General features: G+C 41.7%; 1 protein-coding gene across 2 annotated transcripts; it reads right to left on the bottom strand.

The window, feature by feature from the left end:
* Nucleotides 1-26,984: 26,984 nt before the first annotated feature.
* FOXO1 (forkhead box O1) lies at nt 26,985-120,930 on the bottom strand. 2 transcript variants are annotated; one of them, XM_058548071.1, is made up of 4 exons: nt 119,896-120,930; nt 114,319-114,366; nt 30,766-32,121; nt 26,985-30,297 (listed from the first exon to the last, which is right to left on the bottom strand). In XM_058548071.1, exons 1-3 carry the CDS (start codon nt 120,541-120,543, stop codon nt 30,784-30,786), a joined length of 2,034 nt encoding a protein of 677 aa, XP_058404054.1. In that variant the 5' UTR covers nt 120,544-120,930; the 3' UTR covers nt 26,985-30,297; nt 30,766-30,783. The 2 variants fall into 2 exon arrangements, with proteins under 2 accessions (XP_058404054.1, XP_058404055.1); XM_058548072.1 differs by lacking the exon at nt 114,319-114,366 and having other exon boundaries at nt 119,896-120,929.
* Between the last annotated feature and the right edge of the window lie 23,249 nt (nt 120,931-144,179).

Consider the following 144,179-nt stretch of genomic DNA (forward strand, 5'->3'; position numbering starts at 1 on the left):
TGGCCAAAGCTGAAATAACTTGAGCAAAAAAATAAAGTAGTACTGAATTATAACCCAATACTAATATAAATATATGATTAAATAAATGAATAAAGAAATGGGGAGAAGAGACACATTTCCTGTGCAGAAGAATTTCGTAACAATAACGTAGGTACTCCACTCTCAAAGAGGTGGAACATCACTCTCCACTCCTTATGTGTGGGCTGCACAGAGTGCTTCCTTCCCAAGAGTACAATGTGGAAAGGGGGGGAAAAGTGACTTTACAGTGGAGAAGCCTGACAAACATGACCTCAGTCAGGTGAGCAAGGTCAACATGAACAGTGATAAGTCATGTTGATAGTATGTACCTTTGATAAGATTTGATGAAAATAGCACTTCAACTCATGCTTTTCCTCCCCCAAACCCACAACCCCAGTGTAATTATGAGAAAAGCATCAGACAAATCCCAGTTGAGGAACATTCTACGGTATACCTGATCAGTACTCCTCAAAACTGTCAAGGTCATCAAAAACAAGGAAAGTCTGAGAAGCTGTCATAGCCAAGAGGAGGCTAAGGTGACATGACAACTAAAGGTAATGTGGTCCTGGACGGGATCTTGGAACAGAAAAAAGACCTTAGGTAAAAACTAAGAAAATATAAATAAAGTATGAACTTTAGTTAATAATAATGTATCAACATTGGTTCATTAATTGTAACAAATGTACCATATTAACATAAGATATTAATAATAGGGAAAACTGGGTGTGGGGTATGTGGGAATTCTCTGTACTATCTTCACAATTTTTCTATAAATCTAAAACTATTCTAAAAAATAAAGTTTATAATCTTACCACAATAAAAAGCCCAGGTCCAAATAGCTTCACTGGTGAATTCTATTAAATATTTAAAGAAGAAATAATACTAATCCTTCACAAACTCTTCTTGAAAATAGAGGAGGAGGGACCATTTCCCAACTTATTCTATGAGGTCAGTTTAATCTTGACATCAAAGCAAGACAAAGACATCACAAGAAAAGAACACTACAGACCAATATCCTTCCTACATATAAAAACAGAATCCTGAACCAAATATTAGCAAACAAAATCCAAAAACATATAAAAAGGACCATACACCATGATCAAGTGGGATTATTCTAGGGATACATGAAACTCAATTGATGTAATGTACCATATTAATAGAATAAAGAACGAAAACCACATGAAAATCTCCATAGCCACAGAAAAACCATTTGACAACATGCAGTTATGTTGAAAAACAAAAACATCTCAGCAAACTAGGAATAGAAGGGAACTTCATCTACAAAAAAAAACTTACAGCTAACATTATCCTTAATGTTGAAAGACTGAACGCTTTTCTCCTATGAGAAGAATGTCTACTCTTGTCACATATATTCAACTTTGCACTAGAGGTTCGAACCTGTGCAATAAGGCAAAGAGAAGGAGAGGAGGAAGGAGGCAGGAAGTAGGGTAGAGGAGGGACGAGAAAGAAATTAAAGGCATGTAGATTAGAAAGGAAAAAGTAAAACTGTCTTTTTTTCCCACAATCAACATAATCCTATAAGCAGAAAATCCTGGGGAACACACACACACACAAATACGCGCGCACACACACACACAACCTACTAGATCTAATAAACAAGTTCAGTAAGGTCACAGGATACAAAATCAATATACAAAAATCTATTGTATTTCTATATATTAGCAACAAACAGTCTGAAATAAGACAATAGTTACATTCATACTAGAATAAAAAAGAATAAAATATTTAAGAACAAACAGTAAAAAAAAGTTCAAGACATAAACTAAAAACTATGAAATATTGCAGAGAGAAATTAAAGATCTAAATAAAAGGAGAGGCATTACATGCCCATGGATTGGAAGACTCAACATTATTAAGATGGCCACACTCTCTAAATTCATCTTAGATTCAATGCAAACCCCAGCAAAAATCGCAGCAGACGTTTTTGCAGTAATCAACAAGATGATTCTAAAATTTATTTGGAAACGCAAAGGACCTAGAGTAGCCAAAACAATTTTGAAAAAGAAGAACAAAATTGAAGATTTACTTCTGATTCCAATGCTCACTAAAGCTATAACAGCCAAGTGTGGCACTAGTGCAAAGATTACGGTACTAGAGAAAAGACAGGCATATAGATGAACGAAGGAGAATTAAGAGTCAAGAAATAAATCTTTATCCTTATGGTCAATTGATTTTCAACAAAAACACCAAGGCAATGCAATAGGGAAAAGACAGTCTTTTCAACAAATAGTGCTGGGACAATTGGATATTGACATGTAAAAAAGTCAATTTAGACCCTACCTCACATCATACCCAAAAATTAAGTAAAAAATGGATCCAAGACCTAAATATAAGAGCTAAAACTGTCAAACTTCTGAAAGAAAGCATAAGAGAAAATCTACATGACCCTGGAGTGGGCAAAAATTTAGAAATCACACCAAAAATATGATCCATGATAGAATTACTAAATTTGACTTTATAACAATTAAAACCTTTTATACTTCAAAAGACACCATTAAGAAAATGAAAAGACAAGCTCCAATCTGGGAGAAAATATTTGCAAATCATGTATCTGACAAAAGATTTGTATCCAGAATATATAAAGAGCCTATATAACTCAATAAGAAGACAAAAACCCCATTTCTAAAATCAGGCAAAAGATTTAAATAGACATTTCACCAAAGAAAATATGCAAATGGCCAATAAACACTTGAAAAGATGTTCAACATTAGAGAAATGCAAATTAAAACCAAAATGAGAAAAGCACTTTACACCCACTAAAATGGCTATAATCAAAAAGACAGACTGGGAACAAGGCAAAGCAAGTCTGGCAAGGATATGGAGAAACTGGATTCACACACAAACTGTTACCAGCTCATAAGAGTTTGAAATGGTACAACCATTTTGGAAAACAGTTTGACAGTTTCTTAAAATGGTTTCTTAAAAAGTTAAATATGACCTAGCAATCCACACCCAGGTATCTGTCCAAGAGAAATGAAAACATATGCTCGTAGGAAGACTTGTATGAGAATGTTCATAGCAGCATTATTCATAATGGCCGAAATCTGAAAACAACCCAAATATCTATCTGCTGGCAAATGGACACACAAGATGTGTTATATTCATACAATGGAATACTGTTCAGCAAAAAAAGGAACAAGCTACTGATAGGTGCTACAACATAGATGAACTTCAAAAACATTACGCTAAGTGAAAGGAACCAGATGCAAAAGACTACCTATTGATGATTCCATGTATATGAAATGTCCAGGTAAGGGAAATCTATAGAGCCAGAAAGCAAAATTGTGTTTGTCTGGGCCTGAGGATTGACTGCAAACTAGTACAAGGAATCTTTTTGGGGTGGTAGAAATGTTCAAAACTAGATTCTGGTGATGGTTGTACAATTCTATAAATTCACTAAAAATTATTGAATTGTATACCTAAAATATGTGAACTTATGACATGTAAATTATACCTCAACAAAGTTGTTAAACAACAACAAAAAAGCACTTCCTAAAAATTGAAAGTGAAATAAAGCAAATAAACCCTTTATTTTATTTGTATGCTTTAGTGGAATAACCCCACAGAGAGATTATTTCCAAGTGACTTCAAAACTTTGTGATATTATTGTACATCTCTCAGCAGACTATCCCTGAAAAGAAAAGGAAAAAAAACTTTAAAAAGCTTAAACTGTTTTCAGTAAGCATATTGTTTGTAATAGTGCTGGTATAGCTATTCTAAGACTGCTACGTATGCTGATAAAGCAAATAAGTGATTATATTGGTGTAGTCGAAATAAGAATTTTCAGTATGGAGGAAGGAAATACAAATGTACAATCAATTAAGTTAAATTAAAAAACCTATGGTCCTGAGTTTGAATTGGAAGTAACAGTATAAATTAATGATGCATTTTACCTTAAACATTTTTTTTTCTAGCTTTGCCCACTAAAAATCCTAGTGAAAAATGACCTCTCCAGTTCTAATGAGCCTCCTAGCGCCTGGACTATGGTCTCTGAATACAATTTTCCACTGAAAAGAACAAGTGATCCCTGAAGAAATGACTGATTCCAGATCTGTGGCACAAAACGCACCAGATGAGCCTGGAAATGTTTGTCATACCACAGAGAAAAGAAGCTACCAGAGTCCTGTCCAAAAGAACAGAGGTGCCAAGTTGATTAGATTCCAATTGGCCAAAATGGAACAGCTCAGCATCAAACAGGACAATAACCACAATAAACTGAAACATCTCCACTATGTTTGAATCTCTAACTTTATAATGACACTAAAAAACAAAACAAAACTCAATGGTTGCCTTTGGAGCATGCTGAGGAATCAACTCATTATTTTAAAAAATGGTAAATAAAGCAAAAGAATTAATCATTTATCTTGCCTTTCATATTTGAATTCACCCCTATGATACCAAATGGTTTAAGAGAATAAGTTTATCTTACGGAATTATTCCAGGTAATAAAGGAAGAAGGAAAAATGAAATTAGAAAACCACCATTTTGCAATCCTAATGAAATAATGGATTTAGGCAATAATCATCGAAGGTTGCTGACATCAAGAAAAGAGAGATGATCACACGCTATGACATCCTACCAGAAGTACACTACACCATCTGTGATGTAACCTTACTGAAAAAAGAACTGAACTTGAATCTGAATGAGTCTCTACACCCAATTTACAGGAAATACAGGGAGAGAGGGACATGTTAAATGACACCACGATGATGCAGCTGACAAAATTTAGATTTTGGGAAATTCTAAAGACAAAGACCCATTTCTTCACTTAAAAAAAAAAAACAAGAAAAACTGATAGAAGGCAAACCTATATACAAAATGAGACTTAAAAGACATCAACCAATCACAATGTATGGGCCCTAATAAAATCCTGATGCAAACAAACCATTAAAAATGTGCAAGTGTTTTAAGATTGGATTGTGGTGATGTTTGCACAACTGTTTAAATTTACTAAAAATCATACTGTACATTTACAATGGGTGAAGTTTATAGTTTGTAAATTATAACTCCATAAAACTGCAAAAAAGTGTCTGATTATCAGAGAAATATAAACACCAATGGGTAATAAAGAATTACTGTTGACTTTTTTAAAGCATGATAATGATATTATGGTTTAAAAAAAAAGATTCCTTATCTTTTAAAGATTAATACTGAAGTATTTACAGACACAGATAATTCGAAGTATTTGCTTCAAAATTCTCTGGGGTGGGGTGAATGAGGGCTATAGGTGTTCAAGCTGAGTAATAAGCACATAGGATCATTATACTATTCTATATTTGTGCCTGTTAGAAATGTTTCATAATAAAAAGAATGAGGTATAAAAGGATGACTTGAAAAAGAAAAAGAAACAGTGAGGAAGAGAAAGTCTTTTTTGTGTGTGTGTGTGAGGAAGATAAGCCCTGAGCTAACATCTGATGCCAATTCTCCTCTTTTTGCTGAGGAAAACTGGCCCTGGGCTAACATCCGTGCCCATCTTCCTCTACTTTATATGGGACGCCGCCACAACATGGCTTGACAAGCAGTAAGCCGGTCCCTGCCCAGGGTCTGAAACCCTGAATCCCAGGCTGCCAAAGCGGAGCACGAGAACTTAACCACTACACCATTGGGCCAGCCCTGAGACAGTCTTTTAATGAATCAGTTCTCTCTCCCTTAATTATTTGGTTCTTATCTTTTCAACTTTGATATTAATGCCAATACCTTTTGGGAATAGAAGGCACATAAATAATAACACTATAACTCAGGTCCCATGTCTTCAAAACTATATAAAGTATGGAACTACTGCCTCCTATTCCAGGGATGTTGCAACGAAAATGGAAACCAACCATCAATACATGGACTTGACCCCATGAATGGGAGTTGAACAGCTGAGCAACAATCTGAGCGTGTTTTAGTCGTGGTTTACTCATCTCAGTCAGGGCTGCACACAGACATCATATGATTTACTAGAGTCCAGCCGGTGAAGGAAGATGCCTAGACCCATTAAATGGCTTCTTTTTAAAATAAAATATTTTAGGGCCGGCCCGTGGCTTAGCGGTTGAGTGTGCGCGCTCTGCTGCTGGCGGCCCCGGTTTGGATCCCAGGCGCGCACCGACGCACCGCTTCTCCAGCCATGCTGAGGCCGCGTCCCACATACAGCAACTAGAAGGCTGTGCAACTATGACGTACAACTATATACTGGGGCTTTGGGGGAAACAAATAAATAAATAAAAATTTAAAAAATAATAATAAAATAAAATAAAATATTTTATATTGTTTCACAGAAGTCAGAGCTTACACAGCCATGAGTAACGTTACAGCAGGAAGATTCTGATAGAGGTGAGCTTTCCCTACAAAATTTGGTAAAATAGCCCTGTGAAGCCTAAAGGTCTCACCACAGCTCTGCGTAATGGTTGCTTATTGGTTGATACAGTTCGTTTCATTCCAACTCCCCTTTTTTCCTGAATCCTGGATTATTTGTTCCAGAATCATCAGTTCCAGAGAAGAGTATGGGGGATGCCGTTTAGTCCATAATAGTGTTAGTATGTTAAATCATCTTCACCTCCCAGGGCTGCATAAGGTATGGCCTCTGTTGGGTTACACCTGTCAGGTGTGGAACAGGTTTCCCATATCTGAGCATGAGCATCCAGCCACTTGCCCTGGATATTCAGCTCAAAAAAAACAACTAATGTTTCCTCTGGATTTGTCTGACTTAGGCAACACAGCATGGTGGTAAAGAACATGGCCTTCAGAGTGAAACAGATGGGCTCTGTTCAACAAGTTGGAATAAGTTCTTATCCTTTCTAATCCTCAGACTCCTCACCAGAGAAACAGGAATAAAAACACCTTCTTCCCAGGGTTGATGCAGAAATTAAATGACAAATGCAGGTAACACTTTTAGCACCGTGCCTGGCACATAAGACGTTTTCACCAATAACAGTTGCTATGATTGTTTTCAACAACAAGACTTGTGGGAGACTGAACTGGAGATGGACCTTACAGTCTGTTTCTGGTAAAAAAATAAATAAATAAATAAATTAAGCATCTGGGCTGTTGGATGACCTGGCAGGGCACATGTCTGATGAACAGATTTTTCCAGGGATGGTTCTGCCATGGCAAAGATGTTTAAAAGAGCTTCAAATGTCTGCTGCGGTCTCTCGGCCTGCCGACCTCCGGAGTGGGCCTGGCGCGATGGGAAGAGTAGGGACTGGAGAGTCAGACAGACCTGCCTCTGCATTCTTGAAAATGAAGATGGGCATACCCATCTCACTGAGAGGGTTGAAAGAAACCCCCATAAGAGGAAAGGCGGAGGCTGACTCTGACATAGACTGTCTCTGTGCCCGGCACTGTGTGGGGAGTTCACAGTCACTGTGCTATTTATGCCTGGCAACAATCCAGAAAAGGAGGCGTTATTATCCCATTTTGTCAGGGAGGAAAGAAAGGCTCAGCTCCGTCAAGGCACTTGCCCAAGGTTACATAACTGTTACATGGAGGAGCCAGGATTGGACACTGAGTCTGAGAACAGATCCCAACCTCTGACGGCTCCTTTCCCCTGCCTCTCACTCAGCTCCCCACCCTGGACACAGAAAGACGGAGACTGCATTCATGAGGGTCATGATTTCTTAGGTCTCTACTAATCCCTATGATTTCATGAATCCCTGTCACAGTTACAGCAGAAGGGGTAGCAGAGGCCTGGCTAATCTCCCTCCCTACGTTTGCTACTGGCTCTCCGTGAAGGACTTAGCTCTATCATATACAGTGGACCCAAGTACAAACATTAGGCTCCCAGGAGATCAAAAGAATATTTATTTGGCATCTAGGGGTCAACTCCTGGAAGGAGGTATATGGCAATTCACGCAAAGTCCGTTTCTTCAGAAAATTAATTAACAGAAGGCCTACTCTCAGCAGAGTCTCCAGAACTGAATATGCAGAGAGCTTACGAGTTTACTTTTCTAAGTAAATGCTGTCTCATTGCTTGAATTCTTTAAAGCTGAAGTTCTAGTCTCAAGACCCCAAGGTTAACCTAAGTCCAAAAGTCCTGTGGTACCTGACACACCTCACAGCTGCTAAGCTTTATAACTGTTGTCAGACTGTTCAAACACGAGCAGAGACAAGCATCCTCCTAGCCAGCACTGCCCTGCTCCCAAGAATCATGTGTTATGGTTTCCAGCACGCCAGCCACAATGTCCCATTTGAGCTTGTCATCGCAGGGAGCCTTATGACGCTGCCACCTACCCGGGTTACACTTGCATCTTCCCTTGGGACAGAGCTTCTCAGCAGAATGGCCACAGTCACTTGCTAAGATGAGTCAAAAGTTCCCCAAACCTCCTGACACCACTTGGGAGCAAAGAGACAGGGACAGCAAACAGGCCCAGCGGGGGCTGTCTAGCCATGACCTAAGAATCCAGCACGCTGCTTTAGAGGAGCATTCATTTCCAAGTCTCAGCCTGCTTTGCAGACACCTGGGGGGGAGCTCCAGAGACAGCATTTCCACTGGGAGTGACACGGATTACGCCAAGCACCACACATCCTCATGGGACACTCAAGATGGTCAGTGGACCCACAAAGGCTTCCCTGACCACCCCTGGGCCCAGTGACCCTGTCAGGCCAACAAGCTGGCTCCCAGAAAGTAAAAGAATCTGACAAGGAGATTATTTTCTCTCTGAGCAGGTAAAATTCCATGTCACACCAAGAATCCTCCTTGTACCACAAAGGAGGCACAGAGCAGACAGTGGCCATGGATGGAGACCTGAGGCCAGACCTGCTTCCCAAGTGACCCCAGTGTTCACAGAATAAATGCCCCTGTGGGTTGGGAATCTTCGCCTGCCTCTCTGCACACACTGGTCTCTTGGTCATTGCCTTGCTGAGTCCTCAACCTCTACAAGGGCCTTTAAAATACCACACCATTTGTTCCCACACACCTTTGGTTGCTCTTAAGGCAATGGGGACAGGTTCAGACTCTGTGTCCCTGATTCTTTCAGTGGGTGAAATCTCCCAGTGCTCAGTCAAGGAGTGTTCTCAATGACCTCGGCCTGGCTTCCAGCTGCCACACTCCTGCTGCAGTGAGGAGCCTGGCCTCCACCATCCCTTTCTGAGGCTGTTGACCTCCAGCCACATCTACCCACACACTCTTTCCTTGCCCTTGTGCTTTGGTCCAAACCTTTACAAGACCATCCACCTTAAAAGCCTCACCTGTCCTGCCCATACCTGCATATCAGACTTCCCCCAGCTTTGAGGCCCAGCTAAAAGCTCCCCTGCCTAAAAAGGCACCCCTGACTCCCTGTTCATGTTCTCCACTCCAAGTCCAACCTCATACCCCTGGAGCAGTTAATTCCATCCCACAATCCCTTGTGGCACTTATCTTTTAGCTACTGGGCACATATACATTTTTTAACCTTTTTTTATTCTGAGATAATTTAGGCACATAGAAGAGCTGTAAAAGTAATACAAAAAATTTTTATATAGGCTTCATCCAACTTCCCCTAATGTTAACAACTTATATAACCATTGTACAATAATCAAAACCAGGAAATTAACACTGGTACCATACTGTTACCTAAACTACAGGTTTTATTTGGATTTCACCAGTTTTTCCACCAATGTCCTTTTTTCTGTTATAAGATCCAATCCAGAATCCCTCATTGCATTGAATCATCATGCCTCCTTAGTCTCCTCCAATCTGTGACAGTTCCTCTGTGTTTCCTTGTCTTTCATGACTCTGACACTTTTCAAGAGTATTGGTCAGGTATTTTATAGAATGTCCCTAACTTGGGTTGCTTTGAGGTTTTCTCTCCATTAGATTGAGGTTATTCATTCTCAGCAAGAATACGACAATAGGATGCCCCCTTCTCAGTACATCATGTCAACAAGTTCATGATGTCCATATCTCTTATTGCTAGTAGTATCAACCTTGATCACTTGGCTAAGGTGTATCTGCCAGGATTCTCCACAATAATCTCAGTATTTCTCCCGTTTATTGTTAAAAATATTTGGGGAGAGATATCTTGAGGCTATACAAATATTCTGTTTCTCCTTAAATTTTTCCCTCTAGTTTACCATTCATCAGTGGATCTTCCTGCAGCAACTATTCCTATGATACTCTAATGGCGATCTTTATTTCCCTCATTCTTTCTATATTTATTCATTAGAATTTTTCTGTAAAAAAGTTTGTCCCGGGGCCAGCCCCATGGCACAGCGGTTAAGTGCGCGCGCTCTGCTGCTGGCGACCCGGGTTCGGATCCGGGCATGCACCGACACACTGCTTGTCAGGCCATGCTGTGGTGGCATCCCACATAAAGTGGAGGAAGGTGGGCACAAGTGTTAGCCCAGGGCCCATCTTCCTCAGCAAAAAGAGGAGGATTGGCATGAATGTTAGCTCAAGGCTGATCTTCCTCACACACACACACAAAAAAGTTTGTCCCTCCTCCTCATATATTTATTTATTTCAGTCATTTACACTTATCAGAATGAACTCAAGGGTATTTATTTTATATAAAAATCAATATTAAATATAATTATATTATATATTACATACAGACATACCTCAGAGATATTGAGGGTTCAGTTCTAAACCACTGCAATAAAGCAAATATTGCAATAAAGCGAGTCACATGAATTTTTTGGTTTCCCAGTGTGTATAAAAGTTAAGTTTACACTATACCGTAGTCTCTTAAATGTCTAAAAAAAATGTACCTTCCTTAATCAAAAAATACTTTATTGCTAAAAAATGCTAACCATCATTTGAGCCTTCAATGAGTTGTAATCTTTTGCTGTAATCTTCTTGCCTTGATGTTGATGGCTGCCCACTGATCAGGGTGGTGGTCGCTGATGGCTGGGGTGGCTGTGGCAATTTCTTAAAATAAGACAACAGTGAAATTTGGCATCGATTGACTCTTCTTTTCACGAACAATTTCTCTGTAGCATCCGATGCTGTTTGATAGCATTTCGCCTACAGTAGAACTTGTTTCAAAATTGGAGTCAATCCTCTCAAACTCTGCTGCTGCTTTATCAACTAAGGTCATGTAATATTCTAAATCTTTTGTTGTCATTTAAACAATCTTCACAGTGTCTTCACCGGGAGTAGAGTTTATCTCAAGAAACCACTTTCTTTGCTCATCCATAAGAAGCAACTCCTCATCTGTTAAAGTTTTGTCATGAGATGGAAGTAATTCAGTCATATCTTCAGGCTCCACTTCTAATTCTAATTCTCTTGCTGTTTCCACCACATCTGCAGTTACTTCCTCCACTGAAGTCTTGAATCCCTCAAAGTCGTCCATGAGGGTTGGAATCAACTTCTTCCAAACTCCTGTTAATGTTGATATTTTGACCTCTTCCCATGAATCATTAATGTTCTTAATGGCATCTAGAAATGGTGAATCCTTTCCAGAGGTTTTCAAATACCTTTGCCAAAATCCATCAGAGGAATCACTATCTATGGCAACTGTAGCCTTACAAAATGTATTTCTTAAACAACAAGACTTGAAAGTCAAAATTACTCTTTGATCCACGGGCTGCAGAATGGATGTTGTGTTCGCAGGCACCAAAACAACATTAATCTCATTGTACATCTCCATCAGAGCTCTTGGGTGATCAGGTGCATTGTCAATGAGCAGTACTATTTTGAAAGAAATCTTTTTTTCTGAGAAATAAGTCTCAACAGTGGACTTAAAATATTCAGTAAACCATGTTGTAAACAGATGTGCTGTCATCCAGGCTTTGGTGTTGCATTTACAGACCACAGGCAGAGTAGATTTAGCATAATTCTTAAGGGCCCTAGGATTTTCAGGATGATAAATGAGCATCAGCTTCAACTTAAAGTCACCAGCTGCATTAGCCCCTAACAAGAGAGTCTGCTTGTACTTTGAAGCTTTGAAGCCAGGCATTGACTTCTCCTCTCTAGCTATGAAAGTTCTAGATGGCATCCTTTTCCAATATAAGGCAGTTTTGTCTACATTGAAAATCTGTTGTTTAGTGTGGCCACCTTCATTAAGTATCTTAGCTAGATCTTCTAGAGAACTTGCTGTAGCTTCTACATTAGTAGGTGCTGCTTCACCTCACACTTTTATGTTATAGAGATGGCTTCTTTCCTTAAACCTCATGAACCAACCTCTGCTAGCTTCAAACTTTGCTTCTGGCAGTTCCTCACCTCTCTCAGCCTTCACAGAATTGAAGAAAGTTAGGGCCTTGCTCTGGATCAGGCTTTGGCTTAAGAGAATGTCGTGGCTGGTTTCATCTTCTATCCAGACCACTAAAACTTTCTCCATATCAGCAGTAAGGCTGTTTCACTTTCTTATCATTTGTGTGTTCACAGGAGTAGCACCTTTAATTTCCTTCAAGAATTTTTCCTTTGCATTCACAACTTGGCTAACTGGCACAAGAGGCCTAGCTTTCAGCCCATCTCAGCTTTCAACATGCCTTCCTCACTAAGCTTAATCATTTCTAGCTTTTGATTTAAAGTGAGAGACATAGGACTATTCCTTTCACTTGAACACTTAGAAGCCATTGTAGGGTTATTAATTGGCCTAATTTCAATATTGTTGTTCTCAGAATAGGGAGGCCTGAGGAGAGGGAGAGATACAGGGGAACAGCTGGTCAGTGGAGCAGTAGTTCAAACACACACAACATTTATCGATTAAGTTTGCTGTCTTAAATGGGCATGGTTTGTGGAGCGCCAAAACAATTACAATGGTGACATCAAAGATTACTAACCACAGATCACCATAACAAATATAATAATAATAAAAAAGTTTGAGGGCCGGCCCCGTGGCTTAGCGGTTAAGTGCGTGCACTCCGATGCAGGCGGCCCGGGTTCAGATCCCGGGCGCGCACAGACGCACTGCTTCTCCGGCCATGCTGAGGCCGCGTCCCACATACAGCAACTAGAAAATGTGCAACTATGACATACAACTATCTACTGGGGCTTTGGGGGAAAATAAATAAATAAATAAAATTATTAAAAAAAAAAAAAAAAGTTTGAAATATTGCAAGAATTACCAAAACATGACACAGAGACACAAATGTAGCAAATGCTGTTGGAATAATTATGCTGATAGATTTGACCGAAGCAGGGTTGTCACAAATCTTCAGTTTGTAAAAACACAATATCTACAAAGCCCAGTAAAACAAGATATGCTTATATAAATTAAATAAAAATTAATTAAATATCATAAATTAGATTCATTATAAATAATGTATAAGGTATTAGGTGTAAATTATATTAAATATAAATACTACAATTATTTATTTTGTTGCTCAAATTGCTCTAGCTTTGGTTATGGGGAGCTCATTTGGATTGTCATGATTTGCTCTACTAGATTATATGCTTTTTGAAGATAAGAATCATGTCTTACTGGTATTTTTGTTCCCAAAGCCCCTAACACAATGTCATGAATACAGCTGAATCTCAATAATAATACTTAATATTTATATACATTTTAGTTTTAAAAATGTTTGCAGATCAGTTATCTTGATTCTTACATTGTGAGAAGAATGTATGAATGACTAATGACCAGAGTAATTCATGAATGATTTTTATGTGTATCCCAAAGAGGTACCTAAGTTGAACTCACTTAGGAACTCAACTCTTTATCTGCTTCTCCTTATTTGAGTCTAGAGCCTCTATTAGGCAAAATACTTGGTTGTTTTAGCTGTGTTTAGTCACCACTTCTGACTCAGTCTAATTCTATATAGGACTCTTATGAGTAGATCTTAGGTTGTTTTTGTTTGTGTGTTTGTGTTTCAAACCAAGTTGAATTTCTCTTGCCACTCTACTCTTCTGGACTATGCTGGTCTACTAGCATACACAGACACTGAGATACCTGTCTGAAGTGGACTGCATCCTCAGCCATCACTCAGTCTTAACATGGTTCTCAATCACTGGACAAAAGCTTCTGGAGTATTAAACCCAGCCATGAACATCTGGCCTCATTCTGCAGGACCACAATTCAGATTCACATGGATAGGCTAACATGAGACGTGTTGGTTGCTATATTCTTGCTAAAATGGTTTGTAATGGGCTGCATCATGGTTGACTTGGAGTGGCTTCAGATGGAAAACAATGTTTCCTAGTTATCGAAAGTAACAAGTCTGGAAAAGAGTAGGGTGGTATTCTCAGTCTCATTAGCCATATCAGAGGGGGATAGTCATGAAATACAATGATTATTTTATCTGGGAAGAGCCAAGAAGCCTTTTGCTCAACCTACTGACTCTATCTTCCTTCTCCCCTGGAGCTTACTTCCAGCATTTCATGCCTGGGTCATGAAGAAACGTAACGTGTATAAATAATTGAGTATAAGTAGGGTGACCACATGATTTATCATGCGAACCAGGACACTTTTGAAAGTGAAAGAGGATACTATCAATAACTACAATAGGGCAACAAGCATAAGTTGAGGCTACCCTGGGTTGTATAATCATTCTATGTGAACCATAATCCCCAACTTAAAACAATGGAGACTGGTCAACTTTTACCAAACATATCTGTATCTTCAGGAAGGCCAACAGCGATGCTCGGTAAGCTTTTGAGGGAAAATAGATCGTCTTAGAACTGAGTTAAATGTGCAAAGGGATAGAAACTCCTGGGCATGTGGAAGATATTTTTGCAGAATGGAATCAAGGGCTAGGAAGCAGAAGAAGGCACAAGGAGCCTAACACACAAGAAATAATCCCCCTCCTCCAATCAAGGAGGAGAATGCAAACCTCTCTGCTTATGAATCAGCTGAATGGTGTGTGTCCCTGCAAAAACGACGCTATGTAGCACAGACTCGTTAGCCTTTCAAATCTTAAACACTTTCTCCTTTCAAGTCAAAGGCAATTTTAAGTATTCTGTTAAATAATTTCCTTCAAATATCTAGTCACTTAGATCATTTCCTCTTAAAAGACACGATGCCATGAAGAAGGGAAAATGGGGACTCTCACCAGGGAGAGTGTGTCTTCTGGGATGTTGTTCTCCTATATTTATTTGTAAGCAGTTACAGTTACCCACCATCTACCCAAGCTGTCTCCAGTTGGTCTACAGTGGGAAACACTTCTTTGGTGACAAGTCATGATCCAATGTTATTTTTTCCCATTCTACCAAGGAGGAAATGGAGCCTTTTTCAGGGGCAAAAGATCTGTTTAAATTTCTGGTTTGAATCAGTAAGCAGCCAGAGTTGGGATTACTCATGCTGTAGACATGAGCCTTCTTTTCAACTTTAATGGGAATAGTCAACATCCTATTCTATGAGTGTTTATCCTGAGTTCATATTTTTTCACACAGGGAAAGGCATTTAATGATATAAATCTTTTCAAACCTAAAATGTTAAAGGAGGAGGAAAGCCTTCCACAAAAGGAGACAACAGCCTGGAAGAAACCCACACAGAAGTTCAGAGATCATTAGATAAATCTATTATCTTACAGTGGAAGCCATGAGGACCTATGAGTAACAATTTCCACCTCAGAGTATCTGACGAGTGAAATACATTGAGTGCTTAGGTTAGAACCTGCCCCAAAGGAGCTCAGCATATTGTGATGATTACCATTGGTATTTTAAATATTAATAAGCAATGACTTCAGCCTAATATTGTGGGGAAAACTTAAAACTAGTGATATAAAGCAGACTGATAATTCTAAAAACATTGGCATTCCTGGAACTATTCAAGATAAAGTCCATAGGGTATCCAAACAGTTGTTTCGGGGAAGATGCTTCATAGACGTTTTCAGCTAATGAATTTAGAAGAAATGATAGAATTAGAATATCACCATTTTATAACCCTAATGAAATAATGATAACAATGATCATCAATGGCTGCTAACATCACACAAAAGAGAGACAATTGAACATCATATACTTCCTATTCTATATTTTCACAGAATATTATGAAGTATTCTTGATAAAAATTGAAATTAAATATGATCATGCCTCTAGATCTAACTACTAGTTTTGTTTGTTTTTTGTTTTTTTTAACTACTAGTTTTCAGAATATACAGGGGATGAGAAATATACTAAATGACATCAAGACGATGCAATCTGCACAATTCAAACTGTGGGACACTCTACAAGACAAATGTCCCAATTTCCTCAACAGAGTGCAAAAAAAAAACAAAAAGAGGGGAGGACTACAGATCAAGAGAGACTCTTAGAGATATATCAAAAATAGCAATATATTGCTATGTATGAATGTTATTTGGACTCTAATTTGACTAAACAAACTATAAGGAAAAATTAGAAAATAATTGAGAAAATTTAAACACTGAGCTGACTGGGTATTTGATAATATAAAGGATTTTTTATTCTTTATACATGATAACGGTATTGTGGTTATGTTTTTGTTGTTATTTTAGTTCTTCATCTCATATATAAACAACAAAGTGATTAGAAGAAAACATAAGAGAATACAGGGGTAGGTAAAAGATTTCTTGGTGAAGGCACAGAAAGCACAAACCATATAAGGAAAACTTAATAAACTGGAGTTCATCAAAATTTAAAAGTACTATTCATCAAAAGACACTGTCAAGAAAATAGGTAGCAGATTGGGAGAAAATATGTGCAATAGCTGTATCTGGATTGACGGACAGATAGACACATAGATAGGACAACACCTATATCTTGCATCCAGAATATATAAAGACTTCCTACAACTCAATAATAAAAAGACAAACAATCCAGTTAAAACATAGATAAAATACTTGAATAGACACTTCACAAATAAAGACGTACATTTACAAATGTCCAATAAGCACATGAAAAAAGGTTTGCCATAATTAATCACTAGGGAAACGCAAATTAAAATAATAATGAGATACCACTATACACACTAGAATGGCTAAAATTAAAAAGATGAAAAATACTAAGTTTTGGAGAGGATGTGGAACCACCATAAGTCTCATACATTGCTGGTGGGAGTGTAAAATGGGACAACCACTTTGGAAAACCACTGGCATTTTCTTAAATAGTTAAATATGCCTATGATCCTGCAATCCCACTCCTAGGTATTTACTCAAGAGAAATAAAAATATATGTCCACAAAAATCTTTGTGCAAGAATGTTTATAGCAGCTTTATTCATACTAGTCAAAAACTGGAAACAGCCCAGATGACCATCAACGGAAGAATGGATCAACCAACTGGCATAGCTCCACAATGGACTACTACTCAAAAATAAAAGAGATCAAACTACTGATACAGCAACAACATGGATGAATCTCAAAAATAATACACTGAGCAAAAGAAGCCAGGAGCAAAAAAGTACAGTATATGGTCCCATTTATATGAAATTCTAAAACAGGCAAAAATAGCCAGTAGCAAAAGAAATCAGATCAATGGTTGCTTTTCAATGCAGGGAGCTGACTGAGAAGGGGCACAAAGGGATGGGATGATAAAAACATTATGTATCTTGGTATGCAGCTGTCAAACTGAATGGTACACAAGTTCTGAGGATCTGAATATGTATAAATTATATGTCAATAAAAATATTTTTAAACTTAAAAGGATTCTTATCTGTATAATTATATAAGCATATATGTATTTTTTTAAACAGGTGAATTTATATGCTACATGGAGTTTTCTTCAAATTAATTCAGTGTTACGGGTGAGTATATATGAAACAAGTTTGGCCGTGAGATGATAATTATTCAACCTGGGTGATGAGTACATGAAGGTTCACTATACTTTCTATTCTCCCTGCTTCTGTTTCTGTTTGAAATTTTCCATGATAAAGAGTGAGAGAGAGAAGAGAAGGAGTGAGGGAATGAGGGAGAGAGAGATGGAGGGAGAAAGGGGCCAACAATGAGATCCACCTCAACAGCCCTGAAGACCCCTCCGGACACCAACTTGGCTCAATCACGGATATTCCTAACGATGACCCTGAGTCATCAGAAAAGGTCAAATCGAGTCGGATGTGGTTCTTTTTGCAACAGAGATTTATGTCCTATTTTTGGTGACAGTTTTCAAACAAAATAGAAAAAATCCAGGCAGCCACAGGGGCGGTGACTTCCAGTGATCCGGAACGTTCCCTCGTGTGGAACAGAGCTCAGTCTGAGGACGCCACCCAAACGAAGTGTCAATGCATTATCATCACGGAGTGTCTGACTCGGCCCAGGGCGGCTCAGGCTGTGGCTGCTGCTCCTCGCCGGGGTTGGAAGAGAGGCTCTCTCCCCCGGAGCTGCAGCCGGCTTGGCCCGGGAGCAGGGCAGTGTCTGCCCAGCCTGGACCACAGAGCTCTGTATGGTAAGCTCATCTCATCTAGAACAAATGGGTCCAGCTGAAGTTCCCTCAAAGATCTCACAAGATGAGCTGCTTCTCTCCCACAGCTATAAATATATATTTTTAAAAGGCTTCATTTCCAATGGAAAACAGACCCTTCGCGGATTGGGTTAGTTTCCTCAGACCTGGATGCATTTAGCTCAGCTATTTGGTCATTATGGATCAAATCGGCTGTGTTTCCAGTCTGCCTCTTGGCTCCAGCAGCTTTAACCACACTCCACAGCGTTATTCACGGATTGACCCTTGTGCTGGCGAGAGACCAAAGCAGGCCTCGATTTGTAAGTACCTAGAGGACAGGAGGCCAGTCTATTCAACTAGTTTACTCACAGCACTCACAGCAGGTTAGGCAGGTAAAAGTCTTTGATGGATGTCGGAAATTTTAGAGTTTCAGAGCCAGTTGTCAGCCCAGTATTTATCTGATCCAAGTACCCTATTTTTATTTATTTTATTTATTTATTTGTGAGGAAGATCAGCCCTGAGCTAACACCCATGCTAATCCTCCTCTTTTTGCTGAGGAAGACCGGCTCTGAGCTAACATCTACTGCCAATCCTCCTCCTGCGTTTCTTTCCCCCAAAGCCCCAGTAGATAGTTGTATGTCATAGTTGCACATCCTTCTAGTTGCCGGATGTGGGACGCGGCCTCAGCACGGCCGGAGAAGTGGTGCGTCAGTGCGCGCCCGGGATCCGAACCCGGGCCGCCAGTAGCGGAGCGCGCACACTTAACCACTAAGCCACGGGGCCGGCCCCCCAAGTAGCCTATTTTTAAAGACTGCTTCATGACATCTTTCCAGTAAAACTCACTATACATCTGAAGAGGGTGGGAGAGAGCAAGCCTCCCAAAGGCGGATGACACGTCCGTCTTGCTCATCACACAGAGTATCCAGAGCACTCTGCCGAGGACGTGGTACCCAGGAGGTGCTCAATAGACACTTAATTGTTGGATGGATGGATGGATGGATGGATGGATGGAGGAACAGCAGTAAATGTTACAGCATCCCCACAGACTGGTGGTGAATCTCAAACTTTAGTCTTCATAAAAATCACCTGGAATAGTTAAAATGCAGATTTCTTAGCCATCACAGCCCTCAGCCCAGATTCTGAACCCGCAGGTCTGGGGAGGAGCCCTGAAATATGCCTTTTTATGAATGTTCCCAAATAATTCTGTTGCCTACAGTTAGTGGTTTACACTTAGAGAAACAGTGTGTCTTCCTTCAGCAAGTTTCCTTGGGGTCTCCAGGAACTAAACTCCCCCACCAAGGGGACAGTTTCCCTAGTCTGTGGGCCACAGAGAGTCGCTTTGCTCTGCTCTTTTTAATTCCAAGGGAGGCTGAGGAGGTAGCATCAGCAGAGGCTTGGTATCCTTTAGCAGAAAGTATTACACATGCAAAGTGCTACTAAAATCACAAAACCTTTTGAATAAAAAGCCTTTCCTAATAATCCATCCACTTTTCTTAATTATAGTTTTTCCTCCACTAGTCTTGGAATTGCCCTGGAAAAAACATCAGCTCATTTCACAGAGAAACACTCAATTCCAGCACTTTCTTTGTGCTGATCAATGACCAGCCCTGCTGCTTTCAAACATTTCATATTTGGGACATTTACCCTCTGGAATTAAAAGGTGACAGGAGTCCTTCCCCTCAGCCACCTTAGCAGGCTCACCCTCCAGTGGCACGCCTGCGGCTCTGTTCCTGGGCGGGGACATTTGAGACAGAGGCGGGCTTCATTGCAAGACGCTTAGGTTGAAACGGCATCTTTGGGATCCAAAGCTGATTCAAACTTCTCTCTGCTGTCAAGTACATTAAGAAATTCTAATCGCAGAAGGAGTATTATTGTCCATAATAAAGACTGAATTTTCATTCATTCAATTCATATCAGTTTCTCCGACACTCAGATCCCGCAGAGGGAAGATGGCTGGCTTCCGAGCCAATTCTTTGAGCAAAATAAGGTAACTCAGACTCTAGAAGTATTACACAACAGAATGCCCAGTCCTGGAAACATTCTGAAGCCTTTTTTTAGTTACCCAGAAATAACAAAGGAAATTATTTACTCCAGCAAGGTTTGCAGATTGGTGTGGCTGAGGGATCCAAGAATGCATTCTTCTTATGTCTTCCTCCCTGTCCCTACTCCTGCCAGTAACCAAGTGACAGCAGAATTATTGCTAGTCATCTATTTTTTTAATCATGTGATTCTTCTTACAAAAGACAAGGACAATTGTTGTTTCCAAAAAAAGGCACATGATGGTTACATGAGATTCCATACAGCTGTTAAATGCTTCTAGCCAGTCCTATCCAGGGTTTTGCAAATTATTCATGCTTTTAATGGAATACAAAATAAGACAGAAAAAAGGAATCGGAAGGAACTGGAAACTTAAAGATAATACTAATTCAAAATATAGCCCAGGGGGCTCTAAGATCTTTTGAGATCTCGTAAGATACATTTACAAGAATAAATGAAATGTTCTATTCAGGGTATGTTTCATCACGGCTTCACAAGTCTTTCTGAACAGAATTGCCTGACTTCAGGAAATGTCTCCTTTTTACCAAGTTATTGTTTTGGTAGGTGTGGTGAATCGAAGTAGGAAAAACTTTTGTCTTGTAAAAAAGAATAATTACCTTCCTTTCAAAATAATATTTCATTTCAAAAAATATTTGAATATCTCAAATTAACTTCATAATAATATTTTTAAAAATCAGAATGCAAAGTTCACATATTTTATCCAATTCCATTCAGTAGGGGAGAAGTGGAAACAACCCAATGACACAACACTAAGGCAAAAATTACCAATGACGGCGTTTATGTCTTTCTCGGGTGAGGTTCTGTGAAAACAAATCAGCAACTATCTAAGGGTGACCAGCTGCCTTTTTTTTTAACTGAGAGGCTGTGACTGTTCCAGAATGGGCACATCCTAGCTGTCTCTATAGTCATGCAGCTCTTCCTGGGGGTAAGCAAACGAACTGGCATTTCAGTCTTGTTAATGACAATTTTGCAGGTGGGAGCTAAGCAAAGGGAACTGGCTTCGACCCCCAAGCCCAGAGAAAAGCTAGATGGAGAGGAGGATTTTGCAGCACAAGGGGACGACTGGCTAGAAGGAAAGCCAAGGATCCCTTTTAGGTATTTCTTCACTGGTCATATCCCCTCTCTTGCCTTTGAACTTTCTTTGGTTGAAGAAAGTGAATAGCAGCTCCAGACTTGTCAAAATACCCTGGGCTTCTTGGTCTGCTTTTAATTTGCTGGAATGTTGGCAGAGGCACACTGGCTCACCAAACAGGAATGCCTTTGGCTGTGCCCAGTGGTCAAGTGCACTTGCCAGTTGCTTGAGGCCCTCTGGGAGCTTGGTGATGACCCAAATCAGTCAGGGGTGGCTCTGAACTTCTCTGTAGGATGGCTATAGGGCTGCCTTGGGAGGACTATTGAGGATTATTATTTAGCTAGAACTACACACAGCCGCACGCCTGAATGTGGAAAAAGAGTCCTGCAAGTCATTTAGCCCGCATCTAGTAGTGCAAGTAACTACTCAGAAACGAGGGGCTGGTGTAGGCTTGAAGGGTAGAGGAAGGCTTTGAGCTGTACGTTGTGGCTAAGGAAAGGAGAAAGGCGTTCCAGACAAATCTTCCAGCATGTGAGAAGGCTGGAAGCATAAAAGGGAAGGGCAGTCAGATGTGACTGGTGCTTAAGGTGGAGGAAGAGATGAGAATGCCAAGGAAGGCTGAGAAGAACCTTGTATGCCACGGGTTAAATTTTAATCTATACTATTTAGACAACGGGCTAACATTCCTCTAGAAGATTAACCCTCCAGCCAGAGACAGCTTCTGCCAAGGGGGCCCGAGTACTCTCACCCACTGGGGGCTTTTGGTAGTTCACTGTGAATTGAAGCCTGGAGGAAGTAATTAACTGAAAAGCAGTCATTTGCTGATAGGGTGAACATATAATTAACCATCCAAACCCAAACACTTCAGAGTGACAAGAGCAGCTATTAATAATTGTGCTGGGCACAATTTGCCCAAACCTGTATTGGGCAAACCAGAATGTTTGGTCACCCCTATTTTTTGAGCCCTTTCTATGTGCTAGGCACTGTGATAGGGTCTTAGGTCATTTAATTCCCCCACAACTCCAGTAAGTAGGTGTAATTATTTCCACTTGACAAACCATGATGAGTCTCAAAAGCAGAACTGGCATCCTTTTGCATTCCTTCTCCAACTCCAGAATCTTCCTCTTCCACCCTCATGTTTAACAACACCTCTGCTGACGCTTAGGGCATCCAGCTGCTCCACTGTGTACCCTTCCTAGTCACCAACATCTACCCGCCTCCTGGTTTCTCCCTCAAATTAAAGGCTTTGGCAGTTGAATTTGAGACCTCCTCTCCACCCCAGGTCCTGCTGTCCCTTTTGTTGGCAATCTTCAGGCCTTATCTTCCCCTGACTCTTCCATCCTAGGGCCATACCTCACTGCTTCTGTCATCTACTGCCATGACCACCCCCTGGACCTTGCCACAACTTCCTGTTCTCTCACTCCCTTATTGCCATTCTACCTGTTGTTCTACGTCACCCAATCACCCAAATCGACAGGCCTTCAATCCGCCCAGTCAGTGGTGTGCTGGTAAATGTTTAACCTGCTCTGTGGGGAAGTAATCTACATCTGTATATGCATACATACGTCTATTACAAATTTACTGGGGCCGGCCCAGTGGCATAATGGTTAGGTTTGCGCACTCTGCTTCGTCGGCCAGAGGTTTGCAGGTTCTGAACCTGGGCGCAGACCTACACACCACTCATCAAGCCACGCTGTGGCGGCGTCCCACATGCAAAATGGAGGAGGATTGGCATGGATGTTAGCTCAGGGACAGTCTTCTTCATACACACAGAGAAAAAAACAAATTTACTGATATAAAAGATGTGTAGCATACAAATTTACAAATAATAAAATATACAATACTATCAGGCCAATCGGTTCTCACAGAACACTTTTATCTGTAGCCAACATATGGTGGTGGTGGCAGTGCAGCCAAGATTTGACAAATGGACTTGCATCCCAATCCACTTTTTTCTCAGTAAGTCTATTTTCTCAATAAATCTAACTGATGTGATTTACTGTTAAACTATTTCTCACTCTCATTCAAATTATATTCATTAAACTGAAACTTTGTTCAGCTTCAGCATGAGCAGTAGCACACCGTTATACAGTAGTCCCACCATACAGACACAACCAACGTAAATACCTCAAGAGCAGATGAGTCAAGTGTAGTACATTAGGACGTGATGAGTTTTGAGTATTCACTACATTTGTTTTTCAGTGTAACTTATTTAATAGTAAGTTTATCTAATCTAATTGTAAATAATGGTGTATTTAAAATTGGCTCACATAATTCCTGCAAAATTAACCATCAGTTCTTGTGAACCACATGATTTGGCTCCAAGACACCACTGTGGTCCCCTCAACATCAGTCTTTTCCTCTCCTCTCCTCTTTCCCTATCTTATAGTTCAGCCTAAAAAGGCTACACGGAGTTGGCGTCCTCCAGTCTACCGGGCAAACATGACTGGGGTCAGGTCAAAGTCAAGTAGTCTAAAATGTCTCTAAATTTTCTTAGTACAGGTCCACAGAGGACAACTTGGGAAACAAATATCACAACTAGTTTGTACTGGGCATATATTAGGTTTACAACTTATTAAATACTTCTAGAGTTACCAAGAAAAGAGAAGCCTACCAACTCTCTTGGACTATGGGCCTGGTAAACTGCCTACATGCTCCTCTGCTTAAGAGATGGTGGACTGCAAATGGCAATGCAAAAAAATGTTGGAAATGAACCAAGTAGCTCTCCCACTTATCCTGCAGGGAAATGCTGACTGCCCAGAAGCCTCACTAAGGAAACAAATCCCCAAGGCCTACTATTACCTTCGATGACACCAACTCACACGTAGTCTTTCTCTCTGACACAGGAAGCCATTTGCGGACATTAGCTCATCCTATAATCCTCACATCAAACCTATGAGGCAGGTAGCAGAGGATATCCTCAACTTACCTTATCTGTGGGGAAATCACTGCCCAAGCATCAGAGAAGCTTACTGCTCTGCAAACACTCCAAGTGTCCCTGCCACCAGCACAGACCAAGCTGTGGGCATCTCTGGCTTGTTCTGGAAACAAGCACTAAAGTACAAAATGGACCTCCCCTCTATCCCAACTCATGCGAGTGAAAGATGTAGTTTACAACGGCCCACTGTGAGGCCTATTCTAAGCAGCCATCTCATCTAAGATCATCTCACTGAGGCAGCAATTTTAGTAATGTTACAAGCCCAAGAATGTTTGCAGAAACTCCAGCAAGTATGAGAATCCCATATGGCTCCAAGGCTGTCATCTACGCAACTTTTAAGTTTTACGGGAATTCTAAAAAGTTGCTTGTCAGGGACTGGAGCTCATGAAAGGCATGAGGTATAAAGAATGAATAACAAGCCCTCACAAAGTTGCCCTCTTTCTTCCTAGAGGATGTAAATCTCTACTTTCCACCAGTGGCTTCCAGTGCAAACAAAACTTTCACTTTTGCAAAATGTGAACATGATAAAGGTACTAATACTAAGAAATTTCATTCAGCCTGAGTTCATGAGGGTAGGGGGTGAGAGGTAACAGTCAGGTTAAGAAAAGTTGGCCTAAGAAAGTCGGGCCTGATCTCCTCCTCTTCTTCCTTCTTCCTCTGACAGGTGAATGCCTTCCCAGTATGGAGCTCCCTCCTCTCACAGCCATGTTGCCAAAGCCAGGTGTCTGCACAGAAAGCCTCCTCTCCCAGTCACCTGCAAAAAGTAAAAGTTCTCTTTGGAACTTCTAGATACCCACGCCACTCCGTAGCTTCCTCCAGTCCAAGGACCCAAGACCTTCAGCCCACACCTCAGCTATCTCCACTTCACATCTGGTTCCCTGATGTATTACCACCCAAGACCACCCGTCTTCCTCCCTCCCTCCTCCATGCCAGCACACGCCTGCCTTTCCAGTCCACAGAAACTTCATTTTCCAGTTACTTCAACTGGAAAACATGCTAGAGAACATGTACATAAGTTATCACAACTCTAATTTTCTATACCAAAATAATGAAATAAATTAGAATAAGGAACCCTACCATGAATACAACCTCATTTTAGAGGTCATGGCCCACCCAGCCCAGCTGCAGGCTCCCAAGCCATAATGAGCACTAACAGATGATCTGAGGTTTGATGTGTATGTGACAGCATCTACTTCAGAGACCGCCACTTAGTGTGACACATCTCTTGTAACGGCCCTCCACCTACTTAACTACACTAACCAGTTTAAGTTTAACTAGTACCATCTTTGTTACAGGCCAGCTCAAACATGGAGAAACAATAGCCAAGGCAAAGTCTTTGTGTGTGGCTGGTGCCCGGCTCAAGACACAATCCTACGTACACTTCCGGATTCTGCTGTGGGCCCTCTGGTCACAGCAGGGGCCCAGATACTATCCAAGGAAGAAAGTCTGTCCTCTGCAATAGGCACTGAGCTCCACCCATGGGATGTATCAGGGAAAGTTCCTGCTATGTCACCTCCTATCAAGTGATGTAAAACTTGGGAACTGGTCTCAAGAAATGACATTAGAGGCATGACTTTGTGGCTTATGAAAGGAGCCTGCTGGCTGGAGTTCTGTCGAGACAATCAAGGCGTTTTTCTGCATTCGGACTAAATCAGTTTTCCAAGTGCTCTGTGCAGGAACCGCAGGGTCTGGGAGCAGATGCTTTTATCCGTTCTATACTCTGGGCTTCTGACTCTTGTGTCTTTTAGAGTTCCATTGCTGGAAGGAGGAAAAAATAAAAACCACCCTGAAAGCCAGAGTGACCTTCTGGTGTCTAAACAGACAAACCTTGAGAACAACCTATCCCCTTGTTGCACTCCCACTCACTCATTCACTTGTCTGGTATGAGTCAGAAGCAGATAGAGACTGGAATTATTAATCTAATTAATCTAATAATCTAATCCTAGCTCATTTCTCAGGCATTTTCTGAAAAAAAGCAAACATATAAACCTCCAATCTGCCGCTAAAGGTGGACGCAATCTTCTCCTTCAGTAAGCTGTGTGACGCAGTGACAGCAGCACGTGGCCTTGGACAGCCACTGCTCCCTCCACATCATCCAGGGCCCGCCCGTGACCTCCTCACCAGGACCCTCCTCACTCGCCCTTCGTGTTTTCACCTTCAGCACGGTCTGTTCTGACATGAGATTTAACATGCCTGGTAATTACTGTGCCGGATGTAGTTTCAGACATTCCAAAGATGAAGTTCTCCAGGGTTGCTTGTTATCAGGGATTTTACTCGTTCTTCAATTCTCAAGGGCTACTGGTTTGATCCCAGAGGGACTGTTTCCCCTGCCCTCCAAAGGAAATACCAGATTTGAATAAACCATGACACTGCAGCTGACAAGGTTTAACTCAAGTGATAGCTAAACATTAAAAATTAAAAAAAATTAAAAATCCTAATAAAGAGCTTATTTTGTACAATTAGAAAAGAAAGACACTGGGCCAGCCCCGTGGTTTAGCGGTTAAGTGTGCGCGCTCCGCTGCTGGCGGACCGGGTTCGGATCCCGGGCACGCACCAACGCACCGCTTCTCCGGCCATGCTGAGACCGCATCCCACATACAGCAACTAGAAGGATGTGCAGCTATGACATACAGCTATCTACTGGGGCTTTGGGGGGAAAAAATAAAGAAAAAGAAAGAAAGAAAGAAAAGAAAAGACACCAAACCATTTCGACATAATTTATGTACATTATGGCTTTATACAATAATAGCAAAGATTGTTCTTGTGTCTGTAAGTACATCAGCATCATCAGGCACTTCTCAGAGATATCGGAACAGGAACATGGAATCTGCACTGCTGTTAAACTCGAGGAGCGAAACGCAGAGGGGCACGGCTACGTCCTGACAGGACTCCTGTGCCCGCACCTGGCCACACTGCCAGGCCGTGCACCACCCTCAAGGAAGAGGCCAAGAGTAATGCCAGGCTGTTTTGTTTGCATAAACCACATCACATTTTTTACTGAATGATTACTCCCCAACTAAAACCACAAGAGAAACTTCTCATTTAAAAGTCAGTTATAAATTAAGAACTCTTAAGAACTGAATATAAGAATTTCAAGTAAGGGGCTGTGGGGGTGGGGGGATGGGATTGATAACATTTAGCCAGCAGTTGAACAAGTCCAAATTGTATACCCTCAGAGAACTATTTCCATTTTATGTGTCCTTCTCCTCTTCTCAGGATGTCCCATGATTTACTGCTCACTGGGATAGAACATTTGCTAATTACCTTAGACTGTCAGTTTGTCAAAGCAGAACTTTGCATGTAATGCATCTATTACCTAAATATATTCCATACGTCTATATTACGGAAACAATACTTTATATTTAAAATATCTGAATAGCTCTATAATACAATATGCTTTTAATAACAGTACAAACCAGAAGAAATCAATCAAACAAGGCTGCATAGGTGATATCATTTGCACATTTCACAAAGCAATCATGTACAATAACTGATATACTAAAGTCAGTATTCGTACAGAAAAAGAATTATCAGAGGTCACATAATGTTTGTTTTCAAAGTAGACAAGGTGCCTTTCACTGATCTTCACTGTACCCGAGAAAGCTACCCAGGATCCATGTTAGAACTTCAACACAAAGAAAACCTGAAGGAAAAAAAAGATATTTACACAGACTTGGGAGGAAGAAACATCTTTTGAAAAGTCACTCTATTAAGTAGTCACTCTATGAAGATTTTAACAGTGATTTTAGCTGTAGTTGCCTCTTTAATGAATGAAACAGCGTTCCGAGGCTCGCTGTGTGATGGCATGGGAGCAGGAGGGTGGTAGTGCGTGGTAACAGAAATAGGAACATGAGTACTCTGGCACCAACAAGTTCTATTACACATGCAGGAGGCACTGCTTAGAGGAACTAGGGTTTCTAAAACTAGACATATTTTGGAGTGGCCAAAAATGAAGATGGTTAGGAAGGTGGCTATTTAATGAATTTTCAAAATAGTAGAAGTCACAGTGGGAAGCTTACAAGAGAGCTGGGCTCCTGTAGGAAATCTATCAGCAACACTTGTATACTTGTTAAACACATAGGAAAAACCAAGCCAACAGAGATGCAATTCACAGGCAAGACAAAGCATGTGTGATCTGGGCTAAGTACACAGAAATCAGAGCCTTCTCAAGAAGGCAAGGGGAACATTTTTGTGCCTCTGTTCCTTTTATCGTGCTGACTTTGGGCATTCCACATGACTTGAAAATACTGATGGATTAAATGGGACGCAAAGTCAATTAACTTGGTCTGTCAGTTACAGGTAATTAGGAAATATTAAAACATAATCATCAGAATTATAGTTTAGGTTGCTAAAGGCTAAACAAATTCTCCAATTCTTAACTTATGCTAAAGCTTTTCAAATAAACTAAAATATACAACTTACAGCTGGTTTGTTGGTTTTCAAATTAATTGCCCTATTTTTAACCAAGTTCTGTTCCATTCAGTGGCCATGCGCACTCATGAACAGAAAGCATTCTACAAATCACTCAAGCCCCACTTTAAAATTTCCCCCTTCCACTGAAATTTCCAGTGTGCTAAGTAATCTGCAGGAGAGAAGGGAAAGGATGCCGTGTGAGTGCTGACATAATCCTTCAAGGCAGAGCTACAAAACTAGCCTCCCCCTCTGCCAAAATCAGAGCATAGAACTATGAGGGAAAACTTCTGCTGAAGCTCAACTCAAAAAGGTTAAGTTGATCAAAACCCCTGAGTGAGAAAGGAGCGCTGATTTAGATGCAGGTCTGCCTCCCTCTCTGGTCTACAAACATTACAAGGCCTCCCAGGAGTAACTGCATGACGAGCACAAAGGCGTCTATCAGAAGACGTGATGCTCTGTGGTGCGCTTAGTCACAGGATAACAGAAGCAGATGGAATTTCTTTAAAATACATACATAAAAACATATTAAGTTCTCCTAAAAGTGAAACACAGAATGTCCATAACTGTACATCACTCTCCTGCCAAAATAGGGCTAGAAACGTTGAGTATGCGAGTACTACTTACAATGATTTTAAGATTAGTCAGAAACATCACCAAGTAGCATCCCAAAGTGTACAAACCAGTTAAGCACATATAAAATTAGTACTAATCCAGTTAGAAATACAAAATGAAAATTATGGATGCTGCCTCAAATATCTGGGATTCCACAAATTTACAAGCAGACTATGTAACAAAGTAGACTCTAGTTTTAAGAAAACATTACAGTTCAATATCTATTCCAAAAATGATCTCAAGTCTCAACAATAACATCAAAAATCATTTATCTGGAAATTAGAACCATTTAAATGTTTGTACAAATTTGCAAATAACAAAATAAACAAACAAAAAAAATAGAAAAATCTGTACAAGGCTGGCATTTAATCTTTTTTTTTTTTTCCCCCAAAAGAGTGACAAGTCCATTAATTCAGCAGATTGATAACAGGCTATTGGTTCTCATTATGTGGCAATGTGAACAGGTCCAAAACTGTTCAGAGGAGGTGCAGAATGGAGAGCTTGGTTCTTCGTGATTGATTTGTCAGTTCAGCAGAACACAGGTAGTACAAACAAAAGTTTAACTTATCAAGGACATGAGACCATCACAGTATTACAAAAAGAGTATAAACTTTCCTTGGACCAAATGGATATTTAAAAAAACAAAAACACACACAAATACAATTCTGTAGCTACTGCTTATATACAAAACTTGAAAGCACACCAGGATCCGAAAGTCTTTTCTGCAATTATATGGTGTAGTGAGTTTGGCACTTCATTGTAATGAAATTTCCAATGGCACAGTCCTTATCTACAGCAGCACATAACCTGCAAACATCGGGCAAACATCCTGTACAGGAAAAGTGTCTTCGCTGCCAAGTTTGACGAAAAGAAAAAAGAAATGCTTTTTTTTTTTAAAATCAAGAAAACGAAAAGGAGGGGTGAAGGACATCTTTGGACTGCTTCTCTCAGTTCCTGCTGTTAGACAATCTGAAGTACTTTTCAGTGTAGCCTAGAAAAAAACATAGACACACAATGAAAACATAGCCAAATTAAAATAATTCAATTTAACATATTAGAGTGACAGGCATAGTTCGGGGGGGGGGGGGGGACCTAAAGCTTTCTCAAACAGCTCTGAAATCATTCAGAGGAAAATTTCACTTAAAAAAAAACCCCTTCAATATTTGATTTGTATCAAATGCATTCATTTATTGAAGAGCTACTAACAAGATGCAGCCATCTAACTGTCAAGAGAAAATATTTAAAGCAGTTAGAGGAAGCTACCTAATGTTTTAGCTCAAAAGAAAAATTTATAAGCTGCAAAAAGGGTGGAGAATGAATGATACAAGATGCTTCTCTGCAAGGGGCAGCCAGGTGACATCAAAAAAGCCCTAACCATGGAAGGTTCGTGGAAAGTTACCGTGTTCCTCTCTTTTAAGTTCTGTTTTCACAAAGTCTTTCAACATTGGCGTGATCTTACCTGCTCACTAACTCATTCTTAGCCTGACACCCAGCTATGTGTTGTCGTCTTGACACTGTGCGGGAAGCTTTGGTTGGGCAACACATTGTCAAAGTTAAAATCCAATGTATCTCCATCCATGAGGTCATTCCGAATGATGGACTCCATGTCACAATCCAAGCGCTCGATAAACATGCCATCCAAGTCACTTGGGAGCTTCTCCTGGTGGAGAATGCCCATCCTGCCATAGCCGTTGCAGCTGCTCACCGAGGAGTAGCCCCCCAGGGCATTCATCTGCATGGGGTGGGGCAGAGGCACTTGTAAAGCTGTCTTCACTGGGGCCAAGCGGTTCATACCCGAGGTGTGGGGCATCGTGTTTACCGCGTGGGGCAAGGCACGCCCATTAACTGCAGACGTTGGCTGAGCATGTCCAGGGTGGGTATGGGAGCTAGGATTCATCATTTTGTTATGAGATGCCTGGTTGCCATAGCCTGGCATGACCGAATTAGGGCCCATCAACACATTCTGGCCAAGGACCCGGCTGTTGGGTTGGGCCACCCCAGGATCAACCTGTGTCATGATGTCATTATGGGGAGGAGAGTCAGAAGTAAGTAACTCCTTCAAGAGTCCTGGTGCACAGTTATACTGATTCATACCTCCATAACTCGATTTGTTGTCCTGAAGCGTTTGCATAGGCATCTGGGGCAAAGGGCTCATGCTGGATTGGCCGTATGTATATTTTTGGTAGTTTGGGCTGGGTGAATTCAGACTGGTGTTTGGCGGTGCAAAGGAGTAGCATGGTGTCTGCTGCATCATGGTACCAGGTGAAGACTGGGTTGAAACAGTTAATGACGTTGGTGATGAGAGAAGATTGAGATTATCCAAAAGGTTTTCCATGTTTTCAGGATTGCTTATCTCAGACAAACTGGGTAGAGTAGAAGTCATCTTCGTGGCAGAGGGTGGGTACACCATAGAATGCACATCCCCATCTCCAAGATCGTCCTGTTCGGTCATAATGGGAGAAAGTCTCCCACTAATAGTACTAGCATTTGAGCTAGTTCGAGGACGAAATGTACTCCAGTTATCAAAGTCATCATTGCTGTGAGAGCCAGGGCTTGCAGGCCATTTAGAAAACTGAGATCCGGGGCTGTCCCCGGCCCCCTCCTGGCCAGACTGGAGGGCTGCTTTCTTCTTGGCAGCTCGGCCTCGGCTCTTAGCAAATTTACTGTTGTTGTCCATGGATGCAGCTCTCCTCCTGGGGGATTTCCCACTCTTGCCTCCCTCTGGATTGAGCATCCACCAAGAACTTTTTCCAGTTCCTTCATTCTGCACGCGAATGAACTTGCTGTGTAGGGACAGATTATGACGAATTGAATTCTGTAAAGCAAAACATCATGTTAGAAATGCAGTACTTCTCCACTTGGAAAACTCACTACTCAACATAGATTACGTTATTACATGGAAGACAAGTAATATTTTAAAAGAGTTTATGGTACAGATTTCAACCTCAACAGTTGTTACAGTTCTGAACTCAACTACGAAAGAGCTCAAACGAATACAAGAGAAATAGTATCTTACCTTAAAAATAGTTATCTGTCTCTTAATTTAATGAGGAGACAAAATTAAGCACGCAGTATTATAAACACCTTCTTTTATATAGCTATATTTTACCGGGAAATTACAGGAACTGGTTTTAAAACCACTTAAATTTTGCTTAGCTACAATGCTATGCAAACAGTACTCTGTATCAAAGCGCTATCAAAACCCCTTCCATTCTATCACCCCTAAAACTACTGCCAGTTCTCTTTAGACTGTACATCTGCCATTTACACAGTGAGAAGTTTTATATTTCGGGGCCCACATGATTAGGGAAAAGAAAGAAACGAGCAGGATATATTCTTAGTCAAGAATTAAAAGCCTGAAAACTAATAAGACCTAGATTCATCTACACTCTTTAAGTCCATTAGCTAAATTTTAGAAAGTTGAACTGCCAACAAAGGGAAAAATTTAAATTCAAGTGTTGTTTGCCACCTCCCTCCCAAAAAACAACCAGTAGTATGCACCAATTAACTCAACGACATTGCATCAGAGGTGATACTCTGTCCAAAAAGACGACCTGGGAGGGAAAGATGTGGTGGAGACAGCAAAGAGCCCGAGGCTTCGATCCGCTAAGCACAGCTCCATGAGGAATTGTGCCACATATACCCCAGGACAACCAGGAAAGAAAACCAACTGTTTTTGAGCACTTAGGTGGCTCTGCTACTCACAGGCTACATAACCTTGGGAACCCTATATGCCTTAAGTTTCCTCACTGTACAACAGAGATAAATAATAGACCCTTGTAGGGCTGTTAGACAGATTCCATGAGTTATGGGATGTAAAATGCTCAGCGGTGTCTGGTATATGATAAGCAGTCACTGAGAAGAAGGTATTAGATCCCAACTTTGGGGGCACAGGATATCGCCATTCTGAGCCCCGTTTCCCTCCTCCTATTCACTGGGGTGTGGGTAGGAGCTTAGAGGTATTACAAACACAAACCCACAACTCCAAACCCATGGTGAAGGGGGCTGGAGATGGTCTCCCAAGCTCCAGTAGAAGCAGCGGAGCCAAGGCTGCAAATAGGAAGCTCCAATTTGATTCCCCTACTGGACACTCGGCAAGACTGTCAGCATCTGGAGAGCCTCTGGGACAAGTTTGGAAGAGAAGTGGGCTCCTATGAAGGAGGGATCATGTCTTATAGCTTTTTGTCCCTAGCACACAACAGGTCACACAGCAGACTCTTAGTATCTGCTCCTTCAGCAGCCTCTGAGCTCAGGTCTCTGATCCCAGGTCCAGGAGCAAGATTCTGGGCGTCCTAGACCCCTGGGAGCAGGGCTGTGCGCAGGGCCCCCAGACTACCCCAGCTTCCTCTGCTTAACTGGGTGACAGCCTCAGCTGATCAAGTTCCCTGGACCCCTGCGGCCCCCCTCCCCGACCACGAAAAGGCATTGGCTGAATTTGTGGTCACCCAGGGATGCAGCCACAACGCCCACATCCTCATGCCGCCGTCGACGTGGGACGCAGATGCCTGAGTGCCAGTCACTGTGCCAGAACAAAGCCTTTGCACAACAGGATAAGGCTGGGGCTCCAACACAAACCATAAGCTCAAGCTTTTTCTCATTAAAAGAAGGTAAGACACAGAAAAAAAAAAAACAACCCACCACCACCACCTCACTTTCCAAAGGGAGATGCAAAAGTCAGAGTGGGGCCGGACAGTCAGGGCTGAGAAATCCACATTTCAAAACGCCCTCTGACCCTCTGTACTACATTCCACCCAAAGATTGCAACACAGCAGCTATGTGACAAGCCCTCTGCCAGGGCACACAACGAGGGTGGGTCAGACAGGGCCCTGAATGGGAGTCTCCAGGCTGGATGCTGGGCAGGTGTCTTAAGTGGATGGCAGTGAGGGTTTCTTCTGTTTCCAAGAATTCTCTCTTCCTTCCCACCTATGAATCTACCCCCAACTCAAGACAAGCTTTGAGGAAGACTTGGGGGCTTTAAATCCATACAAGAATCCCTAAAAGAGGCCAAGTACTGCATTCCTCTAATGTCCTATTCCATTCCCATAAGATTTCCCAAATCCTATAGGAAGGTTTTACACACACACACACACACACACACACACAAACACACACACTCCCAGAGCCACAGTCTCATCTGCTGTGCCTACCCACACCAGCAAACCAAGTCCTGAATTCCTCCTTAAAGAAGCAGGCCTGCCCCCGGGGGAAACCTGGAATGGAGCTGAGCACTCTGATCCTGCGCCATGTTCCACGCCATGTTCCATATGCTGGAAGTCTGCGCATTTGCACAACATTCCATCAGGACTATCTTGTTCTTTGAACACAATAGACACACTGATAAGCTATGATGAAATCTCTGGAGGAAAGGAAGCTTGACTCCTGTCCCTGTCACATTTAGTTAATGATAAAGAAGGAAGATCTTCCTAGATAGTAGCTTCCTGGCTGTCTGCGCTGACTGGGGGAGGGGTGGCGGAGCTCTGCAGCACACATCATTAAATCAGATTATTTGCAACTGCGATCGGGGGACATTTCTAACACGTCTGCAGAATACCTAATGATGAAATCTTTAAAAAGCTCAGGGAGCATTCACTAACTCAGGTGGGACATATATACATTAACTCACTACTTAGATTTACAGGGGGAAAAAAAAGGGCCACAGCAAGGCCTTACTTATCAAGACACTATGCTACATAGTTTTCTAAGAGGACATTTCAGGTCGCTTTTTGAGTAACAGAGCTGTCTCCTAACTTTGCCAACAATTAAAAAAATTTTTTTCCGAACAGGAAAAGGTTTGCTGTGCAGGGCTTATTACATAAATTCCTGTTTTTCATGCAGCCAGCAGGACGTTAAAGAAGCTATAATTTCCAATGGGGGGGGGGGGTTGTTGAATAGGTAAATCTTATAAAAATATGTGTTGCTATTAACGATGTTATGCCTGCAAATCTCTGCCGGACACAGCCGAGGCCGGAGGAAAGTGCAGTTCACCCGTGGAACTGTGCAGCAGAACCACATGCAACTGTCCATGCTCTGGGATATTCAGTTCTTGAACTATGAACAAATACTGCACAGGGAAAGAGGCAGGGTGTGAGGACAGAGGGCTCACACACTGTAAACCACGTACCCGAATCCTGAGTTTCTGCACGACGCCATTAGAGAACAAGACAAGTCAGCAAATCGCCTCTCCACTAGCTGTCCTCTGCAGCCCGGGCTTTCTGCTCAGGCTGAGGTGGCTTTCCTCTGCACATACCCCCTCTGCGACCTGCTCCCCCACCATCTGCATGCTTGGCCTCCCCAAGCAGCGCAGCCTGTTCTTGAGAAGCCTGACCCACGACCACCATGGATCATGTCGGGGGAGGGGTATCCTGAACACAGTATACACTTGCTGGTTCAACTTGCTCTGCCAGCTATTTCTGACTCTTAGGTGTTCTATTTCACGCCACCTACACACCACATTCTGAGCTCCTTAAACAGCAAGGGGCTAGAGTTTGTTTTTATTTCCTAATCTCAAAGCCCCTAACAGATGCTCTACACACAAGATATATCCGCAACATCACAGGGAAGATGTCATGTCTTACACATCTTTTATCCATCCACTCATGAACCAATTCATGCCAAGTAACATTCATTAGGACCTCTGTGCTAGGTGCAGTGAAAGACACAGAAGGAATTAGACTCAGAGTCTGCCCTCTAGGTGTTTTATGATCAACTTGGGGAGAGAACAAGTCCACATAAACAGCCACTCAGGACAGAAAATGGTGCACACAGGACTGTCCAGGAGCACTGACTTTTTCCCAGGAAAGGTCACCAACCCTCCAACTTCGGTCTCAGCCCAAGTGTCCCTTCCTTCCAGAAGCATTTCCTGATAACCCCATCCCAGCCTGCAGCTCTCTAACACAGGACTTTGTTTACTCACCACAATTATGATTCTACTATGTCTGGTCCCTCGTGGATGTGTCTGGCTCCCCACTACCCTGTAAGCTGCATGAGCTCGGGGACCTGGTCTGTCTTCATGGAGCTGTCTTCACAGCACCATCATCAAGTAGGCACTCAAGTGTCTGTTAAATAGATTAGTAAGTCCTACATTTACAGGCTTGTTGCAAGATTACATGAGGTAACACACATAAAGTGCTTACCTCAATCAATACTAGCTGACGCTATTGTTTTTGTTATTATTAGGATAATGTATCTTTAAAATAATATTTCTGTGTTTTAGAAACTTATCTGTATTATAAACATTAGTCTCATTTCTTTATAATCATACCTTGGCACAGTTCCCACTGACATGAGGCTTTTACATGTTAGTTACTGGAAAACTAGACCAGTTTTGGGGTAAGAGGTATTTTTTCTCTGCACTAGATTGTGTCTCAGATGCTGAAGACGGATGTTAAGGAAGGAATTCTGGTACTAAAGCTGGTCTGTTAAGGTGCTTGCTGGTCAGTGTCATTAGAACACTCAAGTCTTCTCAGGGTGCTGCCACCACGCCTTGCACGCAGGCATCACACACAGCTGGATCTCAGCGCTCTGGATGCAGGACGTGTGCGACGGGGGAAGAAGTAGCAGTGACTGGAGCAGGGCTATTCCACCAGGCCACTGTCTGGAGTCTCCCCGGGGGATGGTTATGACTGAGCTCTGCTAGTCCACCACCTGCCTGGCTGGAAGAAGAGAGGCTCTGAGGCTGGCCAGCCCCTCGAGACCTCCTGAGGACACAGGACAGAAATGCCCCTAGCCCCCCTGTTCTAAAGCAATAATCAGACAGCCGTTGAAGTACAAGAAGAAATCTTTATACGTTTCACTTACTTTAAATTTTTTATCTCATTTTTTTAAAAAATTTATATTCACAATGCATTATACAACGTACACAATATATTGGTATAGTATAAATGAATATTCTATCAAAAAGGGTATGTGATTCTTTAAAAATAGTTTATTACAGTAGACTATTACACTAGTCTATTACAGTAGACTTCTAGTCTACTAGAAGCTCCAACAAAGAAAATCAAGGGAGCAGAACCAGCCCTGGAGTCAAGTCCAGCAAACTCCCCACTGCCCCTCCCAGGCCTGGGTTGAAGAAATGGTCTGGTCCAGCCCTTGGTCTGCACCCTTCCTCCCCTGCCCTGGGCTCCTTCCTGACCACTTCTCTTTACCCTCAGCTTCCCTGGACTCTTATTCTCTTGAATCCTGCCTTCTGACCTGAGCTGCCAGCTTGTCTCCATCTAGCCTGTCCATCAGCGTACATGGAGACCACCGCCTCTCAAGCAGGGGTCTTCCTATTGCTGCTGCATTCCACTTTTCTTTCTGCTACGCAGTTCTAAGACTACTCTGCTCTTTGTGTTTAACCAAAAATAAAACAAAACCAGCGACTTAAGCTGACTACATGCAGCTCATGAACCCTTGGCCTTCATACTTTATATCTGTATTTTACCTTATAGTTTACAGGCTGTTTTCAATACATCCTCTCATTCCATCCTTGGAAGAGCCCTATAAGGCAGGTATTATTGGCCCCATTTCAGAAATGGGAAAACTGAGGCTCAGAGAGTAACCTGCCCAGCTAGGACTCAAACCAAGGTTTTATGACTCTGTGTGCAATACCACTGCCAACTGGAAAAACCACCTCTTCAGCTTCGCCGTTGTTAAGCAGCAGCAAAGGAACATACTTAAGACTGAGGTTACACGTGTGTACCTTGAGGGAGCGGAAATAATTCTGTTTACAAATACTGGTTTGCAAAACTCATTTTCTGCCCGAACGAGTAATAAATTTACAAAATATGATTTGCTTTTAATTCTACTAAGGTTACTCTCTGTGGCAGGAAACCATAGCAGCTGAAGTGTGAATTTCAGATGTGAGCATCGCCCCGGGGGGAAGCTTGTGTAAAGAGGCTGCGGGGACCCACAAGGAAAATGGAAAGGTCTCCAGAGGCCCCCACAGCCTAGAACTGCCCATCGCCCTGCCAGAGGGTGGGTGTGGGCAACAGTCACCAAGTCAAACAAAGAGAACTTCAAACTAACGCATTGGAACACATGACTAAATGAACTTGTTGTTCTAGAAATTCTAGAAATTCTTTCAAAATGCTAGACAAACTAGATTTTTCCAAAAGTATTTTATCTAATTTCTGTGAACTTTGTCAATGCGTGCGATTGTTCTGTAGACTCCCAGCGTGGACTTGACTCCCTCCTCCTGCTTCCTCTCTTTTACACCAGCTCTTCCTGCACTTCTACAAGTGAAAACAAACTAAGGAGAAAGTAGGAATAATCTCTGTTCAACACAGAGTTCCCATTAGAGTTGCTAATAAAACAACAACTCTGTAAAAATAATCCATTTTGCTTGCAAACAGAAGGAAAATGTGACCTTTTGCCAATCGTTCATTTTACAAGTGATGCCAATAGATGAATACGTTATCAATAGACAGCATATAAATTCACCTTTTAAAAGTGTTGTAATAGAAGATTTGTTGTGAATAGCTAACCCACATGCTCACACATTAGGCCCTGGCATTCAGCTCTTCTTCCCTAAGGCTGATTTCATTTCCCAGAAACCTGTCCTGCCTGCCTGAACATCAGTGATCCCAAGGGCCACTCTCACCCCCTGGTTTGCACTGAGGACTCGGGCTTCTCCAGTAATCCCAGGGCTGTGGACAGAGGACTCATAAAACTTGCAACCAGAATGCACTAGGAAGGTTATCTGGCCTAACACCCTCATTTTATGTTAGGGAACAGAATTCAGAAAGATTAAAATGCAGATGGGAAGCTCATGGGTGTTCATTTACAAAAAGCAGATGCACATGGGGCTTTCGTCCTAGGAGGAATGGAAGACAAGTATTGAGAACACACAGCGTCCTCCTCCAACCAAACCACTTCGTAGCTGTAGGTTCTCAAACAGCTACAGACACACTTTTAGCTCTAAACAGCTTTATCTCTGACTCAAATCATTCCAAAAGAAGGAAAATATGACTATATTAAAGTAGCTTCTTCTAAAAAAAGAATGTGGGAGACCGTGCTCTCATGTAAAACAGCACCAAAAGGACAAATAGAAGAACTCACAAGCGCCATGAAAAGGTTTGTGTATTTGGGAGGGACGTAGGGAGGCGGAACCCAAGGTCGGACTAACTGGGGGGCCACTCTGAGCTGAGTCACTTGATCTCACTGAGCCTCAGTCTTGACATCTGTGACACGGTCGGGAGCATCACATAGAATGGTTAGGGACTGAACAGCATAGTATACATGGAAAAGTGCTTAGTGCACCACCTGACACAGAGCTGAGGAAATAAAGGCTGGCCACTTCGTGATAGGAAGTAAAGGGATGTATAAACAGGAATTTTTAAGCCATCATGAATGGTTACAACTTGACTAAAAACCATTCATCACAAACTTCCTGCTTACCAGGCAGCCAGCCTTCCTCAGGCTCGTTTCCAAATCCTTACAACTAAGGTGCAATCCTTCGTTTACAGAAAAATTGTTTTCTCTCCTTAAGAAGATTTTAAATTTAAAAGTATGAGTGTTTAACTAGTGTGTCACGTCAGCCTTTTAGGTGACCAATGTCAGAACACGTGTGTCTACAAGGCTGTTCAGGGAGAGGGAGATACACCAGGTGACTGACGACGGATTATGTCCAGGATGGCAATTATAAGAACGATGCTCTTTCTCATGTCTTCTCAAACACTAGTCACCCACCAGCGTTTACAGAGAACAAACCCTAAAAGAGGCCTTGAGAGGTGGGGGATTTCAAGAACACATTGCAGGACAAAATGTTTGGCAAAGAACTGAGTTACAAGTGAATGGGTCTGTGGTTTTAGGAAACGAAGAGTGAAGACAGAGACACCCCTACCATGGAAGGAAGGGCAAGGGGGAAACCTTGCAAAGGAGAAAACAGACGGTGCTCAACAGTTAGCCTGATCTAATTTAATAAGCTCTCATATTAGCTGAAAGCCTAAATATTTCAGAGTAACATTTCAGCCAATAACCTCATACATTTAGGATTTAAGAAAAAATCTTCAGGGATAGAAGAGAAAATTTACTTAATGATATTAAAACTATGCCATGCCATGCTTTTTGCTTCCCAGAAGACTGTAATTAAACAGCACAGTGCTTCCTCTGCTGTGTCCCACAGGAAAACCCCCAATCAAAGCAAGCTACCATTTTATGAAAGGAAGGCCACAGTCCTTAATTTTCAGAATGTGAAAATGGAAGTCCTTCCTATATCACTTCAATGCCATGTGCTTTACACACTATCAGAAACTAGGAACTCCAAAAGACAAAACCCAAAACAATCCAGGTGAGGTTCAAACTGTAGATGCAGGCATCTTCCCTTCTGTTCCAGATCATGAGGCATTTATCTTAATCACTTTCCTTCTACAACCTCCCTAAGTTAAGTTCTTGTTGTTAGCACCGTGGAGTCGATCCCACCTCCCAGTGACCCCGTGTACAGCAGAAGGGAACCTGCCCGGTCTTTTTGCGCGATCCTCTCATCTTCTGGCACTGTACCATACAATGCTCTGCTGCTATTCACAGGGTTTTCATGGCCAATTTTTCCGGAAGTGGGTGGACCAGGCCCTTCTTCCCAGTCTGTCTTAGTCTAGAAGCTCTCCTGAAACCTGTCCATCATGGGTGACCCTGCTGGTATTTGAAATACTGGTGGCATAGCTTTCAGCATCACAGCAACACACAGCCGCCACAGGATTACAACTGACAGATCAGTGGTGTGGTTCCCTGACTGGAAACGAACCCAGGCTGAGGTGCTGAGTGCCGGATCTTAACCACTAGACCATTTGTTTAAGTCAAGTCTGGAAAACAGAAACCACCTCACACTGTTGTACACTTGAGCCTGATACTGCCATACAAGCCCACAAGGCCAACTAGCAAATCAGTGTCATCAACTCTGGCTAATAAGGTCCCTGTGGTGGATATACAGAGACTAAATTTCATTTAGCTAAAATTCTTTTAAACGCCCTTTTTTTTTTTTTTAAAGGGATCCATAGGCTACTAAGAAATTTCAGAGTGGAGCTTATTTCTCCTGGGATTAATGTAGTTTCAGTGCAGCACGCAGGCATCCCTGGCAACCCTTTAACCCATTCATGGCCTTCCCCAGGGAGGCACAGACACTGGGCACTGCCAAGTCCACAGCAGAGAGCCACACTCCCCACCCTGCCCATCTGGGGACCTAAAGGAGCCTATCCTTTCTGAAACTTCTATTTAATTAACCACCCAGAATATGGACTCTTTTTGCTGCTCTTGCCTAATGACTGTCTCAGACACATAGGGCCCCCACCACAGCAGAATATTAAGAGGAAACTCATTTCTTGCTGAAGTGATTCTGCTGTTTTCTAATGAAAATCTGTCTCTATTTTATAGGCCATACCATTTTTCTAATCTTCAAAGGCTCTACAAACGCACCGCTTTACAATGCAATTAACTACTTTATGTATTTGGCTACCAGAAGAATGAGGCAAGACAAAACAAAAACCAAAACAAAGAACACATTAGGATTTATTCTCTTCTGGTGAAGAACTTAAATTGGGTATAAAATGAAAACATAGCATATCAATAGCTTGGTCAATGTTAAAGTTTTTTCAAGTTATTGGAGGACTACAGTGAATTTTAAAGTATTTTGTCAGAGTGAAACCTGTTCATGTTAGGTAAAAGTTTATTCAAGGTATATGCCCACACTGTTTACAAAAGCCACTGAAAAGCTTTACGAATATAAATTCTAAGGCAAGAACACTGAAACTTTGACAGATTAAAATCTCTAGGATAATATCCCACCCATAGGAAGTATTATTTAGAATTGTTTTTTACCCTAAATATGTTCACTGTCTGAAAATCTAGTAAAAAATGAATCCACTGAATGCAAAATCTACTTACCAATAACTACTACTTTTAGTAAATAGAATTAAAAAGTACAAAGTCTAGGTTTATGCATTTTTTCTATTGGGAACTCAAATATGATAAATTCAGATTACAAGAAGAAAAACAAATTGCAATAAAGTATAACACTCTGAATTACATATTATTTGCAATATAGAGTTTTCTTGGATACACACAATCATAAAACCAGCTTGCCTGCTCATTATTCTGGCTAAGGAGCCTAATGCAATAACAACTTGTGACAAAGTTTGAAACAATCATTCCTCAGTGTAATCCTACCCCCAAAAGATAAGAAATTTCACGTTTTAACTATTTTAAGCCCATGATACATTTCTATCAAAGGATTCATGAAGACAGACACCAACATACTAGAGAACCATCTTAGTCCTCAAAGTAGCTATAAATTAAGCTGGAGTAGCACGCAATTTTAGGACAAAACATCTTCTTTAAAAGAGTTTTCTAGGTTGGGTTATTTAGCTGTTTGTTTATTTAATTATACATACACCCGACTGTTCCAAAAGGACCACAGGGTGAACTGGTGCTGGAACAGAACATGTCCAGCCAGTCAGTCTCACCCCAGCAAGAACCAGAGCACTGCTTTCTGGGTGGGGGGGGTGGGGACCAAGGAGGAAGGCTCTCCCAGTACCTTGAGTCAGTCATTTTTATTGGGAACACAAACAGAAAATAAACTTTTACCTTCATTTTTATCACTGGAAATCCATCCAAAATTAATCAAGAGATTGAGCAAAGCCTAGCTGAAGTGAGTGTAACATAAACTATTTAAATCCACTGACAACCTCAGAAATTAATTTATTTCCATTCACATTTCAATAACATAAATTAGGATCTTTTAATTCAGCCAAAGTAAGAGCCATCAATGTCATTTTCATTCAACAAGCATTTATTGAGCCCCTACTGTATACTAGGTACTGTGGAAATAACAAAGTAGCATAAGGTTTTTCCTGCCCACATATATGGCTGACAACACAAAAACATAAGGTGGCACATGCTCAAAACAAAACAGGAAAGACCCTCGACTGGAGTAAGGACACAAGGAAAGGCAAGATGCGCATTTCTGGATTAGAAGGGAAGGGAATTCTTGATGTGAGGGCAGAACACCAATTAGAGCTGACTGGTACGCTACCAGGTGGTGAAAAACATGTGCTCTAAAACCAGACAGATCTGGATTTAAACCCAGTGGCCACCATACACTGCCTGAGTGATCCTGGGCAAGTGACTTACAGTCTAACAGCATTTATCTCACTGAATCACTGCACTAAATGCTCAGTGTGTACAAAGTGCCCAGTAAATACTAGCTAGTCGTATTAGTGAGAAAATTCTTTTAAAAGCACTAATAAGACACGCCTAGAGAAGAAAGAAGAGCTAAGTGTGGCTGTATGTGAGTGCAGATACAGAAAGAGGGGAAATAAGGGGACTTCAAAAAACAAGCTAGGAGCTTGCATTTCATCCTACCTGCAAGGCACAGGACAGCAACCGTAGGATCAGAAGTTACGGCGTGGAACCTAGAGGAAAACGCCAGCCTCTCTTCCCACGAGATGGTGGGAGAGAAGGAGAGTTTGTGCCCTGCTTGGAAAGCAGATATTTTTGATAATCCAAAAATTTAAATGTGTGGGTGCCTGTATTTTTACATGCGTATGAATTTTTATTGATAAGCAAAAGCATCTCAGGGAGGTACTGTCTTTTGGTACAGTTCTTCCCCACCCCAAAAGGTGTCCTTGGTTCCATTCCCCTGCAGAGGATGTTGTTGCAGCTCGTGTGGAGAGGACGGCCTCAAGGAACAAGCATCACCTTCAGGACTTCATCTATCTATCTGAAAACGATGGGATTTTAATTAAAGCAGCTGTTTGGCTTTTGTCTCATGACTTGAATGTCACTTGGTTGTTTTGAAACTTGTGGCATAATCTCTGATTTTTTCAGTCAGAGGAGGGCAGGATACTAGGGCAGAGACCATTTGTTTTGAAAACAAATTTTAAAATTCTCCCTACTTGAAATCCACTGTGTTTTCATACTTTTATCCATCGTTCCCAACATTTGGCATACAGATTCAGTTCTTACTTTTTGAAAGGTTTATTTTTGTTTCTCGAGGTCATTGTCTAGGCTCAACCATAACATCTTAAAGGTTGTTTTGAACAGCTAAAGGGAAATTAAAGGAAATAACGCGGTACAATGTAACCATGGACTGTTCACCATAAACATGGATAAAGCTACAACAAATTAGTCACGGGTTAGTCAGTACCCTAGAGGGTACCTGAGACCAGGGCCAACACTGACCCATGGCTGGACTGCAGTGGGGTGAGGATAAACTGAGATGGCATTTGGCTCCCCAATAATCCCACATACAACACCCCCTGTCACCAACTAGGTGCATCAAGAAATTCAAAGGTGGGTTTGGAAACCATTAACTGTTTTTCCAAGTTGTTTCTTTTTCTTTTGTATGTTAAGGAGATGTAACCACCAGCCATCCTGAAACTGACCAAGCAAGAAACTCAAGGGAGATGTAACCACCAACCATCCTGAAACTGACCAAGCCTCACCACAAGAGCTACGCCCATGACCTTTGCCTTAATTTTTAATACAAAGATCTCTCCAGGAGGAGCTTAGGCCTCATTATGTGGAAGCATGTTTTGCAAGCCTGTGCAAGGGAATACCCGCCTCTCCCTTTTGAATATTGATTCCCCAACTGAAATAAAGTTCTTGCTTCCCTTTGTTTGGGGATGCTATCACTTTGGAAATGATTCCTCATGGCCTCCTATTTGCTGCAAATACGCTTTACTTTGTGACACAACTTCCACTGGTGTAGAGTCTTATTTAACTCACCAGGAGGCAAGCCCACTTGGTTCGGTAACACCCCCCAACACACACACACCCATCATCATGAAAGGCACCACACACACAAAAAGGAAAGAGGTCTAAATCTTGGGAACTTAATTTTTAATGGTTGATTATATCCCATCCGAATTTGATTATAAAAGCACATGATTGTGGGTATAAACCCTACCTTTCCTCAGCAGATCCCACCAACCTTCCTTCTTCCACAGCCCAGATGCCTGGGCCTCTATCTGCCTCCTTTCCTTTCTGTCCCAAACTAAGTTAGCGCCGTGCAACTTACGACCAGGTTTAAAAGTCACAACATCACTAGCAAACAAAGAAACAAGAGTAGATAGTGCAAACATTTTGGAAAACATGGGTCACACAGTCTAACACTTTGCCTGGTCACTTTTCTGGAGGACAACTGAAGAACACTTGCTGAGAGAAATACTACACCTTAGGCTATTAACTTTCCCATCTATTTCATAGCACTTTCTCCCAACCATTCCTCCTAGTGGGATCATTTTATTCGTCTTTCAAAACCAAACCACGCACTTCCATTAATTCAGAGTTCCCATCTTTTGGATTTTAAATACTGTATGTGAACTTTTGATCTCCACTCAACTCCTTGAACAGCTTAGCTTAGGTAAGGATGAAAGCAGGCAGATTCTCTGTTCTTAAAAAAAAGAAAAAACATCAAGTGTAATGTCCAAGATCAGTTCTAAGAAGTTGGACTTGCTTCCTCAGTTTGAGATTTCAATGCAAAATAATCTATCATTTCTGCCTGATTGGAACAATTTACTTCAAAATAAAAGAGTTTTGTTAATAAGTTTGGCTTCTGCTCAAGTAGGAGAGTCAATTAACGAGATAGATGTGGAATCTGCCACTTGCACCCTTACCATCATCCTCCCATCCCCACCCCATCATCAGCCAATCTAATAAGAGCAACAAATGCAAGCAAAGTTGAATATTAAACATTAAAGAAAAGCTGGGGAGGGGTGTTGATGCAGACCGCCTCACTCAGGGAATGTGCCTTGTCAGACGCCTGCCAAGATACAACAGCATGCTGTTCTGGGTCCAAATTTCTTAAGTCCGTCCTTGCCAAACAGTACAGCTGTCACTCAGGCTACAGTTCATGGACCTTTACCTAACAACAACACTGACAACTGGTCCTAGAATGCTGATCCTGTTGGTTGAGAACTTTCCTGCATTCTGGTTAAAATTCTACTCCATAAAGCTCCTGCTGAACTGCTGACAACAGCATGATCATAAGGATCCCCCTGGCCAGCCTCTCACCCTACCCCAGGGTAATCTTGATTCCCAACGTATCCCCAGCCACTGCCCAAGTAAGAGCATCCCCTGGACTCTCCCTCCGGGTCTGCAAAGATTAGACTTTCCTCTAACCACTGAGGTCTTCTGGAGCATCTCCAAAGTAAATCCAGGATGAAGATGTACATTGCGGCCTAGTAAAGCATCTTCAACATGTGCTCCATAAAATAATGGTTCCTCTTAGCGTGAAAGGAGTTCACTGAGGAAATACATTCAGGACATTCTGGCCACACTGATTTAAACAGGATTCCTAACTGCAGGATTTTTAGAGCCTTTAATACACCAACGTCATGTTAATACACAAAGAAAAAGCAAAGCAAAACAAAACTCTCCATCATAATGGCAAGATGGTGGCAAGAGCGAGAAGACCTAAGTCTGGCTCTATCTTAGAAGGTATGACTTCGGACAAATTCTGTATCCTATGTGTCTCAGCTTTCTTGTGTATAAAGCAGAAGAAACAATGCTTGTCCTAACTGCCTCACAGAGGAGTTGTAATGGATACAACTACTTCAAAAAGCATAAATAAAGTACTATGCATTTGTGAGATTTTGATTCTTTTAGCCACTACCTGAAAGCTGCAAAGCTGCCCCAAGCTTCCTACTGAAGAACACACCTGTCCCAGGTACTTTGGAAAGCTCAGATGCTCTGTGAACCATGCACCGTGCCTCTTACTCTTTGAGGGATGAAGGAGACTCAGACTATCCAAGCCAGATCAGATTACTCAATATGAAGCAGGTCCTATACATGCCCCTCTCCCAAACATCACACAATAACAGTCAACCTCAGCATCTTCAAAAATACACAAGGCAGAGTTCCAGGGGAGAAGAATGGACCCACTCTGATTTCATCCTCAAATCTCTTCTACCTCCCTAAATACTTTTGTGAGAGGAAAGAAAGCAAGCAAGGTACAGGAATGAGAAGAGAAGGGGAAGAGAAGCCAGGAGAAGAGTGTCATAGTTTAATCTGCTTAGAAGAGCGCAGAATGAAAAAAAAAAAATGACAAAGAATCCTAAGACTTCTCCTAGGTCAGGAAAATACCCTAAGCTTTGGGTGTGATACCATTCCTCACACTGTAAAAACCGTGATGTGAGCAGGTGGACAATTTCTAGAGTCGTGGAAATAGAGCCTGGAGGATGAGAAACCTGCACACAGGCTCCCCCATTAGCAAAATGAGTAGCAGAACTACCATAGAACCAGATTAGGCAAAAACAGCGTCTAGGATTGGGAAGTTTACAGACAACATTTGACAATGAATGTCAATCATGCAGTCCCTGAAACCTCTAGTACACACTATTTATAGCTAATATAAATGCTGCTCTTTCTTACCAGTTACATGAGATCTATATGGTTAGTTATTTCTTTTACAAGATAATCTTAATGAATATAATGATGCTGTCTTTGGGTGCTGAAGGTAATAGGAATTTTCACTTTCTAGTTTACCTTTACATGCTGTCTTTTTTGCTGTTGTTGTTAAAGAAAGAGTATGTGTAACTTTTATAATCAGAATAAAGCTACTGCCTTTGGGGGGAACAAACAAAAACCCTATGCCTGTTCCTCTCTCATGCATTCGTCCAAAAAAAATAAAATTGATTTCCTACCTAGTGCCAGGACCTGCCCCATATGATACACACACATATATACATACACACAAACACAACACACACAAACATATTTACATAATCAAATAAGATGAAGTTTACAGACTATATTTTACTATTTTTGTTTTTTCAGGAAACAATAGCTCTTTCCTCAAGCAGGAAGTGGAAAAAAACAGTAATAGTTTTACACAAAACTAGTAGAGTATAGTGGCTGAGGAACACGGGCTTGTTGTCACACAAACCCGGATTCTAACCCAGTCCTGGCACTTAGCAAATGTGTGGCCTTGGCTGAGTCACTTACCTCTCCATGCTTCAACTGCCTCATCTGTACAATGGGATAATAGTTCCCACTTTAACAGGTTTTTATAAGGCTAATCACGCAAAGCACTTATAAATACAAAATGTCAGGCAAATGTCTACCCTCTGACTATAGGCAAGGCAAATCTCATGTGACCTCATGTCACCTCCCTGCACAGATTCGAAGAGAACCCGGTGCTGGTATGTTCTTTAGGCGAAACACATCCAAGGCACTTGGTCTTAATGTTTATCCAACCATTATTAGCAGTAGCAACAAAAGACACTGTCACTTGAAGGTGAAAGTCATCCAGGGCACAATCAAGCAAAGTAAGTTCAGCCAGAGGCTCAAAGACACTTCAGTTCAAGACAGCTTCCACAGCACCCCTTAGCACCCACCCAACCACGTATACACATGGTGCTTCCATTAGGTACACATGGGCCCTCCTGGGTTATGGCCTGGGCACCGACATTTTAAAATCCACCACAAGGTGCCAGGAGAAATAAGAAAAAATAATAATAATAAAATAAAATACAGAATACAGAAAAGGGTTTTAGGCTTTTCCAGAGCATAATAGGTGTCTGGAGTGGGTGGAGCACCACTGGAAATCTTAGCCGAGTTTTGCAATTCCTTCCCTTACTCTGGATAAACCTTGAAGAGACACTGCTTGTAGCAAAAAGGTGAACAAAAATAGAGCACAACAGCCTTAACACTTGTTGCTGAAGCACATTCCTTCACCTTTGGAAGATAATCATGAGAACTCACAGGGGGCTGTCCTTATATATTAGTACAAACTGTGTTTATATTGGGAAACCAGCTGCCCCTTGATCAGTCATCCTTTTATCATCAACAGAACTTTAATTAGCCCCCATCTGCTTCCTGTTTTATGCCACAAATCTTAACTTTCACCTGTTTGGACCAAACTGCAATAACTACACCCATAGTAAATAAAAACAATTAATTTTTCATACAACATGCAATTAATTCTCATTAAGCTGATATTGGGCTATTCAAAATACTGTATAATTCAAATCAACAGTTTTCCCATAAATGACAATGTTCTATACTAAAAATTCAACAGAAACTCTCCCACCCACATCTTCTTGCATTTTTTTCCATTAAGAAGGTTTTCAAGCTGTCTGGCTTCAATTTCCTGATTTTACTGTTAAGCAAGGGGTCATGGTAGGTCATGTAACAACAATGGATAAATCTCAAAAACATAATGCTGACTTTAAAAAAAAATCAAGTTGCAGAATGATACCTACATTAATTGATAACATTTATCTAAATTTTAAATGGGGGGGTTCCTATATAAGGTTTACGGACTTGCACATACCAGTCCAGCCAGGGGGCAGGCTTCTAGAAGGAAAGGAGCCCTCCAACACACCAACTCTGGAATTAGTGACCACGTCTGGGGAGGTAGGAAGGCTTAGAGCAATATGGGTGATATTTGTTAAAACCAAGTGGCGGCATGTGGGTACTAATTATGACAGCCTCTGTGCTTTTCTGGATGTTTGGAATATTTCATAAAGTTGTAACAGAAAGACAAATGGAGGATGGCCAGCAGCCAACAAGGGAAGAAGGAGAGTTGGCGCCCTATACTTTCTGACCCCACCACACAGACACACACCCATTTGATACCTGGGGCAGTACCGTACATGGCTTGAAAAAGCTCCCCAAATGATTCTCATGCCACCCCCCAAACTCACCCTTTGAGAAAGGCTGAGTAACAATCCACACTCCTCAACGGCAGGGACCCTGCGCACTCATCTCGAAACTGCCCACGCTCACCTACCTAGTCAGTACCTGAGACGTAAATATTATTCGAATGACTCAATAGATATCAGAAGAGGATTTCTTGTTCTGCTATTATCTAGCCCAATAACCAAGCACATCAAGTCGATTTCCCTTTCCTGAAGGAGTCTGAATAGATGGGTGGTTACCACTTCAGACTAATGATCAGAATCTTTTAGGAAGCTTGTTGAAAACAGAAACACTGAAGCTGCTGGCTCAGAGGTTAGGATTCAACAGGTATAGTGTGGGGCCAAGGGATCTGTATCAAAACAGTCATGACACTGAGGGTCACCACGTTTGGCAACACCTCAACCAGCTTCACGTCTAACATTCACTTCAGTTCTAATATTCTAACAAAATAACTCAACTGTGTTATTCCATATAGATTCTGATTCAACAGGAAGAGGGTGAAGTCCAGAATATTCTTAACAAGTATCTCATTCAATAGGCAAGTTTGCTTTTGATCATTAACACCAAATAATAAAAGGCACCTTATTAGTATGATGTTATTTAATAAATAGTTAAGAAAGGATGTTTTAAAATATAATTACAAGCTTATGGATAAAGGCCAGTTTGTTCTGAGATCAACTTTTAAATCATCGTTTTTCAGAAAGAAAAACAGAAGGATCGTTAGTGAATGAGGACGTGTCAACCTCACCTTTCAATTTCCTAGAATTTTCCTCCCCCGCTTTCCCCTTTAACATACAGTATTTCCTTTGGACACACACGCAGCCAACTGCACAATGGAGTCTTTACAAGATCACCGCTCCAGATACCAAGAGGCCAGTCAGGAGTCAGGGGGTGGCACACTCATGCAGCGTCATCACACTTGCAGAGAAAGGGTAATAATTTCTTATCTAATACTGATATCACCTGAAGTTCCTGTACATTTCTGACAACCCATCTGACTCCGGACGGGAGGTGTACTTCACACTTGATCTGAGGAAATGAACAGCGGAATGTACTTTCACGGGATCGAAGCTTCTGCAGACAGTTGATCGGAGGTCAGGTGAGCCTGATTCGGGTTAATGTCGGAGGAAAGGAACACGAAACCCTATCCAGCAAAGGCGATCCAAGCAGCTGCCAGTCTTCAAGGGTTGAAGGCAAAAATCTAAAGGACAAAGATGTCCAGATAAGCGCAAAACTATCCTCGCCAGTCTGTCACAGCAGGACTTAAAAAACAAAACTGTGTCTTTGTGGGATGTTTAACTCAGCATATAATTTAAACTAGTTCCATGTCTGAGACCAATGCAGAGAGGGGCTCCTTCTTAGTTCAGCCCAAATCCTTCAGTGTGCATGCGAGTGAACTAACCCCCTCCTCACACCACGCCTGTGGCCAGTGCTCCAGAGATGGACGCCTCTACCGCTCTCCCCTAACTCCAAGGCTGCTGCCATGACACGAAGGTCTTAGAAGACTGAATGTGGGAAAGCCCTCATGCTAAAAACTCTGGATCACAACCCGTAAAGTAGTGAAATCAACCTAGAGGGTTGAGGCCAACACTCTTTAAAATTAATAAAACAGAGCATATGTCACATAAAAGGGTAAGTACAGTACTATCTTGTAAAACTCTTGCATCATGTGTGTGCACGTGGACACTGAGTCATACTGTAAAACGTCTAACTATGCATCAGGCTGGGAAAAAAATGAGAAAGCCACAGAAACAGAAAGAAATGTACTACTTCCTAGAGGACATGGTTTCCCTTGCTAAGAAAGGCTTAAGGACAAAGCCCAATAAAACGGCAACACAGCTCCACATGCCCAGGGTTTCTGGAGCCATCCCATAACCTTAGGGAGCTCCCGCTACAGAGGGTGCCTTCTGCAAAGCTGCTCAGCACCCTGCGTGGCCAACGTGACTCTCGCTGCCTGGAACAGAGAAGGATGCTGGATGGGAAAAGATTGTATAGTATCATGTTTGACAATTTTTTTAACCAAATAACTTCTGAGCAAGTTACTCTCTTATCAACAGAATGAACATGGGACGCTAAATCTTACACAGAGTGTAATATTAAAGAATTATTACTATTTAAATATTTAAGACTTTTATCCCTTTCCTTTTAGCAGGTACAGAGTCAACACAAGGGAAACACAGCTCGGGCAAGTGAGATAAAACGAATTTAGATCATGTTTACAGCCAAGGAAAGGAGGAAAGGAGACACAGGGAACAATCCTCTCCTGGAAACATTGCTCAAGTGTTTTTAAACTGAAGATTATACCACCACTTAAGATATTTTTTCTCTACTATTTTGCCCAGCATATTACAAAACTGCATCTAGGACTGAAATAGCAGATTGCCTCAAGAGCAAATGACAATATTTGTACCAGAAATGTTGGCAACCAGCAGCACAGATGGGTTTCTGCACAGCAATCTTCAAACTGGGGCTCCAAGAATAACTCCACCTACTGCACCAATGCTAAATTGCTGAATCCAAAGTCAGAAGGGCTCATTATTCCATATTTTTTCCTGCACCTCCCAAAGGCACGTGTACCTGCCTGACCTCCTCTGCCTGGCAAGGGCTCAGAACAAAGAAAAAGTGAGGGCAGACCAGAGTGACAAGCTCCTGAGGCATCACAGGTAGGGAATGGTCAACTACCCACAGAGGCAAGAATGCAAAAATGACAGAAAAGTCCAGATAAGCCAAGTAGTTATTTACAGGAATAGTTTTAATCTTCCCCTTGAAAGACAAATAAAAAAATAAAGATTTACCCAAATTTCATCTCCTCTCCAAGGCTTGGAATCTTGGTCAAATAAAAAGTCATTTTTGTTCAAAGAAAGACTCAAGATTGGAGGGAGAAACTAGTACTAACCATAATAATTACTAGGATGGTCCCAAAGGCAGTCCTACACCTACAGCACAGCTCACTAGACAAAAACCAATCTCCTTCAAGTGTTTGAAGAGAATAGCCACCTTTAAACAAAGGAGTTGGCACTTCCACGTCTGCTGTGACTGACTGCCAATGGAGAGGTGCTGTTCTTCCTCTGTTCCTTTGCAATTTCTACCAAATGGTCCAGAAAGGCAAATTATACAGAAGTCTTCACTTAAGGAGACATTAATTATGAAACCCATCCACTTAAAGTGCTGTCTCGGGCGTTCACAGTATCCTTTCCCCGCCTTTGAAAACGGCCAGGGGTTTGGTAGTGGAAATGAGTCTCTGCTTCTGTGCTCCCCAGGCTGACCTCCAAGTAAACCATGGGGTCTTCCATACAAAAGAGAACCAATGTACAAAAGAGAACCAATGTACAAACTTTTTCAGGATAGAACAGTGCTTTTCAAATTACCTTCAAATTACATAAGGCAGAGTACAGAACACTGTATTATGCTCCATATCTCCACAGCTCCTATAGTGCAGGAGACCTGGAATTTCACAGATTAAATTCAATGAACAAAGGTTAGTTAGAGGTTCAGACAAACAGAATCCTACGTTTAAATAAATGTTAATTTAACCCGAAAGAAACTGAGAGTGAAGGATTAAGAGAGTGCTAATCTCCCACCTTTCCTTTCCAAATGATTGGTGTGTTCCTAGGACAGGCTCTGGTTATAACTCCCTCAACTGTACTTCTCAGGAAGGTCAGGTGATCTGGAGAACTGACCTCTACTTTCATTACTATACCTCGACTCACCTGAATCCGAATAAGCCAAGCGACATCACAGTGAAACAAAATTCCCTGCCTACCATTTCATTTTCCACTGAGTTAGCTAAAAACCTAGTTAAAATGAGGGTGTTCAACTCTTCAAAATCGCCACTTACAGAAGCAAACAAATGTTCACAGAATCCCAAAGTCCAGAAGAAAATATTTTTAAGCTTTGGAATATATCTTCAAATATTCTTATATTTGAATGAGTGTGTAAGATTTTGGGAGTAAACTAAGCCAAAAAGTCACCCTATGAAGACCCCACTAAAATGGGGCTGGGAAGCAATATGATTATTTTCCCTATTACCCATCTAATCTCCTCAACCCACACTGGTAGAAGGCATCAGCCTAAATCAGAGCAGTTCTCAACCAGATCTTCTCTGGAGAATTCAGAATGAGCAACTATGGAGCCCTCCCTGCGAGAATAAAGGGCAGTCACTCACAAAGTCAGCATAAACTGAGTCAACGAGACAGTGATTTAGAAGTACCACTGATGCAAACTGTCCACAGGACAGACAGTCAAGGCAGATCATCAAGAAATGGCTGCAAGAGTATTCCACACTAAAGGAAACCTCCAACATTCCCATCCATTCTAAACAAGAGATGGGAGTAAACATTACATTTTCTCCCCAGTCAAGGCCTTCCTCACCAGCAATGACATGGAATTAAAAAAAAAAAAAAAAAAAACTCACATAAGCACAGTCAGTATTATTTTTAGAAACAACTTTCATTTCCATTTCAATTTACTTAAAATTCAAAACTTGCTAATAACAGAAACAGGATTTAAGTGTCACTAAAACCGGAAGTTGCCGTAAAATAAAATATCGTATTTCCGAGTCAAACTCAAGGATCTGTGTTATAAAATATTTGGTCTTTGTTACTCTTTCAGCATTCAATTTGTAAAAACGGAACATGTTCTAGCTTGGTTAATTCACCACTAACGTAAGTCAAATAATGAACGCTGCTCCCTTCTACATAAATCAGAATAGATTAACAGAATCCTTTGAGTTTATTCCGTTTCAGGACAAATTTCAAAGCCACCACGGTAACTCTGCTTGGAAGTTAAGAAAGAGGAAATGTGCTTCTGTGTGTCAACAGTAGAACAGTTTTCAGGAGTCCCATTGTTCCTGTGAGCAGAGAGCTCAGCTGTTCTGAACTGGCATCAGTCGAGACAGGAAGAGCCGTCAGACTTCTGGGGCTGGTCACCAGAGCATGACTGGACAAGACCCGAAGCAGCAGATGTTTGAAGGGTGCTTGGGAACAACAACGTGAAGACACAAACACTAGTAACTTCAAGAGTTACAAAGGTCTTATTCTTTTGCCATAATTCGCAATGAAGATGTAAGTTTTAGCAAAAGTCTGCAATTTTGTCCTGCGGCAGCCTCTCTCCTATCACACTCTACTGCTTAGGGCCCCTACCCAACTCCTCCCAGTAATAACAGTATTATTTTACAACCCCTATAGCAAGTCTGAAAATTAACAGAGATCTAAAAGCCATTGTTTCTGTCCAAGAATGACTACTCCAGCACAGGGACAAAGAGAAACCCACTCTGATAAACAAAAAACCTGTTTTCACAAAACAAGGAATTGGATTTGACTAGTAACATCTAATAACATTGAAGCCAAGTGATGCAAACAAAACACCTTGAGAAGAATTTACACCACGGCCTCCATGCTACCAACAATGAAATCCTCTCCTTGCTGAGACTCTTGGGGCCCTTCCTACATAATGACTCCCAGCTGTTATGGTCCCTAAAACAGCTTTCTTTCCCAAACGACCATTAGCCAAATGCCCACCCCTCCCAGAGTTAGAGTAACTCAAGTCTGAGAGAAATGTTCCTCTGGCAGGCGTGCAGAATGCAGACAGCTACTGCCTTCAGTTTGCTTCGAAGGTGATGCAGCTGGGAAGAGGTGCCATGTGCAGGAGAGAGTGCTGAGCTGGCAGCCTGGAACCCTGCTCTACCTCCTATCACTAATTAGCCTGGCGACCTCGGGCATAGCCTTAACCCTCTGCTACTCAGTCCCCTCTAGTAAACTTGTGACCTCCAAAGACCCTTCAACTCCTGTAAAAGTCTGTGAGACTAAGAAAAACAGGACCCCATTTTAGTGATCTAACCAAGTTTGAGGAAAGAGAGGGACCTAAGAATACTCCACAGGATACATACTAACTATTCCAAGCAGTAGCCCAGCAAGAACTGAAATATGGAAACTCAGCACCAGAACTAGCAAAATCTAAAGATGAACCCAAAACAGCACAAACCCAGAAAACTCAACAAAGTTTAGTTTCCATTTCCACAGCAGAGGTTATCCCAGCAGTCTCAAAGTCTAGAACTAGTTCCGTTGGCTCAGATTTGCTGCGAACAGAAGTGCGATGAGGGCGTGGAGACAGGCTGTAATGCCATTCCAGTTTAAATAACACACCAAGAACTGTACTCGTGCCTTCTGTGCAGCTTTTTTCTTTTTAAAGAAAATCAAATTGCTCGGGAAGGTGAGGTCGACTTAATTTAACTAGACATTTCGCCTGGCACATGACAGTTTTTCATTGACCATTCCACTTTACATGTTGGTCAGCAAAATCCTCTTCTACTTAGTGTCTATTCACCTCTTCTTTTGAAGGTGTTAGATATTGCAAAAAACACAGTGCGCACGGGCCGGCCCCGTGTCTTAGCGGTTAGGTGCACGCGTTCCGCTGCCGGCGGCCCGGGTTCGGATCCCGGGCGCACACCGACGCACCACTTCTCCGGCCACGCTGAGGCCGCGTCCCACATACAGCAACTAGAAGGATGTGCAGCTGTGACATACAACTATCTACTGGGGCTTTGGGGGAAAAAAAATAAATAAATAAAATTATTAAAAAAAAAAAACAGTGCACAGGTTCTGGAAGACTTCTGGAGGGGTGGAGCATGACTGACGGATGTAGGAGGAGTGCAGGCCAAGAGGACTAGCAATCTCAAGCAGAGAGGGATGACCACTCAAGGAGTTCATCAGAAGTTCATCATATTCGCTCTGCAAATCAACTAAGAAACAAAGAGGCCCCTCCTGCCATCAAGTCAAAAGGAGGAAGGGGACACACTGAGAAATCCAAGAGGGAACGCACACTTTGGAAGAGGGCAAGTTGGTAGCTTGCTGCTGAAGGACGGCAGTGATGCAGACAGTTTCCTAGTGGCTCCCACCTTCTGGACACATAGCACCATGAGTAGGTCCAGACATGGTCCAGACAGACCGTAGAGCTCATACGGAGAAGGCAGGCCTCACAAAAAGAAGAAATCATCATTGGCAATAAGCTTCAGCCAAACTGGGTAGAGGGAAACTAGAACCTTGAGCAGTTGAAGCCCCAGAGACCGCAAGGCATGGAGGGGATGATTAGGAGGTAAGTGCAAGGCAGCCAAAGGCCCAGACCAGGAATCCTAGTGCTGTCCTTACCCAGCAGGCCAAGCAGGCAGAGTGCCCAAGACAGCCAGGAAGGACAGAGAGTAGAGTGGAGGCTGACAGAGGAAACACCCAATGGGCCTACATTAAACTGAGAAGGTGTAAAACCACTAAAGGCCAGTCACTTTATGATGTTCCTACTATTATTTTTGCTAATCCTTGTTTCCCTGTGATGAGTGTTATATTTGATTGAAAAAAGTCAGGAAATAGTTTCTTCTCCTTCCTTAGAGGGCAGGAAGAAATGTCATTCTTTCTGACTGTCTCCCAGTCTCCAGGCCAGTCTGAAGAGACAGAGAGTCACTGAGAGACCCCACCCTGCAGGTAGCCTCTAAGATGCCCCAAGCATCTCCTCCTGATATTCGGGCTCTGTGTCATCTCCTCCCCTCCAGGCACCAGCCAAACTGGGCCCAGGACTCCTGACCCACAGAAACTGTGAAATAAGGACTGTGTGTTATTTTAAACCACTAAGTTCTGAAATACTTTGTTATTCAGCAATTGATAAAAATATCCCATTTTATTAAAGCCTTCAATGTAAAAATTTAAGCAACTGAAACTAGTATTTCCTTCAGTACAAAGCCATCCAATTCATTCAGCTACTTTTCCCATCTTTGGGCTCAAAGACATCATCAGGGCCCAGGATCATGAGAGAATAGCACAGCATAGCTAAGAGTCCAGGATCATGAGAGAATGGCATAGCATAGTCAAGAACTGACACCATATGTTCTTTTCCTTAATAGCTACTTTTGATGAGGAAATATATGTATGTGGTGAAAAATTCAAAAAATCTGAAAGAAGACTTCTCACCATTTCAGCTGTCTGCCGAAATGTTACCCCAATAAGGCCACCCTAGAATTCAGGACGCCCCGCCACCCTTCCTTGCTTAACTTTTTTCCAAAGCATTTATCACCATGACATACTTCACATTATACTTATCTAATTATTATCTATCTCTCGCGCTGGGATTGTAAACTCCACTGGGTATGAGTTTTCTGAGTGCTGTTTACTTCTGGGTCTCCAGCCTCCACGACGGTGCCTGGCATGTGTTAGATATTTAGTCACATTGACTGAATGAATAAAAAAGGAAATACAGTAAGAAAAGCCTCTGCATATTCTTGACATGGCTACTGTGGTGGGAATTCATATATGATACTAAATTTAAAACATTTTTCATCCTGGATTTGTTAACTTTTGATATTTCTGAGAGACACACGACTTTTCTACAAGAACAATGCGCCTTGCCCTGGTGCATCTTGAAAACAGCTGATAACGAAGGCCTTTTCATTCAGTGACTTTTGTGAAATTCTACTCTTGAAGTCAAAATCATTACAGATATTTCAGAGTGTGACTGCATCACCTTCCCGATCACTTTACTGTTTCACCAAGTCTTCTATGGAAGAAACTTTTAAAATTTGAATTAACAGGAGGCTGTGCACACCACAGTGGCACAGACTGGTGTTCCTCAACTTCTCCAACTCTTACTCCTCACACCCTCCCCACGAGCTGCTGGTTGTATGTTATATCCCGGGGATCGCATATAACTTAAAACTAGGCAAAGACTATTCAAAATTTTTGGTTGTCAAAGTTCAGTAAATAAGTTAAAGCTTTTCAAGTAGATTAAATGAAATACATCATTAGGCTTGCTGAATTCTCACATGCTGACATCCTCCTCCATCAACGCTACGTAGGTTTTACTCTTCCACACTGGGAATACCATAATGTGCAATCCACATCCCATTTAATCCTTGCACTGCTCTCACCTCCTCCTCCAACAGCTCTCAGATTACTAAACTCCAGACAAACGACTTTGAGGACCTGGGGACCTGCCCTCTATTTATAAAAAAAAAAAACTGTCAAAACTCAGGACAGAGAAAGTTGCTTCCTGCACAAGTTGTTTTGGGAACTAGGCTACAATATCTTTGAGGGAGTTACCTTAAATTTTTAAAAGCAATAGATTAATTCGTATTTCAAAGATCCAGAACAAAGAACATTTGCTTTTTGAATAGCAGTGGAAGCAGGGAAGAAGAAAGACTACTCGAGAAGGGCGCCCTGATTACGCATTCCTCAGGAACATTTTCTGAACAGCTCCAATTCTACAAGCAGAACTGTAGCATCAGGTGACCCCCACCTTGGATGTGAGCTCTCGAAGGACTAAGATGCTATTTTCCATGCATTTGTCTTTCTGCAGGACTTACCACAATCAGGAAACCAGACTTTAATAACTGAAAACAACTGAAGTTATTCCCTCTTTTTTTTCCAATTTCAATAATCCCAATTCCCATTTTCCAATCCCTTACATTACTTTACCGCCATCAGTGATGGTGGGCCCCTATCACCTTGCCATGAAATGCGAAAGGAGTATATAGGGGGCATTTCTGGGTCTCACATAATTAAACATAATAAAAAGGTACATGGCTTATGATATTACCAATCTAATAAGCAATCATTTCACAGCCCACATAACGATTCTGCTAAAATACCAACTATGCCTCAAGAACAGAAGGAAGTATTTTGAATGAGACTATTTAAAATCTAAGACTCAAGGAGGAGGAGTACTGAACCTTGGGTCACACATATAATACAGTAATTAGAAAACTTCCAGGGTCTCAAGCACCCAGTTTACAATCATTCCAAGATGTTACTGTTTTCTACTTAGGTAATGTTAAAAAGCTTGGCAAGATAATTATACGTGCTGCAAAGAAAAGCTAGTACCACTGTATAGCATGCTTTAAAAATATTTCAAGTTCAAATTTGAACCCTGGTAATAAATAAGTAACACAAACTACTAAACATTCTAACCTATGAGCTGGTTCTATTCATACCATAAGTAACGAAAACGGAAAATTTAGTTTCTTGTTTGCTATTTTTTCAAATGGCAATGTACTACATAAAGAATCCTCTGGCCTCCAGTAAAATCTACCCCAATATACTATAACAAAAATTCAGGACTTTGGATCCTTCTCTGACATCCTTCTTTGCTCCTTAATTAGATGTTTCATTGGCTTTCAAATGAAACTCAACTACTGGTTCTGAGATAACTTACATTTAGTTAGTCATTCTAAGCTGCCCTGTTACCATTATAGAGCACTGCCTAATGAGGTCCCCTTAGACAAGGGCTGACTTGACAACAACGCACAATTAGGTAATAATAAAAAGATCCAAGATTTCCTAATTTCTCTGAATTTGAATAGGATTTAGTGAACCCTCCTCCCTAAAAATGGGGAGGGAAAAGAGAGGTAATATTTCATAAAGGGGTATCTTCTGCTTGAAGTACCTCCAAGAGACGTGTACAATCATCAAATGGACAGTAATACAAATTCAAATAAATTCACAGGTTCACCTCTGCATCCTTGAACATAGAATCTCTCCCTCCTCCCTCAGCAGTTAATGGATAGTACACCAAAAACCAGCAGTGATCACTTCTATGTTCTTCTGGAGTTTAAGGGGCTCCGGGAGGGCAGGAGGAGCTGAGTAGAAGGCAGGCGGTTAGGGTGGAGGAGGAAGAAAACAGAGAAAGGAGGAGGTGTCAGAAGCATGGGCAGAAGTGGCCACGGGTCATGAAGAGCTGGCTGGAGAGGGTGGAAATGGGCTGGTGAGATTTCTGGAGTGTGGGAATCTAATGCCTGCATTTCTGGGGCGAGGAAACTGAGGCCATGGTCACAAAGCCACTAAGTGACAGAAATCAGACCCAGGTTCCCAAGTCCAGCTGCTGAGAGGGCAAGATGCGTGGACAATAAATAAGACGTTCAGACTGCCGTGGTGGAGCACCTTTCCACGTGTTCCCTCACGCTCCTCTGAGAACACAAGATGCAGGCAGGAGAACAGGTTTGCAGCAAGGGGAGGAGCCACCTGGATAATACAACTGGTTAATGCGCTTCTATCTTCAATGGTATCTACATGAGATAGTATACATTTGTAATTTGGTTGTGATTTCTGTACTCTTAAAGAAGCCAAGATTAACCCCTCCCCACAAATAAAGGAGCACCCTACCAGCCTCGCATTACAAAAGTTGTCCAAATGCAGTACAGAGAAAATTGAGATGGAGTTGGTTTAATAAATTAAGTCAGACTTTGCTAGAAATGGCAAATTGCTCCTTGATGCTAAACAGTCACACTTGAGACTTCTGTTCTTTAGGGCCCAGCTCTAAAAACGTAAGATTGTATCCTTGAAATGGGCTTTGCAGAGAAGGAAATAGCCTCCATTCAGTCAGCTTAACCATTAACTTGGAGTGGGGTGAGGTCCATAAAAACCAGTGCTTCTCATCCTTGAATATGCACAGGAATCCCCCGGGATCTTGTCAAAATGCAGACTCTGATTCAGTATGCCTGGGGTCAAGCCTGAGATCCTAACAAGGTCCCTGGTGATGCTGACGCCATGGGCCGGTCCACGGACCATACTTGTAAGAAAAAACATGGTATGTTTATTTCACAACTTGGACTGCTGGTACAAAACAGTGACATGTGAGTCTTTTTCCTTCTGGTGACTGACAGGCTCTGTAGAAATGTCAACATAATTTCTTTTCTTTGGGGGGCGGGGGAGGCAGTGCAAGTCCAATAAATAAGTATATAAGCATTCAGTACATGGCATTGCAGTTATTTAATACAGCAGAATTTGCTCTGGACTCAGCAGGGAAAATTCAGCCTATGTGTTTGTCCTACAACAAAGGGAAAGTAAAGGCTGGTAGAGTTATGGATCCTGATTTAAGTCCTCTTGAGTGGCCACATGGACCAAATATTCATTTGCAAGAAAGCTAATCTTTCCTTCCATGAAAAGGAAATTAATGGGCACTGTGTTGTTTTCCAGGAGTCCTGAGGCTTTTGTTCTGACAGCCCACAGGAAAGCCTGGGCCAAGACCACGGAGCAGGGTTGCTCTAGTCCAGGAACATAATTATTAGTAGTAATATACCCTGACACCATTTCTTTCCATGGTCTCATGTGCCTTAGTGAAAATGGAAGCCTTCTGAAGACTATCTTACAGTCTTTGTGGGCTATTCCACATTTGAAGAATAAAATTTTTAAAACTAGCCTTAGAAAGCGATGTGGCTTTGGAGATCTTGACTCAAATCCTTGCCTGTTTAGTTACATGACCTTGGGCAAATTACTTAAGCTTTTTAGGTCTGTTTCCTCAACTATAAAATGAGGACAATACCCACCTAGTGAGGTTCAAGTGAGGTCATGTACTTGGAGCACCCAGCAGCTCAGTGGCTGGCCCAGTGAGGTTCAACAGCTGCATTATCACTGTTACCGTCAAGGCCACCCTCTCCAACTGGGCCAACCAATCCCAATGCGCACTGTACTAAATATAAATGTCACTGGGTAGGCTCTGTTCTCAATGAGCTTACATTCCAAGCCAGCAACACATATATAAGTCACACCCACTTCCTAAACATCACAGCTAATTCTTGATTCCTATGTACTCACTGAGCAGCGGTATTCAGGAAAGTAAGACTATAATATGCACAACCATTCTCTTCACTGCTCCCAACGCCATCTCACCATTAATCCTCCCCCGCCTTCCCACCATATCCCCTCACCCTCATTCTGTCTAAAGATGGCACAGCACCCCAAAGAGGAGGAAGAGAGCCTATCTCCTCATTCCATCTCCCCACTATGTGTCCTTCCTGAGCCAAGAGCAACGCACCTCCCCCAGCATGATGTAAGAAGGAATGGACAGTCCTCTTTCTGCCAGTTTACTACTGATCACACTGAGAAGGCTATTGACTGAAAGCAAAAACCTGAAAGACCATTATTTACAAATAAGTGCATGTGATTAATGCTTTAAAAGACCATAGCCTTTCCATATATATTATCTCAGTCAATCCCAACAATAACCCTGTGAAGTATTTAGGACTGCTATTCTTATCATTATAGACAGTCACACAGAGTTTGATATGAGACAAGTTCGTGGCCAGCCTTTGTGCATGTCCTCTCATTCTCAAAAGCAGAGAGCTCCCCTATAAGAGGGTGGTAGGGACGTGAAAGCATCTTTGTTATTGGAACCATCTATGTAATTCAATTACACACACGTTTCTGATAAGAGACCAGTGGAGCCCATTTTTATCAGTCTGAGCTGCACCCCTCTAAGTTTTCAGGATCTGTAAACCACAGCCCACCATCTGGAGGTCCTTAATCATAGCTTAAACAAGGTATCCTGGGTCAAAATGTAAATGGCAATGCTGAGTCAAGGTTGAAGCTGAAACCCTCCATTTTCCCTCGGTGAAGAGTCCAGCCCTATAAAGAACCTTCCTTTGAGCTTGCCTAAGTTTCTTCTGCGGATTGAGGGCAGAAAAGAAACAGCCAGCCTTGGAGCATTCAGACACACCCCGAGAAGCAGCTGAGGGCCTGCTCACCAGTGTGAAAGCTCCTCTCTCGCTCTTTCTGTCCACATACCCTTCTCCAGCTGAAAGAACCTTTTCAAAGAGATTACAGGTGTGCTACAAAATCTTCATTAAGTAATTTAATAATGTGTGTGCGTCAGGCACTTCAGTCCTAAACAGAAAGGAATGTGCCTGGGAGCCAGCAGGCAGTGCCGCATTCTTCCTGTTACCCTGTTACAGCGGGCAAGCTGGTGAGCACTGCTCTGGGGACAAGTCCTCTGACAGCACTGCTTTCCCAACATCAAAGGGTTGGATCTTGTCTTCAATTTGTAACTTGAGTTTTTCTCAGTTTCAAATCACAGGCTGACAGAGGTAGACGGACAGGTATAAAACCACCCTCTACCGAGTGAAGAATATGACAAGCAAAAAGGAGCAACAGAATAAAAGAGGTCCTGGTCCACAGGCAGGGAATGGAAATTTACCCACAATAAGCGGCAGAACATGAAATAGCGAAATTGGCTCTTCAAAGGGCTGACGGCACAGCTGACAGCACAGTGGTGGTGATTTTGTCAAGTATTGTTCACGAGATATAGTGACAAATGGGGAAGGGCTGCGTCTTGCCAGTGGTATTTTTTAGTTTAGTTCATCTATTTTTTCTAATTTTTAAGGAGGGGTATTCACAAATGATTCTGAGTTATTTCTAAATTTCTTTCCCTAAAAATTCTGCTTGAATTCATGACCACTTCCACTGATACAACATTATTTGCAAAAGGGAACAAAAACTAATGAAATCAACCAGTCTTGCCCGCTGGCATGAAAAAAAAAATTACATAACACCAAAACTTTAAAAGAAGAGTTAATACTTTCTTGAATGGATTCTTTCAAGAATATTTACACAAATGTGGTTCACTATCCACCCAAATTTGTGGAGTGGTTTTTATGCGCTAAGTTGTTCTTGTTTTGCCCTTCTTTAAACTTGAATTTATCCCTAACTCTTGCTACTCAAAGTGTGGTTTGGCGACCAGCAGCATCACTTGGGAGCTGGTTACAAATGCAGAACCCTCAGGCTTCACCCCAGATCCCCTGAGCCAGACCCCCTGCATTTGTACAAGATCCCAGGTGATCTTTGTACACATTCAAGTTTGCTAACCACCATATCTCGCAAGATCTTTTATTATTTAAAAATCATTTAAATCTATTTTAATACCTCTGCTAAGAAAGTCTTCCTCACACCGAGATGTAATATGCCCTCCCATAAGTTCCATTTATGGATGTTTCCCTGGTAACTAAATACCTGAGGAAATAACTCCCATCTTAAGCTTGTGTAAAATACTTTTAAAATATACTCAAACGGGGCCACCCCCGTGGCTTAGTGGTTAAGTGTGCACGCTCCGCTACTGGCGGCCCAGGTTCGGATTCCGGGCGCACACCGACGCACCTCTTGTCCGGCCATGCTGAGGCAGCGTCCCACACACAGCAATTAGAAAGATGTGCAACTATGACATACAACTATCTACTGGGGCTTTGGGGAGAAAAGGGGGGGGAAAAAAAGGAGGAGGACTGGCAATAGATGTTAGCTCAGCGCCGATCTTCCTCAGCAAAAAGAGGAAGATTGGCATGGATGTTAGCCCAGGGCTGATCTTCCTCACAAAAAAAATAATAAGAAGAATAAAATAAAATAAAATATACTCAAAGTTCTTTTTTTGATGTGTGCAATGTTTTAGGGAAAAAAAATCTGTAAATCCATTATAAGCTTTCCACGCCACACTGCACTGCCACTATTTCTACTGATGATTAAAAATGCACACTATAAACAAAAATAAAAGCAAGTATCTGAATTAAATCAACAATATCAACTGAGAATAAACGAGCAATAAAAGATTCAAGTGAAGAATGTAACACAAAAAAAAGTCTCCAAGGCCAAAGTGTTTGTAAAATTAATCTTACTAGGGAATATATGCTATACAATTCAGAGGGAGAAAGACAACTGTTGTCTAACTGAAAGAAATGGGATTTTCCCCCACCTGCCAGTCTCTGTGCTCAGCATGTGAAATACATCGAGTTTAAGCCTTAGCACAGCCTTATATGGTGGGCACTGTTTCAGTCTATGTTCTATTGAAGTTTAACTTATATACAGCCAAGTGCTGGAATCTGCTATGCTCAGCTCAATGAATTTTTACATTTCTATACTCCCGTGTAACCACCACCCAGATCATTTCCAGCACCCTAGCAGGAGGCTCTCGCATGCCCCACCCAGTCAGCAGCCCCTTCCCCACAGGTAACCACTATTCTGACTTCTAGCACATACACTAGAAATTCATACTGAATTTTTTACTGTTTACTTGTTTACTGAGGTAATTTACTGAAATTCACACAAATGGAATTGTGCAGAATGTGCCTTTTCAAGGCTGGCTCCTTTCATTGAATAGTTCTAGAAGGATCAGTGTGGAGAAGAAAAAGGGAATGCCCTGCTGGGGGAACAGAATGAGTAAAATAACTAGGAAGGAGGAGAGTGCCCTAGAGCATGGAAGGTGGACTGGTAGAAGATTTCGCAGGAAACGAAGCTGGAAAGATGAGCCTTTCAGACGGTGGGTGGCCTTGAATGCCAGGAGAGTGTCTGAAGGTGTTTGAGGAGATGAATGATATGATTAAAGTGATATGTCAAAGAATTTGACATCGCAGCATGCCCACAGTAGGATGAAGAAGAAACCGGAGGCAAGCCCAGAGTAGTGAAGCAGGTATGAGATGGTAAAGGCCATAGGGAAGGGAAGAGGAGAGAGGGGAGACTCCAAGGGAGCCTCAACTTGATGTTCCACTGTGGAGGCTCGAGTTGATGGGAGTTTTTTCCACAGCTCCAGGACAAGACTATTGAAAGAATGGTGGTAAATGCTATTTAAAAAATAATGAAGTCAGGAGGGGAAGCCAGTTTCAGGGAGGAGGATAAATTTAAGGCAACAATGAAATAGCCATTTGGTCCCCAGCTAGTTTACAAATTAGACTAAAGCTCAGGAGAAAAGATGTGGAGATGCAGATATGGGAGGTGAAGAATGAGACAGCAAGAACTAAACGGGTCTGGCCGGCCCCGTGGCTTAGTGGTTAAGTGCGCACACTCTGCTGCTGGCGGCCTGGGTTCGGATCCCGGGCGCGCACCGACGCACCGCTTCTCCAGCCATGCTGAGGCCACGTCCCACATACAGCAACTAGAAGGCTGTGCAGCTATGACATACAACTATCTACTGGGGCTCTGGGGGAAAAAGAAAGAAATAAATAAAATTAAAAAAAAAAAAAAGGAACTAAACGGGTCTCCAAAACCACGTGTTTGTATCAAGGCAACTGGCTGAGCCAGTGAAGAGAGAGGAGACTCCAACAAACAGCATAAGGCACAGGACTGAACCTTCTGGAATACTTACATAAGATAAGAAAAAGGAGGATGCAGAAGAGAGATAGGAATAGCGTAGGAGTGGGAGAAACACCAAAAGATGGTAGTATAAATTCAGCAACAATTCCTACCTAATAGGCATTCCATTTAAAGACACTTTTTCTCAAGTACAACCATTATAAATACCCAGTCAGATTCTCCAAGAAAATACAAGGTACTTCAGAAGCTTCATTAACTCTTTCTAGCACCTTCAAGGTATCACTTTGCAAATTACCATTTGGGTAAGCTAAACTTAGTAAATTATTGCTTGGGTAAACTAAATAGTAGTCTAGTACTCTGAAAGAGTTAATGGAGCTTCCAAACTGTCTAATTTACTCCTAAGGTGCTTTTCATATTCCAGACTTTGACTCAATTTGCATATCACCGGTGATGCTTTAAAAGCAATCCATTCAACTGGGGATTCCAATTTCTGTCCAAATTGGATCTAACAGATTTTTATTTAGACTTCCTAATCATAAATTCCAGATGATTAACAACAACCAACCGTGGTCCTTCCTCAAGAAATCCACTACAAATAAAAGCTGAAAAGAGAGAGAGAAACAGAAAACCTGAGATCAATGCCTGCACAGTAAGTGTTGGCAAACATGAGCCCCGGGGGTCCAGCCTGTGTCTAAGATTATCCCACAGGCACAGATCATAACTCAATCCCCCTGTTTCCCTTCTCTGCATTCATCTGCCCCCTTCACTAGACTATAACTTCCACTCGATGACAACTGACAAATTTGTTCCTTAAAGCCCAGTCTTTGGGAGATATTAAATGATAATCCCGAAGATGAGGCATCTTTCTTTTCTCCACACGAGGACAATCGATAATATGAAAAGAGGAATTCTGTTTTGACTTGGAGCTAATTTTTATCTGCTCAGGTCACCTCCAGTTATGCTGCCAATGATCATATTATACATTATTCCCTAATTGAACTTACCCTATTAATCAAAAGCAAGTTGGCAAGTTTTATACATAGCATTAAGCAGTGATTTTTAAAAGAAAATGGAGATACTGTTAAAATATTGTTTTGTTTCATTAAAGAAATATAGCTGACTCTTTTCCCTATTTTAAAAATTTTCTATAATGAACATACTTTTTAAATTATAAATACAAATTTAAAGTCAAATTTGTTCTCCTCAAGTCTCCAAGCAAATCTGAACAAAACAATCTTCTTAACTACCCAACACACTAAACACTGTCACTTCACTGTAATGAAATTTTGGAATTCCTATTAAAATTTTCAGTGGTTAAATGGCTTTTTCCGTCAGACTAGCACTTTTTGGCCCATGTTTTCAAAGATATTATTCTTGCTTTTGAAAAAGATAAAGCAATAACTAAGCACATCTTTGTACAGGCACAGTTTTATCATTAACATCTTGATTTGATAAATACTTTGAAATGGAAATATCACCAAAGATCCTCAGTTTAGATCTGTTATGAAATCTCAAATAAATACCAGTAGAAGATTTATCTGAATTTTCAAATATTAGAGATTAAAAAATAAGGTAATTGGAACTTTACGGAGGCATGTATGTTACTGTTAATAATGAAATTATACATGCATTCTGGTTTTCTTTTTAATTTATTTTCAGTTCCGTCATGGTAGGAACAAATTAAATAAAATTCTCAAAACTTTTTTCTAACTACAAATTAAATAACCAACCTAGGCCTTAACTGTAGGTAGGTTATGCTTCCTCTAAGTTTCTGAAGGTGAATGAGCAAAGGAATAGGAGATGAACCACCAAGGGACAGCGAATCTGAACATTTCTCTGGCATTTAAATTAGTCATTTGCGAAAAACTAAGCCTGCTGTACACAGAGAAATTTTCAAAAGGAACAGGTATAAGAGATAAATAAGAGCTTTCAAAGGAAATTTGAAAAGCCTTCCTTCTCTTTCTCCCCAGTCTCACTTTGGAGGACAAGAAAAAATTTTAAGTTCAAAGCATAAAACTCATTAATACAGATCCATTGGGGAGTAAATGTGAAGAAGAGGGGAAGATGCATAAGCAATATACATGCTAAATGTAAGAGAATGAAATTAATAAGCAATATAAAAGATTACTTCCAACACCAATGGAGAGAGATTTATCTTCAATTGCTAATACAGCTTTTTTAATGTTCATGTTTTTCTATGAAAAATCATTTAGATTAAAAAAAAAACTGTAGTTTTAACTTCATCCCAACACAACGCATTCTATCTAGTAGGTATGATTTACACAGCCCCTACCACAACAAAATGATGGCCACTAAGTGCCAATCATTTTAAGGCTTTTCCAGGCCTTGCGCCAGAGATTTGGGAGTAGATTAACAATAGATCCTTTTCAGTTGACACATGTGAAGATGGTTCCAAATGCAAAACAAAACAAAAAAAAACCATACTGCCAAGCTCATCTACCAGATAAGCAAAATTTTCTGCATGTTACTCACACTACCATAAAATGGGTACCGAGTCCAAGTCAAGGTCCCAATCTAGAGGCAACTTTGTGTGGGATGCGTAAGCGATGAATGTGAACACCACACGCCACACACACTCTCCTCACCCACTCACTGGCTCAGTCCCTCAACAGCTACCTCTGTCAGGGCCATCTCCTCAGTTTTCATTACGGCACTGGCAACAATCCTTCAAGCCTCTTTCAACTTACTATGCCTATGCCTTTTATTTGCATTTTAGACTTCTCTCAGCACACTCTGAAGATAAATCTACCATTTGAGCATTAGGTAATGAGGAGAAACAAGATGTATCTCAAATAAAAGTACAGTAGATGTGGCTTTTGGTGTCGATGTTCTTAATTAATCCAATCCAATCCAAACCAGACTGAAACGCTACTTGGTCAATTAATCAAAAAAAGGCCAGCTAAAATACAGAATTTTTTAAAAATGATATACAGACCTTAAAATTTACCTTAAAAGTATACATATAAATGTGCGTGAGACAAGGCAAAACCTCTCCTTTGAGCCAAGGTCCTCTGGCTGGACTTCCACTCTTTCTTATAAACCCGCAACTGTCACAGAACATTTACAATTTTGATTTCTTTAAAGTTGAGGAGGAATCTACTCAACCAGCACATAGCAACCCAACTACAGAATTCTTCATGCTTTCTCCCTAATCTTTTACAGGGTCTGGTCACACCCAATTTAAGTCTTCCCAAGGTGTTCAACTTACTTTTCCTGAAGATAATTATTTCACATTCATATTTAATGAACTCATTTAATATTTAACTAATTTTTATTAATTGGGAAAACAAGTACAACTACATGAACATGTCTGAAAAAGCACAACTGAGTTCCAAGAAAAAGACAGTTCAACCAGTGTACTAGAGAGTAGCGCAAGCAGAGTGCCACGTTCAACCAGGAAGGGTGTTTTTGGAGGGAATAGAGAGCATGGGTTAACACTGCGCTGGTGAAGCGAAGGTCAGCCAGGAGAGCTGCTACAGCAGATGCTGCTGTTGCCTCTAAGACGTACCCTAAACAGCTGTATGCCAAAGAGGGGTAAAGGTCGTTTTTTAAAATGTTTGATTTATGTTCAATGTGACAAAATTAGCCTGAATTGTTTCAACTTCCATTTTAAAAAAAAAGACTTGCCACCCAAGAAGCACTGATATTAACACTTTAAATGTGTAAGAGTGGAATGTTACTTTTTCCTACAAGTCATCTTCTGGAAAATCTGAATAGTGATACTCTTATATGTATATGTGTGTGTATGTACATGCTAATTAACATGCACATATGACCACATGTAACTCCCAGTTATCTCATAATTATGATGCCAGATAATTTTTTTCAATTCTCTTAGGCTTTGGAATACATGGTAAGGTCTGTATGTGGTTTTCTTAGCATGTTTATCTTCCTATGTGTTCTATACACCTACATTAGAATTGATTTAGATGTCTTCAGTCCAGTGTCACACTGGTACTAGGCAAGGACACCACGCCACCAGCATTGATGAAAAGGCAGACAGACATACAAATCTATACTCAGATGACTGAAAGGTGATACTACTTAATCGCCACAAGTCTTCCTCGGCTGGAAGCTTTCTTCTTTGAAAATGTAACAAGCAACATGGCTCTAAACCAGACAGCTCTGCACTTGCTCACACATTTGTAAATATTACTGTCACCCCTAAAAACAGTCCTATGTAGAATAAACCACACGCCACTAGGTAAAATGTTATTTTTTTCCAGACAGATACCAAAAATGTATTTATTTAACATTATAAAGAGTAAAAGAGCTATATGTTACCTCCTCCTTTCTAAAGTCCAGTTGGTTCCTATTTGACCCAAACTGTCCCCTGGTTCTTAAACTGCGTCAGGAATGCAGATTTTGCTATGAATAATCACGTTTGTTAAATGCCATAGAAACCTGAGTCTTTGCTTCCAGAATTTAAAAACTGGTACATATTTCTTGATTGAATAAAAATCAAACAAACAAATAATACTGCATAGTGATGTTCTTCATCATTTACTCAAAAAAAAAATGTGATTTAACATTTTTTAAAACTTTGAAGTTTGTAATGGTAAAGGAATAGGCATTCCCAGGAAAAGTAATTTTGCTCAGTTATGTTCAAGTCCTTTTTAAAAAACATACTTTTAGGTAGACAAATTGGTAACTCAAATTTTCCAAAATGATTATTAATATATATATATGTATTTTTGATCAACTGTAAACCAGTCCTCATTTTTAGTCAGCAAAACCACACACTGTAGAAAAAAGTCAATACTAAAACTCAACTACTAGTAAACGTCTATAACAGTAAGCAACTAAATAGAAACATAAAACTTTTAAAATTCACTGCTTGATAATCATCTTACACCCTGATCGAGGAATAAATGGATTATTTCCAGGATATTTTGAAGATAATTCCAATCTGTCTGCAGACGCTTAGTTACAATTCTAAGCAGTCCAGAGCTCCACAGGTGGTGCTCAAAACCTTATCAGTATTATTGTCAGCAACACACAGACAAAAAATTCCCTGCTCAATAGCTCCCTAGTCTCAAATACAAAGGATGGGGACAAGGCCCCCACTTTCCCAGCCTTATCTCCAGTAACCCAACTCCAACTCCACCGCACTTCTCAATTCCCTTGCCTACCCTCTCCCATGACCGTCCCTTTGTTCAGGTCGCTCCCACCACCCTCAACCTCCTCCCTGCCCGGTCCAAATACAGCCTCAGCCTGTTGAAATTCTACCTACACTGCAGCACTCATCTGAAGCTCGGGCTGTATTTTGCCTGGTGCTTCCAACTCAATGTGACCTTTCTAGCCCCTGAAACCCCAAGGTACTTCCTTTTACACTTCTCTCCAGTCACTTGCCTGTAATACTTATCTATCAGTAGCTACATAAGCCCTGACCAGTTGTCAGCCTCTTAAAGAAGAGGCTGTGTCATCATCAACTGCACAAAGAAAAGGAACAATACCACTGGTGAGCAATGGACACGCAGGGCTAGCCAAAACCACCACCTAGTGCGTGGAAGGATGCCACAGATTATGCCAATAATGCTCCCCAGCACTAACCACTAAGAGATGCTTCTTAATATCAGTTAAAACAGGTGTTCAAAGCTAGTTAAGTATAAACCTAATAATTTAGAAGATGCACACGGGCCGAGCAATAATAAAAATATCATCAAGTCTGGAACAATAGAAAAGACATTCTGACACAATAATGCAGTAGAATTTACTGAAAGCCACGTTCTACTTAACCAGAACACTCTAAAAACAGTTTTTCCAAATGTTAGATAGCAAGAAAAAGCAAATGTAAAAATTAAAGATCAAAATAACATCCATTACTTTATTTAGTGACCAAGGTGGTTTCAAACACACCAAGTTGACAATCTACCAAACTGAGGTTATATCATCCTTCAGCACTGAGACTGCACCACACCCATCCTGTCACCTGAAGCTATGAAGACTCAAACAGACTATTTCAAGGGAGAGCAACATTTCAGAAGCACTACACCAGCTTCTGTCAGCCAATGGAAAGGGGGTTTTCAATGACTGCACATCATGTTCTCTACTTTTTAGAAGGGCGGGAGGAGAAGCAGGGTGCCAATACGGGCTAAAGAAGGCTATGGAAGTGGATGTCCACGCCACACTCTACTTGCCAGGTGTCCCCCATCCCTCCATCCTCCCCAAGGCATACTGTCCTCTGAAGGTCCTGCATGCCCCCATCTGACTTCCTTATTGCCATTCTTACTCCCACTTTCTAAAAAAGCACATCTGATCACATCCCTGACACCACCTAAAACCCCTTAGAGTGGCTTCCTTTTTCCATCAGGTAAAGTTCAAGTTCATGCAAGGCTCTCAGATCTGACCCTGCCTGCCTCTGCAGCCTTGTCTCACCCTGCCTCTACCTTCAGACTTTGTACTTAGGCTTCCAAAATATACTTTGCCATTTCATGCTTCCTAGAGCCTCTCCATAAACCCCTGAAGTTGCTTCTGAGTGAGGTCTCCCTGTCCCTCCTGACCAGAGGTCACTGTTGCCTCCTGCAGGTCTCCCCTGTGCCTTGTCCAGGCCCCTGTTACAGAAGGAGGCACATGGTGTCACAACTCTGTGAAAACTGGAAAACTGGAGGACGGTGACTATGTTTCTTTGTCTGCACTCTAAGTGCCTATCAAAATGCTGCAGACATAACAAGAAGCCAAAGCATATAGAATGTCTACACCAATGTTGCAATCCTTAGACTACTGTAACATTCCAAATCCCCAGAGGCAGACAACTACCCATCCTAGACACTAAATGTGAGCACCCGAAAACCCACATTTTTCTTGGAGACACTTTTAGACTAAACCCTCACTAATTTCCATTTGAGGCTTCTTACTTGTAAGTCATTCATTCCCAATGTGCTCTACTACATGACAGGCACTGTACTAGGCACTACAAATGGATTAATGAATAAATGATAAATAAGGCATTGCCTCCTCCACTCTCAGGGAGCTTCGAGTCTACTGGCGGATTCTGTAACCCCAAATACAGTATTCAGTAGTCAATATTCCACGCTGTTTAGTACAACACACACATGCATTCAATGCTTTTACTCTTGTCCACTATTTAACCTCATTTGGCAACTAAAGTCATTTCTGAGCCAGCTCTGGTGGTCTAATGGTTAAGATTCGGCACTCTCACTGCTGCAGCCCAGGGGTTTCCTGGTCGTGGAACCACGCCACCTGTCTGTCGGTTGTCATACTGTGGCAGCGGCTCACAAGGAGAACTAAATTAACAACTAGTTTAGTTCTAACTAACACAATCATGCACTGAAGCTTTAAAAAAAAAAAAGTCATTTCTGTTGCCCTTGGGCGTGTCCATGTTTTACAACCTTCCAATACGTGGCAATATAAAGGTGGACTAGAGATCCCAATAACTGAAATCTGCATTTAGACACGGCGAGAAATCTCAATTCTGGTGGTAGAAGGAACTAAAGAGACAGACTAAGCCCACATCTTCATTTTCCAGAACAAGTGGCCCAAGGCAGAGACAAATTACATGAATTGCCTGGGGTCCTCCATCAGGTATACAGTTGAACCAGATTCAGAATCCAAATCTCCCAAGTCTCAGCTCCAGTCTCTTTCCCTCTCTCGTTCCTTACCTGATCGTAACATGTTCCCTGTGATGCGTAAAATTCAGTCCACAGTCATATGAAAAGCTGAACTGGTGTTTCTTGGGGCAGAGGAAACGACAAAAGCCAAAGGCAACAAGGCAGCACCATATAACCTCATAACCAAATACTTCCTTCAGCTGCTAACATTTTCAGCATTTGTGGGCAATAGAACTGTTGGTCTCAATTGTTCCTGTGTAGTTATTTCCACAGCCTCTTGCTGGATGAAGTGTACTTCTTTACTCCTTGACTTCAGGCTTAGCCATATGACTTATTTTGGCCAATGGGATGCTAGTGAACCTGGCACTAGCAGAGGCTTGAAACAAACTTGTATAGTAAAGCTCACCCTCTTGCCATCTGATATCACCATGACAAGAACTTATCCTAGATAGTTACTTACCTTCCAGTCTGGGCCTCAAAGTGAGAAAAACAGGCAACTTCACACATGTAAGCAAGAAATAAATGTTTGAGGTGTATGCCATTGAGATTATGAGGTTGTTATGCAGCAAAAGCTGACTGATACAATGGTCTTATCCTTCAAGTCAAAAATGCATGCTTCTGGTTATCTGTCACTGCTGTATCCCCTCAGATTATTAGCTCACTGTTAAAGTAGCAATCACCCTATTCTTTTTTATTTCCAATTTGCTAATTTCTTGAGGCCCTTTTTTATTTGAATTACCTTCAGAAAAGAACATGTCTCAAAATTAAAGTGTCATCTCCAAATCTTTTACTGATTCTTAAGGTCAGTATTATGTAAATAGGAGAAAAATGTATCTTTTCAGTATCGCCTCACGAAATGCCTCTTTCTCCCTTCAAAGCAGTAAGATGTGTCATGATCACAGTTCATTTATTGAAGATAATGTTCAGCTCACATGACAGATCCTACAGATGGGTGGGGAGGGAGAGATGGGTGGGGAGGGAGTACACGTATCTTTCAGTGCAGGTACTACAGATTTTTAAAGGCTGCTTTAAAACCCTCAGCTGGAATAAATGCTAAAATATAGTGATTTCTGATATTTTTAAAGAGCATCCAAATCAGGGTAACATTAAACAATGACACCCAATGTAAATGTCCTTCAATTTAGCCATTCTCTTATTCCATTCAGCATATGGCTCAATGTTGTTAATACTACTCCAATTAATTAATTACCGTTATCATTTGTAATTTTTGAAGCTCAGTAGACTTGAAATAAAATTATGTTCAGATGACAAAACACAAAATAACGTCACATGGATGGTAGAACACCAAACGCGAAATGTAATGCCTCTTTTTCCTTCTTGCCATGACGAGGTTAATTTGTTTCCTTTCCTTATTCTTCTTTCTGTCCTATAAAACGAGGATATACTTCCTTTTGAAAGTATGCAGTTCCCAGCGTACACAGTATCACACGCCTGGAGTGTGTACAGAATTATGCTTGAGTACCTGAACGTATACAACACCACAGGAAATACAGATTTGAAGGCATCTATCTTTTGATATCAAAGGAGCTGGTGAAACGCACCGCTTCTCTGGTCATGCTGAGGCAGCGTCCCACATACAGCAACTAGAAGGAAGTGCAACTGTGACATGCAACTATCTACTGGGGCTTTGGGGGAAAAAAGGAGGAGGACTGGCAATAGATGTTAGTTCAGAGCCGGTCTTCCTCAGCAAAAAGAGGAGGATTGGCATGGATGTTAGCTCAGGGCTGATCTTCCCCACCAAAAAAAAAAAAAAAAAAAGGAGTTGGTGATCTTCTTAGGAAAATGAAGGCTAATTTGTCCATTTTGGACTATAGATAGTTCATTAGAATTTAACCAGGAAAACAAAGTTAAATATTCCTCCCTGTTTTTGAATCAAAACCAGTAGAATTGCACTGTCGAAAGACTAGATTTGCATATATTCAAATCAATGTCTAAAGCCATTCTTCAGGGGAAAAACAAAATCCCTCAAGGCCAAGGGTTCTTAACCTGGAAGCTATGGATAGAACTCAAGAGATTTAGTAAACTTAAGAGAAAAAATACACACACACACACACACACACACACACACACGTTCGCTGAGGAAAATTTGCCCTAAGCTAACATCTGTGCCAATCTTCCTCTGTGTTGTACGTGGGTCGCTGCCACAGCATGGCTGCTGCCAAGTGGGATAGGTCTGAGCCCAGGAACCAAACCAGACTGCCAAAGAAGAGTGCACCAAACTTAACCACTAGGCCACGGGGCCGGCCCCTACATTTTTATTTTTACTAACCTGTCATTGAAATGTAGCATTTCTTTCATTATGAAAATAGGCAATGAAACAAAGCATTAGCAGTTACCTGCAACTCTGACACCAAAGGAAATCTGGTATCTTTACATTACAGTTACTGTCAAAAATTCAAAATATTATTTACTTAGGATGAGTAATTACCTCAAATTATTGTCACTTACCACTAACTCCTATTATCTTAATGTATGGATAACAAAGCACATCTATTGCCATATGACCATTTTGATAATTCTATTTGCTATAACTGGTTTTCTCTGCAATCACACGTGTTGCATCCACCTACCACATCCCTCACTCTCCAGTCTTTATTAACTAAGGACATCCGAAGTGGGGAGGAAGACAAGCTCACTGGGGGAAGGGAGAGGCGGTAATGACCTATTTATACAGGCATATATCTACATGTGTCTATAACAGTGAGATTAAAAAATGGTAATTATGATGAGGCATCTGTCTATTTGGCACCATCTAAAACCTGCAAGCAATAATTGTACAACAAGGGGGTATTTAGAGTGTGAGGTTTAGGACATTATGCCAGAAAACCTAAAGCATCCAAGTTGTAAAACACTGTAATAAGCAGGTAACTCTAGGCCCAGCGTCCAAGTCTCTGCCCTAACCTGTTCCTTATGGTCATGATTTTAAAACATCCCAATGTCAGCAGGTTCACTCTGAGTCAGACCTGAAATAATAAATGGCTTATTTTCCATCCTGATGGAGGAAATACATCATGGCTCATTGTGGCTCACTTAACTGAGGCTGTTTTTACAGGAAAATATAAAAATAACTAAGTCATTCTGCCTTACCATTTTTATTTTAATTTTTTTATTAACAAAGCTCTACACTACAATCCACTTGAAAAGAAAAAGCATGTTTTCAATAGAAGCTATAAAAACAATACCTCACAAACATCTAAAAGGAAAAATAATATAAACACTCAAAAAAGAAAATTAAGTTTTTGACCAACAAACACCCTGGTGGGCCAAGATAACCAATTAAATGCATTCGCTTCATCAAGATAAACTGCTGCTTATTTAAACTGTCAACCACCTGACAGTGCTGCTAAAAGACAGCAAAAATCTTTCACCACCGTTTGTTAAGGCTGCCAGGTTTTATAAAACTACATTTATTTATACACAAATATATACATACATTCCAGAACCCAGTCTTAGCTATCGCAACCTCTCAACTAAAAGCTGGGGGAAAAGTGACATCTTCACCAAAAATGAATGCTTATTCAGGGACATCTATACTGCACAGACTGCAAACCCCATTATGGCTGTGGATAACATAACTAGAATGAGCAAGCAGTATATTCTAGGAACAATGAGTTTGAGTTTGTTCTGTCTTGCTATTTAAACACCTTCTACATGGCCTTATGAGTTCTAGAGACCACTGACGACACCACTTCAAAATGTAACCTTGTTTGTTATCCAAAATTGTGCTAGAGTGGGTTCAGTACATTAAAAAAACAAAACAAACAAAAAACATCATCGCTGTAGCCAATACTGGGTACATACAGTGTATATTTCAGGATATGATCAATAAATTTAGAACTATGTATAAGGTTCTCGGTGTACAACACATTTGAAGACAAAAGAATTCATAGCTCTGCTGATTTATTATTACATGGAGAGAGTTAAGCCATCATTCCATCTCATCTCCTTGAAACGGTGCCGAGAGGTAGAGAAACTTGCTAGCAGACCCCATTGACTTATCTGCCATTCCCTCCCACTTGACTTGTTGTGCCCCTAAACACAAACGGTGAAACGGGGAAAGAAACACATATAAAAAGCAAACAGCAGAAGTTGTATTTCACTGTGGCAGTGGTCTTCGTTTTCAAGTATTAATGAGTTTTAAAAGGCAGAAACTCCACACTTTCTCATGAGCCCTCTTATCTCCCTCTTCCCATCACAGCTATGGTGTTATCAACAGCAAAAATAAAACCCTAAGAACTAGGGGGCTAGGTTTTGCCCTGCCTTCTGCAGGAATTACCAGGACAGGGTAAGACGGCTTAGAGGCTGGCAGGAAAGCACTGCACTTGGGAGTTCCAATTCTCCACCTTCCATTTATTAGCTGTCACACTGTGGAGACCTCCAGTCTCACCGACAAAATCTGGGCTTCCCCACCTCTCCCACACGGTTCTATGATGCTCAAATGGGATGGAGCACGGCAGGCACATAGCACACCACAGACACTGAAGTGTTAGGAGAATGTGCCATTTATGAGGGGGAAAAAAAATGTTATAGGGTCTCCATGAGTCTGTAAAATTAAGTATCAGGATGATACTTCAGGTTTTCAATCTTAAGGAAAAAAACACGAGATTCTTGAAATATATGTATGTATTACACACACACACACACACACAAATACATACACATACACAAGTAGGAGTATACCTAAGGAGATTTCTTTCAAAAAGCAAGTCGACCCTACAATTTCTGTGGCCAAGAAATTTTCAAGTCCTAGGAACAAAATTTCTTGTTTTTTTTTTTTTAAGTCAATTCCATTACTGGTATATCAATTGATCTAGAATTTCAATGATCACTTTTTAAAGAGGAAATGACCCACAAACTCTGCTTTCCTTTTCCCCATACTCCTTTCATCTGTAACACAGAGAGGCAAAGAGCTAAACTTTTACCAGCCACAACTTTAAGAAACCTGCTAGATGATCCCAAGTATTTGAACCTTGGGATCTTGGTTAAAAAGAACACTTAATGCACGTGAACTCGCATTTCTCCATCAGGATTATCACTAGGTCAACGAAGCACAACAAAGTCAAGTGTCCTCTTTTTGCGGGTGGCACGTGTGCTGGAGGCAGGCTACCCGTGAGGAACAGCTAGAAAGAGACAGTGAAGAGGTCAGCGCCTCATCATCTCTCTCCTCCTTAGCACTTAAGGATGTGACGTAGTTACATGTGGTCTGCAAAAGGCCTCCTCCCTTTACGATCTGCTTCTACAACCCATGCCCAGTCTAAATCAATTTTTATTTTCAGTTTGGTGTCAAAAAAAAAAAAAAAAAGGTTACCACACACAAAGGGACTTTAAGTCTGAGACTTTAATCACATCAAAGTCTGGAACTTCAAAGTTGCAGTTCCCACAGCAACAGCAACTCGGCTCCCATCTGCAATTTGAGTGTTACTGTATATGGTAGTCTCTCTGATTTAAGACATTGATATGTGTGTGGGCAGTGTGGCCAAGTCACCGGCACTATAAATTTGAATTTCCTCACTCTCATTTGGTTGAGTTTAGTGGGTGATCATGGAGTGTTAGCATCTGCATTTAAAACAGGTCCCCAAAGAGGAAGCACATTCAGGTCACTTGAACAAACAATAGTGTGGGCCACCCCAGAACCATCTGACTGACTGCTTGGCAGCCCCGGCTTTTCAGGTGTCTAGTTTTCCATCAGGATCTGTGACCAAGACTGACAGGACAGCTCCCACAGGATTTAAACTTGGACCCTCAAGGCTGGTACCATTCAATGGCTCATTTTTCCAAGAGCTTTAAAAGACAGAAGAGAAAGTAAATCAAGCCCCTCTTTAAAGAGAAAAAAATAGAGGGAGAAAAAAACTAGCATCCAACCCAGCATTTCAACTACTGGCAGTTACCTTTCCTCTACCATGCAACATAGTGGTTTCCAAAGGTATTTTCCAGCAGGTCTAGTTCCTGATTTCAGTGGCCACTGTTTCAGGAAAGAACAAAATTCAGTACAGAGACAAATGTTGGAAAAGTCCCAGGGAAGTAACTTGGCTCCAGTGGTTATGTGCAAGTTCACCGGGCCATGCCAGGATGCTTCTGAAAGCCAAACTGTTTGCTGTTTGCTTGGTCTCCACTGTCCCTGTCTCCTCCAGGGACTGAAAATTTTGAGGTTAGATACATTTACCCACCAGGACATATGCTGACCATGAGCTAAGTCCACTTGAAAAAGGCAAGCGCACTGCTGGGAACACAACTCTCCATTCAAAGCACGACCTGCGATACGACGGCACCCCATTGAATCTGCCTGAAAATACTACCCAGAACGTAGCCTACAGGACTCAAGGTCACTAGAATTGTAAAAGACTTGAAAATATAGTCATTCTACCTCATTTTGCAAACAGGAAAACTAAGGAACAGAGTGGACAAATCTTCATCTAGAGGGTTGTGTTGCTGAGAGTGACACTAGAAGAATCTTGGTGCTACACTGTCGGTGGAAGACCTGGCCCCGGGCCCTGCAGGGAGAAAGCATAAGTACAGCAACACCCCTCTTCTCTGGTGGCCAGCATTCCAACAACCTCAGCCATTCAGAGAACATTTAGACCATATGAACAAATATGAACCAGAGAGTCAGGGCAGAAAGAAAATGATGACAGCAGAATGCTAATCTACAGAGACCCTCTCAGACCCTCATCCAAAGTCTGCCAGATTTAAACTTTGTATAAAATAAGGTCAGTTACCTAACACACTCTGCTATCCAGGTTCTCCCAAGCACCTCTTTCCTTTCTAGTCTGAAGACCCTTTCTCAGTAGCTAGGAGACCAATCAATGCACAGTTGAGAAGACGTGTTTCAATAGCGCCAGAAGGCATGACACAGAAAAAGCGCATGTTCCCAATGACCACTCCTAGTCACCCCGGTTAAAGTAGAAAGCACGCAGACAAGTGGTGAACTCAGAGGTGCAGCAAAAGTGCATTCACGCAACAAACCGTTGCTGGGCACCTACAGGTCCTGGGTTCAAAGGAATGAACAGACAGAAAATGCTTGTCCTGTGGAGCCCACGCTCTAGAAGGAGATGGAAAAGCAGGATATACACAGCAGGTCAGGTGGCGATAAATGCTCCCACTAAAGCCGAGGGGAGGGCAGGTGGGATGTACTGGGAATGAGGGAGGCTACAATTATCAACAGCGTAGTCAGGGAGGGTCACAAAGAAAAGGTGACATCTGAGTAAGGGAGGTGAGGTAAAGGAAGTCAGCCATTCAGATACCTGGAGAAGAGCGTTTCTAATAGAGGCAAAGGATGGTGCCAAGGCCCTGGGGCAGGAGTATACCAGGCCTGCAAGGAGGTCAATGTGACCAGAGGGACATGAAGGAGAGGGAAATGAGATCAGAGAAATGACTAGGGGATCAGGCCATGGGACCCTCCTAGGCCACTGGAGGGACCTCAGCTTTTACACTGAGGGAGCCAGGCAGCCAGGGAAGGTTAGAGCAGAGGATTGCTCTGGCCCTGCTGGGAAAAGCCTGAACCAAGCAAGGGCAGAGCAAGAAACCAGTTAGGAGCAAGCAACAGGTGAGAAATTATATGGCTTGGACCAGAGGGTAGCAGTAGAGGAGGTGAGAAGTGGAAGGGTATCTGGATATATTTTGAAGGTAGAGATGACAGAATTTACTGATAAAATGCACGTGGGGTGGGGAGGGAAAAGAAAAAGGTCTTCTTCTAAATTCAAAAGTGTTTTCAAGTTATGTGGAATATCTACTTAAATGGAACACAAATATCTCTGGCACACCACGCTGAGACAAGAATACTGCACACACAACAAAAAATAAAGTCTGAGAGCTCTACAGAGGGGCTGATATTTGAAGAAGTATGAAGGAGAGAGATGGAAATATTGATAAAAAGACAAGAACCAAAACAGGTACCTCCAGAAAGTTCTGCGGAGGAAATGAGTCTTGAGGATGAGACAATGTAGGTCTCATGAAGAAGCTGGGAACAAGAATTTCAGGTGAAGAGGCTCAGCAGAGGGCAAAACGCACACGGGGAAGGAGAAGTCTCTCAGCAAAATCACAGGCAGGAGCACAAGCACATTTTGTAACGGGGAGTCACTCACTTAGTGGCACGAAAAGGCTAGGACAGGGAACGTTATTTATTACAGGATGTCGGTGTTAGAAGCCACCACAGAGGCAGAACCAGACTGAAATACAGAGGGGAGATGAAGCTTTGTTTCTGTGCTGAGGCCAGAGCTGATCACTGAGTTAGGATGGAGGCAAGGGGATGTAGGCCAAAGAAGCACAATAAAAGTAAGCGTGCACTACCTGGGAATCTAGATGGGGGTTGGGGGGCGCAACGTGGGGGAAGACAGTAGCGAGGGAGGAGAGTGGAAAGAGTAGTGACTAACCTCTAGCGTCAAGTGCAAGTAATTGGCAGTGGTTGATTATTACAGGAAACACTACACAAATTCTGAGTTTTTCAGGTGTTCTTTTTCCAAGCTATATCCCTTCTGCTCTAGGACCCCTACCCTAACATGCAAATACATACAGGGACCCCCCAGGCACCTTGCTGAATCCAAGGCACTTTAAATATAAATAACCAAATAGACTTTTTAAATATTCTACAAAAGTATTCATCTCTGCATGGAATCCAAATGGGATGACAGAAGAGAAATGGCATTCTAGGGAACAATCTAACCCTAATGAATAAGGGAATAAAAAGGTGAAGTTACTCAGCATGTTTACCACTAAAAAGAGAGAAGGGCGACACAATTCAGCAGATCACAGATTCCTGACAGAGAAGGAGAAGACAGGTAACACGTCCCTAGTATTCAAGGGACTAGATGAGGAATTCAGTCCCAGCCAACGGAAACATGGAGCCACAGTACACAAGCTGAGCTCAACAGACCAGCACCTCTGCTCTCCTAACTTATATTTGGGTGAAGGCACAAGAGAAAGAATATCAAATGAGCTGATGGTGAGGGGGAATTATGATCTGAAAATAGGAAGAAAAGAATCAAGTGTCAATGCTGAAGAATAACGAAGAAGAAAGCAAAACCATAAATGGTACTTAATTTTTAATTTCAGAGTTTCCTAAGCAATTAAAGCCTGGGTATTCTATGCCACACATGGGCGCTACCAATGAGATGTATTTCATTCTCTGGAGAGAATGAAAAGCTCGAGTGTAAGGCTAATATTATCATGAATGAGAAATGAAGTCCAGTCTCACACACACTTTAGGCCAGTGAACAAATAAGCACCACTTCAGCCTCATTCTTTCACTAGCAAAACAGAAACCAGTATGCGACGTGTCTGCCAACATTATCATCTGCATTCTAGATATCCCTTCCAGAGTAGTTCAAGATTTAAGAAGTTTAAGTTTACATGTATAAATACAATTCATAATAAAATAGACATTCTTCATTCTTCCAAGCTCCCAAGAGCTGTGTTCCATGTTACAGAATTATGTTTTGGTGGATGATTTGGGTGATGATTTTGGATGAAACTGGGTGATGAAGGCAGAGAAAAGAGTAACTGTCATTTTATTGAAGAGCAGAGTTACGAAACCAAGAATAGTGCAGCAGTTAAAACGAAGAGCCTCACAGATAGACCTGGATTTGATTCCAGGTTGTCCTTTTTAGTAACTATGTTAACTACCTAAAATACTGAAGCTTTGATTTCCACTTCGAAGAAGAGGAATAGCAACATTATATATCTATAGAGATGGAATAAGAATTAGAATTAGATATACCCTTGCCACCTAGCACAAAATAAGTACTCAATAAAAGGTAGCTATCTCACTAGCTTGTCTATAATTTAAGCTCGATTTTTTTTTTTTTTTTTTACTGGAGAAGATTCACCCTGAACATCTGTTGCCAATCTTCCTCATTTATTCCTCCCCAAAGCCCCAGTGCATGGTTGTATATTCTAGTTGTAAGTCATTCTAGTTCTTCTATGTGAGCAGCCACCACAGCATGGCAACTGAGAGACGAGTGGTAGGGTTCCACGACTGGGAACCGAACCCAGGCCACCGAAGCAGAGAGCACCGAACTTGAAGCACTAGGCCATCAGGGCTGGCTCTAAGTTCGATTTTTATTTCCATTGGCATTCCACCTGTAGAGAGCAGTAGAAAAATGGGGTTCTTTCCACTGCTTAACACCCTAAAGCACTCTGTGAGATTGGTGGTTGTCAGTATACGTGAGGCTACTCAAAAGATATTTGATGGATTAATGTTATTCTTCAGCATCACAAAATTATTTGTATAAAGTATTATGTAAGATTTGTATAACTTCTCCTAATTAATGAGCTTGACATTTCTCTCTTATGTACAGCCTATATTCCATTAAAGACTTATCCTTCATTCTAAAATAAAAATCTCAAATTTCACAATTTTCTTTAAACAAAGAGCCAGACTTACTGAAGGGGCGTTTATTTAAAAAACACAAAGCTCTGATTAAACTGGCTGAGTGTCGACATGACACCCTGAGGTATCCCTCAAGTGCCAGCTCACCCAAGGAGTTTCTTTCTTTTCTTTTCTGGCAAAACGCAAACCTGCCTTTCCCACGTCAGAGATATCTACATAAAAGCAGCCACACCTTCTGCCCACTCCACACAATTCCACTATTCCCTGAGCTCATTTCCTCAACTGTAAAGCAGGGTTAAGAGCAGGTAGTCACTCCAGAATTGTTGTGATGATTACAGAAGATAATACACCTAAAGTGTATGGCTCTGTGCCTGGCATCAAAGGATGAAAAACAAAAGGTTAGCTCTTTGTTATTATTATTACTGATAAACTCCAATCCTGTTAAAAAAAAAACTTTTCCAGTTTACTCCTTTTGCCCATTGCCCAGAATTATTAAAGCTACTAGTAAGAATGCAGGAGGAAGGGTGCTCTGCTCATTAAGAAATGATAGGACACTTTCCAGGGCAGCATCTGCTTCAGGGTGAGATTCAAAGATTCAAGCCCAGGCCAATCATTTTATATGGCTTTAAGTATGCTAATATTAACACATTTATGCAGTCAGATTCTCAGCTGAGTACTGCTAAATCAAAACAAAACCACCTAATTTGCATTTATTCACCTGTCCTCTAATCTTCCAATGGGAAAGTTAAGAAACAACGAAATACAGGTAAAGGGAAAGAGGAACAATGGAAACTGGCTTCTTAAAAATAACACAACCATTATACTGAACTACATTTCTCCAACTATCAAAATTATGACCATAAAACACTAATCCATTGGTAGGCCACTCTATGAACACAGGCTTTTTAAAGTGACACTGGGGATCATGTGGGGCATTAGTTCTTAGTGTTGCTGACTGTTATTAATAAACCTTTTTTTACCCTATATGTATATCTCTGTGTATCACATGATAACCCAGAAGGCAAACCCGCAAACTTGCCAAAGACAAGCAAAATGAGATAAGCAAGAAAGTCAACAATAGAATTAAATTTACACTGACACGTCAGAATGCTGGATCAAAAAATTAAGATAAAATTGAAAGTTCAACAGATTTATTAAAAAAAAGATGTGGGAGACCGAGGGAGATGTGTTTGGAGGTAGTCAGAGAAATGTTTGCTGACTGCAAGCTTCACGTGAACCATCGGAGTGACACAGATACTGAACAAGCTGTTGGGGTGTTAGGCTGCATTAACCATAGTTTCCAGATCACAGGAAACTAAAGTCCCATTGTACTCAGAACTGCCACATCATAGCTAGAGGACCAGGTGAGCTCTTTATTAGCACACTTTAAGAAGGACACTGAGAAATGAGAGCGCATCTCATAAAGAGAATGGAAGGAAGCCACTTCTGCAAACTACAGTCAAAGAAGTTCCCCATCTCTGAGATAAACAGGGGCTAGGTGACCCTCTGCAGGAGATGCTGAAAGGGGATGTGACCTAGTCTCAATTCTAAGATTTCATGCATCTGGGAATCGTTACCATACCGTAGCCTGACAGTACCATCAACAGAAAACAGGTCAGTAGAGTGATCAAAGTGGTTAGCAAGTAATATTGCTGCAAAAATATATCACTCATGAAGTTCCTAAGACCATACAGAAATACTATTCTATAGGAGCTTCATAAAAACTTGCCAGAATCTGCAGTAATGCTTTGCTTTATAACATCTAAAAATTGTACCAAAAAAAAGAACAATACCCAAATATCATTTACCAGGTATTGCCCACCCTATCCTATCACTTATAAAATTTTACTCCTGATTCATACTGTATTATGAGAATGGTACTCCGACTAAAGGAGGAGGTGGTAATCACAGGGCCAGATAACCATCTTGTCATAAATTAAATGGTGGTTAGCCAAGCACATTGGCAAGGGGACACTGTGTATGAGTTTAGCAGTTTTTTATTTTACTTATTTTTGTGTGTGTGTGAGGAAGATTGGCTCTGAGCTAACATCTGTGCCCATCTTCCTCTACTTTATATGGCACGCCGCCACAGCATGGCATGACAAGTGGTGCATTGGTGCAAGCCCGGAAACCGAACCCGCGAACCCCGGGCCGCCAAAGCAGAGGGCACGCACTTAACCGCTTGAGCCACTGGGCCAGCCCAAGTTTAGTAGTTTTTAAAGCTCATCAACTCCACTCTGAATTATTTTTTTGAAATTCTGAAAGTGTATGGAATTATTCCCTCTCCCAACCTAATATCCTTTTTGTAAACAGGTAAGAGGAAGACATGATTTCAACTTTCAATGAGATTGTTTCAATAATGGAAAGAACTATCTCACAGAGAGTTACACCTACAGTTTTTTATGTATATAACAAAGAATATTTCTGGTGATCCATTAGGTAGAAAATTTAACAATATGTTTCAGCATTAAAGATCTGCATGTATATTCTAAAACTCTTTGCCAACCAATTATAAAACATGGTTTCAAATGCTATTTGAAAGCAACAAAATGTCTGGTAATATATAAAGTTTTGATTGTGTAAATTTAAGTCAGTAGAAATCATGAAAGTACTATTTATTGAGATATAGTGGATCATTAGTAAAGACAAACTGCTTAAAGCTTTAATACAATGGAACTACCACACTGAATTGAAAGAAACAAAAAATATAATAAATGAATCTGGATTCAAGCAAAAAAAGGAAATAAACGCATTAGCATGACTACCATAAGTGTGGCATATTGATAAACTGTTTACTATGACCTAGAACTAATGTGACACAGCACAAATGTACTAATGATTAAGTACAAAATGTGTCATCCAAAAACTCTAACTGAAAGGATCTCCTTCCCACTTAAATCAAATAAATATGGTATCAACAATTTATACTGCTTGTAGTGTCCAACGCTAACAGATTACTTTTTCAACAAATCCAGCAAATTCTGCCTATTGCTTGGCAAGTATCCACAATTTCCCACCATTAACACTTAGGAAGATAAGAGCAGCAAATCCGTATGTGGCCCAAGAGAAAAATTCTAAAACACCGAGTTTATAATACTTAAATCTCCATTAGCTTAGACTCAATTAAAAAGTCTAATTTTCCACAAAGGAGAAAGTGGTTATATGATCTTGTGGTAATTCTACATAAAGCAACAACCTCTTTAAATATTTCAGGTGCAAACTAAAGGAAAACATAGCTTGTAATAGGTACATTATGCAGACACCAACCTTCCTATCACCATTTGAAGACACGCCTTAGCACGTACACTGTCCAAAGCAGTCCAGGACAGTTCAGATTCTCCTCGCTATTTTACAGATGCTGAAACTGGAACAAGAGTTTAAATGATAAACGCAACCACGGACCAGGGACCAGGGTGGAAGCCTTTTTCATCTTTACTACTCTCTATTTTAAAACCTAACACTGTATTAGAAAAATATCTGTTCTATGATATATTCTGAGATAGAATAACAGAAAAATCCTAACCAGCAGACATTCTGGTAATAGGATGTATTTTTAACTAATCCTACTACTTAAAACATTGTAAGAACTTTAAAGGATAAGTCTCCTGACAAAGGAACCAAACAAGATCACTAATCTTAGGCAGTTATGATGGTTTAATATAAGTGCTAAACATTTTACAAAATTGAAAACTTAACAGTTTCTAAAGCTGTCCTATCAGTGAGAGAGCTCCTATCCCACACCCTGCAATGTTCTCTGCATCACAAGAGCTATAAAAATAATTCCGTGTCCGTTAATATTCCCCAATTTTCTTGACTCTACTATATAGAAGATCCCGGGGTAACTCCTTGCACTTCGTGGACTGTTACACAGCCACAGAAATGATAACGAGGCTGCTTAACAAAGCTGTAACATCCACCCATACTTCTCCCCCTCCAAAACCTGTCCTCGAGGCGAAGCTCTCCGTGTGCTCTCTCAGTTGGGAAGAGATGCCTAGTCTCACTGCAGACAATGGCCCATGAACTTCCCTAAAACTAGGTACCCCAGACTCTGCCCAAGATGACATCAGCATTGATTCCTTAAAGCCAGAGGACAAACTTTCCTCCATCTAAAGCTGAAGGATTACCAGCTATCGACACGCTGTTATAACGATCAATTTCATGAATGTGATAGCTGTACTATGCATGCGTAAGTGATGATTCTTATTCTTTGGATATTTACACTGCAACATTAAGGAATAAAGCAACACCACTTATATAAGTTATTCCTGAATGGGTTGGGGAAAAATGTTTGTGTATAAATGTATGTTCACATAAATTTACACACACATCCACATATACATCAGAATATAAGCAAATGTGGCAAATGTTAAAAATTAGTGAATCTAGGTAAAGGGTATACAGTAGTTCTTAATATTTTTTAAGCTTATCTTCTGAAAATATTTCAAAATGAAGTTTTTTTTTTAAAAAAGCCCTTTGAGGAGGCACAAGGAAACTTTTCACAGTGATGGATATGTTCATTATCTGATTGCGGTCATGTTTCACAAGTGCATACATATGTCAAAACTTATCAAACTGTACACTTTAAACACGTGCAGTTTATGTATGTCAGTTACACCTCAATAACGCGGTTTCTTAAAAACACACACACTCAAAGCCCTTTGAGGGTTTCAGTCTTCGTGGGCTCTCTCACAACTTGTCTCAACACACCTTGTAACCCTGTGGCCCCTCATCCCTTTGCTGCACTCTTCACCCTTCCCTCCCACAATCCTGAAGAACTCACTGTGCTATCTGAGCTTGTCTTTCTTCTGTTTTGTTCATTCTACTACTATTTTCTGGAAAAGGGACTTTCTGGAATTTGGACTCACAGGATCTAGCCGCAAATTTCAAGTTGTATCAAGTCACATGCTCAGTTAGAGGCCCAGCTCCTCGTCTGTGAAATGAGGATTACGGCCACCCACTGACAAGATGCAGATGGGAACTGGCAAAGGTGGCTGAGGTTCAAGTTAACTGAGGTGGAAAGTATGAGAGTGCTTTGTAAACTGAAACAATACAAAATAGCGCTGAGTGTCACTACCTCCACACATCTAAAGCCCTGCAAATTCAAGCTTCTTCCCAGTTTTCCCTCTGGCGCCTTCTCTGAAACAGACTCACCTCTCTCCTGAATTCACGCAGTACTATTAGAGATTCTTTGTGAGGCCACCTATGGGCCACCATGTTCATCACAAGTGTACCTGGTGAATAAGATACACCTATGCAAATACCCCAAGTGTAACAGCCTCATCTTTTTGTGCCAGCCTTGCACATTCTAAGAGCTCAATATCTGAATTCAACAACGTACTGGACTACAGAGATTAGACCGTAATCGTTGAAGAGGCCCAGCCAAGGAATGGCAATGAGTCGTTATAACAAGTTTTGGACTGGGTGCGACTTTATTCAGAACCTGTGTATGTATGACGTGGCTGGACATGGGAGCCACCCACCAGGAGCCCTCCTTTCACATATTTGGTTGTGAGTCTTGGCTAAAATGCAGGAGATCAGAGATCCAGTTTCCTTGTGGGACATCTGGCTCAGCACAGCACCTCTGGGGCACCAGGTTCTGCAGGAGGAAGCTCCAGATGAGAGGAGCCCGGGCGATGATATGAGTGCTAGTGGAGCCAGCGTAAATCATTCTGAAACCAGAGGACCTAGAAGGCAGATGGGAACTGGCGGTCAGGAAGGCTCCGGAAAGAACAAGTAGCTGGGTTTATGCTTACCTCATGCTCAGCACTCAAGCCCATCAACACAGCGTATGATAACAACCTTCAGTTATGTCATATTAACTTACTAAATAATGCTCACCACTTAAAAAAACTGCTATCTTCTACCTTTCTACCTCCAAAAAATAAGGGAAGGAGATTTAAAATATAATTAGCTAAACTGGGAACCCCAGATCTGCCAAAATGCTAGGCTTTTTGTTCTAGGAATTCAAGTACTGTTAATTTCAACAGCAAGGGGAACTGAAACCCTGAGAATCTCTGATTACATAGAAAATCTGTGTGTAGTTTATACACAGACAAGCCAGGGGGAATCCTTCACAACAGTCTAGGCTGTTTTTGTTTTTGTTCCTACTGAAGAGCAAAAATTATTTGTCAACGTTGGAAAAACCAGGAAAGGCTTGTCACTTAATGACTGGTCTGGTAAACAACAAAAGGGCCTAAAACAATCTATTTTTCCCCTTCAAGTACTGCGAAGGCCACATGCTTTGGCAACACCACTCTGTCCTTTTCTTTGTGCAAATCTTTGAAATTTCTTAAATTGGAGGGAAGTTGCCTTGAGGTACAACACCCAGATTCTCTCCTGGCACTACTCTGCTGGAACGTGGTTCAGAAGGAGAGAGGGGCAATGCGTCCACACAGGCGTGACTTCAGATTCCCCAAGAGGCTTCCTGAGGTGTGGGGGAATTTTCCGTCTAACATAAATTATGCTGTGGAGGCAGATAAGTGAGAGAGAATGAAGCCATCATGACAAATAAGGAAAAATGAAGAGGATACAAAAATAATTATTGCCAAAGTCTTTGCTCCCGAGTTCTCAATCCTATCAGACCAAGAGAGGTCAGACCTGGGGTCCTGTTGGAGGTGGGAGTGCCAGCATTGTGGTGGAGAAGGGTTCTCAGTCAACAGCGTTTATGCTCCAACTTCAGAGCATAACCAAAGCAGACCTAACCAATGGAGGATAAGTTTAGAGCCACCATTCCATAAAATATAAATGTGACCTCACACTATATACCAAAATTAACTCAAAAGGATCAAAGACCTAAATGTAAGACCTAATGCTATTAAACTCTTGGAAGAAAATAAAGCATAAATCTTTCTGACCTTGGATTAAGCAACAGATTTTTACACATGACACCAAAAGCACAAGGAACAAAAGAAGAAAATAGATAAACTGGACTTCATCAAAATTAAAACAAATCTTTTGTACTTCAAAGACCACCACCACCATTTCTACATCCATGTTCACAGTATCACAATTCACAGTAGCCAAAAATTAAAAGCAACCCAAATGTCCTTTGACCGATGAATGGATGAACAAAATGTGGTATATACATACAATGGAATATTATTCAGCCTTAAAAAGGAAGGAAATTCTGTTATATGCTACAATATCTGCTTGAAGACATTATGCTAAAAGAAATAAGCCAGCCACGAAAGGACAAATACTGTACGATTCCACTCATGAGGTACCTAGAGTAGTCAAACTCAGAGATAGAAGGTAGAATGGTGGTTGCCAGGGATCAGGGGTAGATGGGCATGGGGAGTTATTGTTTAATGGGTAAAGAGTTTCAGTTTTACAAAATGAAAAGAATTCTGGAGATGGATGGTAGTGATGGCTGCACAACAATGTGACAGTACTTAATGCCACTGAACTATACACTGAAAAATGGTTAAGATAGTAAATTTATGTGTATCTTACCACAACTTAAAAAAATAAAAGAAAAAATACCAGACTACCACCAATAAAGTAAAAAGACAATCCACAGAATTGGAGAAATTACTTGCAAATCATATAAATGATAAGGGATTTATATCTAGAATAAATAACTTTTAAATCTCAATAATAAAAACATAAGTACCACAATTTACAAATGGTTAAAGGATCTGAATAGATATAGCTCCAAAAAAGATATACAAATGGCCAATAAGCAGAAGAAAAGATACTCAACATTATTAGCCATTAGCAAAATGGTAAACAAAACCACAATGAGATACCATTTCATATCCACTAGGATGGCTAAAATAAAACAGACAGTAACAAATGTTGTCAAGGATACGGAGAAATTACAATCTTCATACCCTCCTGGTAGAAATATAAAAGGGTCCAGCCACTTTGGAAAACAGTTTGGCAGTTCCTCAAAAGATTAAACATAAAGATACCATACAACTCAGCAATTTCACTCCAAGGTATATACGTAAGCCAAGAGAAATGAAAATATGTCCACACACAAAAAAACTATACATGAATGGTCATAGCAACATTATTCACAATAGTCAAAAAGCAGAAACAACCTAAATGTCCATCAACTGATAAATGGATAAATAAAATGTAGCATATCCATAAAATGGAATACTACTTGGCAATAAAAAGGAATGAAGTACCGACACATGACACAACCTGGATGAACCTTGAAAATGTTATGCTAAGTGAAAGCCAGTCACAAAAGATTGCATATTATACGATTCCATTTACACGAAATGCCCAGAACAGGCAAATCCATAAAGACAGAAAGTAGACGAATAGTTAGTGGCCAAAGGCTAGACAGTAGAGGGCAATGGGGCGTGACTGGCAATGGTTACAGGTTTCTTTTGGGGTTGATGAAAATGTTCTAAAATTGATTGTGGGGGTTGTTGCACAATTCTGTGGATATAGTAAAAACCACTGAATTGCACTCTTTAAATGGATTAATTGTATGGTATGTGAATTATATCTCAATAAAGCTATTACGAAAAAATACGAATATGGATATCTATCCATTCCATACCTACAGGATACCTAGTCACAGTAACTCTCTGAATGGCAAAGGAAAGAATTTACAAGTCTCCTTATGATCAGTTACAGGAACTCAACTTCCCTCAGCAGCCCCCTTGGTAACACTGGCCCAGGCACACATCAGCAGAAATGCCTGTTGTACATGTTGTGCCAGGCAACCAAGGTCATAAAAAATAAAGCTACAAAGTACTGCACCAAGTAAAGCACTCACTATTAAGGTTGAAAACTTGATCATGAGAAGTTTCCTTTACAATCTAGGACTTGACAACAGCTCTTGAACATCAAACTTTTTGCCCACATCATAGATAGGTATGTGATACGATATCAAGGTTTGATATTCCAGAGCTACGTGATTTGAGAGGCAAATTTAAAGAAGCTTCACACTTTTCTAATAAAACTGCGCATGACAAAGTCCCCTCAGAGTTTTCCCAATGATACCACAAAGCCGTACTTTTGTGTTGGATTAATCTCCAGAAAACTCAGCAATTTAACTGGCTCATGTCTACACAACTACATACAAGCATATATAACTGTCTTGCTGTGTAGGTAACAACAAATCTCACTTAGATATTAACAAATGAGCAGTCCCACATTCAATAAACTGAATAAAGAAGCCCTGTAGGAGAAAACATACAATTTATAAGTTACTCTAAGTACACCACTAAGAAAAGCAGCTTTGGTCTTAATTTCTTTAAAAAAAAAAAAAAAATCTCTACAAATTCAACATCAATTTAGCATCATTCACTAAAATCTAAGCTTCTAATCCTAACTCACAACATTTATGAGTCATAACCAATTAAGTACATAAATCATCTACCTTATGGGGCATCTGGCATTGTTTTATATGCCTGAAATGAAGTATTAGACATCAGAAATGCTTACAGAAGAGCCTTTCAATCAAGAAGCCATAAGGCCTAATTCCACACTAACCAAAAAAAAAAGGTTTAGAAAAATATTGGTTCCCAATCATTCTGTTTCCTCAATTCCTCCTAGGAAGAAAGAACATAAGGAGTGAATTCAAGATGATAAAATTCTTCTGGAGGCTACTAAATATCTGCAGCTTTACAGAACCATCTCATTACAATTTCTTTTAAGATTTAGAAAAAATTTTAATTAAGTGTTTCTAATAAAAAGCCGTTTAACACAAAGAGCAACTTTTAAAGACTTAATCTGCAGTTTAATATTGCAATCCATGGGAACGAGGAAGAGGTATTTTACACATTGCAGAGGCTGTTTAAAATGAAAAAAGAAATCACCACGGTCAGTTTTGTTTTTACTCAGCTTCCTAATCTGCTGGTCAAACACTATTGAAATTTCTGTAATCAGGATAATAATCCTGGAACAAACACCCTGTTACGACTATACCGAAAATATTTTTACAACAGTTCTGGCAGAGAATATAGGTGAGAATTTGGAAGATGCCGTGTCTGGGCAATCCCTTAAATTAGGTTTTTCACCTCTAAGCACTGCCCTCTACAATTGGGCAGGGCTGGTTCCTTTGCAGAAGGGCCTCCGGCCACCAAGCACTCCCTCTGACGAGGGTGACAGCTTCACTGAGTCTTTTGCCCTCCAGTGGGGGCCTGCCCTGCTCGCTCTCCAGGGCCTGAGAGTGGTCCTGGCCACAAGATGCACTGCACTCTAACTGCTGTCCCCTCCCTGGGGACCAATACATGCACCTCACAGGCCCACAGTAGCACATGTCCCCAGGAAAAGCAGTGGGGTCGGTTAAACCCCTGCCACTTACAACTGCCACAAGCAGCTACACAATCTTGGGCAAGGTCTTCTGACTCTCTGGGTCTCCTGATGATAACACTTCCTGGAAAGGTTGCTGTGAGAACAAAATAGCATCTGCAACAAGCCCAGCACAGCAGCTGGCACCTAGTACAAGCTGAATAAATGACAGTAATTATCAACAATGACATTTCTTCAACACTGACTATGTGCCAGGCACTGTTCTTTAAGCACTTCACATGTATTAACTCATACATTTCTCACAACAACCCCCAATCATTAATACCCCAACTTATAAATGAGGAAACTGAGGCATAGAGATTAAGAACCTCACTCACAGGTCTTATTCAGGTCTGGATTCAAAAATCAGACAGAAAGATTCCCAACTCAACAGTCAGCAGCCCACCTAGGAGCAGTGGTAGTCTGCCCTGGTTATGGATCCTAGTGTAAAAGCTTACAACAGGTCCACATTGAGATTTCACCCTTGACCTGAGTCTTCCTATCTATCAAAATTTTAACCAATTCAAAAAATGACAGTCTCATTTTTTCCACCTTCTATATACTTTGTTCCATGCTAAAGTAATGATAATAGCTACCATTTTTAATACTCTTCCTACATGCCAAACACTGCACTAGAATATTTCATATTTTATTGAATTCTCACAACTTTTAAGAGTTACCATGTACATTTTTCAGATGAGAAAACTACAGCACAGTGAAGTCAACAGCCCAAGTGACAAAGTTGCCAAGTGTAAGTACTAAATGCAGGATTCGACCAGGCAGTGAGATGAGCAAACCCCAAGCTCTCAGCCACTCTAGCATGCTGACTTCCTCAGCAACTACCAACTTTATGAGAATAACTGTCAAATCGATGGTTCAGATAACCAATACTACAGAATTCCAGAAAAAATTTATGTTTATTTTTAAATTAACTACAGATGAGACTAAAATTTTTTTTTAATTTTTTTTTAAATTTTATTTATTTTTTTTCCCCCAAAGACCCAGTAGATAGTTGTATGTCATAGCTGCACATCCTTCTAGTTGCTGTATGTGGGACGCGGCCCCACCATGGCCGGAGAAGCCGTGCGGCGTGCGCGCCCAGGATCCGAACCCAGGCCGCCAGCAGTGGAGCACGCGCACTTAACTGCTAAGCCACGGGGCTGGCCCAGAGACTAAAATTTTTGAAGCACCACACTTTAGGGTCATTTCCAAGTTGCAACAAACATTTTTTACTGACAGTCCATGACTTAGTTAACAATGACTGCCTACTTCAATTGTGGGTATTTTTTTTAATTCTTGAAATTCATTTTTCTGCCAGCATAGCTCAGTGGCAGAGAAGACTGGAATACTGTGGAGGACTCTCTTCCCTTCTAAATTTAGAAACAGCATGGATTGGTTTAGGTTAGGTTAGTACAATGATAACAGTGAAACAGACAATTTAGGGACCTGGTAATTGAAAAGGTTGCTCTCGAAAAAACATGTCAAGCCAGATGAGAATCTCTGGCATCATCACCATCATAATACAACTTGCAGAGGAATAGTAAAGTGATGTAAAGAAGACATAATATAAAAGAATAAAATAAATTACTTTTATGTCCTCAACAAGAAAAATATAATGTGTTACTTTCTAAATGTCTGTTTCATGCCCATCATGTGTGAGGAACTATACTCTGGTGTTTCCAGGGTCCAGGAAAGAGAAGAGAAGAATTTTGCCCCAAAGAGCTTGCAATTCCATGAGAGACAGGAAGCAAGAGGCAAACCTATGTTCCATGAGCACCCAAGTTCCTTGAGAAGGTGCACCCGTCATGAGGAATCAAAGAAAAGAGAGATCCTATTCAATTGGGAGGAAATCAAGAAAAGCTTTAGAGTACTATAGGTGCACTAGTGTGGGAGGAGGAGGGCAGCACAGCAGGAGGCTTGGGGCGTGACCAATGCACACTCTGTAAGGGTGTGAGGACCAGGCCTGGGCTGAGCACTTTGCTAAACAATACACATCCTGGGTCTAGGATTTCAGAAGGCAGCAACCGTCCTAAGAAAATGGCTTCTCATATATGGTCTTTATTATGTTGAGGTACTTTTCTTCTATACCCATTTTATTCAGAGTTTTTATCATAAACGGATGCTGTATCTTGTCAAATGCTTTCTCTGCATCTATTGAGATGATCATGTGATTTTTGTTCTTCATTTTATTAATGTGGTGTATTACGTTGATTGATTTGCGAATGTTAAACCATCCCTGCATACCTGGAATAAATCCCACTTGATCATGGTGTATAATCTTTTTAACGTATTGTTGTATGCGATTTGCTAGTATTTTGTTGAGGATTTTCGCATCGATGTTCATCAGTGATATTGGCCTGTAATTTTCTTTTTTTGTGTTGTCCTTGTCTGGTTTTGGTATCAGGGTAATGTCAGCTTCGTAGAATGAGTTAGGAAGAGCTTCCCCCCCTCCTCAATTTGTTGGAAGAGTTTGAGAAGGATAGGTATTAAGTCTTCTTTGAATGTTTGGTAGAATTCACCAGGGAAGCCATCTGGTCCTGGACTTTTATTTTTGGGGAGGTTTTTGATTACTGTTTCGATCTCCTTACTGGTGATTGGTCTATTCAAATTCTCTACTTCTTCTTGATCCAGTTTTGGAAGGTTGTATGATTCTAAGAATTTATCCATTTCTTCCAGATTGTCGAATTGGTTGGCATATAGCTTTTCATAGTATTCTCTTATAACCTTTTGTATTTCTGAGGTGTCTGTTGTAACCTCTCCTCTTTCATTTCTGATTTTACTTATTTGTGCCTTCTCTCTTTTTTTCTTGGTGAGTCTAGCTAAAGGTTTGTCAATTTTGTTGATCTTTTCAAAGAACCAGCTCTTGGTTTTATTAATTTTTTCTATTGTTTTTTTGGTCTCTATTTCATTTATTTCTGCTCTGATTTTTATTATTTCCCTTCTTCTACTGATTTTGGGCTTTGTTTGTTCTTCTTTTTCCAGTTCCTTTAGGTGCATTGTTAGATTGTTTATTTGAGATTTTTCTTGTTTGCTAATATCATCCTCAATGGTGAAAAACTGAAAGCTATCCCTCTAAGAACAGGAACCAGACAAGGATGCCCACTCTCACCACTCCTATTTAACATAGTATTGGAAGTCCTAGCCAGAGCAATCAGGCAAGAGAAGGAAATAAAAGGGATCCAAATTGGAAAGGAAGAAGTGAAACTGTCACTATTTGCAGACGACATGATTTTATATATAGAAAACCCTAAAGAATCCACCAGAAAACTTTTAGAAGTAATAAACGAATATGGTAAAGTTGCAGGATACAAAATCAACATACAAAAATCAGTTGCATTTCTGTACACTAACAACGAAGTAGCAGAAAGAGAAATTAAGAATACCATCCCATTTACAATTGCAACAAAAAGAATAAAATACCTAGGAATAAACTTAACCAAAGAGGTGAAAGATCTGTACACCGAAAACTATAAAACATTGCTGAAAGAAACTGAAGAAGACACAAAGAAATGGAAAGATATTCCATGCTCTTGGATTGGAAGAATTAACATAGTTAAGATGTCCATACTTCCTAAAGCCATCTATAGATTCAATGCAATCCCTATCAAAGTTCCAACAACATTTTTCACAGAAATAGAACAAAGAATCCTAAAATTTATATGGAACAACAGAAGACCCCGAAGAGCTAAAGGAATCCTGAGAAAAAAGAACAAAGCTGGAGGTATCACACTCCCTGATTTCAAAACATACTACAAAGCTATAGTAACCAAAACAGCATGGTACTGGCACAAAAACAGACACACAGATCAATGGAATAGAATCGAAAGCCCAGAAATAAACCCACACGTCTATGGACAGCTAATCTTTGACAAAAGAGCCAAGAACATACAATGGGGAAAAGAAAGTCTCTTCAACAAATGGTGTTGGGAAAACTGGATAGCCACATGCAAAAAAAATGAAAGTAGACCGTTACCTTACACCATACACAAAAATTAACTCCAAATGGATTAAAGACTTGAATGTAAGACCTGAAACTATGAAACTTCTAGAAGAAAACATAGGCAGTACGCTCTTCGACACTGGTCTTAGCAACATATTTTCAAGCACCGTGTCTGACCGGGCAAGAGAAACAACAGAAAAAATAAACAAATGGGACTACATCAAACTAAAAAGCTTCTGCACAGCAAAGGAAACCATCAACAAAACGAAAAGACAACCTAACAATTGGGAGAAGATATTTGCAAACCATACTTCTGATAAGGGCTTAATCTCCAAAATATATAAAGAACTTATGCATCTCAACAACAAAAAAACTACCAACCCAATTGAAAAATGGGCAAAAGACCTGAACAGACATTTCTCCAAAGAAGATATACAGATGGCCAACAGACACATGAAAAGATGTTCAAAATCACTAACTATCAGGGAAATGCAAATCAAAACTACAATGAGATATCACCTCACGCCCGTCAGAATGGCTATAATAAACAAGACAGGAAACAACATGTGTTGGAGAGGATGTGGAGAGAAGGGAACTCTCATACACTGCTGGTGGGAGTGCAAACTGGTGCAGCCACTATGGAAAACAGTATGGAGATTCCTCAAAAAATCAAGGATAGAACTACCATATGATCCAGCTATTCCACTCTTGGGTATTTATCCAAAGAACTTGAAAACACCAATTTGCAAAGGTACATGCACCCCTGTGTTCATTGCAGCGTTATTCACAATAGCCAAGACTTGGAAGCAACCTAAGTGCCCATCAAGGGATGAATGGATAAAGAAGCTGTGGTATATATACACAATGGAATACTACTCAGCCATAAGAAACGATGAAATCCAGCCATTTGTGACAACATGGATGGACATTGAGGGTATAATGCAAAGTGAAATAAGTCAGAGGGAGAAGGTCAAATACCGTATGATTTCCTTCATTAAGTAGTAGATAATAACAACAATAAACAAACACATAGGGACAGAGATTGGATTGGTGGTTACCAGAGGGGAAGGGGGGAGGGAGGAGGGTGAAAGGGATAATTCGGTACATGTGTGTGGTGATGGGTTGTAATTAGTATTTTGGTGGTGAACATGGTGTAATCTATGCAGAAATAGAAGTACAATGATGTACACCTGAAATTTTTACAATGTTATAAACCAATGTTACTGCAATAAACAAAAAATAAAAAAAAAAAAAATGGCATACCCTCTTATGATAGTGATGAGAAGAACTGAAGCAAACTCTGTATTCACGCCAGGCTGAGGGCAAAGGGCATTAAGAAGTAAGTTTTGAAGTTACTTAGTTTGAAGTCACTTAGTAAATAACAAAGGGATTTTACTGCTGAAAAAAATATAGGGAAATTTTGCATAAAGCAGTGTTTCTCAACCTCAGCAGTACTGACATTTGAGACCAGACAATTCTTCGGCTGCCCTGAGCACTGCAGGACGCTCAGCAGCATTCCTGGTCTCTCCCCTCTAATGCCAGTAGCAACCCCCACCCCCAGTTCTGACAACCAAAAATGTTTCCCAAATTGCCAAATGTCCCCTGGGGGGCAAAATGCCCCCTCCCCCACAGTTAAGAACTACTGGTCTAGTCTTTTGAACAGTTAGAATGTAAAAATATTTAGAATTTTTCCCTTACTCCCTTCTATCTGAAAAAAATCTCTGCAGGTAAAATGGACAGAGGACAGGGGAGATGGCAACCTTTGTCTTCTTATGTGGCAACCCCAATCTCTTAGCCCTCACAACAACCCCAAGAAGTATTATTCTCATTTTACAGACAAGGAAACCTATACTTAATGTTAACCTGTCCAAAGTCCTGCTAAGTTCAACAAGCTTGAATGGAATTGGTGACAATACTCAAGGTTCTAAACACTACTGCCCTAAGGAACCCTTCGACTTAGGTAAACAGAAATTCCATGATTTTAATAAAACAAATACTAATAACTCTCTACATAATCCCATGCTAAGACGGCACAAATCCTGTCCATCAATTAGGAACTACTTGTTCAAGAAAAATCTAACATGCCACCACTTCATACGAGCAACATATGCAAAAGTAGTTGAAAGAAAGAATCACTGCAGGCGGCCGTGCTTTCTAAGGAAAAGCCATGCTGTCAGAAAAGACAGAGAGGATGGACGTTGTTTGGAAGCAGGATCCAAGCAGGATCCAAAGCCAAGCATACCTGTCTCCGAAGCCTGGGCTCTCACCACCTCTGAACACACCACTCTCTCCACGCATCTCTCACAGCAAAACCAAAAGACTTGCTCTAAACAAGGGGAATCCCGGGAGTGATACAGGCCAACTGACGATCTAGGAGGAAGGGCAGCTTTGGCACAACTCCTACCAACCACAGGAGGGTGGTCTGGAGCCTCAGTGGTCTTGGCCTCAGTTTCCTATCCATGCAATGGAGACATTGCCAAATGGTAAGGAAGACTGACTGGCACTTAGTACTAAGTTTGGATGACAGAGAATTTCACCTTGTCCTCGTCCCTTAAATGAGGCCAGGAGCACTCTTGAAGCTTAAGTTCACCCCAAGAACAAAGCTTTTTCTGTCTAGACGGGTCAGTATTTGTTCTGGTTGTCACCCCCAGAACATCAACAGGCCAAGCCCATCTCCCTGTGAAAAGAAGTACTTGTCCTCCTTCTAAGCAGTGTGTGGAGGGGGTGACAGAGCCCACAGTGGAATGGACTAGAGCTCACCCGGGAGCAACTCTTTTTTGCCACACTGTGAGCCACGACTGGGTCATTCGGTCAACTCCTCCCAAACGCTCATGAATCATCACCACAAATGCACTCCTCCTCCTCAGAGGTCAAGAAAACTCACTAACCCAAACTCACCATATCACACTACTTTTTCATCTTTAAGAATCTAGTTAACTAGCTAGACAAGCCAATAAAACTTCTGTTAGGATTGTCAATAGGTTCATTAATTGTTTAGATTCCGTTAATTAACTGATTATTTATCCATTAATTTTATTTTGCCTTCATATTTCCAACTTTAAATTAGTCTTTTCTCCAAGATTCCAAAGATAATCATTCTCTCTGATGTAGCAAAATGAAATGGTTAAGAGTCTGCAATCTACAAAAAGAATCCACTGGCATCTTGGTTCCATCCCTTACTGTATGACATAGGGCAAATTATTTAACTTTGTGCCTCAGTTTCCATATCTAAAAAATGGACAGACAGCCGCCCCAATGGCGTAGCAGTTAAGTTCTCGAGTTCCGCTTCGGTGGACCAGGGTTCTCGGGTTCACATCCCGGGCACGGACCTGCTCACTGTTCATTAAGCCATGCTGAGGTGGCTTCCACACAGAGGAACTAGAAGGACCTACAACTATGATATACAACTATGTACTGGGGCTTTGCGGAGAAAAAAAGAAAAACAGGAAGATTGGCAACAGATATTAGCTCAGGGCCAATCTCGCTCAAAAAAAAAAAAGAAACTTAAAAAAAAAAAGGGGGGATGGTGGTGTAGCAGTTAAGTTTACGCATTCCGCTTTGGTGGCCCAGGGTTCACCGGTTCAGATCCTAGGCGTGGACATACTCAACACTCATCAAGCCACACTGAGGCAGCGTCCCATATAGAAGAGCTACAAGGCTACAACTATGATACACAACAATGTACCAGGGCTTTGGGGAGAAAACAAAAAAGAGGAAGACCGGCAACAGGTGTTAGTGCAGGGCCAATCTTCCCTCAAAAAAAAAAAAAAATGGGGACAGTAATGATATCTACTTCATGTTTATTTGATTAAATAATAAATATAAAAGTCTAATTCCAGTCCTCTTCTCATCCTTTTAACAGTATCACAGTATAACTAATCAATACTTGCTTGAATCCATTATTCTCTCAAGGAGGAGGGATGGAAAACCACAAATTTCATTTTCATTTCAAAAAGCTTAATGCTTCTATTGAGTGTTTGTTGCTTAAAATGAAAAAGGCAAAATATAAAGAAAAATAAATTACCCATATTTATACAGTCCAAATACAACCCACCACTAACATTTGGGGATATTCCTTCTAGATATTTCACACAATTGAAATTGAAAGATATTTCATACAATTGGACCCGTTTATATACAATTTTATATTCTGCGTTTTCATGTTGCCAGGTATTTCCCCATACCATGAGAAGTTCTTCCAAAACACAAAACAAAGTCTTCCAGAGTGCCCTTATCAAACATGCTGCAGAATTACTAGGAAAGTTAGGAAAGACAGTTCTAGTTAGGTGTTTTGGATCTTTCTTTGGTTCTGATCTGTGTTTTTTACCTAAAAATATTTCATATAATCAAGAAGCCCATAAACAAAAAAGGAAAGCTCCAGACTGGCAGCTACTTTGAATTTTAAGTCCAAGTATTTTGGCTAATGCTAAAATGTATAATATGGCATAATTATACAGCTCCCTGCTCTGAGCACCTCAACGTGCCCTACAAGTACTTCCCAGTGGTATCATTAACCCCATTTTACAGATGAAGAAGCTAGTGCAGCAGTGGTGTGACTTGTCTAAATATGAATCATCTGGGCACCAATCTAGGAACAGAATCCAGAACTCCTAATATTTACTGCAAAATTACAGATCTGGGCTAGGCTCATGAGGACATTACAAGAACAAATACCAGAGGGAATTCTGATAGTTCTGAAATGACCCCAACACGGGTTCTGGAGCACCCTGGTGATCTAAGGGCATCCTCCCAGGCGTGTTTGAGAAAATACATCTAACCAAGATCTCCAAGCATGTTTTGTTGGCACTGGATGGTCAATTATCACTGTCCAAAACTACAGGCAGAGAAATTGAGACAGAAGGAAGTTGAAACACACATTCCCAACAATCTGTGATTAAGACAGGACTGACGAGTCTTACTCTCCCACCTCGGCTAACCCCACGTGGAGCCAAATAGGCCAAGTTTCCATGTGGACTGACAAGACGAGTGGGGACTTTGCAGCCTCCAACAGCCAGGAAAAACTTACCCGGAGGGGCAGAAGAGGTGAGGGGATGAAAGGAAGACTGATGAGAAGGCAGAGAGACGGTGTGCACCAACACCAGTGGAGCCAGGGAATCATCATGATTTAAGATCCGCACCTGAACCCGCACCAGGTGACACATTCAGTGCTGGCTCAGCCCTTCCCAAGCGGTTTATAGGAGCTGGGAGCCTTTAGTATTGGAGATCCCAACTCTATAAAGCTTGGTGTGACTGAGTCAAATCACTGCAATCAACAGATAAAATGTCTATCTGTGGAATTTTTCACCCAAAACAGAGGTAGCATTCTCTCTCATCCTCATTAAAGCACAAAACCACACAACTATCAGATTTTAACTCTTTTTATTAACAGAGACTTCTCAAGTCCAGGGTCTCGTATTTTCTAGGCCAGAAATTAAAATTTAAAACTTGAGAATGCGAATTCAGCCAACATCACCCATTTCAAAGTTAATAATTTCCGTATTTAACATGGAGCGGGAAGGCTGCAGAATTTGCTAAGCCAGACTACGGCTAGGGACAGGTTCAAGTTTCACCACTGAAAAGCACGAAGACACAATTTTACCTCAATGAGAACAGCTGATGACAGTCTGCACCTAGAATAACACTGATACAGCTATGATTACTCGTTGTGCACCTTGGTGTGGTTCTCTTCCCAAAAGCCAAATGGAGGTTAACTACACATCACAGAACAGGATGGATCTGGTAGTGCAGATTTGATGGAAATTTACTTCTATACGTCCAGACTATCCGATGCTGGAAAAGCTGTTTCCTTCCCTTCTCCTGCTTATTTACCAGCACAAACTGAAGTCAGTAAAAACATCTTTCAAGACAGGCAAACACACACTCACAGATTTTTAGCTTAAAATACACAGAGTTGCTTCCATTTAGCTTACTCCCTCAGTTACTCTCCTCCTTGTTGATTTCCCCTTTATGGGCCTTGCTTAATGTGGGACTGGCAGCTTGTTCGGGTGAGGCACAGAACCACCATCCTCCCAACACTGGTGAATCAACACAGGCCTCTACAGCCCTGACTTCTTTTACCTCTCTGCCATGTCAAAGGGTGACACAGCATCCAAAAGCTAGCACCGGCTTTCTCAAGCCACCCTACCCCAGACAGCGGCACTGCCAATTCTGCTGTGTACTTCACTGGTCATTCCCCATCCACAGCAGAAGACTCGGCCTGGGGTTCTGCATTTCGGCAATGTATAGAAATCCAAGTCCTCTGAAGGGTTTATTAAGGAGTTACGAATGGTTAGCTGGGAAAAGAATAATTATGGGAATTGATTTCATGTATCTGAAGGAGAAAGAAATTAAGCTAATTCAACGTAGTTCCCAAAAACAAAACCAGAAGCAAGCCAGTGGCGGGGGAGGGAGGGAATTACAGGAGAACACATAGGCTCAATATAGAAATAAACTTTTTGGTAGTGTGGGAGGTAGTGGATTCTCAAAATCTCCAAATGACCAAGCAGAGGCTCCTGATCACGGTAGTTTTAAAATTTGTTTAAACTAAAACTCCTTGATTCTTCATAACTTATATTACACAAAGTTTAATAAACTTGAACCCCTGGGCCGGCCCAGTGGCTTAGCAGTTAAGTGCGCGCGCTCCACTGCTGGCTGCCCGGGTTCGGATCCCGGGCGCGCACCGACGCACCGCTTGTCCGGCCATGCTGAGGTCGTGTCCCACATACAGCAACTAGAAGGATGTGCAACTATGACATACAACTATCTACTGGGGGTTTGGGGGAAAAAATAAATAAATAAAAATCTTTAAAAAAAAAAACCAAAACTTGAACCCCTGAGCCAAAACCAAAGAACTAGGGAATAAATGGGAATGCCAATACTTTAAGCTAACTCCTATAGAGACAACTTGTCAGACGTTAAATCTTCTACTTGTAAATTCTTCTTAATGGGATCAGATCTATTAATAATTTAGTGACCATTTCCAATGACAGCAGTAAATACAATAGGGTTATTATAAAGAAGTAAAACATACCAGTAACCAGCAATAACCTTTAAAGAAACTGTTCACCTAATTTACATTAACAGATTGGAGAAATTTATGCAAATCGAATAAATGAGGGGGCTGAAAATGAAAAGGAGAGCAGAGAAGAGATGAAAAAGTAGGGAGGGGGAGTAGAAGATGATCAAAAAGAAGTGTCCTTTTAACATGAGTGCCATGTAGATGTGTGCCCTCAAAAACCTCAGAAGGCTCCACACGGCATTCTTCATCTAGTGGACGAGAACAGAGCAGACTCCCTAACAACCACATTTCTAACTCATCTACCCCGGGTATCAGCCATAGATGGGAAATGAGAAAATTAATGACGAAAATATCAAGCCTATTAACAGGATGGGGGCTGGGGGGGTTCATGATTTTCTGTTTAAAGCACTTAAAGCAAAAGTTGACTTTTGTAAAACTCTGGCTTCAACATTTCTCTCTACTTCAGCAAATTTTAGATACTTGAATTTCATGACAATTCAAAGGGGATAATTTTTCATGGTGGTTCTGACTACATTCAGGAAACAGAATCACACATGTAAACTTTCAGTCAGTAGAGCAAAACCCTCCCTTCCTCAGGGCAGAAGCACAAATATGTTCCCTTTGCAGCTTTCTCTGCTGTTGATGGCAGACTTAGGCCTGGTAAGAGCATCACAAAAAGACAGGGATTTAGTTCTTTCCATCCTGTGTATTTAAATGCAAAACAGTTCAAAGACCCTAAAATGTCAAACTAATCAAAAATTAAATCCAGATCAAAGAAAATAAAACTAAATATGATTATAGCATTTTCTTAGTATTCTGCACCAAATTCTTTCGTAGGTTCAGACTCCTACAAAGGGCATGCCAACTGAACCACACCCAGCAGAAATAATTATTAACCTCTTTGTGTGTTCCAATTTTACTTTTTTCCTGTCTTCCCTCCACCTCTGGTGGAAAGAGCCAAAATGTGTATTCCCCAACGCTATCACAGGAAACAAAGCAAGGGAATTCCATCTAAATTGAAGGATGTCAAATTCCCAGGCATTGCCAAGCAGGATGCCAAAAGTCATGCCCCATATTTGGCCAAACAAAAAATACTATTAATATATTTACAGCAAGAGTGAGTAACTATAAATCCAAAAGCTATATAACCTAATGAAAGATGGAAGGGGCATTAAATTCAAGTTTTTAAGCCTACACAGGTATGCTGTCCTAGTGACACTCGAGCTCATTTGCACAATAAATGTGGTCTAACAAGTCATTATGCTCTTATCAGTGCAGGTCTGCAGGAAGGTGGCTGCTAACTTGTTTCAGGCCAGAGTAACAAAGCAGCCTGAGGGAGCAAGGACACTTCACCAGAGAGGTGAGTTTTTGGGCAAAAGGCAGGTCACAGACTTGAAAGTTTGCTTAATAAAATTCAATGTCATTTTTGTACGTGAGTTCCCTGAAACAGTCTCAACAAGTCACCCAGAAACAAGTTTAATAGGCCACGTGACTAAAGGAGGGGTCTTCATTTCAAATCCCAGGGGTGCCTTCACACAGTGAAGGATAACAAAGAATTCGGTCATGAAAGGAATTCCTCTCATGCATTACCTTAGGATCTGAAATGTTTTAAGTTTTCATTTTATCCTTCCGACTTCATTACTTCTTCCTCCCAGTCCCCTTTAAGAGTTATTTAAAACACAAATGGAGGTGGGGAGTGTAAATGAGGCTTAATTGGAAGCCCTGAGCCATTGTCAATGGCAGTAGAATCCATCTCAGCTCAGGACTTCCGTGATTGAATGCATTTTCCTTTTTCTCTTCCTGCCTTTAATATAAACACAGGCGGAAATCATGGTTAGTCTAAGAACCATAGCCATCAACAGCTTGTCTTTGATAAAAATGTCTCCATAATTTGATCACAAAAGAAATTAAGTAGGGTCTTTCTATGGAAAGTCAACATTGCCATAACCCAAGATCATTTACACATTGTTCACCAGATCACAGGGCACAATAATCATTATTTTTAAAATGTTTCTTAGAAATACAATTTAGAAGGCATGCAATCAAATGGTAATGAATTCTGAAACTGACTTCAAACATGTACCTTCCCATAGCTTGTGGAGAAAAAACACTCAGCAGAAATATGGGCTATATCTCTATCAATATTCTCTCCATTTTATTCTGTATTTCCAATATCCTCACCTTTAGGTCAAAATAAAGCAATCACACTAAGGAATAGGCAATGGCACAGCTTTAGTACTCAAACTATTTATTAAATAGCTTGAAACTCAACTAAGATGAACAGATTACTTTAAGCATATTTACTTCTGAGTTAGACACCACAGTGAGAAATTCAGGCTGAAAAGATCATGAGGAAGGGTAGTCTCTGAAAGGGTGGTGACAGACAGTGGTGGACTAGTCCTCAAACACAGGGGGACCCACCTAAACCCTGAATGCGGGCAGAATAATTCTTTTTTTTTTGAGGAGGAGGAGGATCAGCCCTGAGCTAACATTCATGCTAATCCTCCTCTTTTTTTGCTGAGGAAGACTGGCTCTGAGCTAACATCTACTGCCAATCCTCCTCCTTTTTTTTTGCCCCAAAGCCCCAGTAGGTAGTTGTATGTCATAGTTGCAGATCCTTCTAGTTGCTGTACGTGGGATGCGGCCTCAGCATGGCCGGAGAAGCGGTGCATCGGTGCGAGCCCGGGATCCGAACCCGGGCCGCCAGTAGCGGAGCACGCACACTTAACCGCTAAGCCACAGGGCCAGCCCAGTATTTATTTTTTTTTTTGGTTTGTTATCAGTGTAACTAATTATCAAAGGTATGAAAATGGCATTTCAAGAAATACAAAGCACCTTAAAGAAACATCCCAGGAATAATGGAATATGATATTACAGGACTCCTACAGAGCAATGTGGTCACACCTGGGGAAGTATCCATTATAGAACCAAAAAAGAGGATGTAAACTACATCAAAACACGCCTAATTACAGGAATTTTTAACCCTAATAAATTTCCTTAGCATTAATTTTTTAACTATCCTATATACTTCAGAATAGAAAAAACAGGAATAAATACCATTTTGGTGACCTCTTCTAAAATGTAAAGCCATAAATACTTGTTTAAAATCAGTGTTATATCAGTCTGAAAGCCTGCATGTTAATACAAACGCATATGATAAACCTAGGCCCCACACACTTCTATTTCATGAATTCTAAAGGGTTCATGTTACCACTTTGGGCACACAGGTAACAGAAGAGAGGGAGAGGATAGGAATCTTTCACATTCAATGTATGCAAATATCATAATGGCCCACTAAAGATAAAGTTAAATTCTAAAAGGTTGAAGAAGCGAGACCAATTCAGTCACACAGATTACATAAAACTCTCTCAGTAGGATGGTCCACAGGAAGCTTTCACATTCACTGCATGTAAATTTCATGATGGCATGCATATCTACCCATCCAGAGAGAAAAGGTTTACATTTAAGTTTAGACAGATGCAGCCAGCTTGGTACCAAGAACACAAACAACCTCAGTTGATATTTACAAGTTCTGCAAGTTCCCCTCTGCTACCGCCCCCTCCGCCCCCTTCAGAGCTGGCCCTGCAGAGAAGGAGGTGGGCTGGTGCAGACAGGTGATGTAAGGCTCCCCTTAAGCTAACTGTGTTTCTCCCATATTCAAATCACAGTATGGCGGGCTGAAACCTGAGACTGAACCCTCACTGGTGTGACAAACTGATGATTCTGCAAATTACGTGTCAGAATCAAGAAGCTACATCATCTCTGACAGAAAATTATGGTGACTGAATGCAACTATCTTGATGCATTTATCTTGATGCAACCCTACACTTAAGGTTATGCGAGAATAACTACAAAAAATTCCTTTTACGTCAAACTAGAACAATAAAATCCACATTTGACCGTCTTTACCTCAAGAATCTGCCAAAATAAGAGCCTCTAGCTAAACCATATGCAAACCATTTCCTTTGACCTTGCTTCCAAGCAACCAAACTGTCTGAGGTATTTGATATTTACTTGTATAGACCATTCCCAAATATTTATGTGGTTATTTTGTTTTCAACGTTGAAGGACACATAATATTTACAAGCCTAGGAATTATGTAATTCAATGATAATTTATCTCTCCAAAATGGATTTGAAATCCAAATGGATTTCTTTTCAGATATAGAACGTAGGTTAAGTCCTTTCAGTCTAACCCTCACCATCACTGCCAAGACAAGACCCTCACACTGTGTGTGTGCAGGCATTTCCCTCAAGTCACCTGCATGGCAGGCTTCTGGGGCACGCACTGGTGGAGGAAAAGCACCAATTTGCTAGATTAAAAAAGTAAAATTGTTAAGAAGAAAGAGGGGGACTGAGGAGGCAAACCTAAATGGCCTCAGATAACTATTCAAGAGATACCAAACTACTGAAAAGATCTTTATTTTCCCACATAATCCAAACTGGTTCTCCTCTTCCTCCTTTCTTCATTATGCCTCTCTCTTGGCTAGAGTCAAAGTAGGACTCAGAGGGTTAATCGTGCCCTTTTGAGATTTTTTTTACCGCTGTCACAAAATGCAACCACTGAGGTCCCCTCCCCTTCCTGAGGCCAGGTTCCTTTAGCTACTTTCAAATTTTTAATTCAGCAAACCAATATTGCAGGTCCCTCACATGCAGTGCAAAGGCAGTTTTGTAACAACTTCAGGATCACGGCTGTAAACAGAAAAACATTTTTCCTCAACTCTGATGCTTATCAAATCTCTAATGAAAGTCGAGATTCACAAAACCATGACCCATTTTCCAGATTTGTAAGGAATGGCAATTTTGAAAAATCTGTTTATCCAAGAAATATGCTTAATCAAACAGATGGAAACAGGCCACCCCCTCGTCCCACCACCTTTCATCACAGCTTTGGTTTAATCAGATGAGTTGGGCAGCATTTCCATAGATGTTAAGGTCAGGGATTTAGCATTACAATCAGTTTTGTCACTTAAGCCACACAGAACGACACTGTAATTAAGAAAAATATCATCTAGGGGGAAAAATTAGTCAAGGCAGAAAAAGATTTTCTTTTTAGGTCTCAAAGATCCATACAGAGATTTGGAACCATGTCACACTCAAAAAGGTCGCAGCCTCAGGATTTCCATGTATGTGGCTGGCAGGGGTGTGTGAGAGGAGCAGGGCCTGTTGGAGATAACAGCACATCTAGGTCACTGATGCTGCAGTGTAGACCAATGAGTTATACCCTTTGGTGTAGAGGTGGCACCTAGAGGTGGCATTCTCTTCTGAGAAGACAGATGTGCCATCCCCCATCCCTAAGAATTAAAGAACTCATGTGACTTAGTGTCAGTAGGGACAGGCTACCTTGGAAGAAATGACCTGTCCTCCTATAGATCTACAAATTGAATTCTGCCTCCCCTTCCAGACCGACATGAGACCTACACTTCTCCCCTTCACAATTAGAACCAAGATGAGAGACAAGTTGAAGGATGAAGATGTTTTACATTATCTCTCTACTTATGCAATGAAAAGACCAAAGACGAGCTGTAATTCTAACTTCACTCAATCTACAAACATTAATAGTGGGGAAAAAATTTGATTGGCCAATTCCATATTGTTTCCTAGCTACTTTTGACTAATTTACCCTGACATCATTAGCAACCACGCAAGTGTGGTAGCCTGGTATGCTTTGAAAGCTATTTTGTCAGTGTGGAAGGTAACGTACACGTTTAATACAACCTCACAGTAGTGAGCTATCCAGTCTATTTTTTTTTCACTGTCCCCCACCCCCCAGCAGGGTATCTTTTAAATAAATACTGTCTGCTACTACAGGTATAAACATACTACTAAAATAGCTTTCTACATTCCTTCAACGCTTGTTATTTCTGAACGGCTAATAAGTTTTAATACATCTATATTTGTGCCTTTTGATATGCCACAATACAGTTTTTATTGCATAAACCTTTTAGTTCACCATAAGCTAGTCAGACTCATTCCAAGTATTCTGAATACATTCAGTTGTCTGTCTGCTTGGCATCAATTTTGGGTTTAGCCTATCCAAATTTAACCTCCTCTGTATCCGCTGAAACATCTTATTATAACCTTCTTCATTTCTGTAGTTGGGTTAGTGGATAAGATATATTATACAATGAGAAAGCTATCAAGGATATCTAATACCTAGCTAATGCAACATTAGAATTGACATTTAAATTTTAAAGCATCTTTTTAAGCCAACATAACATTCCCTCACAATTACCCTAACTACATTTTGAGGTTGCTAACTTCAATTTTGGAATTTCTCATTTCTCTAAAAAACAAGAATTATTTTCAATAGTGATCTTTCTTTGAATCTCTCTGCTCCCAGGACACTGGGCATGAAAGTTAGTTTTAAAGAACAGATCAAGCAAAAAGCCAAATATTTTATAAATGCCTACTATTCATATTAACTCAATTACATAATCTGTTCCACGTATTACCAAATTCTGTATGTCAGTTTTAAATCAAATGCAGTATATTGGCTTTAACTGCATTCCATGGGTCTATATTTACACACGAGCATGTTTCTAAGAAGTTGCATTTAAAAAACTGAAAATGTAATCCTATTTTCATGTCTTATATTATAAAAACAAAGATAAAATTTCATAGAAAAATTCTGTCTATAACACTATTATTTTCATAATCTATATAAAGTCCAAGTTCAATCTGACAATAGACTCTCCTACCTATACTTTTCAAACTTTCTGTGTGTATTTCATGGAATATCCATCACTCAGAGAAACTGATGCTTCCCCTATTTTCATGCCTTTATGAATGCCAGTCCACCATTCCAAAAATACACTTAAAAAATAAGACAGATTGATGGATAGAAAGATGGATGTGCCAATGGACAGATACACGATAAAGCAAGTATAATAAAATGGTAGTAGCAGAAACTAGGTGGTAGGGATAAGGGGTAGGAAGAATGTAGAATTCTTCCAACTTGGCTGAACATTTTAAAAATTTTATGATGAAATCTTGGGAGAATAACATCCCATTTTCAAGGCCCACCTCACTGGCCAACACAGAACTCCATTTTTCTCTAAGGCACTTAACTCTTTCTAGCGTGTAGCATAGTTATTCACACGTCATATCTAATCTCCCTACAGGACCCACGTTTGAATCATTTTCCTGTCATTCAAATGCATCTGGTACAACATGTTGTACACAATAATCATTCAACAAGTGGGAAAAAAAAACTGTGACCATCTACTGAAAATAAAATAATCACTGCTCTTTAGCTATACTACCAATAAAATTATCCTCACACAATACAGATTGTGATCATCTTGAACACACAGGAAGCTGAAATTAATAAAGACCCATGTTTCAAGAAAAATGGTTTTCCCACCCATATATTTACAATATAACTGAGACGCTAAAACACACCAACATTAAAGTTCAGTGATAATACACAGCAGCATGAATTAGGAGATTACCAGGCATTCACTCCAAGAGGGCAAAAAGGCCTTCGGGCACCAGCCAAGGCTGGAAGTTGGTGAAACTGACTTGAGCCTTGCAGAGTAAGCAAAATTTGTGGAATTTCCAGTGGAGGCACAGGAGGATCCAAGTCCTGGGGACAGGATGGTCTAGACTTGAAATAAGAGCTAACCTAGGGGAATGGTTAGAGGCTGGGAAGTGAAACTCAAGAGACTGAGAAAGAAGAGTTAGCGGAGTTGGGACACTGAACGACACGAGAAGAGAGTGCTGAAGCCAACATCCAGGTCTGAAAACGAGGGAAGGGCTAACTCCACCACTAACCAAATTGGGGAACTCAAGATGGGAACCTCATCTAAGAGTAAGAGGAAATGCAGCATGCCTGGGTTGAGACATGTTGAATTTGAGGTGAAAGTGGGACATTCATGGCCTGTAGGTAACTAGAGACATAGAACAACAGAGGGGTAAGTTATCTAGGAAAGAATCAGAGAGAAAGTCCACAACTAGTCCTGAGGTGTACTTATGACTGAGGACAGAAGGAAACAGGACGGGTGAACCAACTGGAGGCTAAGTCAGAATGGGCGGGAACTGTGGCATAGCAGTTAAGTGTGCGCGCTCCGCTGCTGGTGGCCTGGGTTCGGATCCCGGGCGTGCACCGAGGCACCGCTTGTCAGGCCATGCTGTGGCGGCATCCCATATAAAGTGGAGGAAGATGGGCATGGATGTTAGCCCAGGCCAGTCTTCCTCAGCAAAAAGAGGAGGATTGGCATGGATGTTAGCTCAGGGCTGATCTTCCTCACAAAAAAAATAAAATAAAATAAAAAGAATGGGCGGGAAGCGTCAGGATAGTGCAATGTAACCGAGTCCAAGTAAGAAAGGATTTCTACAGAAGGGGTGGTCAACGGAAAGTGGAGAAAAAGGCAGAACTTAGACACCCTGCCCAGCCTTAGTGATTCGGGCTAGAGAAACTCACCACGCAGCTCTGTCTCACTGTATTTTCTTTTTCTGTAACGAATATGTCCTGAAATAAAGGACACATGTTGAACTTACGTCCTTATTTAAGTAATGCATGAAGGTGAAATTCACGAAATAATAAACTGAAGAGGGACTGCAGATTTAGCTTTCTAATTCTATTTGCTAGCTAGTTTTCTGTTTTTTTTTTTTTAGCTCACATCAACGCTATATGAGGGGCTGGCCCAGTGGCGCAAGTGGTTAAGTGCGCGCGCTCCGATGCAGGGGCCAGGGTTTGCCGGTTCGGATCCCAGGCACGCACTGACGCACTGCTTGGAAAGCCATGCTGTGGCGGCGTCCCATATAAAGTGGAGGAAGATGGACACGGATGTTAGCCCAGGGCCAGTCTTCCTCGGGGAAAAAAAGAGGACTGGCAGATATTAGCACAGGGCTGATCTCCTCACCAAAAAAAAAAAAAAAAAGAAAAAAAAAGGAAGATGGCTTTCCAAGTGACAGGAATAACTCAGCCCAGGACTCAGTATCTGCAGTGCTTAATCCACTAGTTAGTAAACCACAGGTAGACTGAGTGGAGTAAACTGGGATGCCAGTGGGGAAAAAAACTTGTAAAAAGACTGAACCATATCAAATCACCAATGTACGCAAATGTATTTTCATGTTTCATATGTTCCTTAGAAAACAACAAATAAGAAGCAGTAATTCTCTGCAAAAAATTTCTGTTACACTGACATGAATTTTGTTAGCCCTCATCAAGAATTAGCAAAAAGGGTAAATTCTTCCACGCTTTAGTACATTTGTATACAGCATATCCATTGGAATACAAACCTTCATCCCTGAGACACCAAAAATAAACATTTTTTCAAGTTCACGTGGTCCTCTCTGTTTCACAACTGGGAAACAACCACACCAACTTCAGAATTTCGTATGCACCAAGAAAACGCAGTTAACTGACCCAAGGGGGGTGGGGGGGTATGTTGGGCAAGTCTCTGCAAGTTGTTACTATGAAGGCCAAGGTGAATCTTGAACTGCAGAGAAGCACGGCTGAATCCACTCTGCGCTCACTCAACGCTCCCTACAACTATAAACTCCTTTGCTCTCTCCAACCATCACAGGGTTTATACTGCCTTTCCAAGGGCATTCCAGGAAGCCCCAAAGTTACGGCACACATAGACAAAAAAATCTGGCGGAGTAAATTCCCATGATGCCAGGGTACTGGGTAGTTTCCAAAGGCAGAGTGTTCCAGAAAAATGCAAATAGGTCAGGCTCTCGCAAGAATTCTAGGCAAATACAAACAACTGCTGTCTTAGAAAGTCATACAGAATTGCAGTTTAGGAGCTTGGATGAAGGTTAGAGCACAAAGACAGGAAAACTGTTTCCGGCCTATTAGGGATTCTAACGAACCATTGAGTATTCTTTCCCCTCATCCCCATTTCAAACATCCACTTCAAAGATTCCCTGTGCAGTGCAGGATATGGAGCGATAAAGGTGTCCACTGTCAATGTGACAGACTTTCAGTAATTTTGGGGGGAGGGATATTTCAACGAACTTTAACCTTTCTTAAAGTTTACATGAGAATTAAAAATGTCTTCCTTCCAGTATTCAAAATATTTGCCACTTCAAAAAAAAAAAAGCTGTGTATCATTGTGTCATTCAAAAATAGAGGGCACTCCTTCCACCACATCTTCCCAAGGATTTGCCACAAAAACACAGGTAAAATAAAAATAAAGTTCTTATGAGTCACAATCAAGGTACTCATATCTGACATCTATTCTGGAATTTCTGAAAAAATATCTTATCATAAGACATGTTCACAGCAGTCCCACATAACTTTCAGCCTTTAGCAATAAGATACATGGCTACACAACCCTCTCACTCATTTTTAATTTTCTTTCCTCATAGTCTCTTCAAATACATATATTGAAATTTTCACCTGACTGTAAAAAAGGTTTTCTTTAAGGTAATTTTAGTAACAAACTAGAAGTTGGCCTCACTGGGATTCTTTAAGTCAAATGTGACTGTGCAGCAAGAAAGCAGCCATCTTCCTGCCATGGGATCTCCGTCGCTAAATTACTCACCTATAGATTAAAAAACCCAAATTACAGAATAGATGTGAATTTCAAAATACAGAAAATGCACTGTCAGTTCATAAATCAAATTAAAGAAACTTCATCCTGGGCTAGTCCCGTGGCTTAGCAGTTAAGCGCGCGCTCCGCTAGCGGCGACCCGGATTCGGATCCCGGGCGCGCACCGACGCACGGCTTCTCCGGCCATGCTGAGGCCGCGTCCCACATACAGCAACTAGAAGGATGTGCAGCTATGACATACAACTATCTACTGGGGCTTGGGGGGGGGGGGGGGACTTCATCCTAAAATAATGTGACACATCTCAAAATAAAACAATTTAAAATTTTCTTTAATGAGTGTTGTCTTATTGTTGAAGCATTCTTTTAACCCAAGTGTTCCAAATTATAATACCAAAACAAAAAAAAACAAGAGTCAACTCAAAACTGCCATTAAAAAAAAAAAAAAAAAAAACAGAGCCAGAGCTCACAACACTAATTCCCAAGCTTTAGAAAGCTTTCTCTGTCAATAAAACAGGTCATGGAAACGAAGTTTCACTATTTACAAACACTGTACATGGTTTAAAAGATCCCGGGTTTTCCAAAAGTCTTAGCTTCTGCTTTGTGTGTAACCTTATGACAGTTCTAGCCAATATTAAAATAAGTGCAAAACAGATTTAACGTACTATCATTACGAAGAAAAAATGCATATCATGCAAATATAACCAGTGTTTAAGGAACTAGAAGTTTTTGAACTCTTTAACAGCTTTCCAACTATTTTGTCCTATGCAAATGACTTTCAAACTCTCAAGCAGGCCCCAGGAAGTAAGGCACAAGAAACTACATTTAATTAAAGATTCAGTCTAATTCTCAGTAGTAGTCAATCACAGGAAATATTTCATTCCAAAGCAGCCTCTCCTCAGTCCTAAAACAGTTAAGTTTTGGTTGATTTGCATTTTAGAACTGGATTTTTTAAAGCTAAAAGTCATAGTAAAGTTTCTCCCTTTTATGAATCTTTAAAACAGGAGAGTCTTTCAGATCTGAGAGTGAAACTGGGTTTTAACAAGTAACTCATTTTTATGAAAACGCTAACCAGAAGGCTAGTTATGAGTTAGAACACTTCAGGCTGTTTCTTTTCTTCTTAAAATACCCTTTTACTCAAAGTGAAAACGCACTTGCTGGAATGTGACTTGCACCAACTGACTCTGAATACACCTGAAACATTTCCTCACTGGAGAATGGCAGCCTGCTCCCCCTCCAGCCCCAAAAAGCCCACTAGGTTTCCACTGGGAGCTGCCATTGGGCCTCGGATTCTGAACAGACAAGCCTTACTAACACTTAATAGATCTTCTAGCTCCGGTAAGTAAATTTTTTTAAAAAAATAAAATTATAATTGCATTTGGAGGAAAAAATTAGAACAAGTAAGAATGCAATAACAACGGTTGGGTGGATGATTTGGCCTTAGAATCTATTTGTTTAAAAAGCATTAAATCTTTAAAATTTAAGTTATATTCCTACTTTAAGAAGAACACCCTGACTTAAGGCCACTTGAGAGACAAAACTAAAAATAATCCCCAAACTTTGCCTTTCTCTATCTTTAAAGAAAGGCACTCCAGCAAGCTGAAGTAGGTTGTATCCATTTCCAAGGACGTAAAAGAATGGTGTAAGTACACACTGTACTTTGAATGCCAAAAAAAAAAAAGGATTTTTTCTTTTAACAGCAAATGCTTTATTAACAGTTCAAGTAAGACTGACAGATGAGCAAGTAAGGCAAGCACTTCAATTCAAATGTTAAGTCAAATCGGATCTGGCGGACAATTCTAATTGTGTGACTTAAAAGACTACACACGGAGCTTAAAGTAAGGAGACACTTTACCTGCTGTAACACTTGGAAAATTGCATGTAATGCCTAGTAATGAGTCTGGAAGTGATGCCTTTAGTCTAAAACACACTTTGAAAAAAATAAAATCCCAGCTCCTTCTCCAGGAACTTCAACACAACATGAGTAACTTAACCTTTTGGACACACATTAACCACAGGAATGACAGTGTATGTAAAACAACTTTAGTGTAATAACTGCGCAGCCAAGATCAGTCTTTATTACGCTCTACAGTCAGGACGAAGAGTGAGGGAGGAGTCTGGCTCAACTAGGGAACCTTCACATACATCCCTCCACCTGTGACGGTAAGAAGCTGTCAGCTTCAGGAAGCCGCACCGCAAATGGACCCCCAAGAAGCCTCCCCAGAGCCCGTGCTCCTGGGGCCCCGGGGCCTTCTCTACCTCGGGGTAGGGATGTGCCTGTCCTCACGGTGAGTCTCTCCTGGTCTCTCTCTGAAACGCGAAGAGCCAGAGGCGCCTCATCTAGAGGCCCCCACCGAGGCAGGAGGTCCCTGCCGGTCCCCTTGATGCGCACTTCCACTCCGACTCTCCCCAAACACTTGTCACAAATCCCCCTGCCTTACCCCTCGGATCTGTACCTCCGTGCTCGATAACACTGAGGTGGCAAAACGAGAGAGAAGGTACACACAGCCCCAGCCCTGGTCACGCAGGGGAGCCTGCCGGTGCTTAATTAAAGGCCTCGCACGGTGGGCAAGGCCAAGTCTGGGGGCACTTCCCCGCGCAAAGAAGCGCTGGCCTGGCTGAGCCGCGCACGGCCGGGGCGCGCTGGCCCTTTAACGGCGCTCGCTTCCTGCGCCCCGGCCCCTCCCTCGCCGTCGCCAGCTCCCGCCCACGCCCACGCCGAGAGTCACACTTGAACTTGAGCTCGCCCAGCGCCGCCGGGCGCCGGCGCTGCGCAGGCTGTGGCCGCCCCTTCGCACGGGTCGGACGGGGTACCTCGGGCTCTGCGCGCCCGGCCCCCTGCACTCCAGCTCACTTCGGATAAAATCAAAACAAAGCAAAATGCACACCAAAACTGCGCGACCAGCCCTACGGGCCGGCTGGCGCCCTGCCTGTCCCCTCCACCTGCAGCCCCGTCCCCAGCGGCGAGGCTCCGATGCCCTTCGCCGCGCGCTCCCCCGCCCGGCGCGGCGGAAACGACTCCCGGCGAGGCCCACGGCCGAGGAGACGAGGGGACGCGCGCCCCGGGGACGAAGGAGCCGCCCTCACCCCGAGGTCCTGGAGGAAAAGGCGCACCGGCAGGAGTCCGCGCGGGCCGTGGGGGCGCAGCTCCCAGTGAACCCCCTTCTCCTTCCCCTGGCGAACTTTTCTGCCCGTTCTGATGTCCACTTCTTGGCGTGGTTTTTTTACTCTTAGTTCCCACATGAGCCCCTTCCCGCTCCAACTCGCACGGGAGCGAGCGTGCGCACACACTTATTCCTGTCCCCCGACGGGTCCGGGCAAGCCCACCACCCACATCGGCCACTTCTCGCCCGCTCCCTGCACGCGCTGCCCGCGTGCGCCGCTCTTTGAGATCAAGCAAACTTGCACAGCCACCCCTCGGCTGCCCCACCGCGACCTCGGCCAGAGCCAAGGGTCCCGCACGTCCCCCCGGTCTGGCCGTCCGCCCCGAGGCCACTCACCTTCCAGCCCGCCGAGCTGTTGCTGTCGCCCTTATCTTTGAAATAGGGCACGCTCTTGACCATCCACTCGTAAATCTGCGACAGCGTGAGCCGCTTCTCGGCCGAACTCTCGATGGCCTTGGTGATGAGGTCGGCATACGACAGGTTGCCCCACGCGTTGCGGCGGGACGAGCTGCTCTTGCGCGCCTGCCCCGCGAGCGGCCCGGCGGCGGCGGGGGGCACTGGTGGGTGCTGCGACAGCGGCCCGGGTGGCGGGGGCTGCGGCGGCGCCGGGTGCAGGCAGCCTGCCTCCGGGCCCTGGAAGTCCCCGCACAGTCCCCCGGTGGCGGCAGCCGCCGCCGCCGCCGCCGCCACCGCTGCCGCCGCCGCCGCCGCCGCCACGGAGCCGGGCGCCTGCTGGAAGTCCCCGCTGTCCTCCAGCAGGCTCAGGTTGCTCATGAAGTCGGCGTTGACAGCGGCGGCCGAGGCCGACGGCAGGCCCGCGGCGGCGTCGGGGTTCGCGGCCGCGCCGCCCGACGGCGCCGGGCTGGATGTGGCCGAGTTGGACTGGCTAAACTCCGGCCTGGGCAGTGGCCAGGTGCACGAGCGCGGCCGAGGCAGCGGCTCGAAGTCCGGGTCGATCTCCACCACCTGGGGCGCTTCGGCCATGGTGACCCCCGCCCCTCCCCCAGCCGCGGGAGAGCCAAGAAGGGGTAGAGCGCAGCCCCGGGGGCCAAGGGGAGGGGGCGCGAAGAGCCGGTCCAAGATTTGGGGGGGCGAGGTCGGTGCCGCGAGCGGACGGAAACCGGGAGGAAGGCGCAGCAGAGTGGAAGCGCGAGCCCAGAACTTAACTTCGCGGGTCCATCAAAATCGAGGATCCTTCAGGTCCGCTTCACAGACGGGACAGCAGGCCAGAGTCGCCAGGCCGGGCAGCAGCGGCGCCGCGCTCCTGCTGACAGGTCCCACGAACGGAAGGACGAACAGACGCCACGGGCCGCTAGCTCTCTCCGGCGGCACGACCGCCGCGCTGCTGCCTGTTGAATGTGGCGGCGGCGGCTGCGGCTGCAGCGACTACGCGGCGGGCGGCTTACGGGATCTGCCGCCGCCCCCCGCCCGCGGCGGCGCGCGCGCCGGCCCGCCCCTGACTGACAGCTCTTGCGGCCAATTAGCGCGTGGCACCGCGGCCCGAGCAGCCAATGGACGACCACCTGGGCGGGGGCCTGTTTTCCACCAGGAGGCGGCAGTGGGTTGGTGGGGGGTAGTGGGGTGTTTTTCTCTTTCACGCTCTCTCTCTCTTTTTTTTTTTCGGATCTCTGTTATTATTTTCTGGTAATTCTCAAGTGTTTCTGTGAGTCTCTCGCCCTCTCACTGTTTTGATCGCTAGGAGGCAAACCAGCGTGGAGGCGGTGGCGACACTTTGTTTACTACGGAAGAGCAAAGCCGAGTACTCGGGGAGCCCGAGTGGAATGAGTCGCTGGCGTCGCCTCGACCTCCGCTTGGGCGCAGAGCGGGCTGGGGCGGGGGCCGGGGTCGCTCTGGGCTCCGGGGGCGCTGGGTGGGCGGACGGAGGCGGCCTCGCGGAATTCTTCTCAATTACCCCATGTCGGCTCCACCCACGATTTCTTTGCGGAGAAACGTGGGGAAGTCGAGGGGTTTGTTTTTGTTTTTTGTTTTCTTTCTCTGCGATCTGTCAAGTCCTCCGGCCCCCGCGCGGGCCGCACACGCCCCCGGCGCCGGGGCCCTGGCGGTCAAGTCCGCCGGGAGGGCGCCCTGCCCGCCGCCTCCGCGCCCGGAACCCACCTGTCCGCACCCCCGAGCCGAGCCTCTGCCGCTTGCTCTAGCCCGGGGCCAGTCTTCCAGCCCAGCAGCCCCCAGCCGGGTTCACTGTCTTCTTGACCTAAAAGGCTAGAAATGAGGTAAAGGGGCTCGGCGCGAAGAAGACAGTCCTATTTCACAGGCGCACACAGACCCAAAGGCATCCTAGACCTCATGCTGTCTGTGGGAACCTCTTCTCCTGGGCGGGAACCGCAGACTGTCCCCGCGTCAGTCCAGGGGCGGCGGGGAAGGGGTTAGAGGAGAGCATTTAGCGAGAACCTTGTCACTTTATTACTTACCAATACTTAAGTTTAACTGTTTGCTTGTAATTTCTTTGCTATTTAGAAATGATGAGGTGTTGAGAAGTAAAAACTCTAGAGGAGACTGGACCGAAGCCTTGGGAGGCAGCCCTGCCCCACCCCCAAGTTCCTTTAGGCTGCTCGCCGCGTGCGTCAATCAACCCCCACCCCCACCCCACCTTTCCCCATCTGGGCTCCAGCTCCAGGACGTCCTGTCGAGATCAGTGGGGCCAAAGGTAGACAGACAATGGCCCTTGTGTCTCAGGGAGTAGAAGAAACGGTTTTCAAGTTTTGTTTTGTTTTGCTTTTGCATTTTTAGGAGGAATATGGAAGGCATTTCCTGTCAGAGGGATGGGATCACTTAGGATGGAAGATTGACAGTAGGGTTGCAAATATCTTGTCCAAAATGACAGCTCCCAATTCTAAAAAAATCCCCTCTCTTTCTTATAGGTAATTCTTCCATTGAAAAAGTGGCATCTAAAGAAAATAGGCCTCTTGTACAAAAGTTTGAAAAGACTTCGAGATTTATTTCTTCCTTTACATTCTTACTATCATTGCCTTAGTCCAGACCCCTAATTCTTCATAATCCACTTATCACAACAGCTTCCTACTGATATTGGGGATGTGTGGGGTGGGGGTCGTGAGCCCGATGGATTGAGGATAGGGCTGGTTCCCACCCTCCTCCTCTTGTGGTCTCTTTGCGTTTACTATCACATTTGGACAGATCGGGCCTCCTCTTCCAGCCGCTAGAGGACCTCAGTAACCCAGATGATGAGCTCAAAGGAAGGCCGTAACGTAGAAGTGTTGCTACCCTCAACCTTTCCAATTACGCTCTGCAGAGGCGGTCCGGATTCAGACGGCCGCACCCTTCAAATAGGCGGTGCCCTAGTGGATCATTCCTGGCAAGGGAAGCCAGCTGCAAATTTGGCTTGCCTTCATTTCAATTCCGGTTTTTCAGGGCCTCAATCTGCGGAGAGTATTGGTTAAGGGATTATTCTTACAGACTTTCCCCAGATCCTTAAAATCTTCTGGGCTATCCTGCCTAATTGTCTCTTTAAATATCATAGTTTGCTTTGCTTTTTTTTTTTTTTTATTTGACTTGAAGCAGGCATAGAGTATCTACAGTGCCCATGTCCCTGACACATAGTTCAAAAAAGAATTAAAAATATATGTTAAAGGGGGTTTATAACTGCTTACCATACCGTTGTATGTATCAATTTACTGAACCGCAGGGTGCTAGTGAACATTTGGCTTCTTTCCAGTCTCTGGCTATCACAAACTATTCTGTAATGAGTAACCTTCTGAAAAACTCATTTTGCATCTGTGCAAGTATCTCTATAGGAGGAATTTCCGGAAGAGAGATCACTGGGTCAGCAAGTTAAACGCATTTGTAATTTTGAGAGACACTGCCAAATCGCCCTCCATAAGGGTTGTGTCAAGCTAAACTTTCTTCTCACCTAGACCCACAGAATGTTCAAGTCGAAAGTGAACTTGGGGGCCGGCCCCCTGGCTTAGTGGTTAAGTGCGGGAGCTCCGCTACTGGCAGCCCGGGTTTGGATCCCGGGAGCGCACCGATGCACCGCTTGTCTGGCCATGCTGGGGTGGCGTCCCACATACAGCGACTAGAAGGATGTGCAACTATGACATATGACTATCTACTGGGGCTTTGGGGAGAAAAAGGGAAAAAAGGGAGGAGAATTGGCAATAGATGTTAGCTCAGGGCCGGTCTTCCTCAGGGAAAAAAAAGAAAGGAGGATTGGCATGGATGTTAGCTCAGGGCTGAACTTCCTCACAAAAAAAAAAAAAAAAAGAAAGTGAACTTGGAGATCACCTTGATGGCCCCCTTTAATTTACAGAGACGGACATTGAGGCACAGAAAGGCTAACTGATTTGCCCAAAGTCACACAAATAAGAGTGGTGGTGCCAAGGCTAGAGCTCTGATTTCTTGCTTTCCCATCAATAATCTTCTCAATACACAGATGGAAAATTATAAATACTCTGTAATGCCAATATAGCAATAACCACTATAAAACTTTGTGGTGTTTTTCTCTCTAGTCAATCCCACAGATTTTATTAAATTTAGTTAGATGAACTGCATTGAACTGAGTGAAGTTTTGATTCAAAAGACTTTAGGGGCCGGCCCAGTGGCGTAGTGGTTAAGTTCATGCACTCTGCTTCAGCAGCCCAGGGTTCGCAGGTTCGGACCCCAGGCGCAGACCTACACACCGCTCATCAAGCCATGCTATGGCAGTGTCCCACATACAAAATAGAGGAAAATGGGCACAGATGTCAGCTCAGGGCTAATCTTCCTCAGCAAAAAGAAGATTGGCAACAGATCTTAGCTCAGGGGCCAAGCTTCCTCACAAGCAAAAAAAGATTTTAAAAAACAGACACAAAAAGATGATAGTGATAGTAAGATAAGTAAAGGAAAAAGACTACAAAAGAAGTGGTTTTGTTTTTTTTAGTCAAAAATGTAAACATCTTCTCTCTCTCTGAAGGATGCCAAAGTATTTAGGTTGGCACTAGTTCTGTTTAAGAGAAAAAGTTTATTTCTTTTCTTCTTCAGTATTTTTTGTGGTAGCTGTTTGCTTTGAAGGCTTTTTCTCATGATTATCACTTATTAGTTAGTGCATGTGGCCAAACTAGGAAGAAAAATGTTTCATGTCAGGTAAAGACAATTAAAATGAAAAAGGCAATTTATCCTCACAAAGCCCATCTCACAAACCAATGTGGTTTTCTTTCCTCTGCCTGGTTTTCAGGGTAATTATGGCGTCATCATTGACAGGAAGACTGAGGGATGGTTCCCTTTGATCAATTCCCAGGCAGAAACTTCTGCATTTACCCCTCACCACCAACACACTGATCTCTGGTTTAAATTCTTGTCCAAATAGGTAATTTAAGTCCAATTCAATGAGTAAGTGAAAAGCCTGGATTCTTATTTTTCAGTCATGACACTTAATACTTTGCATTCCCTTTCCCCAATAACTGCCCATTTCCAATATTTTGTCTGAATTATTAGGAGGTACTGCTATCAACCTAAAATAGCCTTTCTTCAGTTTGCTCACAGACAATAATAATCTGAAAAAACACAGCTTCAGGTTTTTAAACCACTGTCCTGAAAGCTGGCATATTAAGTGGTAGCTATAGTAATATCAAAAATAGTCATTCTTTTGTTGTTGTTGGCTGAGGAAGGTTCGCCCTGAGCCAACATCTGTTGCCAATCACCCTCTATTTTGTATGTGAATCACTGCCACAGCATGGCTACGAGTGGTGTAGGTCCTCGCCCGGGAACCAAACCCAGGCCTCGGAAGCAGAGCGTGCCAAACTTAACCACTATGCCACTGGGGCTGGCCTCTCATTCATTTTTCTTGAGAGATAATTTCCTTTGGATTTTGTCATTCATTCAACAAATATTTATATAGAGTGCCTACTATGTCCATGTCAGGTGCTGTACATCTTGGAGTACCTTGTTTGTTTGTTTGTTTGTTTGTTTGTTTTTTGTGAGGAAGATCAGCTCTGAGCTAACATCCATGCCAATGCCCTCTTTTTGCTGTGGAAGACTGGCCCTGGGCTAACATCCGTGCCCATCTTCCTCTACTTTATATGGGACGCTGCCACAGCATGGCCTGACAAGCAGTGCATCAATGCCGCCCAGGATCTGAACCTGGGCTGCCACCGGCAGAGCACATGCACTTAACCGCTATGCCCCGGGCCAGCCCCTTGGAGTACCTTGTTTTTTTTCTTTTTTGTGAGGAAGATCTGCCCTGAGCTAACATCCATGCCAATCCTCCTCTTTCTTTTTTTGCTGAGGAAGATGGGCCCTGAGCTAACATCTGTGCCCATCTTCTCCACTTTATATGAGACGCCGTCACAGCATGGCCTGACGAGCAGTGCATTGGTGCATGCCCGGGATCCGAACCCGGGTCGCCAGCAGCGGATCCAGAGCACTTAACCGCGATGCCATGGGGCCGGCCCCTGGAGTACCTTGTTTTGATGGCAGATTCCTTGCGGTCATATAAAGGTTATTTTCCTTTATATGATATTTGATGTCAGAATTAAGACTGTGTCACTCTTAAATAGTGCATATTGACAATATTTATATGGAGGAATTACACAAAAAGATTACTTGATAGATACAAGGAATGCCAAGGCAGGAAAAAATTGAAATATTATCATTGTCACCATTTTGAAGAAAAATAATAAGAAAGTAGAAAAGCTAAATAAATGCGCCATCCATAGGCATTGGGAATATGAGCTCTGGCCACCAGGCCTTGGGGTTGGGGTGATCTTGCTCCAAATGGACAAAAGACACAAGCTGCCTCAGATTATTTGTCTATCACAAATAAAGATGATGCTTACTAGTCTGTAACTGGAGAGAAGCAATGGGCAAGTCAAGGACCAGATATTCAGTATTTTCAATTCTGTTGTGAAGAGCCAATGTTTGTCTGCTTCGATAAACTCTGTTCCTTCACTTTAAGTGTTAGTGGTTAGTGAGAGACTACTTTTGGGTCTCTACAGGAATACTAAAATATATCTGTAGATAATCCAAATGACCAACAATAGAGAATGGTTAAATAAATAATGGCATATCTGTAAGGTAGAATCTTACATAGTCATTTAAAATAACGTGGAAAAGGTGTTTGTAATGACATTGCGACAATGCTGGTGATAGTTTTTTAAAAAGTAGGAAGTTAATACTGCCAGCTAAAAATGTGAGCAGTGGTTATATTGGGATGACGGATTTATAGGTGATCGTTACTGGTCTAAGACAAACGGCTCGTTTTACGGGTAAGAACAGAGAGTCACTGTGAAGTTAAGTGATTTGCCCGAGGCTGTACAGTCAGTGATTCACTGGGACCAGAACTGGGACCTCCTAGCGTTTAGGCCAAAACTCTTTGCATTCTCCTACATTGCTTTTCATGACATTACCTTATCTCACTGGAAGTTTTCAGACTATTGGATGAAATTCAACCTATTTTAAACACTAGGACTCCAACTGTCTTTGAGACAATAAAATAACTCTCCTAAACCCCAAACTGCATGCACATTACAATTAAAATTTTTTCTAACCTTAAGGACTCATAGAATTGCCATAAAATTAATGGATGGCACATGAAATCCCAAATTCTTTGAATGTCACAAATCTGAATTTTGCATTCATGCTTGAAACACAATGTGTTTTCACTGTTTTATTTCTGTTTCATGTCATATTAAAGCTCTTAACATGCTTCCAAAAAAGGGGGGACATATGTATTAAATAAGAAAATGCTGCCATGTAGAACACAGATGGTAGTACGTTTTTGGCAGAAAGGAAGTTTAACAAGGCATTTTACTTATTTACTTGGAAAACTAATATGTATGAATGTTGAAGTTAAGCAGTCAGAATTAACTGCTGTTTTACAAGAATCAGTTTTTTTAAATCAAATCACCCTATTTCCATGACCATATAGTAGGGAAAGGGAGTCAAATGTGATTATAAACAAACCACTAAGAGAGTCCATGACAGTAATAGAAGAATGAAGGAAGAAGAAACTGTTAGCATTTTATAGTAACTAACCATGTTGCTTGTCATTTGTTGATAAAAATCAATAACAAGAGGTAATGACTGTGTGGTTAGAGTACATGTGTTTTTAATATGATACATATAGTCACTGACTGTGTCAGTTATGGTATAAAAACAGGAGGTAAGAGTTTATCAAATTTCAGATTTGGCTGACTTACATGGCCCACCCATATGCAAAGTCGGCTGTGCCAGAGAGTGAGCATAGAGGAATAGTGAGTATTTCTCCAGGATATCAGGTTTCTATTTTGTGGTAAATACAGCCTTAAAAACACGCTGAAATAGTCTATATTCTAAGGTTTAACATTTAAAAATGGAATTTCTAATTAGCTGATCACTGAGACCGTGCTGGAGGAAAAATTGATTTGTCTCATAGGATGCCATGTGTACTTTAAATAACTTTGTGTTTGAACAACAAACTGAAAACAGAACATTTGACAGCTATATTGCATGCCTGCGCTCTAGAAGAATCCAACCTGGAAAACTCTGGCCACAATCCACCACTGGGCTTGGTGAGATCTCGGCGTCTTGTTTCTCAGATTTATATATCAGCTGAAACAAGATGATATGAAAATTGATAAATATAAGTATGTATCTCTTGGTTCAAAATGTTTTCAGTTCAAACCCATAAGTCATTTTTTACCCAGAATCAGGATATACACATAAAAGTTATTTTCTTTATGCTCCAATGTTAATAAAAAGAACTATTTTTTCAACAGTAACTATGGACTCAGCACTTCATAGCTCTTATCTGGATCAGTCCTCAAAACCACCCAATAATGTAGAACTTATTATGATTCACATTTTACAGAAATTGAAACTGAGGTACAAAGAGCTAAGACATTTACCTAAGGTCTTATCTAGAAGCTTATCTAATTATAATCAGATGTGAACCTACCATTATCAAAATCCAAAGCTCATCTCCTATTTAATACTACACTTTCTGCCTCCTTAAAATGTTGGGATTTTTTAGAGGACTAGAAATTAACCAGGGGTTAATTTGATGATTCAAATTTTTTCCCAGAAAATTGACATTTGGGTGTGTTTTGGGTGGGAGGTGGGGGGTGAGGGGGTGGGGATGGATCATTGTCAGCAATCAGCTCAGCCTGAAACCAGTTCACTACATGTTAATAAAAGAAGCCTAGATGTAGAACATAAATAACAATAATAATGCTGAGTTTGCATTTGTATAACACAAATGATGTGGGGGATTCCAAGCCATTAGCACTTGCTTGTGTGAACAGAGAGCCTCAGACCATATACAATAAGAGCAACCTGCCCTTTCGGATTGGTTGGCATATCTGGAACTCTTTCCAAAGCTTTCCTTATCTTGAATAAAGGCACATTTTGAACCAAGTTCTACAGCTATATTGAGCTCTCTTCCCACCAAACAAAGTGGTTAGCATTGGATTTTTCTCTAAAAGCCTTTCCTCATCTGAGTTTCAGAAGCTTGGAGTTAGATAAGAAAAAATTAACATATATTTACAGTTCAAACGGGGTGGGGGGTGGGGGGGGGCCTTATTCCAATACTGTTCAATCCAGCTCTATTGCTGAACCTCCTGCGGATGGGTCAAAACCATAAGGTTTATTTTCATGAGACAATAAACAAAATTAAAAGCAAAACAAACAAAACCCTTGTGTTCCTCTGTATTTGAAGTCAACCTCAAAGTGAATTAGAAAGTGCCCCACCACCACCAAGTGAGCATAAAATACCAGAAATATTTTTAGAGCACCTTTAGAAAAACCTACTGGGGCATGGGGTAGGATCACATCTTAATGCGCCCAGTTTTCATAAAAAGCATGAATAGGGGCTGGCCCCATGGTATAGTGGTTAAGTCCAGCACATTCCACTTCTGTGGCCTGGATTTGAAGGTTCGGATCCTGGGCGCGGACATACACCACTCCTCAAGCCATGCTGTGGCAGCAACCCACATACAAAGTAGAGGAAGATTGGCACAGATGTTAGCTCAGGGCTAATCTTCCTCAAGCCAAAAAAGAGGAAGACTGGCAATGGATGTTAGCTCAGAGTGAATCTTCCGCACCAAAAAAAAAGCATGAATAAAATGGCCTTCAGCTAAGAGTTTAGGCTGTGTTCCCTTGTCTTCCACTTCATGTCCCAGAGAAGGATAGGCAGCCTCTACAAAGCACGACTATAGACCAGTATTGGTCAGAAGAGCTTATCTGTGGCTACCTTCCTCTCAGCCAGGAACAATTTAAATTGCCAATGAATCACAAAAGGAAAATCACTCCTTGGTGCATTCCCATCTCCAGGAGATATACTAGTTTTAATGACTCACTGGACATTAGCCAATGCATTCAGCTGATGTGAGAGTCAGCAGATGCTGAAGATTAATGCCAACTTTTATATGATAACCAAGTAAAATCAGTTACCCATCCAAATATATTCTCTCTCTTCTTTAATAGCTGTATATTTGATACTTGATTTTTCACTTTTCATTGTAGACACAGCCAAATTAGAAGGCTGACAAGGCCTGGGGACTAGGGTGGGGAGAGGAGCAGAATGCCCCCACTCGGACATGAAAGCACAGCCCGTTGTGTCCCTCAGTCACCTTCAGCCAAGGCTTGTGTGAGTAGAAAGCTGTGGAAACATGGCGGCTCTCTTACAGATCATGGTAGCCATTTATCAAGTATGCTGTGAGGTTGGCCCTATGTATAAAATATGATAAAGCATGGGCTGGCCCTGTGGCTTAGCGGTTAAGTGCGGGCGCTCCGCTGCTGGCGGCCCGGGTTCGGATCCCGGGCGCGCACCGACACACCACTTCTCTGGCCATGCTGAGGCCGCGTCCACATACAGCAACTAGAAGGATGTGCAGCTATGACATACAACTATCTACTGGGGCTTTGGGGGGAAAAATATAAATAAATAAAATCTTAAAAAAAAAATGATAAAGCAAAATCACCGATGGATCTTCCAAGAAAAGCAGAAAAAGCAACAAAGCGTGATCAACTAGAAGCTCTTTTATTCCCTAAGTAGTGTTCAATTTATTCTGCATTTTGAATTTTTGTCTTGGTATGACTTGCCACCTACATACCTCAAAGAGGTGCTATAAGGATTAAAATAACGTCTTAAAGTGCTTTGAAACAGGGTTGAAATGTTTGTTCTTTCACATTGGTACAACCTCGTGGGTAGATTTTTGTTACTATACGAATTACTTCAACTTAGGTAAATACGTGATTCCTAAATCACTGCTCTTTGTTCTAAATCCTACTATGGCTCCTTCATGTTTGAGTGTTATGAACATTGGTTGCCCAAATCCAACTGATTCTTTGTGAATTCAGAGATAATGTGTATAATATCCATGGAATGTCATAGCAAGAATTTAGGAAAAGTCTCAAATCTCAGGGACATTTACTACCTATCCATGCCACACAGCTGAGTCTTAAAAGAAAAAATACATGGAAATGACGAGAATTCTGAACCTTTGATCCACCCTTTTATATGGTCTGATATACCACAACTTTGCTATAAAGGCTTTAAAAATCCCCTTATATTATTCTTGATAGTCTCAGCAGACAATTAAAAAGCAGGTAAAAATAAAGTTAGCTGACTCATTTGGTGAGGTTAGCTGATGATGGTACTGGCAGCTTCAACTTAGATAATGTTATCACGGAAGGCAGCACAACAGCTTTAACAATAGAGCAAATTTCTCTAAAATAATTGCAAAAGAGAGTTGATACAATGTATTCTTTGCTTTTCTGTGGTTATTCTTTTGGGTAATATTCTTAAAAACTCAACCCACTCAGACACCCCAACCTATTTTGTAAGAGTTAGATGTTGCCTCTAAGAAACATAAAAACTGGAGACAAGTGACTTTGTCATGAAGAGAAAACAAAAAAGTCCTACAGGGCCGGCCCTGTGGCTTAACGGTTAAGTGCGTGCGCTCGGCTGCCGGCGGCCCAGGTTCGGATCCTGGGTGTGAACCGACGCACCGCTCCTTCGGCCATGCTGGGGCCACGTCCCACATGCAGCAACTAGAAGGATGTGCAGCTATGACAGACAACTATCTGCTGGGGCTTTGGGGGAAAAATAAATAAATAAAATCTTTAAAAAAAAAAAAAAAAGAGTGACGTCAGCATCATGGCGGAGTGAGCTTTCCCGTGAATTCTTCCCCCACAAAATACAACAAAAGTAACAGCCACAGACCAACAACGGAATCCCAGACAGTCAAAAGCTGGAGCGGAGGGATCCACACTGCCGCACATCTGAGAGCGGAACGTGCTGGGCGAAGTGGGGAGAGGTAAGGAGAACTCCGCTCCCTCCCCATCAGATCAGCGATCCCGGTCCGCGTGGCTCCCAGAGAGGGGGGAGGGGCGGCCCTCGGCGGGAAACTGTAGCTCTTCGGGCTCTCTCAGCCAGTGAGAAACTCCCGCACAGAGGGCTCAGAGGAGCCACAGGGCTACCATCAACATCTGAGCAACCCAGAGAGCGGATAAAGAGGGGCAAAGGAGAAGCCCTACACGTCAGGGACCCAGAGGGCAAAAGAGAGAGCTCCCCCCTCCCCGCAACCCGGAGTCTGCAGCTCGACCAGATCTAGCGGTCCGAGGCAGACCTGAATAAACTGGACTGGACCCGTGGATCGCAGTGGGGAAAAGAAACAAAACAAAACAAAACAAAACTGCGGATCGCAGCAGAAAAACTGGGGCAGAGCGCAGGGGGCTTAGACTACACAGCCCTTTACCACCACACAGTGGCGGCAGGTGGAAATTGCAACCAGAGACTTCCAGGATGAGGAAAATCAAAACCAACACAGGAACCTCAATGCAAAAATATATGAAATCACCAGACCAGAAACAAAATGACAAGCACCCAGAAATCAACCCCGAAGACACAGAAATCCATAAACTAAATGACAGAGATTTCAAAATAGCTATCATAAAAACACTCAACGAAATACGAGACAACACAGACAAACAATTAAATGAGATTAGGAGTTTCTTCACAAAAGAGATTGAAATCATAAAGAAAAACCTATCAGGGCTGATGGAGATGAAGAACACAATGGAGGAGATAAAGGAGAATCTGGAATCTTTAAAGAACAGAGCTGACAATATGGAGGAAAGAATTAGTACTTTAGAGGATAGGAATACAGATATACTCCAGATGGAAGAAGAGAGAGAACTAAGACTAAAAAGAAATGAAGAAAGACTCCGAGAAATATCGGACTCTATCAGAAAATGTAACATAAGAATTATAGGTATTCCTGAGGGAGAGGAGAGGGAAAGAGGAACAGAGAGCCTATTCAAGGAAATAATAGCTGAAAATTTCCCAAATCTGGGGAAGGAGCAGGAAATACCAGTAAGCGAAGCCAACAGGACTCCTATATATATTAACAGACAAAGGCCTTCACCACGACACCTAGTGGTAAGACTAGCCAGGGTCAACGACAAAGAAACAATATTAAGGGCAGCTAGACAAAAACAAAAAATAACGTACAAAGGAACTCCCATCAGGCTCTCAGCGGATTTCTCAACAGAAACTTTTCAGGCTAGAAGAGACTGGAATGATATATTCAAAATACTAAAAGACAAAAACTTTCAGCCAAGAATACTCTATCCAGCAAAAATATCCTTCAAATATGATGGAGAAATAGTAACTCTCCCAGATAAACAAAAGCTAAGGGAGTTCATGGCCACGAGACCGCCACTACAAGAAATACTCAAGAAGGCCCTCAGGCCTGAAAACAAGAAGAGAAAGGGAACACAAAGCTTGGAGTAAGGAGAAAAGTAGGTAGACAAAATCAGAGAAATAGTAGATCTTTACCGGAATAGGTTAGCAACCACTTAAATACTAAACTCAAAGATCAAAGGAAGAAACTCACCAAAAATAAATTTAACCTCATCACTGTAAACACACAGCCACAACACAAGATAGAATAAGGTATAACAAGAGCAACTTAGAAGGGGAAGAGGAAAGTGACTGAATTGACTTAGTATAAGGAAATAGGAGGCTATCAGATAATGGACTATCTCATACAGAAGATTTTTCGCCCAAACCTCAAGGTAACCACTAAACAAATAATCAAATTAAAACCACATATGATAAACAAAGAGAAAACTAGGAGAATCATAAGACAGAACAACCAAACTGAATTGGCAGTCCAAAACAAATGGGACAAGAAACAAAGGAAACGCAAAAGAACCAGAAAATAAGTGACAAAACAGCAACATTCAACCCTCATATTTCAATAATTACCCTAAATGTAAATGGATTGAACTCTCCAATCAAAAGATACAGAGTGGCAGGATGGATTAAAAAGCAAGACCCAACAATATGCTGCCTTCAGGAAACACATCTTAGCACTAAAGACAAGCACAGGCTCAGAGTGAAAGGATGGAAGACAATACTCCAAGCTAATGGCAAACAAAAGAAAGCAGGTGTTGCCATACTCATATCAGACAAAGTAGACTTCAAGATAAAACAGGTTAAGAAAGACAAAGAAGGGAAATATATAATGATAAAAGGGACACTCCATCAAGAAGACATATCACTTATAAATATATATGCACCCAACATAGGAGCACCAATGTACATAAAACAACTATTAACAAACCTAAAAGGAGAAATCAACAACAACACAATAATAGTAGGGGATCTTAACACCCCACTTACAGCAATGGATAGATCATCCAGACAAAAAGTTAATAAAGAAATATTAGACTTAAATGAAAAACTGGACGAGATGGACCTAGTAGACATATACAGAGCACTCCACCCAAAAACAGCTGACTACACATTCTTCTCAAGCGCGCATGGAACATTCTCTAGGATAGACCATATGTTGGGAAACAAAGCAAGCCTCAATAAATTTAAGAAGATTGAAATCATAACAAGCATCTTTTCAGACCATAAGGCTATGAAACTGGAAATGAACCAGGAAAAAAAAACTGGGAAAATGACAAAAATGTGGAGATTAAACAACATGCTACTGAACAACCAATGGATCATTGATGAAATTAAAGGAGAAATCAAAAACTATCTGGAAACAAACGAAAATGATAACATGCCATATCAAACCATATGGGACGCAGCAAAAGCGGTCCTGAGAGGGAAACTCATAGCGATACAAGCCCACCTTAACAAACAAGAAAAAGCCCTAATAGGCAACCTTAAATTACACCTAACAGAACTAGAAAAAGAAGAACAAACAAAGCCCAAAGCCAGCAGAAGGAGAGAAATAATAAAAATCAGAGCAGAAATAAATGATATTGAGACCAAAAAAACAGTAGAAAGGATTAATGAAACAAAGAGTTGGTTCTTCGAGAAGATAAACAAAATCGACAAACCCTTAGCCAGGCTAACTAAGAAAAAAAGAGAAAAGGTTCAAGTAAATAAAATTAGAAATGAAAGAGGAGAAATTACAACGGATACCATGGAAATACAGAGGATTATAAGAGAATACTATGAGAAATTATATGCCAACAAATTGGACAATCTAGAAGAAATGGATAAATTCTTAGACTTATACAACCTCCCAAAATTGAACCAAGAAGAAATGGAGAATCTGAATAGACCAATCACAAGTAAAGAGATTGAAATAGTAATCAAAAACCTCCCAAAAAATAAAAGTCCAGGACCAGATGGCTTCTCCAGTGAATTTTACCAAACATTCAAAGAAGATTTAATACCCATCCTCCTCAAACTATTCCAAAAAATAGAGGAAGATGGAACACTTCCTGAATCATTCTACGAGGCCAACATCACCCTGATACCGAAACCAGACAAAGACAATACAAAGAAAGAAAATTACAGGCCAATATCGCTGATGAACATTGATGCAAAAATCCTCAACAAAATATTGGCAAACCGAATACAACAATATATTAAAAAGATCATACACCATGATCAAGTGGGATTTATACCAGAGACGCAGGGATGGTTCAACATCCGCAAATCAATCAACGTGATACATCACATCAACAAAACAAAGAATAAAAACCACATGATCATCTCAATAGACGCAGAGAAGGCATTTGACAAGATACAACATCCATTTATGATAAAAACTCTCAATAAAATGGGAATAGAAGGAAAGTACCTCAACATAATAAAGGCCATATATGACAAACCCACAGCTAACATCATACTCAACGGGGAAAGACTGAAAGCCATTCCTCTGAGAACAGGAACGAGGCAGGGCTGCCCACTCTCACCACTCCTGTTCAACATAGTACTGGAGGTTTTGGCCAGAGCAATTAGGCAAGAAAAAGGAATAAAAGGAATCCAAATAGGTAACGAAGAAGTGAAACTCTCACTATTTGCAGATGACATGATTGTATATATAGAAAACCCTAAAGAATCTGTTGGAAAACTGTTAGAAACAATCAACAACTACAGCAAAGTTGCAGGGTACAAAATCAATCTACAAAAATCAGTTGCATTTCTATATGCTAATAATGAACTAACAGAAAGAGAGCTCAAAAAGATAATACCATTTACAATTGCATCAAAAAGAATAAAATACCTAGGAATAAATCTTACCAAGGAGGTGAAGGACCTATACAATGAGAACTACAAGACATTATTGAGGGAAATCTACGATGACATAAAGAAATGGAAAGATATCCCATGCACGTGGATTGGAAGAATAAACATAGTTAAAATGTCTATATTACCTAAAGCAATCTACAGATTCAATGCAATCCCAATCAGAATCCCAATGACATTCTTCACAGAAATAGAAAAAAGAATACTAAAATTTATATGGGGCAACAAAAGACCCCGAATAGCTAAAGAAATCCTAAAGAAAAAGAACAAAGCAGGAGGCATCACAATTCCTGACTTCAAAACATACTACAAAGCAATAGTAATCAAAACAGCATGGTACTGGTACAAAAACAGACACACAGATCAATGGAACAGAATTGAAAGCCCAGAAATAAAACCACACATATACGGACAGCTAATTTTCGACAAAGGTGCTAAGGACATGCAATGGAGAAAGGAAAGTCTCTTCAATAAATGGTGTTGGGAAAACTGGACATCCACATGCAAAAGAATGAAAGTGGACCATGTGCTATCGCCATTCACAAAAATTAACTCAAAATGGATCAAAGACCTGAAGGTGAGACCTGAAACTATAAAACTCATAGAAGAAAATATAGGCAACACACTATTTGACATTGGGTTTAAAGGAATCTTTTCGGATGACATGCCTACCCAGACTAGGGAAACTAAAGAAAAAATAAACAAGTGGGACTTTATCGGACTAAAGAGCTTTTATAAGACAAATGAAATCAGAATCAAGATGAACAAACAACCAACCAGCTGGGAGAGAATATTTGCAAAACATACATCTGACAAGGGGTTGATCTCCATAATATATAAAGAACTCACACAATTGAACAACAAAAAAACAAACAACCCGATCAAAAAATGGGCAGAGGAAATGAACAGACACTTCTCCAAGGAAGATATACAGATGGCCAATAGGCACATGAAAAGATGCTCAACATCACTAATCATCAGGGAAATGCAAATCAAAACAACACTAAGATACCACCTCACGCCCGTTAGAATGGCTATAATCACCAAGACAAAAAACAACAAATGTTGGAGAGGATGTGGAGAAACAGGAACCCTCATACACAGCTGGTGGGAATGCAAATTGGTGCAGCCTCTATGGAAAACGGTATGGAGATTCCTCAAAGAATTAAAAATAGAGATGCCCTATGACCCAGCCATCCCACTACTGGGAATCTATCCAACGCACCTGAAATCAACAATCCAAAGAGGCTTATGCACCCCTATGTTCATTGCAGCATTATTCACCATAGCCAAGAAGTGGAAGCAACCTAAGTGTCCCTCGACTGACGATTGGATTAAGAAAATGTGGTATATATATACAATGGAATACTACTCAGCCATAAAAAAAGACAAAATCGTCCCATTTGCAACAACATGGATGGGCCTGGAGCGTATTATGTTAAGTGAAATAAGCCAGAAAGAGAAAGACAAACACTGTATGATCTCACTCATATGTGGAATATAAACCAACACATGGACAGAGAAAACTGGACTGTGGTTACCCGGGAAGTGGGGGTGGGGGGTGGGCACAAGGGGTGAAGGGAGTCATATATGGGGTGATGGACAAACAAAAATGTACAACCCAAAATTTCACAATGTTAGAAACCATTAAAATATCAATAAAAAAAAAAAAAAAAAAAAAGTCCTACAAAATGAGCTCTCAGGAAAAAAAATGAAAAGAAAAACATATAGAACAACAATAACAACAATAAATATTCTACTTAAAGGGAATTGGAATATAATGGTTTCTAAGTACTGGATCTGTTTTTTTTTTTGAGGAATATTGGCCCTGCACTAACATCCGTTGCCAATCTTCTTCTTTTTCTTTTTTCTCCCCAAAGTCCCAGTACATAGTTATATATCATAGTTGTAGAGTTGTAGCTCTTCTATGTGGGACGCCACCTCAGCATGGCTTGATGAGCGGTGAGTATGTCCACGCTCAGGATCTGAACCTGGGAAGTGGAACGAGCAAACTTTTTTTTTTTTTTTAATTTTTTATTTATTTATTTTTTTCCCCCAAAGCCCCAGTAGATAGTTGTATGTCATAGTTGCACATTCTTCTAGTTGCTGTATGTGGGACGCGGTCTCAGCATGGCTGGAGAAGCAGTGCATTGGTGCGAACCCGGGATCCGAACCCGGGCCACCAGCAGTGGAGCGCACGCACTTAACCGCTAAGCCATGGGGCCGGCCCGGAACGAGCAAACTTAACTGCTACGCCACCAGGCTGACTGGCCCCAGTCTTGGATCTTTTTTTCCAGGTTTGATTTTTTTGTTTGTTTGTCTGTTTGTTTTTTTGGTGAGGAAGATTGGCCCAAAGCCATCCCTTGCCAATCTTCCCCTTTTTTTTGCTGAGGAAGATTAGCCCTGAGCTAACATCTATGTCCATCTTCCTCTATTTTGTATGTGGGATGCTGCCACAGCATGGCTTGATGAGCAGTTCGTAAGTCCCCACTGGGATGTGAACCTGTGAACCCTGGGCTACAGAAGCAGAGCATGCGAACATAACCACTACGCCACCAGGCCAGTCCCTGATTTTTTTTTTTTTTAAAGACTACTTAAATACTCATTATGAAGGAGGCAGTAGCTTAATTTTAATGTTCACTTTTAAAAATAAAAAGGATTCATGTCTGTTCATGTAGACAAATTATTTCTAACAAGAAACACCACCTGTATTATCAGATTCTACACTCATTCCTAGATTATTCTTGGCAGTTGTACTGTAAAACTACATGTCAGCTTGTGTGTGTGCGCACACGCACACACTCACATTCCTGTGTGTACACACCAGGATTCTATTAAAAGATCATAAATGCCACCTTATTTTCACAGCCCAGTTAAAACATACAACATATTTAGTCACTAATAAACAAAAATTGATGAGAACCATGGAAACCTCTTAAATTACAAATCAGGAGGCACAGTCAACGTAAGAATTTGTAATGTAAATGTTACCCAAAAACTTTTTTTGTGTGTGAGGAAGACTAGCCCTGAGCTAACATCCATTGCCAATCCTCCTCTTTTTTGCTGAGGAAGACTGGCCCTGGGCTAACATCTGTGCCCATCTTCCTCTACTTTATATGGACGCCACCACAGCATGGCTTGACAAGCGGTGCGTCGGTGCGCGCCAGGGATCCGAACCTGCAGACCCTGGGCCGCCGAAGGGAGGCACGTGCACTTAACTGCCACACCACAGGCCCAGCCCCTCCAAAAACTTTTAAAGGTGTAAAAGTTCATTATTAGCAAGGACCTTCTTAGCTACCTTTGCTGATAAATTCTTAAACTTGTCATAATGGAAAAATTAATTGTAAATGGCTTGTGATGGAGAAATTATTAAAGTGGTCATAATGGATAAAGTACTCCCTCTTTTTTCCCAGAGAAATTCACAGGCCTTTCTTGTGTGGGCCCCAAGTGGGAGACACCAGTGTTCCTGAACTAGCTCTCCTCGGTCCATGCTCACTTCCCTCTATGCCCCTGGGTCACTTGCTCTCTTCTCTTAGCCAGCTGAGAAGGAGAGCAGGAGGGAGAAGCTAGGCGAAAATTTTAAATTAAGATATCCTACTCAATTTGAAATCCTGAGTCTACTTTAGTACCCATACATGCTCATGATCATGTGATGGCACTCCCGTTATTATCAACCGGCAATTAGACTGCTCCCAAGCTCTCAACTCCCTTCAAATGATACCTGTTGAATTCCTTGCACATCTAGATGTTTTTGCTTGAGGGAACTGACTGTTATGGGCCGAATTGTGTTCCCCACCTCCAAATTCATATACTGAAGCTCCTAGAACCTCAGAATATGACTGCATTTGGAGACAGGGCCTTTAAAGAGGTGATTAAGTTACAATGAGACTGTTGGAGTGGGCCCTAATCCAATCTGACTGGTATACTTCTAAGAAGAGGAAATTTGGACGCACAGAGACACAAGGGGTGCATGTGCGCCCACAGAGGAAAGACGACGTGAGGACACAGTGAGAAGGTGGCCATCTGCCAGCCAAGGACAGAGGCCTCAGAAGAAACCAATCCTCCCAACACCTTGATCTTGGACTCCTAGCCTCCAGAACTGTGAGAAAATTAGTTTCTGTTGTTTAAGCCATCAAGTCTGCGGTATTTTGTGATGGCAGCCCTGGCAAACTACTACACTGACTAAATGATCAGTTATGTTTTTCCAAAAGTTAGGTTAGCTTTTTAACATTCCATTGAGGAACTAAAGGGCCCTAACCCAGAAAGGCAGTTAAGTAAATAAAGTTCTAATTTGAGAACCAAAGTCTCAAGCAAACCCATCTGCTAATACATGGCTTATTAACAAGCAGCGTGGTCAGCGTTAGAGGAAAACGTATCTAGTACCTACTATGTGCCGGCTATTATTCTAAGCACTGTACTATATAAACTCATTTCATCTTCACAAAACCCTACGGGGGAGGTACTGTTTTACAGATGAGGAAATGGGGGCACCGGGAGGTTGAGTAACTTGCACAAGGTCCCCTAGCTAGCAAGTGTGGGAGCTGCGATAGCAACCCAGGCAGTGTGGTCCAGAGTCTTTGCTCTAAACCAGTAATCCATGAGTTTCTTTAATTTGTAAATCCGATACTTACTACCCCTCCCTCACCAACCCAACACACATCAGTGCAAAGTGGTGAGAACAACACTAGAGCAGAAGTTAAAAGACCTAAATTCAAATTCCAGTGCTGCTCCTTATCCCTCTGGGCAATTTCCTTATCTGAATAATGGCAGTGATAATGCCTACTTGCTTCGGGGGTCAACTGAGATGATTACATAATGGTGCTTGCAGGAGGGATTAGCCCCAGGCATTGCAGGCCTGTTTACAGGGTCTGAGGTTCCTTTTAAAGTATTCAGAAGGGGGCCGGCCCCGTGGCTTGGCGGTTAAGCGCGCGGGCTCCGCTGCTGGCGGCCCGGGTTCGGATCCTAGGCACGCACCGACGCACTGCTTCTCCGGCCATGCTGGGGCTGCGTCCCACATACAGCAACTGGAAGGCTGTGCAACTATGACATATAACTATCTACTGGGGCTTTGGGGGAAAAAGTAAATAAATAAAATTTAAAATTTAAAGTATTCAGAGGGGCTCTCTGCTGAGTGGGAATCCACCTGGACCTTGGTTCCACCAACGGCTTATCTCCTTCCAGTTGGTCTAGTATCTGTAGTCCAAGAGGGCTCAACCACGCCCATCCATCACTTGCCCTCAGGAAACCATCCTGCTGACCAGCAAGAATGGGAGGAAAAGGAGGGCCCCACCCACCCTTCCCTGGCCCTGGAGCTCTTCTCTCCTGCCTTCCCTGGCTTTCCAGAGAGCCCTTAGAAATATTACATTTAGGTAAAGCAGAGTCTTGGGATGAAAAGCATTTGTGAGGGGCTCCTTGAAAGAAAGGGAAGGCCAGCCTATTAAATAAGGCAAGCACAGACTAGATCCTATGGCAGTCTCCTGCGGGAACCTGCAGAACCCCCTCGAAGCTCCTCCCCCCCCCCCCACCAAGGTACCCAAAGTGCAGTCAAGTAGCCCACCTGCCCTGGTCCATGTGGCTGTAGAGCCTCCTATTGCTGGACCAGCCTTCCCTGGAGCTCAGATGCGTCAGTGTCGGATCCAGTCTACCTAGACTGTAAACACCGGGCGTCCAGATAATCTCTGCGGCTTCCTCCCAGGCCTCCCACGGCTTGGGTCTTTTGGAAGCACAACTGATAACGTGAGTTGTCAGTCAGTCACCCCCATCTCTGAGACTTGGTCTCAGCAGCGTTGTCCATGCCTTTGCCATACACCTGTTTGGGCTGATGACAACATTTCATTAATTCCCTTCCTGGTCTTGATATTAGCACAAGCCTCTCAATGGGGAGAGAAAAACTCTTTTGAGAACCTGCTTTTGAAATTGGCACTCCCCAAATACACTTGCATTCCTTTCAGCTCACATTACTGTAGCTGCTCCCCTGTCGAGATCTACACCCTTCTCATCTGGTGTTCAGCACAGCTGAATTACCTTGCGGAGAGAGCTTTCAACATCTTGGCAGGGATGGAGCACAAAGCCTGCCCCACTGGAGACTAACTGGGCTGGGCACTGTAGTTAATATAAATCTTAACATATTCAGAGCCATAGGAATTTTTTTTCCTCTGCTGATGGTTTCTTTCCATACTACTAAAATTTGCAAAACAAATGACAAAAATGCCACAGGCCGGGCTAAATTCAGTGCACATTCTCTAGCTTTGGGGCATGGCCAAAGGGAAATGCAGGAGCTTGCTATTCCCTCTCCTTCTCATGGAAATAAACAATCCAAGAAACAGCACTCACTTTTTTAGGACCAGATGTTCATCTACCTCATGGTGTTGGTTGTCCCTGCCAGTAAAGAGCAGGGCCCCCAGTGGTCCAGCCTACCCAGGGAAATATGGTGCCCAACACCCGAGAATGTCCCCTGGCCGTTCCTCATCGTATACTCTTGTCACACCTCAAGTGGACGGCTAAATGGTCCATGCCCAAACTTCCGTCTCTCTGAAAGCTGTTACAATCTAGGATCTTAAAGTTACATATTTTAGGGCCGGTCCCGTGGCTTAGCAGTTAAGTGCGCGCGCTCCACTGCTGGCGGCCTGGGTTCAGACCCCAGGCGCGCACCGACGCATCGCTTCTCCGGCCATGCTGAGGCCGCGTCCCACATACAGCAACTAGAAGGATGTGCAGCTATGACATACAACTATCTACTGGGGCTTTGGGGGAAAAATAAATAAAATTATAAAAAATAAAAAAATAAAGTTACATATTTTAGACCATCAAAAATGTGTAGCAGACCATGTGCAACTGAGTTTTCCCATTTGTTTCAGTTTAGGGGATTCGCATACATAACTGTCCACGGTCATTATGGGGTGTCAGAGAGCTATCACGAAGTTTTGTTTCCATGAGACATTCACTAATACTAAACATGTTAAACACAGCCATCACGCTGGTTTTTACACAGAAAATGATTCTCTCTCTGCAAACTTCGTCATGGTGATTTCTTAGCTTTGATCTTCTTATTGAACTGTGTTTCTCTCCCTTGCTGGTGTCCTCCATCATTTTCCGATTAATGCAAAAGGGCAAAAGAAAAGTTGCCAAAAAGTCCTTTTTCACTTTCATGAAAGTATTTTTAAATAATGTTTTAAAAGCAATGTTTTAGTGCCCCCTACTGGTATGTGACATTAGTAGTCCATTTGCAAAAAACGTTCACTTACCTTTTAGAGAAAAGATAATAAACTCATAAAAAAGGTTTAAAAAAAGTCTTTTAAGAGCCTTTTAAAAATTGTTTAATTTTTATAATATCTTAAGAGTAACATAAATACTCCACCATTTTCATTTTTGTTCATTATAGAGGTATATTTTAACATTAAACGTCTTGACTTCTCTATTTCTTTTATTTTATCTAATTTTTTTTTTTTTTTGTGAGGAAGATCAGCCCTGAGCTAACATCCATGCTAATCCTCCTCTTTTCGCTGAGGAAAACTGGCTCTGAGCTAACATCTATTGCCAATCCTCCTCCTTTTTTTCCCCAAAGCCCCAGTGGATAGTTGTATGTCATAGTTGCACATCCTTCTAGTTGCTGTATGTGGGACGCGGCCTCAGCATGGCCGGAGAAGCGCTGTGTCTGTCAGCGCCTGGGATCGGAACCCAGGCCGCCAGTAGCGGAGCACGCCCACTTAACCGCTAAGCCACAGGGCCGGCCCTATTTTATCTAATATTTAGTTTTGGTGGGAAAAAAAACCTTCGTTGCATTTTGGGAAACCAGATCATTTTTACTTCATAAGTAAATATACTTATTAAGAGAGAATTTTCCTTAGATCTTCACACCCTCTCTGAAGCGTCTTTTTTATTAACCTAAAATAGAATCTTCATTTCCCTGAGGGAAAGGGAGGAAGCAGGCTTTGGGAATGGATCATACTTTAAAGGAAATTTATGCCTTGGATTTTCATGAACAATGGTAATAATTATGGAAGTCGATTGACAAATAGCCATTATGATAAAAACTACAATCCCTAGAAGGATAATAGACAAACAGTCCTTGCCACATGAGAGATGAGTGGATGAAAGGACCACTAACGTGGACAGGAACTGAGGC

The sequence above is a fragment of the Diceros bicornis genome, chromosome 9, assembly GCF_020826845.1.
Source record: "Diceros bicornis minor isolate mBicDic1 chromosome 9, mDicBic1.mat.cur, whole genome shotgun sequence".
NCBI classification, from domain to species: Eukaryota; Metazoa; Chordata; class Mammalia; order Perissodactyla; family Rhinocerotidae; genus Diceros; species Diceros bicornis.

Bases quoted from the DNA above. Each gene is read 5' to 3' on its own strand.
- FOXO1 (XM_058548071.1), bottom strand. From the start codon at position 120,543: ATGGCCGAAGCGCCCCAGGTGGTGGAGATCGACCCGGACTTCGAGCCG. The intron at 114,367-119,895 runs GTGAGTGGCCTC...CCTTTATTTCAG, and splicing joins ACAGCTCGGCGGGCTGGAAG to GACATATTCGTTACAGAAAA. The intron at 32,122-114,318 runs GTGAGTTTCTCT...TTTGCTTTACAG, and splicing joins CAGTGAGACAGAGCTGCGTG to AATTCAATTCGTCATAATCT.